The 127,245-nt window shown below is 43.0% G+C and overlaps 6 protein-coding genes across 14 annotated transcripts in view; 2 read left to right on the forward strand and 4 right to left on the reverse strand.

The window, feature by feature from the left end:
* Positions 1-12,110, reverse strand: part of tfec (transcription factor EC) — a 14,397-nt gene extending 2,287 nt beyond the window's left edge. The window contains exons 1-7 of one of the 3 annotated variants that reach the window (XM_055938045.1): positions 11,783-12,110; positions 6,365-6,616; positions 5,679-5,780; positions 3,393-3,435; positions 1,894-1,950; positions 1,498-1,573; positions 433-580 (exon numbers count right to left, since the gene is read on the reverse strand). In XM_055938045.1, coding sequence (XP_055794020.1) covers positions 433-580; positions 1,498-1,573; positions 1,894-1,950; positions 3,393-3,435; positions 5,679-5,780; positions 6,365-6,616; positions 11,783-11,839 — 735 coding nt within the window. In that variant the 5' untranslated portion in view covers positions 11,840-12,110. Of the gene's footprint in view, positions 1-432; positions 581-1,497; positions 1,574-1,893; positions 1,951-3,392; positions 3,436-5,678; positions 5,781-6,364; positions 6,632-10,932; positions 11,020-11,782 lie in introns of those variants that run through there. The other 2 variants (XM_055938044.1, XM_055938046.1) reach the window with 2 other exon arrangements.
* Positions 12,111-48,639: 36,529 nt separating this feature from the next.
* LOC129865342 (aldo-keto reductase family 1 member B1-like) lies at positions 48,640-60,925 on the forward strand. 2 transcript variants are annotated; one of them, XM_055938050.1, is made up of 10 exons: positions 48,640-48,837; positions 57,328-57,495; positions 57,720-57,836; positions 58,131-58,208; positions 58,459-58,581; positions 59,278-59,384; positions 59,666-59,747; positions 59,867-59,950; positions 60,055-60,137; positions 60,615-60,925. In XM_055938050.1, exons 1-10 carry the CDS (start codon positions 48,772-48,774, stop codon positions 60,655-60,657), a joined length of 951 nt encoding a protein of 316 aa, XP_055794025.1. In that variant the 5' UTR covers positions 48,640-48,771; the 3' UTR covers positions 60,658-60,925. The 2 variants fall into 2 exon arrangements, with proteins under 2 accessions (XP_055794025.1, XP_055794026.1); XM_055938051.1 differs by lacking the exon at positions 48,640-48,837 and adding an exon at positions 48,952-48,970.
* A 544-nt stretch (positions 60,926-61,469) lies between these two features.
* Positions 61,470-68,824, reverse strand: LOC129865343 (aldo-keto reductase family 1 member B1-like). Its single transcript, XM_055938053.1, has 11 exons — positions 68,724-68,824; positions 67,001-67,170; positions 66,432-66,599; positions 66,014-66,130; positions 65,835-65,912; positions 65,591-65,713; positions 65,376-65,482; positions 65,008-65,089; positions 64,219-64,302; positions 62,011-62,093; positions 61,470-61,923 (listed from the first exon to the last, which is right to left on the reverse strand). The coding sequence occupies exons 2-11, from the start codon at positions 67,064-67,066 to the stop codon at positions 61,881-61,883; spliced, it is 951 nt and encodes a 316-aa protein (XP_055794028.1). The 5' UTR covers positions 67,067-67,170; positions 68,724-68,824; the 3' UTR covers positions 61,470-61,880.
* Positions 68,825-74,417: 5,593 nt separating this feature from the next.
* Positions 74,418-76,638, forward strand: LOC129865344 (short transmembrane mitochondrial protein 1-like). The gene is made up of 3 exons (XM_055938054.1): positions 74,418-74,635; positions 74,856-74,909; positions 76,066-76,638. Exons 1-3 carry the CDS (start codon positions 74,621-74,623, stop codon positions 76,138-76,140), a joined length of 144 nt encoding a protein of 47 aa, XP_055794029.1. The 5' UTR covers positions 74,418-74,620; the 3' UTR covers positions 76,141-76,638.
* Positions 76,639-78,899: 2,261 nt separating this feature from the next.
* On the reverse strand, positions 78,900-120,883 carry LOC129865341 (striatin-interacting protein 1 homolog). 3 transcript variants are annotated; one of them, XM_055938048.1, is made up of 21 exons: positions 120,776-120,883; positions 113,293-113,362; positions 112,126-112,200; positions 108,729-108,863; positions 108,379-108,499; positions 95,056-95,124; positions 91,346-91,452; positions 89,766-89,893; positions 89,259-89,447; positions 87,756-87,988; positions 86,852-86,917; positions 86,649-86,712; positions 86,108-86,179; positions 85,617-85,691; positions 85,343-85,440; positions 85,005-85,131; positions 83,542-83,642; positions 83,206-83,272; positions 82,907-83,011; positions 82,508-82,712; positions 78,900-82,028 (listed from the first exon to the last, which is right to left on the reverse strand). In XM_055938048.1, the coding sequence occupies exons 1-21, from the start codon at positions 120,794-120,796 to the stop codon at positions 81,775-81,777; spliced, it is 2,382 nt and encodes a 793-aa protein (XP_055794023.1). In that variant the 5' UTR covers positions 120,797-120,883; the 3' UTR covers positions 78,900-81,774. The 3 variants fall into 3 exon arrangements, with proteins under 3 accessions (XP_055794023.1, XP_055794022.1, XP_055794024.1); XM_055938047.1 differs by lacking the exon at positions 120,776-120,883 and adding an exon at positions 113,496-114,057; XM_055938049.1 differs by lacking the exon at positions 120,776-120,883 and adding an exon at positions 113,439-114,056.
* Positions 120,884-123,087: 2,204 nt separating this feature from the next.
* Positions 123,088-127,245, reverse strand: part of LOC129865345 (putative adenosylhomocysteinase 3) — a 49,842-nt gene continuing 45,684 nt past the window's right edge. For 2 of the 4 annotated variants that reach the window (XM_055938055.1, XM_055938056.1), the window contains exons 16-17: positions 127,064-127,184; positions 123,088-125,625 (exon numbers count right to left, since the gene is read on the reverse strand). In XM_055938055.1, the coding sequence (XP_055794030.1) occupies positions 125,619-125,625; positions 127,064-127,184 (128 nt within the window). In that variant the 3' untranslated portion in view covers positions 123,088-125,618. Of the gene's footprint in view, positions 125,626-127,059; positions 127,185-127,245 lie in introns of those variants that run through there. The other 2 variants (XM_055938057.1, XM_055938058.1) reach the window with 1 other exon arrangement.

Below are 127,245 nucleotides of genomic sequence, written 5' to 3' on the forward strand. Positions count from 1 at the left end.
ATGCATAATTTTTGGGCGAGGGGGAAGTGGAGGGAGAGAGGCATGGCTCTGGGTATTATTAGGACTCACAATCTAATTCTGACCTGATTCCTACTTCCGGACGGATGGAGCCGAAGTCTATCACTCTATTTATTAATCAGGTATTTATTGTGGCTTGGAGAGGAGAGGTGGAAGAGAAGAGTGGTGATGAGAGAAGAGTGGTGATGAGAGAAGAGTGGTGATGAGGAACTGCTTGACAAACATCATTAGGAGCAAGTCCGGTCTCTGTCAGGGAAAGGGGTTGGGGGGGGGGGGTCTCTATTGAGCATAAGAGCCGTGATGGTGCACATTGACATGGTGTTAAGGATGGGGAAGTCTCTGGGTTGGGGATCTGTAGTGGTAGGGGGCTCGGGTTTTGAGGGTGTCTGGCTTTCTCTCTCCCGTAGTCCATACCTGGATCCTGAGCAGTAGCCTCCTGTTGGCCTGCTCCATCTTCTTCTGCCTGTTCTCCAGCTCTCTGGCGTGCTGCTGCTCCTTCTGCAGCCACTTGATGTACTCCACCGACGCCTTGAGAATGGTGCCTTTGTTCCAGCGCATATCACTACGGCAGAGGGACGTAAAAGATAACCTTTTATTCACCGCCTCAGCGGAATGTTCTGTACAAAAACTTACGCAGGGACCCATTTTTTATATATGAATAAGAAATGGTGATTTACATGGCCAATTATTCATTCTCGGACATTACATCCAGCCTTTGAATGGGAATTTTAATAGAATAGTTAAGTATAAGTGCGTCTGCAGAAAGTCCATTTTGGAACCGCTTGTATGGTAAAATTAATCCTCAAGTAAAAATAGGTGTCGGAAGAGGGGGGAAAATGTGACTTTAGAAGAAGCCAAGAGTGCAGGCCCCATTCCCTGATACCATTACTTTTTAAAAAGGAGGAAGCAGCTGTAAAATGCACCTTTCGTTGGAACAAGACGTTGGTCTGCTCTACAGCTAATAATCTTCTTTATCTTGTCTTAATGGCACGACGACAGCGGTAACCTTCCATTTAAATTCTATCAAAAGTTAAATTGCTGTTGGGCCATGTCGGATTCCAATTCCGGCTTCCGTATTCCATCTTAGTGGGCCAATTGTGCTCAAACTTTGATTCAAATGGGTGGTGGCCTTCTTTGCGTTTGACCCCAATCTTCATCATTGAGCTCTAAGCTGTAGTCTACTGTTGAGTGCCCAAGGAGGACACAGACTCACTACTTTGCAGAGCGTGAAGACTACAATAGCTACTCAAGTACACCCTTGAAATAGAAGCGAAATATGCTCTTGAGTATTAATTTGAATTCAATTAACAACATTTAGCGGCCTGTGCTTAGTATTTCATATGCTTAACACCAGCCAGACATTTGCACTTCTTTTCATGGCAATAGACTTGATCATGGGGAGTTTCTTTGAGTCAGGTAAGCTAATGTTTGGAACATAATACAGACTGAGAAAAGTGTAATAAGCGCAAGATGACTTACGGGTCATTCGACTTTGGTATCATTGTTCCAAGTTCTTTGATTCTGTAGTTGATATTGTATCTTCTTCTTCTTTCAACTGGTCAGAGAGAGAGAGCGAGAGAGCGAGAGAGCGAGAGAGCGAGAGAGCGAGAGAGAGAGAGAGAGAGAGAGAGAGAGAGAGAGAGAGAGAGAGAGAGAGAGAGAGAGACACAGAGAGAGAGAGAGAGAGAGACAGAGAGAGAGACAGAGAGAGAGAGAGAGAGAGAGAGACAGAGAGAGAGACAGAGAGAGAGACAGAGAGAGAGACAGAGAGAGAGACAGAGAGAGAGACAGAGAGAGAGAGAGGACATTGAGTTACTTTAGTGCCCCACACAACATTTCCCGAACGGTACCCCTATTGAGCAGGGCGACTCTTACTCAAGTTGTGATTGTCTTTCTTCTGTCGTTCTTTGGCCATCACTCTCGTTTCATGTTCTGTGAAACACAAAGAAGAACACAGCCTGATAAGAAACGCACACAGAGTATCAAAGAAGCTCCAGTCAGCCGATACACAGTTCTGGCCTGGATTTCTGGGGTGGCAGACAGTGGAGATCATCTTTGCCACCACAGACACAAAGTCTGAACCTTCCACAGAGTCTGAACCCACACACTCACACACACATTGAAAGGGCTCAATTTATCCCACTCGCTCCCAGCCCGCCTGGCATACATAACTGCGCCTCTTCTCTTTGGTTCATTGTGAAAAATCTGTGTCCTCTTTTAAGCCACTCAGGCTGGCAATTAAGTCTGCTTAACAAATTTGCTGATCTACCCATGAGGGGAAAGGCATGCTATATCATTCATATGCACATTCACATTCACATTTCTCCCAAACTATATAATTAGAACCTGTGATTGGATTTCTCAATTCGTCTCTGTTGATTCAATAAGGTCATTTAGACCTCTGTGTAACTGCCCGTTGTTCCCGACCGCACACTTATATGAAAAATATACTAATTCACTTATTTTCTCGTCGGAGTGAAGCGTTCTTGAGGCATCCTTTCTATTTCCTAAATCAATTAGCTTTACTCGATGCATGGCATTTATAAAACATTTCTCAGAGGTCCTTTGTGTCGCGGACTATGGACAGAGGCCATTGATAATGAGGGATGTGAGTGATACAACTGTAGTCCAAACACTACACATTTAAGGGAAAAATCTATTTGCTACATGTAAACATATTTGCCTTGTTTTCCTTCAGCTTCCTTCTTCATTGGACTTGATACGGCTAGACAGTGAACTCGTGCTACTACACATGCACCCTATCGAAGCGATCCGTAATTTATCCAAAACAAATCCATGTTGAACCTGCACTGTCTTCCATTATAAGGAAGTGACTGACAAGTTGTAGATGCTGTATAGAATACACAATGGCAATCGGCTGAGAGCAGACAAACTTAATCTAAGGATATTCATGAGTTTACTTAGTAATAAGTTGAATAGTTTGTGTAGGATTAACGCTGTACACATCAGGGTTGAAGAAGAGGGCCTACACAGCATTTTGTCATAATTTTACTCAGCTAAAGAAGAAAAATGACTAAATGGATTACTCTTTCTTGTTTCCTGTTGTCGGGCACCTTAAAAAAATGCTAAACTTATTCATTCCTAAAAAGAAAAATGGATGCCAGTAACTGACATGATTTAGACTTGTCAGGAATGTGTCACCTAGAGTGTTGTGCTTCTATGCTACGGTATGTGGTTGAGTTTCACACTTCTATCCTCTTTCGATGTGATCATGCATTGATTATTTTGATCATCTTTAGTGCTATGATGTGTGTTCGTACCTGTGACTTGTGTGTTCGTACCCCTTTTTACAGTAGTGAGCTTAGTGGGGCGTGAGGTGGGTGTCATTCGGCCATGAGGGGCCGTAGTCATACCTGGTTCACACCCATAGATGTCCAGCATGCTGCTGCTAAGCACCTGGAGAGAAGAAAAGGAGAGGAGGAAATGGTTGAACACAGACGCACAGACACGGAGAGATAACGTTTCATTCAGACTCGGGGACCTCAAGTTCACTAAGTCATTGAAACTTTTGGAAGCAGATGACTTTGGCTCATTTGAAAGCATTGAAATGGTGGCAGGAATTTGTAAGGCTTTCAGATGAGGGCAAACATAGCACTGTTGGCAGTCCTGTCACTTCTCAGCCCTCAGGGCATTGCTTTGTGTGATCCAGCAGGAGAGGCTAGGGGCCTCCATGTCTCCCCACCAGGGGCCTTGCCTGACCACAGCCCTGTTTGCGTCCCCTAAGGCCCTCTCAGGTCCTCCTCTGGGGGTACGACCTCGCTCCGTGCCCCTGTTTACTAGCCTAATAGTACCATTATCAGTGGCCACAATGGCTACTCAGCTTGAAAGGGCCCCAGAACACAGAGGCGTCTGTGTGTTCAAAATAGCACCCCACTGGATGAAAGCCGGGTCATAACCCGCCCAAACAGACACCAAACTGTTTTTCTACGCCGCTTGTCCACTGTGAGAAAATAGGCATATATTTTCCCGAACAAGCCGGATAACTGCGGTCTCTTTTAGGAACTCTGTTGGAATGCAGAGGGATGCATGTATGCATGTCTAATCTTAGGGAGCTGTGCATTTTTGGGAATCCTACAAAAGCCGGCATAGCTGTGTAAAGACAATTTGTCACTGTGTATGTGTGAAATTCAGTTCCTAGAGTAGTGTAGAGAGGGATAAGAATAGAGGTCAAGTTATGGGAGGGAAGGAAGGAGGAAGTGGGAGAAAAAGAAGGAACTGTAGACATTTCAATATTTGCAGTTGGTTTGCTTTGCCTGTAGATGGCTTTCTCTCCGTCATTATCTCTAACAGAGGGGGGGGGGGGGGGTTACTTATCAAAATGAAAGATTGCGACAGTCCCCCGACTGCTCACATCGTAATCACTTCAATCCGCTCCCATCTGTGTTCCTGGGATATGTTGACATGACAAAACGACGTGATGCATCGTACTGTATGACTAATTAGAATGAATTGATCCATTTAAGCGCACTATTATTTCGGAACAAGCCCATCGGGAGTGTAGGCATTAACCCAATCCAATGCCTCACTGCCTCGCTCTAAATCTCTCCTCCTCTCCCTTTTTTTCCTGTCGCTCTGATCTTCACTCTCTACACCCCCCCTCCCCCCCGTCTTGTCTTTCCTACACACACACACACCCCTCTGCTTTTCTGTCACCCCGTTTTTTTTCTCTCTCCTTTTCTATGTGTGTGTTTGTGTGCATGCCTGCCTGCTTGCCTCTGTCTTTCTCTATCTCTCTTCATCTCTATCTCTCTGTCTGGTTGGCCTCTCCTCAATGCCTCGCTCTTGAAATGCGGTGGGAACACATTTTCCTTTAGTACCACATACCTCTGTGGTGAGTTCAGGTGTGTCTATAATCGCTACTCAAATGAGTCTTTGTTTTTGGAATTCAACTCCAGATATAATTCGCACTGGGAGCACTTGTCTCTGCTGCCGTCCATGCATTTCTCTAATGGAATGCCTAGTCTGAACAATATATTTGTTGTTGTAGTAGATATCTAGCATAGTCTCGCCGCTCTCCCTCTGTCTTCTTGACTACCATTCCCAAACTCCATGGCAGTGACCAGTGTCCATGTAGGGCTTTCAGCCAAAAAAAGAAGAATCACAAACTTAGTGTTTATACTAATTAACACATTATTTCCCACACTGTCATCAATTACCGTGTAATGACATCACTTGCGGATTCATCCGTATTGTTCGGCATCTTGAGAAATGTGAGAAATGCTTTAAGCCTCAACCCAGGTGAAATGAACTTTGACTCATCGGTGGACTTAATCTGACCTCACACAAAGCCAGCTCCTTTTTTTCCCAAGCAAGTCAAGCCTGAAAGTTCATGTTTGGCAGAGGAAGTAGTTCTCATGTTCCCCTTTTAAGTCCTTTAAAGAAGTTAGTTAAGCAACTTAACTTTAAAAGCTGAACTTAACTACCCCAATATATGCTCTTCGTGAGTGTCAAGAAGATCAAGGATCTTCTGGGAATCACGTCTGGATCAAGGAATAAGGTCAGCGAGAATCAATAGACGGAAGCACCTGCATGTCGATAGCATTTCTTCTGTTTTTACCCTTAGTTTTGCAATTCAAATAAGTGTTTTTCCCTTGACATTCGCGACTGATATAATAGTTTATATGATTAGTCATACTTACATTGTTTTGCATTATGATGCTGGGATCCATACAATCCAAGCCCCCGTCATTGAAGCCGGACTCCAGGCTAATCAAGTCATCAATAACTTCATCCATTGGAAACTAAAAGAAGACAGTCATATTGTACCAGCCTCAGTTCAATTCAGATACATTATGTATCCAACAACAGGTAGTTATAACGTTAGGTGAGCAAATGCTCGCATTGTAATTCAATGTAACATTTCCTTTCGCATCGTCTCTAAACCTATCATTCAGAGGGAGGGACAGTTAGGATCCTAATCCAATAACAGACATTTCTTCACCACCATGCTGGAAGAGATCAGCCATGGCGGGAACAAAGTGTTTGTTATCAAACTACTTTCCTCCTTAACAGAGATTCTCTTTAGGAACTGAATCTCTGAAGTTATTGATGAGCGTTTCAGAGAGAATGGGCGGGTCACTAGAGATAACTGAGTTGTTCACACAGCCGGTATCTCAGGTAAAAGAGAATTAGGACTCTGTAATCAAACCTGCATAGTGTGATTAAATCACCTAACTATTTTTGTCACTGTAAGGACCTACTAAACAAAGACATTGAGATAAAACAAACAAATAGTGGGATTGATTGAATCCCAACACTAAATATCAAAAGGTACCTAGATGAGCACTTACTGTTGTTGAAAAGATCAATCAAGACGCTCACTCACCTCGCTGTCGTGGTTGGATGCCAGGGTCAGCAGTGTAACGGGGCTGCTGGGGGTGCTGCCATCACTGAGAGGGGCCATGTGGCCATTCCTCATCACTGGAACGGTGCCCAGGAGCTGCCCTCCCTGCGCAGTGGGGTGAGGGTGGCCCCCCTGTCCCCCGGCCAGCTTGGAACCCAGGGTCAGGTACTGCTTGACCTGCTGACTCTGGGCCTGGTGCAGGTGGAACTTAGAGCCCTCCAGGTGGCTCTGGACCTGTTCCATACAGACCTAAGATCAGTTATTGGGTAACACAACAGGCAACGGTTACTATGTAGTCTCAGATAACAGAGTTTAGTGTTAGTATGCAACCTAAGATAGACATCAAAAAAATAAAAGTCCCCGCTCAGTGCAGTCTCAGAGAGAGCATTGATAGTGTAGCAAGTCGTGAGTCATGTTGAAGCTGTTTCGTCAAAATTGTTGTTAATCATGTTTTACCCCTGAATTACAAGACAAATCCTCTTGAATTCCCAGGCAAGTCACGGACAAATCAAACCTCAGACAGGCAGTAAGAAGATGATTTACCGTAAGTGTCAAAAGTTGTAACTAGCTGATGTCCCAATGTAGTATCCTTCGTATCCTTCAAATGTCTATGCCCTAAATGTCTACACACACCACACACCTACAACCGACTTACTAAACCAATATCTCAACAAAGTGTCCAAGTCGACTTCATTGGAGTGTGTATACTGTTGCTATTGAAACATTCATCCTTACGTTGGAAACTCGGCCTCCGTCTCGCATCTTGTAATAACTACAGTCCCTTAAGTGTGGCATTCTCGTCAGTCAGAGAGAGACTGTCTTCAGGTCTGGTCTGCTAGTTGTAGAACAGCTCAAAAAGTAGCAGTAGGACTGCGGTTAAGCTGCTGCTATCCGGTGGCTATCCTGGTGAGTTGATATGAGTTGATATGTTGAGGACTGTCCCCTCCTCTCCTCAGCCAGTGTCTTTATAAACTTCTTAAGGCTCTGCACTAAATTTGCTAATTCGGCGAGAAGCCGGGCTATCCCTTAGTTTCCCTCCGTGATAATCACTTCAAACAGAGACTCATCAGATTACCCCCGGGTTTGATCCCAACAGGATATCTGCCTATGGCTTTTGCCTATATCTCGACTAATTCAACGGGACCGCCCTGTTTCTGTTTGGGAGTTATCGGCCAATCACGATCGACCCCTAGTCCGGACTCTCTACGATCTCCTTCGGGGGTCTAGTAGTTGACTCTAGCACAATTGGTTCTTTCTTGTTCTTCTTTTTTAAATAACTTTGGATGGCCATTTGCACCATGACCCCTCCTTTGGCCGCTCATTGTCTAATATCAATTACTCCAAGAATAACCCTAGATGGACTATTCTGGGGGCTAATTTTAGTACTGTAGCTATCGTGACCCTATTTTTATCCTCTTGTCTAAAAATGTTTTACTCTTGTCTAGGGCTATAAAGGGGATTATTGTAGTCGTTTTTTTATTGGTTTACGGTTGCTTAAGTATTTTGGGAAGAATTGGTTGATTGATTATTAGGTCGACTGAATGAATTGGGTTTTAATTTCTACTATCAGTGAATTCCCATGAGATTTTAACGTCTTTACTGGAAACCATTTGCCTTGCTGATTGAACCCCTGACAGTAAACGTTTGTCTCCTTTTAGGAGTAGCTTCTGGCTTTCTTAATCATTCCTCATTTATTCAATACAGAGAAGAAGCAACTCGGGTCAACGTAGGTCTGTACTACAGTTGTGAAGTTGTAATCCTGGTCATCATATAGGAACATTCAGATTTCCCTTCTTTTTTTTAAGCTCCAGATCACAGCAGACAACCGTGACCACTTGCTCCCCTTTACTCGAATACTAGCAACAACATCTTGAGGTTGTAAAAAATAAAATAAAAATCTACAACAAAATTACTAGAAGCACCTGATTTGACCACAGACACAGATGCACATTTTGCACATAATGATAGTATAGAATCAGTATTTTTGGTCAACACCAGTGCTGTCGTCTGTCGTCCACATAGCTCACATAGATGACTGGCCCTGCTCAGAATGGACTCCCGCACGACAGTACTGAACTTGTCACCAATGAAGAGAGAGACCAAGTCTCATCGCTGGCAACTAAGGGCTAAACAAGATACCATTTGTTACTCAATCAACATTTTTCTAGAGCGGATGGAATGACTGCCAGCGTACTACACTCAGCTTGTTGTCTGAAGAGATAGAGGTTGTCCTTGGATTAATAGCCTTCTCTCTACTGTACATGCAGCAGGAGACACGCCTATTAGGTCGTTAGGGGACATCTAATTAGATTCCTACCAAGTAATGTATCTTCTGTCACTAATGCGCGGCACGACAATGACAGGACTGTGCATGAAGACAAGACACAATGCAGTTCACTAGGCACAGAATAAGATATCTGCCTGGAGAATCGGCAATGTAGACGTTTGTAAATGACTTTGACACTCTTGAAAATGGAAGAGTTTGTGTTTATTCTATTCCACTTGTTGGAAATGATTGTGATGTCCCTTCTGTCATTCAGTGGATTGTCGTGATCAGAGTCCTATATTAAAAGAGTTAGGCCGACTTTTAGAATTGTGAATATTGTTCTAATTCTAGACAAATCAGTTACGTAGCATTGTTTGAATATTACCCATGTAATGTTAATGGGGAGCTAACATGGCTGCCATAGAATGTTGAAGTGTCATGTAAATGCATCATCATTTATACAACGGGTGGGTCTAATCCTAGATGCTTCATGGTTAAAATTGCATTCCAGTCGGTTTCTATTCCACAAGTTACCAGTGGCCAAAGCAATGACGTTGAAATGCCTATTTACTCTGTTCCATCTCACTGCGCAATCCACTGTCTCATCAGCCCAGCCAGGCAATTTAGAAACTTGATCTCCTCTATAAAAAAACATCTAGACATTATCTTCCATTTCTTTTAGACTAGCATTTGGTTTTCAACAGCGGAGATTTGTATAAACCTTGCTGTCGGTCTCTCCAACATCTGCGACATTGTTTGAATAGTAAAATTCGATCTCCAGCTGTCCCATAGTAATGCACTTGTCGGGACGAGACAGACAAGCGGACAGTTTATCTCAGCCAGTCGGAATCATGAATCAGTTAGCATAATTTTTATGGATATATACAACGATATTTCAATAGAAAACTAAATGCAGCTGGTTTGCAGTCTTTCCAGATTCAGTTTGAAGTGATTGTGCTAGCTGTGTTGTTGGCTAGCTTCTCTGAACAACAGTGTCCTAATGAGTATGCACATTTTCTATGCCAGGCAAAATCGCGCATCATTAGCTCATTGTTATGAATGTACACCAATAAATGTCACAAAAAAAAACATCTTAAACAAATGCAAATGCAGCGACTTTGCTGTTTGACGTGACTGTAAGTTAGCCGTAGTTGGCTAGCTAGCAAGCAAGGGATAAGAACGTTGCCAGCCAGTATGGCAATGGAATATTTAGAACAAACGACTAGGTCGCGTCCATATACACAGAGCAGAAAGACTTAACGACTGGGTCGCGTCTGTGGCAACCGAACCGATAGAACAAACAACCAGCCGGCCTGGGAAGCAACCTGAGATTCGTGTCGGGACTATACTGTCACGTCTGCTCCCGCACCCACACACCCTATTGGTTTGGATATCGCTTATAATTATTTTCTTCTATGTCAAAATGACCCAAAGTCAGGTTTGTTTGTGCACTCGACCCATGCCATTATTCTGTCCCACTGTACAGGATGCATAGTTGAATGCTCTCCATATCATTCCACTAGCATATACATCAGCAAGCAGTATGCCTAACAGACATTGGCACTGTAGATGTACTGTAGGCCTGAGGCAGACATATTTTGTACTCCCAATGCAGTTGGCTTATGATTGAATCAGAGCATGAATTTGTTGTTGTTTCGTTTGTTTTTCTAATGGCTGGTGGGGAGAATATCCATGAGAGCTTTGATTCCTATTAGGACGGCAGCTGTGCCCACTTCATAACTTTGTTTTCACTACTTAAGCCACTAAAACGAGGAATGTCTCACAGGCAGAGAAGGGAGCGACAACTTACTGATCTAATCCATGGATCACTCTGGGACTGACTCTTACTGTCTGTCTCCTACTCTGATGTATGACGTACCACATTATTTCACACGACATAGCTGTGATGGCACTGATAAAGAAAGTGCATCATGTTAATGAAATGTTCTGTCGGTTATGATAAATGAGAGTTAAATGGGATGCACAGTATGTCAAAGTCAACAAGAAAACACGAATAATGTATGGACAGATTCAGGCTTCCCATTAAATTAGCTTTTATGAGGAATAGGGTCATAAAAAGTTGGGCTAAAAACATTTGCAAGACGAAACTTGGTAAAACCATTCAAGTTCTAACAACATCACGTAAGACAAAATTTACTAAGAACGCTTTCAAATACCAAATTAAGTTAATTGATGTTTTTAACATTTAAAAGTACTCGACGAACTATACGTAATATCCATACTCAAATCTACTTTAAATTGTGACAAAGTTGCACTGATTTACCTCAGTATGTACTTTCCTCTTGAAGTCAGACAGTGAAGCCCCGCAGTAGCACAGTGATCTATGGTCTTTGAAGAGACGCCTCTGTACGTCACAGAGCTCACTCCCAGGTAGCTAGTGTTCACTATTCTAGATAGCCAGCTATTGTTTAACTCAGTTTCACTCTTACACAAGTTCTTGTTTCACTTCAGACTAATCTGGATTATGAAACACTGGGTTATTATTTCGCTTGGACAGGCTTTTTCAATTCTCGACAGAACTTTACAACTGTTGGGATTCATTTCTACTATGAATCAAAAACCTTTAGTGTTATAAAGCATTAAGTATTGTGAAGTAATACTACTACAGTAATTCTATGCAGTAATGCTCTTTCTGTGGTGTAAATACAGAAATGGATACAGAACTATATGGAACACGACAGATATGTTCTCAGACATGGTTCCTGTGGATATGCTGAGCCAGCTAACCAGTTAATAGCTGTGACCACACATCTGAGATTGTATAGAGGGAGGAGAGATAATTCCACACTGAGTAGAATTGCCCTTTTTTGGAATGTCAGTCTTGAAGATCATGCTCTTTGGAACTGTGTGTGTATGTGCATGTGTAAGTAGTAAGTGAGTATTATATAGGTCACACAGAAAATGCCATTACAATAACCCACCATACATAGACACCCCATCAACCAAACAAAGCACTTTCACTTGTATCCAAGCACAAGATCTGCGAGTACCTCCATATACATGCAGTATCCTGGGTGAGACTGCAGAGACCCCCCTCCCCCTTTTTTCTCCCTCTCTCTTTCCCTATTTATCCCCCTCTTTCCCTCTCTCCTTTGCCTGCTCATGTCACCTACCGGCAGTATCTGGATCTCAGTCAGAGTGATAACTTTGACCACACAGGATCGACTCATGGCTCCGAGAGTGACGGCCTCCGCCTACAGAGACGACTCAGGCAACAGAAGAAGAAGCACTGCCGTACTGCCTGTCCGTCAGGATCCCAGAAACAGAAAAAGGAGAAGAAGAGAGGAGCTGCCATGTGCGCTTCCTGAGCTTTGCTGAAACTAACGTATGTCGTTCCAGGAAAGGAAGGTATGACACATCAGCTTTTTGGAGAGCAGGTCCGCTTCCTTTAAGTCTGTGTGGGCGTGCGTGAGCCAAGCACTCATTGCAAACCCTAACATTGGTTAGGAAAAGGCCTGACTGTGGCAGAAATACAGATGGCAGTTGGTCTGAAGCAGGCAGGGGGGGGATAGTTCTGTGTTCCTGCCTCCGACTTGCCACACTTTCCTGCCTGAAACCCTTTCAGCTCTGATTAGCACATTCCTCCCAGGTTATCTCACTGACACTCACTTCCCCAGGAATCCCTTTACTACACACACACACAAACACACACAGGTCTCACTGGGCATTCAGAAGGCCTTGTGCTTACCAGAACCTCTCTGTACCAGAAGTACTGAGGACAGCAAAGTGGAAGCTTGTGTGACTCAACCTCTTGATCCTGTAGCGTCAGATAATGTCAAAACATTCAGCGAAATGTCCAAGCCAACAAACACCTGGTCTGGGAAATGGATTCTTCCATTAGGGAACCATATTTCAGGAATGAGACTGATAGTGTTTTTTAACGCTTTCTCTGCCAAATATTCTGCGAAAACGTTGTGTTGTGTCTGTTTGTCACTATTGCTTAATTCTCACTACTTCGGTCGGTCAGCCGTATCAATATTTGCGATGGTCAAACGCCCAAATAACTTTAGACACAGTTAAGTAAACGTATCAGAGCTGAATTTAGGTACAGTCAACGCAATAAGGGTTCAAATGACAGTACAGCGAAGCAGATAGCAAGCACATGGTCTTTGGAGTGCATGCTTAACTTGACACTTCAATGCTCAATTAAGGCCAGTGTCTCGCAGTGTCGTGAAGAAGCATGTTGTCGTGAACTCGTTTTCTGGTGGGAGGCGTGTTTGGGACGTAATAAACACCCATGTCTCTGGGCCTGAATGGTTCATGATTTTATTCTTGTGGGAAATCCTTGTGGGAAATCCTTAAGCTGATACCGTTAGGCTACTGGCCTTAGTTGAGTCATCGTGTTAACTGACAGTTTTAATTATATGAGTAAATGAGCAGTCGAATTGAAGTGACACTTTAGCCGATGTTTTGGTATCATTTTGTTCTGCGTTTAGTGGACACATTTAGTGGACAGGAAGTTCTCAACTGGGAAGGAAGTTGGAGTTCTCAGACAAGTGCTTGTTCAGCTCTCTCTCTCTCTCTCTCTGTGTGTGTGTGTGTGTGTGTGTGTGTGTGTGTGTGTGTGTGTGTGTGTGTGTGTGTGTGTGTATGTGTGTGTGTGTGTGTGTGTGTGTGTGTGTTTGTGCGTGTGCACGTGCGTGTGTGTGTGCGTGCGCGCCTGTATCTTTGTATGACCCCTTATGCCTACGTCTATTTTCGCCACTGCTGAAACTCCTGGCTTGCCATTTTACATTCATCTTGGGGCCCATCCAGAATGCTCACCTTTGTTAGTCCCACACACCACAGCAGATATATTTAAAACATGAGCAAGGTACTTCCTGTAAGAGTTGGCCTGCTTCTGAGACGAGACTTCAAAGTCCTGCTCCCACATCTAAGGGCTGTTTTATCCTGCTAGAAAAGGAATGCATAATAGCCGCGGCACCTCCCTTTAATGATTGATATATAAATTAAATATTACAGCCATTTTAACGTCAGTGTTATATGTGTGCCTAACTGTTACCTTGAGTTTGATGTTGGTATAGGGGTGGTATGTGCCTGTACTGGAAATGTTGACCTTGTATTCGTACGTTTCTTTACAACGCGCATGTACCGTCGCCCACGGTATATTGGGAATAGAGGGATGTCTACTGTGTAGATGGATATAATGTTGATTAGTTTTAATGAGGACTTGCTTGTCCGTACCAATCATATCTATTGTACAACATACAAAATCCGACAGCATGCAATATATCTTGTAAATTCTGATATGAGTGAATTAGGAATATCATTGCATTCCTCGAATGCAATGTAACATTTTAAGTGCGTTGATTTTTTATTCTAGATAAACCTGTAATTAGCTAATTAGTGGCAATATCTTTTGTCCAACGCATATCTTTCCGTTTCTGTTTTAATCATCCATAGCCTAAAGAGGTCATCAAACACTGAATGACCCGTTGGCTAACTAACAGTACCCTCCACACAGACACACATGCACACATACATACATGCACACATACATATGCACACACACACACACACACACACACACACACACACACACATGCTCATACACACACACGCTCACACGAATCGAGACTTTTGAAGAAGAGGAGCAGCAACGTTACAAACAATGTCATACACTTCTAATAGGTTCGTAGGGTGGAGAGGGGAGATGAACGAGACCGTTCTTCTTTAGTCATTTCGCAGGAGATGAAATTACAGTGAAATGGAGTAATGTGATTTTCGCCCTTAAATCAATTAGCCTGGTCCTTCCCTGTCATGGATGACAAGAGGCTGTTCACAGGGACACCTGAGAGCTAAGGCATCTAAGGTCATCCTCCTCCCTCCCTGCTTCCTTCTCTTTGCTCCTGTTTAAATGACAGAGATTAGAAGGTAGATTGGAAATTTGGAAGGTATGCCAATTTTCCTGTGAAGCTAGCAGCGCCAATGAGAGGCGTGCCTGTATGGATCTCCCTGTGATACGCTTGTCTTGAACTAGGGTAATGAGCTGCTATAGTAGGGGAGAACTGTAATTTCATTTCTAGGGTAAATTAGTTTAAATTAAATAGACTGTCATGACCTGATCTGTTTCACCTGTCCTTGTGATTGTCTCCACCCCCTCCAGGTGTCGCTTATTTTCCCTGGTGTATTTATCCCTGTGTTTCCTGTCTCTCTGTGCCAGTTCATCTTGTATGTTCAAGTCAATCAGCGTGTTTTTCCCATGATCCTGCTTTTCTATTCTCTTTTACTAGTCCTCCCGGTTTTGACCTTTGCCTGTCTTTCTGGACTCCATTCCCGCCTGCCTGACCATTCTGCCTGCCCTGACCTCGAGCCTGCCTGCCATTCTGTACCTCTGGAACTCTGAACTGGTTTTGACCTTTTGCCTGTCCACGACCATTCTCTTGCTCATCCCTTTTGGAGTGTTAATAAACATCTTGGACTCTAACCATCTGCCTCCTGTGTCTGCATCTGGGTCTCGCCTTGTGCCTTTATATAGACAGAAAACAGAACAACTGCACCGTTACTTTTGTACCTGTTGGTGGGGCGGGAGTAACACAGCCTTGGGACAGAAGTAACAGCGGGCGAGAAGTGAAAAATATCGGTCTTTTCTTCATGTTTCTGGTTTGTAATGCACGTTACTTAATTTCATGTTTGTGTCAATTTGAAATAATTAATGCTAAAGGTTCGTAATTTATGAAAATTAACCATGCGTCAATATCGCAACGTTGCACAACCACAATATTTTGCCTTCCAATATTAATCAGATTACAATTGATCACCTAATAGCTATGTTAACCATAATTTCCTCATCTCACGTTAATGGGAATGTAGTAGATGTTTTTCACAATTTTCAATGACTTCCTGCTTCAATAAAACATCTTTGTTCTCCTCACAGACAGACATAAAGACACTGTACATGGGTTGAATGGGGTTGTCAGGTGTTTTTTATTCACTGTTTTTGAAAATGATGAGATATACTGTTGAGGTGCCACTGAAAGGCTAAAGACATGCTGTTAAAATGCTGCTGATAGTCTACAAATAGTTTGTTGAACACCTGTAGATGAACTACAGACAGACTTTGACATGTTACTGATAGTCCATCTGTAGATACTCTACAGACTATCCAAATCAAATGTTGCTGATTAGAGAAGCATGATCAACATCAACTACAGAATGCATCAATACAATTTGAGGGCTCAGAATATCCCCTCAGTGTCCCTCTTGTCACAGAACATTTTACCTTTACAATTCAGTCATTTAGGAGATGCTCTTATTCAGAGCGACTTACAGGAACAATTCGGGTTAAGTGCCTTGCTCAGGGGCACATCGGCAGATGTTTCACCTAGTCGGTTCGGGGATTCGAACCAGCGCCCTTTCGGTTACTGGCCCAACGCTCTTACCCGCTAGGCTACCATCAAATGGCTATGGTTGTTCTTGTCATTACTCAAGCACGAGCAGCTTTAACTTCAGGAGGTAATAGTGTGACAAATCATAAACCTCCCTGATGGTACTCACGAAACCCTCATCTCCCCCTGAATCACCAAATGGCCATCTCCTGCCACATGACTCCTCCATCCTCCACCTGACCCTCAGACACAAAGCTGCCCAGCGCCACAGAGCAGTGGCTTATGGGTAAACTGCTGTGTCTGTGTCTGCAGTTTTGAAGGGCATCTTTGTCCCTAACCTTGGCTGAGCACTGGGTTGACCACTGGTCTGGGACTAAATGGATCCTCTTTATTGTCATCCTCTGGGTGATGTTAAGAGGAGTGGTGTTGCAGGCTACGTTAAGCTGTGTTTTGGCAGAGAGTGAAGGGGAGTACAAAGCGGTCACTTCTGTAACATTGATGTCCTAAGATATGCACTCAGTAAAGAGATGTCGATACCGTAACTCGAGTAGAGCACAATTTCATGGAACAAATGTACTCAAGTTTTTTTCACTTCCAAGAAATATACCTGCGTAACAGAGGAGGCCGGTGTGATGAGCTATAGGAAGATGGGTTCATTGTAATGGCTGGAATGGATCTATGGAACGGTATCAAACTGATCAAACATATACAAACCCCATTGATGCCGTTCCATTCATTGCAGTCCAGGTAATACACTGAGCCCATCCTCCTATATCTCCTCCTACCAGCCTCCACTGCTGTATGATATAGGGGATATTTTCTTAAGTAGATGTTCCGACAACAGAGTAGTAGTCTGAAGAGAATGCACGTCAAAAGCAGACTGAATACTATCGTTGTCGTACTGTATACCGAACGCAATGATATTTTCACTGAATGGCCTTTCCATTGACAAAATCTATTTTCACAAATTGATTGAATTTGAAGGGGGGGAAAAGTTAAATACTATGTCTTATTGTAACCACCACCATTTTATTGTTCTACCTGATTTAATATTTTACCACGCTAAGAGTCATACGCATTGTATGCTCTTTTTTCATTTTTTATTTAACTAGGCAGGTCAGTTAAGAACAAAGTCTTATTTACGATGACGGCCTACCATGAGGCAAAAGGCCTTCTGCGGGATACATTTTTTTTAATGACATAACACACATCACGACAAGAGAGACACCAGAACACTACACAAAGAGAGACCTAAGACAACAACACAGCATGGCAGCAACACATGACAACACAGCATGGTAGCAACACAACTTTGTAGACATTGTTACGCTGATAGTCAGGCTGAACACAACCACTGTACATTTAATGCAATAGGTTTTAACCAAACCTTGTTGGTCTGTCTTATTTCAGGAACAATTAGGAAAACAGCGAGCTTCCGCTCAGAGCAGAAAGCCTTCCGATAGAGGTAAGAGAATGGAAAACAATTGGTCCATTTTACACCAAATGTCAGGGTAGATGAAATGAGAGTGAACTATTAGCTGGCCTGTCATGGCTGTCTGATTCTGGGAAGCTCACGCTGCTTTCCTATTGTTTGGATTTATCATCTACTCTGTGACTGAGGGAGAAAAGCTGACAGCTCACTAAAAAATGGTTTCATTTCGACCAGGGTGATATTTACTGCGTGTTGTGAATAATCTTTCATTGATTCCTCCTATATCAGAGTTACTAAAAGCAGCCCTGCCTGGCTTATAACGTGGAGACTGGAGATGAAATAAAAGCGCTGGTTCCATCCCTGCCTTACCTCCTCCCCCAACTGACCTTTTGGATCTCAGTAAAATCCTCCTCCGAACTTTTGAAAGTGCACATTAAGTATATATCTGAGCTAAATCTGCAAGCCACCGTTCTAAACCTTTCACTCGATATAGTCATTACGCCCCCCCCCCCCCCCCCATAATCTAATTGTGGGAAATGAAATAATGCAATAGCTGTTTAATGAGAACTAAGCAGAACATTTGATCAACTTTGACCTTACGGGAACAAATCATATGTGGTTTGTGTGTGGCGGACAAAGGCGCGTTTGTCCTGAGCGTCTTTGGTCCCCTGTCGTTGCACAGTTGGACGTTTCGAGGGGGAGAGGGAGACAGAGCGCACGCGCGCACAGGAGGAGATCTGTGCTACCCAGAGGCACCCAGGCTGAGGTTAGAACCGACCGTGAGCCAGTGAAAGCGGTGAAGGATAGGGGGGAGGAGGTAGAGTAGATGGGCACCCTGTCCTCTGTCTTGTTACGAGGTGGTTACTGTGTTGTAGAAGCAAGGGGGAAACCCACATACAGTCTAAAGAAATTAGGATTTAAGAAAAGTTGCCAGATCATAAATTAAAATCGTTATTGTGGTTATGCTCACAAGACACTGTTTGGATGTACTCAGATACTGTGAAAATGTTGTACGTACAAAAGGGCCATAAGTCCTCTTAACAACTCCACATTCCCGACACACACAGCAGCCCATAAATCTCAATGCTCGCATTGCATAGCCTAGCTAAATGTTGTTTACACATAATCATACGTCACAGTCACTTTTATACACTTCTATTAGCCTTGTTAATTCGGATACATGCCATGTGTCATTTTGACAAATACTGTGACAATTTTTTATTTTTTTTTAACCTGTCTTACCCAAGGGAATAATGACTGGATATATCATCACAATGACATCACAATCCTATTGCCCCGGGGATTTGTTATGTGTCACACTCTTAGTAACCCATATGCCTTCCGAAAGTATTCACACCCCTTGACTTTTTCCACATTTTGTTTGTGTTACAGCCTGAATTGATTACATTTAGATTTTTTTTGTCACTGGCCTTCACACAATACCCTATAATGTCAAATTGGAATTAGGTTTTTACACATTTTTACCAATTAATAAAATATTAAAAGCTGAAATGTCTTGAGTCGATTGAGTTGTTATGGAAAGCCTAAATAAATTCAGGAATGTAAATTTGTTTCAAAAGTCACATAATAAGTTGCATGGACTTGTGTGCAATAATAGTGTTTAACATGATTTTTGATTGACTACCTCATCTCTGTACCCCACACATACAATTATCTGTAAGGTCCCTCAGAAGAGCAGTGAATGTCAAACACAGATTCAACCACAAAGACCAGGGAGGTTTTCCAATGCCTCACGAAGAAGGGCACCTATTGGTAGATGGGCAAAAATAAAAAAGCGGACATTGAACATTCCTTTGAACATGGTGAAGTTATTAATTACACTTTGGATGGTGTATCAATACACCCAGTCAATACAAAGATACAGGCGTCCTTCCTAACTCAATTGCCGGAGAGGAAGGAAACAGCTCAGGGATTTCACCATGAGGCCAATGGTGACTTTAAAACAGTTACAGAGTTTAATGGCTGTGGTGGGAGAGAACTGAGGATGGATCAACAACATTGTAGTTACTCTACAATATTAACTTAATTGACAGAGTGCAGAATATAAATATTCCAAAACATGCATCCTGTTTGCAACAAGGCACTAAAGTAATACTGCAAAAATGTGGCAAACCAATTAACCTTTTGACCTAAATACAACGTATTATGTTTGGGGCAAATCCAACAGAACACATTACTGAATACCACTCTCCATATTTTCAAGCATAGTGGTGGCTGCATCATGTTATGGGTATGCTTGTAATCGTTAAGGACTGTGGAGTTTTTCAGGATAAAAAATAAATGGAATGGATCTAAGCACAGGCAAAATTCTACAAAGTATTGACTCATGTCTAAAAACATGTTTTTACTTTGTCATTATGGGGTATTGTGTGTAGATGGGTGAGAAAATAAATATTTTTAATCCATTTTGAATTCAGGTTGGAACACAACAAAATGTGAAATAAGTCAAGGGGTATGAATACTTTCTGAAGGCACTGTAATTGACCTCTGTATTCTCTTTGTTTTACTGGCTTTAATTGTACTCTACTATCTATTAAAGTTCTACAAATACTTACAACTCGGCATGCAAATGTATTTTTTCCACTGACAACAGACAGGGGGATGTAATGAACCATGAACTATCCCCAAAGTACTCTACTATAGTTCATAACGGTACTGTTATAACTTAATAAAATAGATTTTAATATTCAATAATTTCTTTATAGAACAATAATTAATTGTCCAGGCCAGTCTGCTTTAAATTGGATCAATGGCCCCCCTTTTTTCTTAATTGATTAATCATCTCAGCCTGAGTTTAATTTAATATTGAAGAAGACAAGGCCCCCAGAGCGAGGAGTACAAAGTAAACCACTGTACCAGCCTCCCTTGGCCGGCCTGTCAAAGAGGGGCCTTGTCTCCCCGTGTCCTGTCGTGGGTCTCCGTCCCCTGTCCCAGTCCTATCTCTTTAGGACCTGATCCAGGATCGAGCACCAAGATAGTCACGGAGGAGATATACAATGATTTGTTGGACATCAGATAAGGTCCGTTTCTCATCTCGGCGAATCAGCTGTATTCTTAGCCTGCCTGCGTGTAGAGGAGAAGCCTCTTCTCTTTTTAAGTTCTCCTCGCTTCTAAAACCCTCTCATGACCAACTGATCTACTTTGATTTGTATGCGTACAGTAGCAGGTGTAGGCTAGCACAATCTATACCAGCACAATATACTGGCGTCCCGCGGAACAATTTCCTAAAAACAAATGTAAAAACTGTTGGGGGTCTCAATTTACGGTTGAGAGTTAAAATACTAGAATACACAGGGTGTCATTTCTAATTGTGGTTGTGCATCAGCAGTTTTTCTGTGTCACTGACAGTCACTCATTTAGCCCATGTCAGATAAATTAGTTTAGATTGGTAAATTAGTCTAGCATCCAGCTATCTAAATTTGGTCGAATTAGCAAACATTTCTCTCCACCCAATTGCCGCAAAACTGCAAAATCTTCTCTCTGCCCCATGGCAAAATGTGTAGAATTGCAAGTATTTAACTCTAAAACGTAGTATTTTTTCCTCCATGGATGGGGGTAAGCAGAGTTCCAATTTTTTTGGTGGCCCCCACCCCCATCAACGTTGGTCATCCCTGATCTATACTATAGCTATTGGTCGATAACAAAAACAATCACAGGGCAAAAACAATCGATTATCGGACGTTATCTTTCATCTTAATCTCACAATAGGATAACAGCTGAGACGTTTTTGACTTCACTCAAGCCCACTGAACCCTGAGTACTAACTGCCCTGATAGTTCAAATGGTGTTCCATGTGATGTCAGAGCGGGTCAGCTCAGCAGTAAGCCTCTAAACCCTTTAAAGGTGTAACGTAGCAATCCTTAAAGAGGCCCAACAGTTGCTTCAGCCTGGTCTTTTTAATGTTACAAGGGACGGCTAATAATCCCAGCGTTAACTCCAGCACTACCAGAGCACAGAACATTCCTGGGATGTTTCTCACCACTTCTTCTCTCCCCCTTTTCCTCTCACTTCTCCCCATCACCCCCCCCCCCCCCCCCCCCCCCCCCCACCTCTCTCCCCTTTCTTTCGGGCTCAGCATCACTATGATCTGATGTGCAGCGGAGAGAGACGGAAAGAGAAAGAGAGAAAGAGAGCGAGCACCTGTGTGAGGCTAATGTGACACGGCACCAGTCTTTTCATCACAGCGGGGTGCCCTCCAGACCAAAAGACTGACTTTAGACTTATTAGGATATTAATTGCTTGACATGGCACACCCAGGTAATGGTACTATGGAAACCTTTTAACAGCAAATAAAGCACAGATTCAAAAAAAGAAAGAAGCGTGAGTTGTAAGAGGTTAGATTCGAACCATAACAAGTGCTGAGGTACTTTTTTTTTTTTTTTACAACAATCACGTGTCTTCTGCTTAAAAACTCGGGTTAAGGCAATTGAGTTAAACTCTCCTACACTCTTCTCTCCGCCACAGTATGTAGCGTGAGTTGGGCTAATTACACGTAATCTGATGTTTCGGTTCCTTCTGAATTGTGTCCTTTGACACAGAATGCCATCTGCAAACACAGTCAGAGACACCTGATAGTACGGATAGGTGAATGGAGCTCAGTGTTTTCCCTGTGTGGAATGTACTACCGTACACACGCTCTTTCAGCGCCACCGTTAGCACCAGAATAGTAACACCAGCATAGGTTGTGTATTGTGACTAACCCTCACTGGTGGAACTGCAAGATACACACCTCTGTCTGTCATCAGGCAACACAGAGTATGTGAACCTGATGTTGTCCTCAGTTTGAGTTGATAACAGGCCTATTTGACATTTTTACATTTTAGTCTTTTAGCAGACGCTCTTATCCAGAGCGACTTACAGGAGCAATTAGGGTTAAGTGCCTTGCTCAAGGGCACATTGACCGATTTTTCACCTAGTCGGCTCGGGGATTGGAACCAGCGACCTTTCGGTTACTGGCCCAACGCTCTTAACCAATAGGCTATCTACGATTCTCTTTGCATGATATGTCTCTCAAAAATATTTTCTTGGTTGTTTTTGTTGTTTTCTGTCAAAGGTGACCTCGGTGTAAGGAAGAAAGCTCAGAAAACCTTTTAAATAATCAGGTTGTAGCCTTTACCATAGCTTTCACCTTTAAAGAAAATGCACGTCTCGAAATGCCACGACTCTCTTCCTCTTCTACTTGTTCTATGACCATGTGCGTGTTACATGGTCATTAGACTATTAGTTTCATAATTATATTACAGTAATCATGTAGCCATAACATTGCTGACGTCACCAGACTTGCCCGTGCACATGCTGTTAATCTCAGAGCCTGTTATCCTAACTCAACTGTGCATCTCAACCTACAGGATAACTACACAGGAGAAGATGAGTGGTCATGACAAGAGCATGCCAGAGATGATTATCTGTAGACCAAGTGGTTGGGCCTTGACCAAGGGATATTTATCTTGTCATCAGAGTTCATTCAACTTTGATGATCCTTTCCTGGCTTTGTGTACGATACAGTTGCTTTATCTAAAAGTTAATTCAATTGTTACAGCTTTGCATACACATGGTCCATTCATGTACTCTATTGAAAATGTTATTTGAGAATTAGTAAAATGCCCGTAATTCTCAAAGAGTGATGCCATCTTATATTATTATATTAGTACCATTTGGTAATTATTATTATTATTATTGTTCTTTTTTCTACATTATTTCTAATCTTACTTTGAAATGAGTGACTAAAACAAAACACAGCTATAAACAGCATTTCCGTTTGACTTACCTGGCCATACCAATTATATTCCAGCATAATGGCTATCGCTTGATAGTAGCGGTGTTTGTTCCGGTTTAAACTTTTCTTAAAATATGATGGCCACTCTGACTCTTCGGTTCTGTATCTGTACAACTCCTTGCTTTTCCCTGGGCGTTGTTGGCTAATAATGTCGTCAGGTCTCGGGGGGGATAGCTAGCTTAGCACTCACCCATCAACATGGCACAGCCCAACTCAGCACAGCTTAGCCACTACACTGTTGAAAGTTTTGCACTCCCAGAGCTTACGACCTGTTGATAATGAACCTGAACCCATTATTTTGAGTCAATGAATTGAAAGAAATAGGGCAAAGAATGAAAGCCACCGGGCCAATTACCGGCCCGCTTTGATGTATTACGCCGCCCGTGCTCCTCACCCAAACCGCTCCACGTCTTTTGTCTTTATCCCCTCTGTTATTCATTAATTATTCTGACCGGGGTCAAGGGTCGCACGGCTAATTGTGCAGACCATCTTACTTCGAGGATGGTGGGGATTCTGCCTACTAACACTGACACTCTTCCTCCCTGTGTCTAGCCACCTTGCATTATGCCAATTAATCCAATTCTTACATTTTTGTATCTTTTACTTTTTCTCCTGGCCCCCCTTTTTCTTCTGACCCCCTTCATTTGGGTTCTCGTTCTTAATCTTTAGGGTTCGTAGGTTCCACAACACCAATAACCCTCTCCCCCCTCACTTATCTGGGGGTGGTTGTGGTTGGTGATGTTACCGGGGGAATTGACCATTTAGACCAGGGGTGGGCAAAGGTTTTAGCAGGGGCCTGATTTTTTGTTGTCCAAATCAATTTGCAAACTAGAAAAAGGACAGTATGTAGTCTATTTATCATTTCTACGTACTCTCTATCTAGTGTGGCCCGCTTGTCGTAGTTTGCCCACCCCTGGTTTAAACCCTCTCTAATTCGGAGGACAGACCAGGGGGCAGACATACCATTTGAACTTTAAATGTCTCTGACAGGAGGGATAAACTCTCTGTGTGTAATCATTCATGACCATTTTAGCATTTAAAGACTTTTATCCAAAGTGATTTAGTTTGTTATGTCACAACTCCTGCTTCAACCAGCCATTGAAGACACTCTCTGTCCCTAACCTTGATTCCCACAAGTCAAACCCAGCTAAAACTACATGGCTCTCCACAGTGGACTTTGCTTGCTCCTTCCTTTTCATTTCCCACAGCTGAATGAAGGGTTAACCGCCCGGAGCTCTGTCACAGTTTGAGCCAGTTAACAGCCTGTTGGAAAGGCCACACTTGATTTATGGTATAGATAGATAGTATAGATAAAGTACAGTCAATGACATTGTCTGTCTGTCTGTCTGTCTGTCTACCCTACCAAGTAGAATAGTAGATACTAAACCCCACAATACGTGGGTTGTGCACTTCAGAAATATGTGGCCCAAAAAAGAAGACTCCTCTAACTACTCTGTTGCCAGATATAAATCAGACTGGAACCAAGCTAGAATGGAATAGGCCTATACTCAGTGGACTGCAAACACTGAGAGACATTCTTCTTGCTCCCTTTCATTTTAATTGAATTAAACCCTAATTTATACAGGATAGTCTCATTGAGATAACATCTCTTTTGCTAGAGAGACCACCTCCAACCGAAGCACTGATTTGACATTGTACTGTAACTGATAATATTCAGATCCAACGCTATGGACACCCCTCTTACCGCTGCAGGTCAAGTCATACACCCTCAACATCACAGAGGATTCCATGTAAATACAAGAAACAAAAGGACATATTATCCTAGCAGTGAAGGCCATGGCGGAGGAGAGGGGCCGTCATCTGTTAAGCAACCCGTGTCAATGCGATTAGGCGGAAAAGACGGCAACTCAGTATTTCATTGTCTGTTGGGCCACTTTATCTCTCCCTCCATCTGAAAGCGTGAATACGGAGAGGTCATGTCCTTGTCTGGAGATGATGGGTGAGGGAAGTAAAGTTTTCATGGGCGATTCTATAGATAGATAATGTACTTTTATTTATATGTATAAAATATACAGGAGTCCACAGTACAGCACCCACCAATGGAATTAGTGTGAGGATTTGAATTAGCTCGGTAATTGCTGTTGTTTTTTTTGCCTGTAAGCTCTTTAAACACTTAGGAGATTTAAGGGATTGTTCTAAGTAGACTGTAGAAAATGAGAGTTGTGAATATTATAGTTCTTTGTTGGGCCAGTCTACCGTGCTTAGTGAAAGGTCAGTTAAAAAGGTCTTTTTAACCTGTTATATTATTTCAGGATGTCGTTAAACCAGTTTGCCTTTTTATTGAGGGGTTTTAAAATTGAATTTAGTTGCGTACAATTTAAGTATGCTTATGTAAGATCTTGCATATCTCATACTTTGTCATGAATTGTATTTTAGATTCTTATTTTCAAGTTTATTGCATCTCCAAAACCAGATTAAGATTTGCATTTCTTTTTGACTCACTCCATTGGACTTTAAAGAAGTTGTGTTCTTTCGATGTCAGCTAGTCCAAATGCTCCCTTAGTTGTCTAGTGACGGAAATCCCAGACCTAGGGAAAGGGGATACCTAGTCAGTTGCGCAACTGAATGCATTAAACCGAAATGTGTCTTCTTTATTTATCCCAACCCCTCTGAATCAGAGAGGTGTAGGGGGCTGCCTTAATCGGCATCCACGTCATCGGCGGACGGGAAGCAGTTAATGTGGGGGTTAACTGCCTTGCCCAAGGACAGAACGGCAGATTTTTCGAACCAGCAACCTTTCTGTTACTGGCCAGGCTACCTGCCACCCTGGCAACAGCCCGTCTGCCTAGGGAGACTAATAGTTGTCTGTCATGAACAGACAGACGTGTCTCTAATTTCACCCCATGGAACTACTGTGTATCACTGCTAGCCTGGTCTCCATGGCTGTCCTCTTCAAAGGGAGTCCGTGTAGCCCAGCACCCCTGGCTAAGACCAGTCTCAGACTGGTCCCTGTCCCCTCTCCAAAGGTTAGTTCCTGGGGCAGTGTCTGTCCTGACGCCACTGGTAATAGGTGTGTCCCACTTTGGCCTAGTTAACTTGGTGGCCGGAGAGGGGAGATGGGGCTGAAGGGATGAGGGGGAGGGGGCTAAATTACGCCAAATGATGACAGGACACAGTGGGTCTGTGTGAGGCAGTTGTTTCTTCTCTCGCTTCTCATCCTCTTTAGATAGGAGCAGGTCATAGGTGACTAGGGAGGACAAGATAAGATCGCGCTAGGGTCGGGTCTTTCACGAGGCCACTGATGCATTTGACCTGGTGGTGTTAACAAATCGAGATCAACTCTACATCTGTCATGAACGATTAGGAAAAATTTGTCTGCTTTTCCGTTTAGAACGTAGGGAAATTAAGAAACGTTAAGGGCTTTGCTCAAGTAATTCCTATTTCTCTAAAGTAGGATCAGCATGAAATGGGCTCCAGGTTCATATTGTCCATGTGTACATGGACATGACACAACTAATAGAGCATTTTTGTCCCTTGTGTGGTCCCTTTGATGAACACAGTGGGATAAGGATCAATCCAATAATCAGACAGGAACGTCACCATCCACCAACAGCCCCCACCTCAACCCCTCACTAGTACCATAACCCCTTCAAACCCACCACCACACCCTCCCACCACTGAGTCCTGATCTCCCTCTCAGCACCTCTAGCCTGCAGAGACCCCAGCCTCACCCCTCTCTCATTATAAAACAGATCCCAAATCAGCAGGGGGGGGCAGATCTCCTCAGGCCTTACTAGCCACTGCTCACCGCTCACTGCTCCAGCCACACACTACTGGACTAACTGGTTGCTTATTCTATTTCATGCATTGTACCTTTTGTTTTGAATCCTATTAGTGGCTGAACTTGGTTTAACTGAAAAAGACTGACGACTTCACTCAATTAGCCGTAATAGGATTAACCGCTGGTATGGGCCGGGAGGTTTAAATAGGAATGGAATTTTGGCAGACACCTGCTACATGCACTGCATTAATCTCATAACGTCTAGTATGTGGGGGCCGCTTGTTAATGGGGGCCAGGGATGCCAGTGTTCCAGTGTGCAGTAGGCCCTGTGTGTATGTGGATGATGGGGCAGGGATCTGAGAGTTGGCAGACACACTGAAGGCCGTCCCTGTCCTGTCTCAAGCCCCAGCCTAGAACCCATCTGTGGGAGGAAGAGAGGGGGGGATAATACAATGACTTTATTAGGAGGAAGAGGTAAGGGTGGGGGGGGTCAGGACTGGGACTCTGTGTGTGTGTGTGTGTGTGTGTGTGTGTGTGTGTGTGTGTGTGTGTGTGTGTGTGTGTGTGTGTGTGTGTGTGTGTGTGTGTGTGTGTGTGTGTGTGTGTGTGTGTGTGTGTGTATGTGTGTGTGTGTCTGTGTGTGTGTCTGTGTGTGTGTGTGTGTGTGTGTGTGTGTGTGTGTCTGTGTGTGTGTCTGTGTGTGTGTGTGTGTGTGTGTGTGTGACTTAGTAGGCTTCCTGCGCATGTTCGTCCACTCCAAAATAATTCCAGCATCCAAACAGTGCACTGTGCACCCATTTGATCCATGGAAAGAGACATCTGTTACAAAACATCAAAAAAGTGATTCGCCAAAATAAGTGACGAGTCATGCTGACAAAAGGACCTTTTTTTGTAGAAAGAAAAGGTGGGACAACTGAAAAAGGTCAGATGTACGGGACTGCCCCGGGATGACGTGTTGTTATTATTGTTAACCTTTATTTTAACAGGGAATCAGTGCTGAGACCAAGGTCTCTTTTCCAGATGAGCCCTGTATAGCACCACAATACACGTCACAATACAACAAACACATTAAACTACACGTTATTATACACAACAATATACAAAAAGCTAAACACAATCCTAAAAAAACAGACACATTCTTCAGTAAAAAGGTGACTCTATTTCCCCCAGGTCATAAAACACAACGTTTAAATGCTGTTACGAATCATATCTGAAAATCTCCAAAAATCTCCAAGGCCTTTACTTTAATGTATAGGGAGTATTAATACTGGAATGGATTCATTTTTATGTTTTACATGCAAATGGAAAAAGTGTATTTCCTTCTTTTTACCATCTGGGGAGGAAAGTACAGTATGAGATATACAGTACCAGTCAAAAGTTCTAGAACACCTACTCATTCCAGGGTTTTTCTTTCTTTTTACTATTTTCTACATTGTAGAATAATAGTGAAGACATCAAACTATGAAATAACACATATGGAATCATGTAGTAACCAAAAAAGCGTTATATATCCTCCAAACACCAGCTTCCATATACAACAAAGTACATTACGTATTTTTTTGTTTTCCCTTTATCCACTTAAAGGAATTGGATCAGAACCATGTGTGCCAGGGGAATCCACATCTGCTCGACAGTGTTTCTCCATATGGTAGATGGACTGTTTCCCTGACACAGAGACAAGAAACCTAAAAAAGCGGAGTAGCCTAGGTATAGTTCAAAGATGCTACAGTACTGTATAGTAATTGCAACTGGCCCTCAGGTCTCCCAGGCAGGCTCAGAGTGTGTGTAGGCCTACACTATAAAAGCTCTTCTGTTGAACCACAGCTGCCCTGGTTGTGGTTAATACCCTACCTCTGGCTCTTCCTTTGGATTCATCCCAGCAGAGATGGGGTCTGGACTGGAGTGTGTAGATACATAGATAGAGTCCCTCATACTGACTGACTGCAGGCCTAGTGGGCCACAGCACGACACCCCCAGGCACCGCGCCAGCCCAGATGGGTGGTCTGGTCCAATCACTGCCTGAATCTCTGTGGCTTAGCATGTAAGGAGCCTAGCTACCCCCCCCCCCCCCTAACTACACCTTCCCCCTTTCCTACACCCAGTCCCTCAGGCTGGTCCATATGGCTGTCAGCTTTGGGCCCCCCACCAACCCCTCCACCTCCACCTCCACCTGCCCCTGCCCTGAGACAGTCAACATCAGGCATAATCAGGCTCACAGCAGGGGCTGCTTGTACATACACACTGCTGGATTCCCATCCATCCCCCATGCCCTCAGCAACCTTAGGGGAGACCCTGCTTCTGATAGGATCGACCCTCTTGGTACCTCTTACACACAGGCAAACACGTGTGAGTACACACACAAATAAATACACAGGTGTATACACACACATTCTTAATCGCTCTTTCTCGTTCTCTCTCACACACACACACTCAATGGCACACACACCGAGAAGCGGGTAAGGCCCTAGCTCCCCTGAACCAGACACACTTTAACACATGAAAGGCCTCCTGCAGACCAGAGAAAACAGAACTGCTGCTTTGAAGTTTCCCTGACTTCTCCCCAACACCGGCTGAAAGTCTGATTCATTTCTTGCTTTGGGTAACCTGTCTTGGCCAACTGTAACTGAGCTGGGAGTTATTTTACTTCATAGACAACAGCCCCAACATCCCCAAACTGGGAAATATAAACTCTCAGTTGCATAGCTAGAAGCCAGGGGAGGAGAGAGAGTAAAAAAACTCAAAAGAAACCGGATTTAGTGTTAGTACAACCAAAATAAACGTACACACGCACATGTTAACACTGAAAGCTATAATTCCAGTGACATGTCTTGGCTCAGTGGTCCATCAGCACTTTTTGAGGAGGACTTATTCTCAGGGAAAATACTGGCCAAATCCTGTGGGACAGAATTCCTGAGAAATGACCCTTGAAACACAGAGACTTTTTGGGTGGTTCCTGGCTCAAATGTGCGGGCATCGGCATGCCACATCATGAGATTAAGTATTGATAGCAGAGCAGAGACAGCCGGAATGCACGGACAGACACACACACACACTCAGCCAAGTCTCACACAACACTAATCAAAATATAGATTCCACCACCACCGGCTAGGGACAGCAACAACACTGCCCTTGAACAGAGCTAGGTGCATCACCTCAGTACCTCTAGTTGCTTACGAGCCATATTGAGCTTCAGAATGTGACAGGATCATCAACAATGAGCATCATTCACCTTGTTGATTTATGAATTAAAATGATTTGTGTGCCTTCATTGATACAGCCATACTTTACAACAGTCGGTCGGAACTGGTCGATCTCCAAGGCTTTCCTATTCTATCGCCAAACATTCTGTATAAAAACCCAACGATAAATCATCAATCTTTTTTTTTCTTCTTGTCTCCCGCTGTTGGCGGTAGGTGTACCCGATTCAGCTGCCCTGTGCGCCGGGTAGGAGAAATGTTCCAATTTTGAATCATTTCATGTGTCTGAAGGGACAAACTCTGACTTCCCGGCAGGCCAGGAGAGCAAATCAAGTGCACTAGGCCTACTGCTGGCCAATCGGATGGCTGAGATTACCGTGTCGGCAGTGATGTAGCAGGCATAAAAAAAACGCTACAGCAAAGTTGATACTATGAGATTTCAAAAAGTTTAAAACCATGACGAGAGAGAGACGGTCAACGAATACACCAAAGAGCTTTTGTTTTAATGAGTTAGTTCATGTTTAAGTTGTCTGTCAACACTGTCAACACTTTTTTTCCAACACTTTTAAATGCCATAAAATGCAATGTTCTTCCTACTTCCACACAGACAACAATCAGTATTGTAATGAATGAGTAGGAAAGTGTATCGATAGGCTTTTATTATTAGAGGCATGGGTCTTTTTTAATAGTGAAGAATTTCACTTTCTCTGTTCATTGGAGTAACAACAGGTATTTGTGCATGAGGCAGGATTAAAGCGGTGCAACTCAAATTTCACCATCAGCTGGAAGACGATGTCCCTTTTTGGTCAGTGTCAGCAGAGGAAAGGGAGAGCGGGGGAACGTTGAGAGGCGGACCAAACCTCTCGCGCGCATGTTGATTTTGTTCACGCACACCAGACGCGATCAGGACACGCAGGTTGAACTATCAAAACAAACTCTGAACCAACTGTATTAATTTGGGGACAGGTCGAAAAGCATTAAACATTTATGGCAAATTAGCTAGCTAGATTGCTGTTGCTAACTAATTTGTCCTGGGATATAAACATTGGATTGTTATTTTACCTGAAATGCACAAGGTCCTCTACTCCAACAATTAATCCACAGATAAAAGGGTAGCGTTAAACCGAGTTCGTTTCTAGTAATCTCGCCTACTTCAGGCTTCTTCTTCTTTGGACTTTATATGGCGGTTGGCAACCAACTTTAAGGTGCATTACCACTACCAACTGGACTGGAGTGTGGACCTCAGTTCATCTTTCAATCACCCACATGGGTATATGCACCTAAAAACCAATGAGGAGATGGGAGAGGAGGGACTTGCAGCGTGTGAAGCGTCACAAATAGAACCACGTTCTATTTTAGCGCCTGGCTACGCAGACGCTTGCGAGCAGTGGGGATGCAATGATTGAATAACATATATATGCACATTTATTTTGCAGCGCATGCGACGCAAGTGGTGTGGTCAGCATGTCCGTCTGCTGCTCTCTCCCTCCACTGAGACTGACCATCAGATGCAGGGACCTTCAGCCCAGTAAAGTACAAATAACGAGCTAATTATTTAAATGTATGCTCACTTAGCTGTGCCTCACGAGTAATACAACAACTGATCGATCTATTACCGGTGTGATCATATAGCCAACCTCAAATTTTGAAATATAATTTCAAAAAATGTCCAGAACAACAATGCATTGGCAGGGCAATTGAAACAAAGCCAGTATACTGTGATAATGTATTGGACCTATAGCTTACTGCATGAACTTCATTGCTACAGTACTGTTCTTAATTGGTTAATGTTACACATAGGCTTACGTTTTTTAAGTCATGTTTTTAAAAAATGGAGTAGTAGATCCCGGCATGCATTTTGACTCAGAAAGTGATCTTGACTCAGAAAGTGATCTTGACTCAGAAAAGGTTGGTGACCACTGCTTTAAATGTACAGTAGATTTGTCAATCAAACACATAGGCTGCACATACAGTTGAAGTCGGACGTTTACATACACCTTAGCCAAATACATTTAAACTCCGTTTTTCACAATTCCTGACATTTAATCCCAGTAACAATTCCCTTTCTTAGGTCAGTTAGTATCACCACTTTATTTTAAGAATGTGAAATGTCAGAATAATAATAGAGAGAATGATTTATTTCAGCTTTTATTTCTTTCATCACATTCCCAGGTGTTCAGAAGTTTACATACACTCAATTAGTATTTGTTAGCATTGCCTTTAAATTGTTTAACTTGGGTCAAACATGTCGGGTAGACTTCCACAACACGTTGGGTGAATTTTGGCCCATTCCTCCTGACAGAGCTGGTGTAACTGAATCAGGTTTATAGGCCTCCTTGCTCACACATGCTTTTTCAGTTCTGCTCACAAATGTTCTATATGATTGAGGTCAGGGCTTTGTGATGGCCACTCCAATACCTTGACTTTGTTGTCCTTAAGCCATTTTGCCACAACTTTGGAAGTATGCTTGGGGTCATTGTCCATTTGGAAGACCTATTTGCGACCAAGCTTTAACTTCCTGACTGATGTCTTGAGATGTTGCTTCAATATATCCACAGAATTTTCCCTACTCATGTTGCCATCTATGTTGTGAAGTGCACCAGTCCCTCCTGCAGCAAGCACCCCCACAACATGATGCTGCCACCCCCGTGCTTCACGGTTGGGATGGTGTTCTTCGGCTTGCAAGCCTGCCCCTTTTTCCTCCAAACATAATGATGGTCATTATGGCCAAACAGTTCTATTTTTGTTTCATCAGACCAGATGACATTTCTTCAAAAAGTATGATCTTTGTCCCCATATGCAGTTGCAAACCGTAGTCTGTCTTTTTTATGGTGGTTTTGGAGCAGTGGCTTCTTCCTTGCTGAGCGGCCTTTCAGGTTATGTCGAAATAGGACTCGTTTTACTGTGGATATAGATACTTTTGTTCCTGTTTCCTCCAGCATCTTCACAAGGTCCTTTGCTGTTGTTCAGGGATTGATTTGCACTTTTCGCACCAAAGTACGTTCATCTCTAGGAGACAGAACGCCTCTCCTTCCTGAGCGGTATGACGGCTGCATGGTCCCATGGTGTTTATACTTGCGTACTATTGTTTGTACAGATGAACGTGGTCTTGGCTGATTTCTTTTGATTTTCCCATGATGTCAAGCAAAGAGGCACTGAGTTTGAAGGTAGGCCTTGAAATACATCCACAGGTACACCTGACTCAAATGATGTCAATTAGCCTATCAGAAGCTTCTAAAGCCATGACATCATTTTCTGAAATTCTCCAGGCTGTTTAAAGGCACAGTCAACTTAGTGTATGTAAACTTTTGACCCACTGGAATTGTGATACAGTGAATTATAAGTGAAACAATCTGTCTGTAAACAATTGTTGGACAAATTACTTGTGTCATGCACAAAGTACATGTCCTAACCGACTTGCCAAAAACTATAGTTTGTTAACAAGACATTTGTGGAGTGGTTGAAAGGCGAGATTTAATGACTCCAACCTAAGTGCATGTTAACTTCTGACTTCAACTGTAGGTAAAGAGTTGTATATCCCCCATGTGAGAAATTGAACAAGAAGGTTGTCCATACCTTCCTTGTGTTGTGTGGTTGATACCAGGCTGGAGGCTGCTGCTCTGTGTAGTACGCCCCCAGGTATGGGCATGGAGGGCGGGCAGGCCGGGTTGGACATGCAGGGTGAGGAGGGTAGAGGTAGGGCCGGTGCTGCTGGGGCCAGGTATGGGGATGTGGTCCTGGGGGGCCCAAGTATTCCTGCTTCACCCTCTCAGGCTGTCCCCTTAGTTGACCCCTCACCAGCTGCACCACAGGCAGGTCCGTCGGGGAATCGAACATGGCTCTCCACGAATGGTCTTGTCTGGGTCGAAGAGAAACAGGACAGACAAGGGCCTCTACAGTCATTAAGCCACTCTGTAATGTTTGCCCCTGCCCACCTTGCTCACCAAATACCCATATGGGGCCATGGGGTCATGCTCGCTGGGTAATGTCCTTATCTCTTCCTAAAGCTACTAAATCTTTTAGGGGATAATGAGAGTGTCACTGTAGTAATAAAGAGCATCATGTTCTGTATAAACCATCGAAATTACCGCGGCATACTGAATTCAGTTGATACATAAACTAAATCAAGCTGGGCAATTGAATTGGGGAAAACAAGTCTGCCAACAAACCAATGGTATCAGTAAATAACGAGAGCTATCTGTAAATGACTTAAAGTGACATATTGGGGACTATTCATCCAAATCATGATCCAGTGCAGTGTGGCCTGTCTGTAAACAGTGTAATACATATAAATGCCATGTTTTACTTTATGTTGTACGTCAATAAGTCAATTTGGGGCCTTTCTCAGTAGTCTATTATGCACACGTGTCAAATAATTGGCCCTAACCATACAACATACAAGTTGACATCTTTCATTTTCCTGGTGGTTTTGTTTAGATATGGAGTCGGGCAAATTCTGCCGACATTGTTAATCACAAATCAGGACCTCTCAGCCAGCTTCTGCTGCCCTGGCCCATGCCTGTTTGAATGTCTGTGTGTCATCCCAAGGTGTTCCCCATTAGAGCTCAGGCAGTGGAGAGACGGCCCCACACACTCAGAGACAGCTTTGAGAAATAAACAGAGCAGAGACTAGAAGGGAAGGGGCCTCTAATAGGGAGGTAAGGGAGGTGAGGTGGAAGGGAAGGAGAAGTGTGTGGGCCCTAAGCAATGGCCCTTCTCCTCTTCATCCCTTCTTTCACATGGAGATGTAATTGGCAAGGTTCTGGCTGACTCTCTCTCCATCTCTCCCTCTTTCCCCTTCTTTTTCTCTCCCCCTCACTCTCCCTCTCTCGCTTTCTCTCTCTCCCTGTCCCTATCCCTCTCTCTGTGCATAACGCAAACACTATTTAATTGCCCCTTCTTTTTTTCTGTTGCCAGCATTGCAGAACACCGGGGTGCTAGATAATTGCCCATTCTATCTCAGACACTGGACAAATGTGTTGGATGAAGTTGGGTGACGGGAAAATAAAAAATATTTAGTCCACCTATCGTCCATTCCACTGGTGATCCCTGTTTTAGCCTGCCCATTTTGAACAATTGGCCTTGTCTGCACTTGACTTGGGTCTGTGTCTGTGTTAGCCATTGTTTGTGTGTAGGTCCCTCTATTAGGGAGAGGACATTCTGCCATCTCTGACAAGGAGTCCATTTTGCCAGTGGTAATATACTAATGGGCACTTGTGGGCAAGATAATGTCACTAAACCAGGCTTTTGTTGCCAGTTGCACCCATTACACTACTTAGCCATATTTAGAGGTCAAATGGCCCTAAGTCATTTAGCAGTGACTGTCTTTGTCTATCATTTACTAAACAGTTGACACCTATGTTAAGGGTGGATAGTGTTGAATTGAAAAATAAGGATGTGACTATATATGCCCACCAAAATTATTTATATATGCATTTACACTGAACAAAAATATAAATGCAACATGTAAAGTGTTGGTCCCATGTTTCATGAGCTGAAATAAAAGATCCCAGAAATGTTCCATATGCACAAAAAACTTATTTCTCTCAAATGTTGTGCACAAATTTGTTTACATCCCTGTTAGTGAGTATTTCTCCTTTGCCAAGATAATCCATCCACCTGACAGGTGTGGCATATCAATAAGCTGATCAAACAGCATGATCATCATCTTGTGCCGGGGACAATAAAAGACCACTCTGAAATTGTGCAGTTTTGTCACACTGCCACAGATGTCTCAAGTTTTGAGGGAGCGTTCAATTGGCATGCTGAGAGTTGAATGTTCATTTCTCTACCATATGCTGGCTCCAACGTCATGTTAGAGAATTTGTAACCGCGCCAGCCCAGGACCTCCACATCCTGCTTCTTTACCTGCGGGATCATCTGAGACCAGCCAATCGGACAGCTGATGAAACTAAAGAGTATTTCTAGCTGTAATAAAGCCCTTTTTTTTCATTTTGATTGGCTGGGCCCCAGTGGGTGGGCCCATGCCCTCACTGGCCCACCCATGGCTGCGCCCCTGCCCAGTCATGCGAAATCCATAGATTAGGGCCAGATTTATTTATTTATTTTGACTGATTTCCTTACAAGGTAAAAGTCTGTCGTTCTGCCCCTGAACAAGGCAGTTAACCCACTGTTCCTAGGCCGTCATTGAAAATAAGAATTTGTTCTTAACTGACTTGCCTAGTTAAATAAAGGTACAAATAATTTGAAAAATAAAAAAACTTGAACTGTAACTCAGTAAAATCTTTGAAATTATTTTATGTTGCGTTTTAGATTTTTGTTCTGTATATTTCAATGAGATGGACCTCACACTACATGCATATTCCATATAGAATAGATTCAGCAAAATATATTCACAGTCTGCCGTAAAATCGAGGTTGAATATGATTGAGTCACAAGATGATGAAACATGACATGTTAGGAAGCTTAAAAGTTTTGAATCCCCTTGTATTGTGTTCTCTCTTGCAACTTATTGATCACAGCATGGTTTGATCACTTAATTCTCCATCAATGGGTCAATCAGATCCCAGTTACATCTTCCTGATTTAACGGGCCTCCAGGCTATTTATTTGGGGTCTTTCGAAGGCAACATGCAAATGTTATACGGTCTCGCTCCTTTTAAAAGACACAGCTTTTGTGATTGTCCCTCTGCCCCTCCTCTGCCCAACTCACACACACACAAACGTTTGTTTGACTATTCTTGTGGGCACCAAAAAAATTATTCCTATTCAAAATCCTATTTTCCCTAACCCTTAACATAATCTTAACCCCAAACTCCGAAACATAACCCTAACTCCTAACTCTAAACCTAACCCCCAACACTAATTGTAACCCTAAACCTAACCCCTAAGCCTAAAATAGCCTTTTTCCTTGTGGGGACCGGCCACATTTTGATTGTTTTACACTATCCTTGTGAGGACTTCTGGTCCCCACAAGGATAGTGCAACCAAAAACACACACATACACACACGTCCTTCCCAGCCCCAGAGAGAGGAAGTCAGTGCATCGTTTCCTCAGGAGGATGTTATGTTCTGAGCGTCTGTGTCACAGTCTGACGAGCAAACCCCCCCCCCCCCCCCATGCCCCCTTTCACCCACTCAACCACCCTCCACCTCTCCTCCTCATTAAAACCCATCCCATAGACACCACCATTCTGTGAGGCTCTCTGCTCTCTCGTCACCTCCTATCCCCCACTGCCTCTATGTCTTCCTTTGAGCCTCAACCCTTTATTTTCATCAGGCAAGACATGAAGAGAAAAAAACATGTTTCTTCTCTCTTTCCTCTCTTGTCTTCAGTGGGCTGCTGGGGCTTTGTGACTGGCCTTTCAAGTAGCAAGCACCTATTTATTTGCTCTTTTCACCGCTAATTCTCCATCATTGTCCCTCCACACCTCCCGTGGAGCTGTGAACAAGGCAGCCATGAGAGACTGCTTTCTCTCCTCAGGATGTGAGTCACTGAGCTGGGATAATGATGAGGCTACGGACCCTGGAGAGATGCAGGCCTTATTCACGGCACAGCACAGCCCTGCTATTCTGAACAGCCCAACCGTAAGCACTCTGCTACTCTACAATCACCACGTGTTACGTGTGGAAATGAACTCAGATTATAGGTCATAGTTATATCAAATTACTTCTTGACATCACTTTTCCTTTCAACTGCCGGGTAGAATAGGCCTACCAGTCCAATTCTGTGTTTCAAGATGTTTCCTGACAGTCTGATCATTCTTTGGGCGTGTTGTTCGAGAGGCATGTTGACACACGGGCTATTTGTTTTGAGGTAGCGGACAGCTCGCGTCCTTTGTCAAGATATCACACTTGTTGATTGAACAGTCTCTTCACAAATTTGTACCATCTGTGTTCCGTTATCAGACAGACAGACAGACAGACAGACAGACAGACAGACAGACAGACAGACAGAGAGCATGTCTGCCTTGCGATTACAGCATTACCCTACCCACGAGAGAGAAAATACACTTGTATCTGTCTGACTGTCTGCCTCGCAAGTCAATCAGATCACTTTCATTACTTCAAAGACAAATGCGCCCCAGCATAAGAGACAGTGGAGTAGTCTCAGTGGGTGGGAGATAGATTCCTCGTCTCCATCCTCTATGTCAATCTATGTCATCTCTAGTTGGTCAGGTCTGGGTTGCAACGTATACGTTCACTGAACTCAACGAGACCCCCCACTGGGGTAAGGTTAGCATGGTCTCCACTTGGAACTGAACTGTTAGACCATACAATGATACAATGTTTACATTATTTGATCTCTCTCTCGCTCTCTTTCTACGTCTTCGTCTCTGTTTCTCGGGTCTCTCTCTCACTTTCTTTCTGTCCGCATTTCTGCCCGTCTCTCTCTCTCCCGTCCGTATATCTCCATCCCGCTATCTTCTCTCTATTCAAGCCTTCTTTCAGCGTTTTAGTTTAGTGTCCGTGGAGCAGTGAAGTGCCCACTCTTTTCCCCTCTACGGTAAAGTGAGTATCTGAAGGGCTCTCCCATCACCAGACATAGCACTTGATAGAAGAGTGGTGTCATCTCAAACCAAAGTCATCCTTTTCTTATTGAGGCAATGTTATTTTGTCTACTATCATTAACATTAGTATAATATCTGAACAGTGTTGTATCTGAGATACTGAACACTAAGATGGTAGTGGTCTAAGGTGCTCTTCTTGTCTTCATGCTCATGTTGTCTTTCCCCTATGATCCACAAGAGGGCAATGTATACACTATTTCCTATGCTCCGTGTGGTTCCCCTCTCTTGCCATCCTATAGGAATGCATAAAGGACTATTATACGTTTACGTCCAGTTGGGGTGAAACTATATTAAGAAATCCTATTATAGCCTAGGTATTACATGAATCATGAATTAACACTGACTCATCCAGTAGCCTACTCCCACACAAATTACAACACACTGACAACAAACACTTTTCACATAGTGGACACACCACTCAGAATGCACAATAGGCATGTAGAGTTTTCGCTAAGTCATAGTGACACGTTCTGTAATGACTCATGTGCCCTTTTAAATACTCGCACTGGGTCCCTCGCCCCTCACCAGTGTGGGGTGCAAGCCAATACATTCCTGCCTAAACAGGATCAAATGCCCCATGATGAATGTGCCAAATTACAGAAGTCCGAGAGAGTTTTATAAACATATTGAGAATAATATCTGGTGACCAAACAAAACAGGAAATCCCCCCCCCCCCCCCCCCCCACAAAAAAGGGGGGTGCGGAAGGCTTTTCTTGCAATGCCATTGTGTACATTGTTGAAGTTCACTGGAACAAAAACAATCCCAGCACACGAGACATGCTGCTCTCAGAAGAACAAGCACAGGCAACTGCACGGCCGCAGCAACACGACTATCTGCAGCGAACACACAAGGATGAGTTCATAGTGAACTTCCAAAGCAACGCGGTGACTCACGTGTTTATTTCCTTTCCTGGTACTTCTCAATCACAAAGCGAGACGGATTTCTTCTTTGTTTGGAGAAAATCAAATGGCAGTAAACCTCAGCATTACTACATACATTTTATTCAGGGGATATAATGACTTAGAATCAAGCTTATATAATAGTAATGGAACACTAGTCACTTGAATAATGTTTAAATAATGTTTACATACTGCTTTACTCATCTCATATTTATATACTGTATTCTATTCTACTGTATTTTTAGTCAATGCCACTCCGACATTACTCGAGCTAATATTTAGATAAATCTTACTTCCAATCTTTTACTTTTAGATTTGTGTGTATTATTGTGAATTGGTAGATACTACTGCACTGTTGGAGCTAGGAACACAAGCATTTCCCTACACCCACAATAGCATCTGCCTAATATGTGTATGTGACCAATCAAATTTGATTTGATTTGCTATATTATTATAGAGTTATTTTAGTTCCCCAACATGGCGTAGCCAATCGGAACCATCACTTAAAAATATCCAACAAGTGTCAACAGTTTAAATGTTTCCAATGTTTGTAAAGAGCAATCCATCCTGAATAAGATACTTCCTGTTAAGCAGGATGTGGTTAGTGGAGAAGTTAGGGAGGGATAGAACCAGAGTAGGTATAAATTGTATCCAACCAATCGTCTACGGTCAGATACTTCATCCCCCCTCATGCTCAAGGGTAGCATTGTGGATAGGGTTATCTGATCCTAGATCTGTGGTTTGATGTACCTCCAGACAAGGGGCCGAATTCCATCATCATCCAAATTTATGGAATCCATTCAAATGAAAACCACACAGGCCTACTGCTACAAACCTTTGCTAGCTACAATTTTTAAATCAGAAATATCTGTCTAGATAAATCTGGGATTATTGGTTATTAGAATGAAAACTGAATTAGCCTACCTGTGTTTGGAGTGGGTAGCAGGTCTGTAGGTGAAGTCAATTGAGTATTATAATGTTGCACTCTAACTTCAGCTTTGGATATCAGCCCTGGATGGACAAGTGAAAAGGCCCTAGATATTTAACCGAACCCCGTTTCCTCTTTTGTGTCTATTGGAGCGGAGTGCAAAGGGAAGTTGTTGCGTCAAATCCTTGGTCTGACATATCTTGGACAGAAATAATCACCCACAGATTTTGACAAGTCATCCCCGCTGTGTACACGGATGAATGTGTGTCACATCACTCACTCCATGGCGTCTTTTTCAAAGAGCGATGTGTCGTTAGGGTGGAGTTCGAGCTGCTTGGAGCGCCGATCGAAAAGTACAAGTGACATTTTCTGTAAAAGTTTCAGGTGAATTTTCGGTTTTTGACATGGCATCTATTTCCTCAATGAGGGATGTTTGTGAAAGTTCTTAACAGAAGATTGTTTCCAGTAAACAGGGCTATTTGAAGTCCTTAAAGTCAGATACTGTACATTGTAAATGAGTTTTAGTAGGAATGTAGGCAGAGACAATTTGATATCATGAAAGAAAAACACTAACAGCAGTTAATTGACATTCCTTTTTCCTATATTTTTTACATTTTGCACTTTATTTAGACAGTTGGAAACAGAGAGAGAGACAGTCAAGTAGGAGAACAGTAGGATAGGTAGACGCAGGAATTGAACCCCAGTTTACGGTGGGGTCTGGGGATTGGTATATGTGTCTAGCCGTCAGTGTTGCTGCTAGACTGCAGGCTCTGCACAGTTACTTGACTTTCAACTAAGTCTTGACTCCTCAATCCTCAATCATTCTTGAGACAGTCTATCCATGTCTGTCTGTCGAGTGCAGTTCCTCTTCCCATGAACAAAGAAGCATACAGGAGAACGTAATTGCCAACCTTTGTGGAACTCTGACACTCTGTTCCATCCGGTACAAAGGCAAAGCACTCTTCTATTCCACGTCTGTTGAGCCCATGTCTGACACACGCAGTATAATCTACATAATTAGAAAGACGAACAGCCCATCAGAAGTGATTTGAGAGAAAAAGCCTCCAATTTCCTCTCAAAATATGTACTATTATGATTATGTTTATTCACACCAGTTAGGGATGGCGAGAGAGGGACATGGATGGGCACTTGTTTTGGCGAAAAAGAAGCATCTTCAGATTGTCCACAGGGAACAAACAGTATTGAACCCAAAAAATCAAGGCGTCAGAGAAGCACTTCATTACGCTGCTTTCTCCCTGCATTATTCTGTCTGAGAGGATGAACTAAGTGGTTAATCAAGCTGAAGCCTATGCCTTGTTTGAGGGGCCAGGAGTGGACAGGAGAGGCCCGTGGCTATGGACGCTCCACGGACCGTACACAAACACACACACACAGTACACACACACCGCATTACAAATACACAGGCAGGGAGTGGGCAGACGATGGAAGAAGACACTCAGAGGCTTGTGTCTGCCTCAGTGCACAGCAGAGGTGAAGGGTCGCCCAGCTCTGAGAGGGGCAGCAGGCGTCCCACTGGACAGAGGAGCTCTTCTGTGTGATGGTGAGGTGGATAGTGCAGACTACTTGTTGCATGTCTTTATATGACCTCTCTCCTGTTCTTTCTGAGAACTCAAGTATCATCATCAAGGTCTGATTGTCCAGCCAGAATTCCATCAAATGCTAAAAGAAAGAGACACGTTTACATTTAATGAACCATTGACTTTCTACAATGTTTCTGTTTCTACATTATGTGTTTTCCCGCAAATAACTTTTCTCAGAAGATGACAATCCACAGCTTTAATTTGATTCACATTGATCAGACCCAATTCAATCATAACTGGTTTGTTCGTGTTCGTTGTCTATTAACCCAGTTGAGATTGCTAGTATTCCTGGTATTTCGAGTGAAGATTTATACTAAAAGCATGATGATGAAAAGCATTATCCGTTGATTTCAGTAGAGATTTCTAGTAAAAGCCTGATGACGATATCTCCTATTTTGTGTTTAGTCCGTAGACAGAATGTCCGTGGGCAGTTCACCCTGGCAGACAGACAGAGTCGGAGAGAGAGGAGGCCCGGCGAGCCGCTCACAGAGATACTGTTTGATCTCCCCAGGACAGGTCAGGACTCCAAGATTTAGTGTGTGATCTCTGGTAGGGAGCGGGAAGAAGAAGGGAAGCATGGCCACCGGCCCACAGAGACCCTATTATGACCAAACACATCAGGGAGGCCAGACTGGGAGATCAGTAGCAGCATTGGAAAGGAATACTGGTTTAATAATGTGTGTTGGTCAATAGCCTGTGTGTGTGTGTGGTGAGAGAGTGCGTGTGTGTGTGAGTGTGAAAGTGAGTGAGTGAGTGAGTGAGTGAGTGAGTGAGTGAGTGAGTGAGTGAGTGAATGAGTGAGTGTGTGTGTGTGTGTGTGTGTTCTCTTTCCATATTTCTCTTTGTCTATATATGCTTGCCTGTACTTTATCATAGGTAATAGTAGGTATATTGTATGTCATAGCAGGCACATAGCCATATCTTGACATGGATGAGACAGTGACAGTATATATGTATTTAATTAATAACTTAAACATGAACTTTAGACGGAAGGTGATGAATATTCCATCTCAAATTCAAATTCTTCAGAATGTTTAGACAACTCACTGCAGTGTTAAACTTTTTGTCCAAAAGTTTCAGAGAGACAGTCAGATCAAGATCAACTAATCTCTCTTATCTCCCAAACTGCTAATCTTTTTTGTCCTTGATTCTGATCGATGCATTGACTCTGTTCTCCAGGAGCCGTGTCAACTCAGCCTAGTCAAGTTACACAAAAGATAATTGTAAAAAAAAAAAATGAAAATGTTCCACCTTTTTAGATGGCAATTGTATGTGGCTTCATGTCTGGCTTACCTGTGCCTCTTTGATCATGCCGGAGCATGGAGATGGGATGGCTGGGTGTTTGATTCCAGGGGTACTTTGACAGCTCACAGGCTGGCAAAAGGCTGTCGGATGTCTGCAGGCAGATCAGAGGAGACGGGGTGGAAATCAGAAGTCCAGCTGGGAGAAGATCAGAAGAGACACAAACTTCAGCGAGAGCCATTGTGAGGTACACAGACAGTGGCTCTGATAACTTTTCTGTTTCTTGTTTCTTTTCTTATTTTTCTTTTTTCCTTTCGGTACGTCCTTTTCAGAATTTTGAACGGCTCATTTAAAGGGTCTGTGAGGTTTTGTCTGACTTTTTTTCTTCTTCTGGTTGCCTCTCGGGGTTTGGCTTATTCGTCATGGTGGTGTATAACTGTCCGATACTTACAGTAGGCTCCACACATTCCCATTGCACATGTTTTAAGGGATTTACAGAAAAATATTTTTTTTTATCTTAATGAGACTAACCTGGTTAAGGGCTGGATTCAATCCATATCGCGGAAGATCTGCGTTATAGGTTAAAAATGTAAAAGCAACTGTAATGTTCGTCATATTCCTCCTCCTCGGATGAGGAGGAGCATGGATCGGACCAACACGCAGCGAGGTATGCAGACATAAAGAATTTATTTAACAAGACGAACACTGAACGTGACAGAACCCCCCCCTCAAGGTGTGAACTCCGGGCGCACCCCTAAAACTCTAAGGGAGGGTCTGGGTGGGCATCTGTCCGCGGTGGCGGCTCCGGCGCAGGACGAGGACACCACTCCACCATAGTCTTTGTCCCCCTCCTTAGCGTCCCTTGAGTGGCGACCCTCGCCCCCGACCCTGGTCCAGGAACCTTCACCAAGGCCCCTCCTAAATAGCGGAGACAACTCAGGACAGAGAGGTAGCCCAGGACAGAGAGGTAGCTCAGGACAGAGAGGTAGCTCAGGACAGAGAGGTAGCTCAGGACAGAGGGGTAGCTCAGGACAGAGGGGTAGCTCAGGACAGAGGGGTAGCTCAGGACAGAGGGGTAGCTCAGGACAGAGGGGTAGCTCAGGACAGAAGGGCAACTCCGGACAGAGAGGCAGCTCTGGACTGAATGGTTGCTCCGGACTAGATGCAGCTCCGGACTATATGGCAGCTCATGACTGGAGGGCAGCTCATGACTGGAGGGCAGCTCATGACTGGAGGGCAGCTCATGACTGAAGGGCAGCTCATGACTGGAGGGCAGCTCATGACTGGAGGGCAGCTCATGACTGGAGGGCAGCTCATGACTGGAGGGCAGCTCATGACTGGAGGGCAGCTCATGACTGAAGGGCAGCTCATGACTGGAGTGCAGCTCATGACTGGAGGGCAGCTCATGACTGGAGTGCAGCTTATGACTGGAGGGCAGCTCATGACTGGAGGGCAGCTCATGACTGGCTGGCGGCTCATGACTGGTTGGCGGCTCTGACAGCTCCTGACTGGCTGGCGGCTCTGGCAGCTCCTGACTGGCTGGCGGCTCTGGCAGCTCCTGACGGGCTGGCGGCTCTGGCAGCTCCTGACTGGCTGGCGGCTCTGGCAGCTCCTGACTGGCTGGCGGCTCTGGCAGCTCCTGACTGACAGACGGCTCTAATGGCTTGGGACAGACGGGCGGCTCTGAAGGCTCGTGGCAGACGGATGGCTCAGATGGCGCTGGGCAGACGGATGGCTCAGATGGCGCTGAGACGGATGGCTCCGACGGATGGCTCAGATGGCGCTGGGCAGACGGATGGCTCAGATGGCGCTGGGCAGACGGATGGCTCAGATGGCGCTGGGCAGACGGATGGCTCAGACGGCGCTGGGCAGACGGATGGCTCAGACGGCGCTGGGCAGACGGATGGCTCAGACGGCGCTGGGCAGACGGATGGCTCAGACGATGCTGGGCAGACGGATGGCTCAGGCGGCGCTGGGCAGACGGATGGCTCAGACGGCGCTGGGCAGACGGATGGCTCAGATGGTGCTGGGCAGGCAGGCAGCTCAGACGGCGCTGGGACGAGCAGCTCAGACTGCTCGCAGACGAGCAGTGCAGGCATCTCAGACAGCGCTGGGCAGACGAGCAGTGCAGGCGGCGTCGGGCAGACTGCCGACTCTGACCTGCTGAGGCGCACAGTAGGCCTGGTGCGTGGTGCCGGAACTGGTGGTACCGGACTGGAGACACGCACCTCAAGGCTAGTGCGGGGAGTACAGTGGTGTGGTGTGACATCTTGAGCCAGATCCAACATGTAAGCAAGCTGATGCAGTCTCCCAGTATGCATGTGGATGTTGCAGTCAGTCTTCTCAGAAAGACAGAGAGAGGGCTCAGCAACTACAGGGCAACAGACTTTATGACCGCACAAATGTCAGCCAAGGATATTTGCGAGGGTATGAATGTAGAGGCCGTTCTACAACAAAAGAAGTCTGAGGTCCACAAAGCAGGCACTTTTCATACAAATCATTTGATGAGCCTTTGAGTGATGCCCTGAAGAAGCTGGAGGTGACATTTTTCAATGTCTTTGTTGATTCTGCAACCTCAGCCCTCCAGGAAGTGTGGGAGAGAGGTTTGGAGTGCTGTCAACCTTCCAAAGTCTCTCAAATGAGGAGCTGACAGAACAATGTGAGGCCCTTAGTATGACAGTGCAGTATAAAGAACACTCAGACTTGGATGGCAGAGAGCTTGCACAGGAACTGAAGAACTTGCCTGACTTGCCATCGAAGACCATGACCCTGCTTGAGCTGCTGATATTGATGCACGAAAGGGAGCTCTCAGAAATGTATCCACATTTGTGGACTGCTCTCAGAATTTGTCTTACTCTTCCAGTGACAGTAGCTGAAGCAGAGAAGAGCTTTTTAAAGCTGAAGCTCATCAAATCCTATCTGAGGTCCACCATGTCACAGGAACGCCTTAGTGGCCTTGCTGTCATCAGTATTAACTATGCAATTGCTGGGCAGATTTCTTATGGTGATGTAATTGATGAAGGCAAGAAAGGTCAGGGTTTAGGTGGCAGTTGTGCAATTTAGTTTGTGTGTTTCTTGTTTGAAGTGCAATAGTGTAATAATCAGGTTATCTTCTTTATAAGTGTGTTATTCTATTTGTGTGATAAAGGATTTGTGCAATTTAGTTTAATTTGTGTGTTTTTTGTTAGCAATAGGGTAATAGTGTAATAATTCTATTCTATTTTTTATTTATATACTACAATTTGTTTCTATTTATCTTTGTTACTTCTTTTTGATATTTATGAGTTATATTCTGGTGTAATTTTTTTATATTTATATAGTTTTAAATGTTATGATTCATTATTTGTGTTGTTCCAAATACTGAATAAAAATGACAAATAGTGCAAAATTGTGATTTTTTTGTTTGTTGGGGGGGGGGGGGGGGGGGGGCGCTGAAGGGGGGGGGGGGGGGGGGGTTGCCCAAGGAGCCATACAAGCTAGAACCGCCACTGCTTGCCATCTGCCCAGTACACTTGAAACCGGGATTCATCTATGAAGAGCACACTTCTGAAGCGTGCCAGTGGCCATCGAAGGTGAGCATTTTCTCACTGAAGTCGGTTTCAATGCCCAACTGCAGTGAGGTCAAGGCCCTGGTGAGGACGACGAGCATGCAGATGAGCTTCCCTGAAATGGTTTCTGACAGTTTCTGCAGAAATTCTTTGGTTATGAAAACTCAGTTTCATCAGCTGTCCGGGTGGCTGGGCTGAGACGATCCCGCAGGTGAAGAAGGCGGATGTGGAGATCCTGGCAAAAGAGAAATTCTCATTAACAGGGACGTAAACAAATTTGTGTAAACATTTGCGAAATAAACTTTTTGTGCATATGGAACATTTCTGGGATTTTTTATTTCAGCTCATGAAACCAACACTTTACATGTTGCGTTTATATTTGTGTTCAGTGTACTAAAGACTAGTCTATATTATACCCCCTACTTACATACTTTAGGCTTTTATCTTAGTCTTTTTCTTATTTTTTAAATAATAATATTGATGGCAATGCAATGTTTTTTTCCCTTGACCACTTCTCTTCCTCACATTTCACACAAGTATAGAAATCTTAGTGTCAATAGCATATTAGAACGTAACCTTTTGACTTCATGCATGCATCACTAAATGCATAATTTCAGTTTTTCCTTTGAGTTCAGTATTCCATTGTGTAGGAGCCATAATGTGCCAGTTAAAGATGCAGTCTGTAGTTCAAACAATAACACAGTGGCTACACTGCCCCTGAATTGGTAAATAGCTTAGGTATTGGGGCTACAGAAATGTTAATTCTCCCAAATTCATGGACAGAGCTATGGATGCAAAGACAGACCATCCATAAGATCAAAGTGTTTTTAGGCAATACAGTGTTACCAAACAAAGGAGTAAAACAAGATTATGTTTTGGGTTCTGGTGCGGTAAGACAATTTAACTAAACTCAGATGTTTATAAGTTATATTATTCAAGAATCAATGGGTATATGAATTTCAAAGTAAAAAATATCGTAACAATTGCTGATTGCACCTTTAAGCGTTTGATTGCCAGTTGAACGGTGTGGTAATGTCTCCCTCTAGTGCTTGTTACCCATAATGCTTGAGGTGAAGCAAACGTTTTTGATGAACTGTCAGAAACATATTGATAAGATGCAAATGTAGAATTCAAGGTCAAGGTGTGCGTGTGTGTGTGTGTGTGGGGGGGGGGGGGGGGGGGGGGGGGCAGCAATGATTATTCAATTTGTGACAATACTATTAATAAACTATTTTGGTTCAGGATTTTGTTTTTATGAAGAAGTCATTCGTATTGTGTAAATATTTAAAATCCATCTGCAGGTTTATGTCAAAGTTGCCTGTATGACGCGGGGGGGGGGGGGGGCAGCAATGATTATTCAATTTGTGACAATACTATTAATAAACTATTTTGGTTCAGGATTTTGTTTTTATGAAGAAGTCATTCGTATTGTGTAAATATTTAAAATCCATCTGCAGGTTTATGTCAAAGTTGCCTGTATGACGCGGGGGGGGGGGGGGGGGGGGGCAGCAATGATTATTCAATTTGTGACAATACTATTAATAAACTATTTTGGTTCAGGATTTTGCTTTTATGAAGAAGTCATTCGTATTCTGTAAATATTTAAAATCCATCTGCAGGTTTATGTCAAAGTTGCCTGTATGATGCGACTCGTTATTAAAGAGAATGACGGTGGCACTGGGTGGCGCTGTTGTCCAAGATGTTTAGCAAAATAGAATTCCAGACATAAGCAATCTATCAACAATATGGGTTGGCTGCTATACCATTCGTAATTTGCGCTGCACTTAACGGTTGGACAAGCACTGTCTGCAATTGCAACAAAGTATCTAAAAGGTATATTTTGCAACAAAGAGGACGATGGCAACATCCGTGAAATTGAACACCGGTGCAGAAATGCCCATTCTCGGTCTCGGGACGTGGAAGGTTCGTTCTAAATTTAGCAAGTAATTCTTTTTACTTGTAGTTTGCCAAGAAAACTAGCTATGCTACTAGCTAGCGCCAACTTTTTGAGTTCTTGGTCTTTGAGCTATTTAGCTACTTTGGACGTTACAGAATGGTATGCATTTATTACAAATGAATACGTAACTTTCTCTCTTCCGTTATTAATGTAATTATAATATATTGTCAATTACTTTTCTCTCTAGCACGTTCTTGACAATAACATAACTGGGAGCCAGCTGTAATTCCATAAAATAAGCAATGTCATTTGTTCGATTAATATTGTCAAGATATTGTGAACTCTTACGTTTTTAGGAATGGGCAATGTTTGTGTAGTTTCAATAGTTTCTGTCACGGAGTTTTTCGTAGCTGTGGTCCTGTGATTTATGGTTGAAAGGCTGCACCCATTTCCTCAAATGCATCTATAAAAGTCACACATGCCTTTTGTTTAATATTTTGTGATCAAGTCTGTATACATTTGAATCCACAAGGTAGGGACCATACATTTGCAGGCTACTGAGTTCTTGTTATTATTGGACCATCCACCATTCCCTCTTCTTGGGCATGACACTACAAGCTTGGCACACCTGTATTTGGGGAGTTTCTCTCACTCTTCTCTGCAGATCCTCTCAAATTCTGTCAGGTTGTATGGGGAGTGTTGCTGCACAGCTATTTTCAGGTCTCTCCAGAGATGTTTGATCAGGTTCAAGTCTGGGCTCTGGCTGGGCCACTCCTGCGTTGTCTTGGCTGTGTGCTTAGGGTCGTTGTCCTGTTGGAAGGAGACCCTTCGCCCTTGTCTGAGGTCCTGAGCACTCTGGAGCAGATTTTCATCAAGAATCTCTAAGTACTTTTCTCCGCTCATCTTGCCCTCGATCCTGACTAGTCTCCCAGTCCCTGCCATTGAAAAACATCCCCACAGCATGATGCTGCCACCACCATGCTTCACTGTAGGGATGGTGCCAGATTCCCTCCAGATGTGACGCTTGGCATTCGGGATAAAAGAGATTAGACCAGAGAATCTTGTTTCTCATGGTCTGAGTCCTTTAGGTGTGTGCCTTTTGGCAAACTCCCAAGCGGGTTGTCATGTGCCTTTTATTGAGGAGTGGCTTCCGTCTGGCCACTCTACCATAAAGGCCTGCTTGGTGGAGTGCTGCAGAGATGGTTGTTCTTCTGGAAGGTTCTCCTATCTCCACAGAGGACAAAATCCTGTCTCGGAGCTCTACGGACAATTCCTTCAACCTCATGGCTCGGTTTTTGCTCTGACATGCACTGTCAACAGTGGGACCTTATATAGACAGGTGTGTGCCTTTTCAAAATGATGTTCAATCAATTGAATTCATCACATGTGAACTCCAAGTTGTAGAAACATCCTCAAGGATGGCCAATGAAACAGGATGCACCTGAGCTCAATTTCGAGTCTCATAGCAAATGGTTTGAATACTTATGTAAATAAGGTATTTCTGTTTTAGTTTGTTTTATCATTATGGGGTATTGTGTGTAGATTGATAAGGATTTTTTATTTATTTAATCCATTTTAGAATAAGGCTGTAACAAAATGTGGAAAAAGTCAAGGGGTTTGAATACTTTCCTGAATGGACTGTATATAGTATTTTCAGGAATAACATTTATAGATCATGGACTTTTGAACCCACCCTTCAGCTGCTCTCTCCCCATTCCACCTATTGTATCTCTGTAAACCACCCTCTTATGATTTGTCAGCCACTCCTGAACCTGTGACCAAAATCTGCAGAGCTGAGATGGTTATTTGCCCCATATACATAACATTATGTTGGTGGCAAGAATTTTGTATAATCATTTAATTTGAATCAAGCGTTGTTTTGTGTATCAGTTCATAAACCATGTGCCATGCAATAGGAACATCTCAAATCTCTTCCCAGCTATTTTGCAACCTGTATGGCACCGCTGTCAACATTTTGGTTTTCAAATTAAACTGTTATATTTGTCCATGTGTTTGACAGGGGGGAGGGGACCAGTAACTTTGATAATTTTTCATACTTTGGTCATCGTTCTTTGATCTGGTATCCTTCAAATATCATCCACTTACATGAAAAACATGATTTTTACTATTCATGACCTTTTAAGTATAACTCTTGTATGACTGAAGCTTTTATTGAGAGGTTTAATTCTTTAATATTGAATCCATTTTAGCCCCCCCAAACTCGTATTCATTATATAAATATAAGTAGGCAGCGTCATACTAAACTGATATGAAAGTGTGATTTTTCCATAAATAGACAGGTATTTACCTCTCCATGGTTGTAAGATGTCGTTTATTTTTGCTAACTTTCTAATGAAATTTGTTGTAGTGAGTTTGTTTATTTTTGTCTACTTCACCATCAGACTGGTAAACTACAGGTAAAGTTGTCTTTTAATGATCCAATCCAATAAGTTTTCATAATTAGGTTTTAGTCCAGAGAGGCTAGAGAATCAATCAATCAAATGTATTTGTAAGGCCCTTTTTACATCAGCCGATGTCACAAAGTGCTATACAGAAACCTAGCCTAAAACACCAAGCAATGCAGATGTAGAAGAAGCACGGTGGCTAGGAAAAACTCTCTAGAAAGGCAGGAACCTAGAGAGGAACCAGGCTCTGAGGGGTGGCCAGTCCTCTTCTGGCTGTGCTGGGTAGAGATTATAACAGTACATGGCCAAGATGTTAAAATCTTCATAGATGACCTGCAGGGTCAAGTAATAATCACAGTGGTTGTAGAGGGTGCAACAGGTCAGCACCTCAGGAGTAAATGTCAGTTGGCTTTTCATAGCCGAGCATTCAGAGGTTGAAATGGTAGGTGCAGTAGAGAGAGAGAGTTGAAAACGGCAGATCTGGGACAAGGTAGTACGTCTGGTGAACAGGTCAGGGTTCCATAGCCACAGGCAGAACAGTTGAAAGTGGAGCAGCAGCACGACCATGTGGACTAGACTAGAGAGTCATCAGGCCAGGTAGTCCTGAGGCATGGTCCCAGGGCTCAGGTCCTCTGAGAGGCAGAGAGAGAATTAGAGGGAGCATACTTAAATTCACACAGGACACCGGATAAGACAGAAGAAATACTCCAGATATAACAGACTGACCCTATCCCCCCGACACACAAACTATTGCAGCATTAATCATCTCGATCCTCAAGGAGACTGAAGAAATTGAACCTTGCTCAACTTTCTAGAGTTTTCCCCATTTAGTTAACACTATCAACGTTTCCCTTTTAGTGTGGGAATTGTGATCAAATCAACACAATTTGAGCTACTTTCACTGCAACATACTGAAACAAAACAAACTATGCAAGAGATGTTGTTGTAGGCAGAGCGCATCGGAGTAGGAATCTGTTGCATTGACAGGCACGACTCAGGCCGGACCGGAGCGCCAATTACTGAGTTATTAGCCCAGCTATAGCTAATTTGTAGTCAACAATAGGGAAGTGATTATTTCCTACAAGAGCACAAAACGTGTACATTTCTAGACATCTTTGATAAGCGAGTCAGGTAAAGAGTTTTTTTTGTCTTAAAGGGGCAGTGTTGTATTTTGAGACAGGATTGAATAAGCTAAGTAGCTAATAGGCAAAGGGTAGCATAATGTGTCTGATTCTCTGTAATAATGGGATGGGAATTATAATGAATTTTATTTTGTGAAGTGATTTCTTGCATCAAACAACACAGCAAAATGTTCAGTCACCTCCTTGTCTGAAGGACAAGTGGATAAACAGGTTTTAATGTCAAGCCCTGCATGTTTTTTCCAAAGTCATGGAATGTAGTCCTACATTGAACACCACACATTGGCTGCTACTGTAGGCTGAATGATAGAACAGCTATTTCCATTTCAAAATGTTATGTGATTAATTCTCTCCATAGTTTTTTATGGTAGGCCACCCTGGTAGGCCTACATTATGATCAAATAGCCTACTTGGCCGCTGTTAAAAAAGTAAATAAAAGCGGTTACAGCCTCAGTGTTCACAGTAAACACGCACCGGAAGTTGCACAGAAATTTCACAGGGTTCAAGTTTGCGCTCAGCAGACCTGAAATTTGCTCAGTGCCGACAAATATTAGAGGGAACATTGCAGTGCAGTGATCCAGATTGCGGACTTATCGGCGTACATTGACACGTATGTTTTTAAACTCTGGATTTTTAACTAGAGGTCGACCGATTATGATTTTTCAACGCCGATACCGATTATGATTTTTCAACGCCGATACCGATTATTGGAGGATCAAAAAAAGCCGATACCGATTAATCGGTCGATTTTAAAATATATATATTTAATCGCTTCACAAAAGCTGCGGCCTATGCTGAGCAAGGGGAACAACTACTCCAAGTCTCAGTGCGAGTGACGTTTGAAACGTTATTAGTGCGCACCCTGTTAACTAGCTAGCCATTTCACATCGGTTACACCAGCCTAATCTCGGTAAGTTGATAGGCTTGAAGTCATAAACAGCTTGAAGCATTGCGAAGAGCTGCTGACAAAACGCGCGAAAGTGCTGTTTGAATGAATGCTTACGAGCCTGCTGGTGCCTACCATCGCTCAGTCAGACTGCTCTATCAAATCATAGACTTAGTTATAACATAACACACAGAAATACAAGCCTTAGGTCATTAATATTGTCGAATCCGGAAACAATCATCTCGAAAACAAAATGTTTATTCTTTCAGTGAAATACGGAACCGTTACGTATTTTATCTAACGGGTGGCATCCATAAGTCTAAATATTCCAGTTACATTGCACAACCTTCAATGTTATGTCATAATTACATAAAGTTTGGGCAAATTAGTTCGCAACGAGCCAGGCAGCCCAAACTGTTGCATATACTCTGACTCTGCGTGCAATGAACGCAAGAGAAGTGACACAATTTCACCTGGTTAATATTGCCTGCTAACCTGAATTTATTTGAGCTAAATATGCAGGTTTTAAAATGTATATCTTTCTGTGTATTGATTTTAAGAAAGGCATTGATGTTTATGGTTAGGTACAGTCGTGCAACGATTGTGCTTTTTTCGCAAATGCGCTTTTGTTAAATCATCCCCCGTTTGGCGAAGTTGGCTGTCTTTGTTAGGAAGAAATAGTCTTCACACAGTTCGCAACGAGCCAGGCGGCCCAAACGCTGCATATACCCTGACTCTGTTGCAATAGAAGTGACACATTTTCCCTAGTTAAAAGAAATTCATGTTAGCAGGCAATATTAACTAAATATGCAGGTTTAAAAATATATACTTGTGTATTGATTTTAAGAAAGGCATTGATGTTTATGGTTAGGTACACGTTGGAGCAACGACAGTCCTTTTTCGCGATAAGCACCGCATCGATTATATGCAATGCAGGACATGCTAGATAAACTAGTAATATCATCGAACATGTGTAGTTAACTAGTGATTATGATTGATTGATTTGTTTTTATAAGGTAAATTTAATGCTAACTAGCAACTTACCTTGGCTTCTTAAGGCAGGCTCCTCGTGGAGTGCAATGTAAAGCAGGTGGTTAGAGCGTTGGACTAGTTAACCGTAAGGTTGCAAGATTGAATCCCCAAGCTGACAAGGTAAAAATCTGTCGTTCTGCCCCTGAACAAGGCAGTTAACCCACTGTTCCTAGGCCGTCATAGAAAATAAGAATGTGTTCTTAACTGACTTGCCTACGTAGTTAAATAAAGTTGTAAAAAAAAAGTTATGGAAACTTGAAATCGGCCCTAATTAATCCGCCATTCCGATTTAATCGGTCGACTTCTATTTTTAACCCCTTGATATTATTGTTGGATCTGATTTTAATAGCTAACATTTCGACGGCCATAACAAATAGATATGGAGACAATGGACAACTTTCTGAGAAGTAACCATTATTTACAATTTTACACTTGGGCTTACTATACATAACTTTTAGCCATTTGTATAAGAGATTCTCAAAAATGTAAATAGTCCAGGCATTTATATATAAGTTCTAGTCATACTTTATCAAAGGCCTTTTCAAAATTTGCTTTGAAGATCAGTGGTGTATTGTTTCAAGTAATTGACTTATTATCTTCAATGTATCGTCCATGTGAAAAAAAAACTGCCAAGATGAATAATATCCGATATCCTTTTTCATTGTATACGCTATGCATTTTGCTAGGATTTTTGCATCACAAAATTGAGTTGTGCCATCAACCCTGGAGTTTTTCCGGACTGAAAGGAATTCACTTTATCAAGAAGTTCCTCCTCTTTAATTTGTGCTTCACACAAGTCTTTAGGTACAGTTGTTCATTTTACGTTATTATAAGCAAAAAAGTCATTACAGTTAACATCATTCAGTGGAGATGGAGGAGACTGAAAATGCAAAAAAAATATGCTTAAAATATTTTGCTTCCTCTTTCAAAATATCATTCGGTGAATCATGGATGACTCCTTCATTTGGAATCCGTTTCTGTAAATTATTTTTGATAGCATTTCTATATTGAAAATTCTAAAATATTTTGTGCAATTTTCCATCCAGTTTTCTTAAATGTTTTGTACACTCGGTCTATTACAAAAATAAAGAACACCTGCTCTTTCCATTAGACTGACCAGGTGTATCCAGGTGAACGCTATCATCCCTTGTTGATGTCACTTGTTAAATCTACTTCAATCAGTGTAGATGAAGGGAAGGAGACCGGTTAAGGAAGGATTTTTAAGCCTTGAGACAATTGATACACGGATGGTGTATGTGTGCCATTCAGAGGGTGAATGGGCAAGACAAAGGATTTAAGTGCCTTTTGAATAGGGTATGGTAGTAGGTTCCAAGCACACCGGCTTGTCAAGAACTGCAATGCTGCTGTCTTTTTCACGCTCAACAGTTTCCCGTGTGAATCAAGAATGGTTGACCACACAAAGGACATTCAGACAACTTGACACAACTGTGGGAAGCATTGGTGTCAACATGGGCCAGCATCCCAGTGGAATGCTTTCGACACGTTGTAGAATCCATCCCCGACAAATTGAGGCTGTTCTGAGGTGCCCTCCCTTAACCCGGACGACACTTGGCCAATTGTGCGCCGCCCTATGGGACTCCCGGTCACGGCCGGGACTGTAGTGACGCCTCAAGCACTGCGATGCAGTGTCTTAGACCACTGCGCCACTCGGGAGACCCTTATGGTACCGTTTTTATTGCCATCCATCTGTGCTATTCCTTATGTTCCTTCGTTATTATTCTAATCTCTTTTGACCTAAATTGTTTTTGTTTTAAAGATGAGTATTGAATTGCATGGCCTCTGAAGACACATTTGAAAGTATCTCATACAATAAGGTGATCTACTGTACCAATGTTATGCAAGAAAAAGTCAGTTATAAATTATTCTGTCTTGATTAAAAACAGCTTGTCATCCAGTAGGCTTGGATTAGAATATAAATTCGGTAAGTTATGTGGATGGTGGTCCGATCGCATTCTGTCTACGATCAACACTTTTTCAACTTTTGGTGCCAGCGAGAAGGACACAAAGTAGTCAAGACGACTAGATTAATTAAGCCTCATCCATGTATACCTCAGTAGGTCAAGGTTTTTAAGCCTCCGTATATCGACTAGTTCTAATGTGTCCATAATAGTTGTGATCTCCTTAAGTGCACGAGGGTGTGATTTCCTTTACGGCCCATTGAAGTTACTTTAAAACTGTGTTATCTCCCACCATAATAGGATCTTTTGTTGCTTGTGAGATCGATAGATTGTTATAAATATTTTCTAAGAAGTGTGGATCATGATTATTTGGACCTTATAGATTAATGAGCCAGATCTTTTTATCGTCCAATAGCACATTTAAAAGGATCCACCTTTCCTTGTGGATCTGTTTAGACTGTTTGTACATTCGGATCAAAATGATTTGTTAGTTAATATCATCACCCCTTTTGAGTTTCTTTGCCCATGACAGAAATATTTCTTCCTCCCTGTCCCTTTTCCACACAACCTCCATCTGTAGTTGTAGAATGAGTTTCCTGTAAACAATAGATATTATATTCATTCTCTTTTAGCCAGGTAAAGACTGATAATGCTTTTTTTTTTTAATCTGCTAAGCCATTACAATTACAGCTAACTATACTTATTTCACCATTTACTGTAATGAGATACACATTTCATTTATACTTACCATAATATATGCCTGTAAACTTTACTACCAAAAAGTACCATGATGATCAAGCTGCTTGACACCCTGAATTTATCCATACTTACTAATACTACCAGAATCAATGCCTGACATCTATCCATGTAGCTGTATCATACTATATGCACTGCTAAACATACTGTAGCTGCAACTGACTACGTAGATCTCCAGTTATCTTTCCAATATCCCTCCTGGGAATGCCTCCCCCATCGGAGAAGGGGATGTTGTCCCTGATGATGTCATACCACCTCCGCACCTTTAGCGTCCTAAGCACACCTTCAACCGCCGATTGGCTACTAAAGATCTCGCTAATGTTGTAGTTGAAACATTTGAAAGAATGAATCATTCTGTTTCCTGCTCCCTCTGTACCAGTCCCCTCCAGGTAAAGTAACTGATGCGGTGAAAGCGGCCATAGCTGCAGGTTACAAGCACATCGATGGGGCCTTCATCTACCAGAACGAGACCGAGGTGGGAGAAGGCATTCATGCCATGGTCAAGGAGGGGGTGGTGAAGAGAGAGCAGCTGTTTGTGGTCAGCAAGGTGAGATACAATGTCACTGCAGGACAGTTATCTCTGGTCTCAAGTTTGTAACTGACATTGCAGTGAGAAGTTGAATCACTCTTTAATATGCTACTTAAAATAACAAACTTGATATCAAGGCTATATGATTGAAGTGATCAGATCTTGGCTAGTGAATCTGTGGTTTAGATTGAATTGAGGAAATTGGTTCGAAGTTACGCAACTCAAGCTTGCTCTCTTTTCAGCTGTGGTGCACATTCCATGGGAAGTCTATGGTGAAAGAAGGCTGTCAGAAGACTCTCAGTGATCTCAAACTGGACTACCTGGATCTTTACCTGATACACTGGCCCATGGGCTTTCAGGTGAGACTAATACCATTTAAACACTATCTCACTTGTAGCTTTTTTGCTCAAGGAGGTTCCATCATTGGTTTATGACGGGGTTTATTCAAATCCAAGCCTGGAGGTATGGGAGTGCTGCTGTTCTACCTGATCATGTCTCAGATCTAAATCAGTCCCTGATAAGAGAGGAAGAATGAGAATCAGCAGTAGAACTGGCTTCAAGGTCCACATTTGAATACCCCTGGTTTATGGTGTTGTAAGAGGAGTGTCTTGTGACTTTTTTATAATTGTTTTACTACTATCGTTGTTGCGCAGCCTGGAGAAGCACTCTTCCCTACGGACAGCAATGGAAATAATATCGATGATGGGTCCAAATTCCTGGAGACATGGGAGGTGAGCCAGTGCGAGACGACGCGTCCTCTAAGACACTGTACAGTTCTCTTCAATTGAATATCACTTAAACTGGGTTATATTCATTAGACACCAAACGGACTGAAACAGGGACTACCTGGTCCAATAAGAAATGCACATGTTTGTTTTCTGTTGTGTGCCCTAATGAATACAACCCTGAGTTTATTGTAATCTATCACAAATTGGGGATGCCGTATTGACCTGTGTCTGATCTGATGTTGTCCTGTACTAGGGTATGGAAGAGCTGGTGGATGCTGGTCTGGTCAAGGCTATCGGTGTCTCCAACTTTAACAAAGACCAGATTGAATCCATCCTAAACAAGCCAGGACTCAAGTATAAACCTGCCAACAACCAGGTACTGATGTTCATTACTGAATGAGTGTTTACGGGTAGGGATAGTCACTCAAAAAGCTCACAAGCCTGGGATCAACACAATACATTGTGAAGCACACAATGCTGATCCTATATTCTTAATTGTATATTGTATCCCTCAACCTTCTTCTAAATGGGACTTTTCAGGACACTGAGCACCCAACGCTTGTTTTAAACCCTCCCTCAAAGGGCAGAGGCCTCATTGTCAATATCCCTGCCCCATTGTCTTATTCACAGTGACAGCTCGGTCAGATAAAGGCCAGTTTAGTGCCTTATAGTCAGCCTCTTTCCCTGAGGCAAGGCAGCAATGCTTTGGTGACCTTATATTCCTGCTGTTTTCCAGGCATATCTATCCCAATAGACATCTTGATTAATGGGTACATATCAATCTGATTATTTGAGTGGACAGACCCTCTTGTGCTTTCTATTGTCACCATACTGAACAACTTCCCAGGCTTCCTAAATAAACAGCAAAACTTTATGGGGTGTATTTTGACAGTAATACACAATGGGTCTTAATTAAAATAAATGTTATTTATTTGCAATCCACCGTATAATTTAATTATGTATGTTTATCAACGTAAAATACCACTCCACTAATTCTCTAATGCTACAATACATCCCATGTATAAGAACTGCATGTGAAGTGAATAACCTCACAAATGATTTATGCCGCCAGGTTGAATGCCACCCTTATCTGAACCAGGAGAAGTTGATCAACTACTGTCACTCTAAGGGCATCTCTGTGACAGCCTACAGCCCTCTGGGTTCCCCAGACAGACCATGGTGAGTGTATATACTTCAACTAATAATACCTAAGAGATATACTCTTGAGTATACAAAACATTAAGAACCCCTGCTCTTTCCATGACATAGACTGACCAGGTGAAAGCTATGATCCCTTATTGATGTCACTTGTTAAATCCAATATTGCAACTTAATATAAGGAATGTGTTCCTTTATGCTTGGTATAGTCGGTGTACATTCACCTAGTACATGAATTCTGAACATACAAAGCCATTTACAGTTCTCCCTGTGAAAAGATTGTAACACTGTGTCAATAACAGGGCCAAACCAGAGGACCCTTCTCTGCTGGATGATCCCAACATCAAGGCCATCGCTGAGAAGCACAAGAAGACCTCTGCCCAGGTACTGTACTCTAAAACCCTTTTCACACTATCGAGCCAACCCGAACCACACTGATATTTTCTTTAACCTGGGATCATATTTACATGTCCGCTTTCCTCTCTCCGTCATCCTCACTTCAGGTCCTGATCCGCTTCCATATTCAACGGAACACGATTGTGATTCCCAAGTCTATCACCCCCACACGTATCCAGGAGAATTTCAAGGTATTCTCTCCCATAAATTCTCAATTTATTTGAAGAGGTGTGTCATCTGATTTTAGTTCACACATGTAGCTTTGGGGTCATTTTTGTCTTTTTGAAACATGCAGGTGTTTGACTTTGTGTTGAGCGATGAGGAAATGAAGACCATCCTGGGCTTCAACAGGAACTGGAGAGTCTGCCCAATGACAGGGTGAGACTCTACTTGGTTTAGTTAGACCCATGTACTGTATTTTACAGTGTACACACTCTGCAGAGGCTCAAACTGTTTAAATAAGTATTATGATGTCCCTCCGAATTTCAGTCAAATCGTCATTTTAATGTGATGATGACAGCTATATTTATTACGGTGTTACTTTTCTTTGAATGTAAATAGACTTGGTGTACTCCCTGACGAAGGCTATGCGTCGGAGTTTTTAAACTTTGTTTCCATTGAGCATGCAAATAAGGCATTTTAATTAATTATATGACGAGTGCCTTGGTCCTCCTTTCTTTTTGATGACCAATTTATCCCTTTTACCAAAGAGCACCTTCTGTCTACCAAAATCGACTATTTTGTACCTTAGCAGCACTTTCCTCCTTTTTCTACATAGTGTTTATTTGATTTTTGAACATGTGAACAATTGTATAAGTCTCTCTGAATCGTGCTTTGTTTTTCTTTGTCACCCAGGACCATGAAGCACAAGGACTACCCCTTCAATGCTGAATTTTAAGGAAACAAAGTTACATCTGGTGTTGTGGCTTGCTTGAGATGTCTGGGCTCGTTTTGATTCATTCTTATTTCTCCCTTTAAGACGGTGTGCATAAATGGCCATCCTTGATTTAGTATCTGTGTGTTGCAGTATTGTATTTCTCATGACATATATTGTTGCCTTCTAGCCTAATACACAATAGTAATTATTTTTCAACAATCATGGAAACATAATTTGACATGATCGATATTAGTGAAGTATAAATAAATAAAAAGCTTGAGTTCGGTTACTGGTTTGGTAGGAAATCTGAAGCCTTGGATCTGCTAACGCACAATAGGGTTTGTGGCTTCTCACATGACCCAGTTTGTGTCTCTTTCAATTTGAGTCTAATGGTCTCTCAGACTTTTTCATCAATGAGCCTCCACATTTAAAGGCCATATAAGATGGGTATGTCTTACTGAAGTTACATAAATATCACAGTGGTACATGGACATTGTATGTGATGTACAGTATTACATAACACATCAGTTTTGTTTTTAAAAATGGCCAAAGGGTGAAACATTGGCATATAGACTTAGCTTATCCTAATAGTGCATTAAGATATTTTGTTGAACACTCCTTCACTCAAATGCCTAGTCATAGGAGCCCTTTGGCCTAGAATGAATCATCCTGCCTTACAGGATGATAAAGCACTAGTCAGACTTAGACCCGTGTGAGACTGTTGTGAAATTCCCAGTTCCCTTTGAACAGTTTTTTATATAATAGCTTTCTTTGCTTCAATATTGTGTACTGTGTTCTCATATTATACATGCAGATAAGGACATATTAATATATCAAGGTAGTCAGGTAGCAATTTATATTTCAGGATTAGAATCAAAATGTAGAAATACATAAAGAAATGATGGAATGAGTCACATTTTAGTGTGTAAGTTGTCAACGTTAACATAGTGGTTGAGATATCTAAAGAGCACTGTCTAAGGAATTATGAATATAATTTCATATTACAACAAGGAGCACAGGGACACCGTGCTTTCAAAGGCACTTTCCAACATGTAAGTAAACGTACAACTATCCAACATGTTTAAACTCTGAACAAGTAAAGGCAACAATATTTGGCACTTACTACATTACACATTCTGTTCGCCTCATGAACAAGGTCACAATAGTGCTTGAATCTATATACAACTACTGGACTTCTCGCTGTATGTCCCCAGTGTAGGAATGTGGGTGTCCACTCGGAGGTTTCAGTATTCTGCATGCAGAGGGAAGTCTTTGTGCTTGTTGCCCCTGCAGTGAGGAGGAGGGTACGTCAGGGAAGAACAGGTAAAGAGGAAAGTGGGGTTGAAGTCAGCATCTAGACACTCTGGAACTCACCATTCCATAGCGAATCCTCTCCAGTTCCTGTTGAAACTCAGGATGACTTTCATGTCTAAGTCATTCAGCTCGAAGTCAAACACCTGTTTGAAGGCGACAAAATAACAATGTAGACATGCAAAGGAACCATTGGCTTGAAACCAAAAGATTGTGGGTTCAAATCACACACTCCTTTTGTGTACAATTCGGCCACTGTCAAATATATGAAGAGGTAAAAGTGTGAAGGTCTCCGTGGCTTCCAGGTTAAATCCTGCCTTGCATGTAGGTTCAAAACTCTATATCATATACACAGTGTACAAAACGTTAGGAATACCTGCTCTTTCCATGACAGACTGACCAGGTGAAAGCTATGATCCCTTACTGATGTCACTTTGTCTTGCCCATTAGGAGGGTGAATGGGAAAGTCAATATTTAAGTGCCTTTGAACGGGGTATGGTAGTAGGTGCCAGGCACACCAGTTTGAGTATGTCAAGAACTGCAATGCTGCTGGGGTTTTCACGCTCAACAGTTTCCTGTGTGTATCAAATTGTCCACTACCCAGGTGCATCCTGTTTCCATTGATCATCCTTGAGATGTTTCTACAACTTGATTGTAGTCCACCTGTGGAAAATTCAATTGATTGGACGTGATTTTGGAAAGGCGCAGACCTGTCTATATAAGGTCCCACAGTTGACCGTGCATGTCAGAGCAAAAACAAAGCCATGAGGTCGAAGGAATTGTCCGTAGAGTTCCGAGACAAGATTGTGTCGAGGCACAGAGGGTACCAAAACATTTCTGCAGCATTGAAGGTCCCCAAGAACACAGTGGCCTTCATCGTTTATAAATGGAAGAAGTTTGGAACCACCAAGACTCTTCCTAGAGCTATCCGCCCCCAGTCAAACTTAGCAATCGCAGGAGAAGGGCCTTGGTCAGGGAGGTGACCAAGAACCTGATGGTCACTCTGACAGAGCTTCAGAGTTACTCTGTGGAGATGGTTGTCCTTCTGGAAGGTTCTCCCATCTCTGCAGCACTCCACCAATCAGTACTCAAACCATGAGAAACCAGATTCTCTGTTCTGATGAAACCAAGATTGAAATCTGTCCTGAATGCCAAGCTTCACATCTGGAGGTGACCAAGAACTAGATGGTCACTGACAGAGCTTCATGTCTGGAGGAAACCTGGCACCATCCCTACGATGAAGCAGTGGTGGCAGCATCATGCTGTGGGGATGTTTTCAGTGACAGGGACTGGGAGACTAGTCAGGATCGAGGGGAAAGATTAACAGAGCAAAGTACAGAGAGATCCTTGATGAAAACCTGCTCCAGAGCGCTCATGACCTCAGACTGGGACAAATGTTCACCTTCCAACAGGACAACGACCCTAAGCACACATCCAAGACAACTCAGGAGTGGCTTCAGGACAAGTGTCTGAATGTCCTTGAGTGGCCCAGCCAGAGCCCGGACTTAACCCCGATCTAACATCTCTGGAGAGACCTGAAAATAGCTGTACAGCGACGCTCCCCATCCAACCCGACAGAGCTTGAGGATCTGCAGAAAAGAATGTGAGAAACTCCCCAAATACAGGTGTGCAAAGCTTGTAGTGTCATACCCAAGAAGAGTCGAGGCTGTAATTGCTGCCAAAACTGCTTCAACAAAGTACAGAGTAAAAGGTCTGAATAGTTATGTAAATGTGATACTTCAGTTTGTTTTTATGCCAAAAAATGTACAAACCAGTTTTTGCTTTGTCATGAGGTATTGTGTAGATTGAGGGAAAAAACTATAATACATTTTAGAATAAGGCTGTAATGTAACAATGAGGATAGAGTGAAGAGGTCTGAATACTTTCCGAATGGACACATTTTTTTATATAGGCACATAAAGAAAATATAGATGTGCCGACTTTTTCCAGGAGCTTTTCTCCATAATTGCTGCTTTATACAGGAGGGGACACCAGGTATATAAAACCATGAGTTCTCACAGCCTTCCAACTATCCCAGAGAGTCAACGCAATCACATTCAGGAGCTGAGCCTGGGATGGAACCTACAACCCCGTACATCAGAGGTAAGATTCTTACCAGAGCCAATGGCTCTTCCACTCTTAGAACACTGCTCTTTGTATATTTGACATTGAAAGCTGTAGAAAACAGACAGGATATGAACCTCTAGGAGGCAGGGATTTAACCTCTGACCGACTCAACTCCATCTACAGTTATAATTGTCAAAAAAGTACCTGAAAATTTTCCTTGATCCGGGAGGGCGTAGCCGACTTAGGAATGACGATCACATTCCTCTGGATTTGAAAGCGGATAAGGACCTGTGGAGAGGATAAGAACAGGGATTGGTCACTTGATTGACCCTAGACCAAGACTCCTTGTATCCAGACAAAGAATGTAACTGTTACCATGTGAGCGTTGGACCCACGCCCGATGACAGTTTCAAAACAATGATTCTGAATGTTAGAGACTTGTCTTGGAAAACACTAGCCAAACCCTTGACAATTGATTGTCCCCATTCTAACCCCTAGCCATCTTCTTTAAACGCTACACATGGGACCCATATCCAATTTCAGGCTAATTATTGTATATAAATCTATCAGCATATATAACTGTACTGTAACATTATTTGGAGTGATCAGCTGCGTTAACCTCAACTTGAATGGACTTTTGTTGAAAATGTAGAATTTCACAAATCATGACCGGAGTAAGTATGGTTGAGAACATGGGTTGGTTATACCCTTTGTATTCCCTATAGCTAGGGCACTGGGTTTGGTGCAATCATGTGACATGCCTGGATGTTAACTTTTTTATTTTATTTTTTAAATGTAAGCTTTTTCATCAGTGTCCCCTTTTTGTCAGACGGTCCAGCACCATCCTCAGACAATTGCTTTCATTTTTGGTGTAATTTTATATTTCTGGATAAGGCTTAAAATACCGGATCAAATTTTGCTACAGTATGTCACTAAAGGCAGAATTAGGAGAACGTTCACTGTTTGTAGAGGTTATTGATGCTTCTCTCATACCTGTGCTGTAGTCTTATTGTGCTTATCAGCGATGGCCTTTAACTTTGGGTCCTCAAGCAGAGACGGCTCACCAGGTTTCGCCCTGTTGAAAATGTCATTTATTTTAGTCTTCCTTATGTTGACATGAAGTCAAACGCACATCTTTTTTAATGGTGGGTGGGTCCTGAAAAACATCTGTAAGTAGGTAAAGGGTAGGGTCCGACAATGCACACACACATTGAAACGTTGTCAATAACCAATTAAATACAATGCCTGTTTTGGATCATTTCAGTGTACAGGTCAATTGTACTTCATTCTATAACCTTCCTTTTAATCCAAAGTGACTATACACATTAGATCACAATTTTTATAAGATATTCCTATCTCACCATGGTCTGTCTGGGGAGCCCAGAGGGCTGTAGGCTGTCACTGAGATGCCTTTAGAGTGACAGTAGTTGATCAGCTTCTCCTGGTTCAGATAAGGGTGGCATTCAATCTGAAGGGACAAAGATGAGGCGTTGGTAATACAGAGATGGGGGCAATAATGCCTTGCTTAACTGTATTGACTTGTTTTGTCTGTCTTGATCACCAAAGACTACAGTACCTGGTTGTTGGCAGGTTTGTACTTGAGTCCTGGCTTGTTTAGGATGGATTCAATCTGGTCTTTGTTAAAGTTGGACACACCGATAGCCTTGACCAGTCCAGCATCCACCAGCTCCTCCATAGCCTGTTCAATAGGTCAAGATCAAGCTCAGTAAACTGTCAAATGTCTTGTAGTATAATCCTGTTTGCTGGTGTTGGGGGATGTTTGTTTTGGAATACAGTATACCATTTTTTGTTTTCCTTACCTCCCATGTGTCCAGGAAGTTGCTTTCACCTGCGACTATTTGTCCGTCTTCACCAGTAGGAAATAGATTCTCTCCAGGCTGCAATGGCAAACAAACTAGTTACAGGACAATAGTCCTCTCACTCTTAACCAGGGATAGTTTGAAAGCTGAGTCATTTTCGTGACAGACACACACAGTACCTGAAAGCACATAGGGAAGTGTATTAGGTAGAGGTCCAGGTAGTCTAGTTTGAGGTCACTCAGAGTCTTCTGACAGGCTCCCTTCACCATAGACTTCTGCTGGAGAGTACACCACAGCTATTTGGGAGAAACCGTCATATTAGACTGCTGCGGCGCATACATTTAAATACAATTTAAATGTCAATACTAGCCTATGGACAACTTTTTGAAGTGTCATGGTGATGTGTGGCAGTTGAGTAAGGGAGCACCCAGAACAAATGACAGTACTCGCATGACATTGGTCACCATACAGAGCATGTGATGACATGCCTTAAGCCCGTATGGAGCTCTTTGTCTGCCTGGCTTCTAGGGGGAAATCATAGTGGCTCCATGACAAAATCTATAAACTTGACTAACGCGTGTAACCTTACTTACTAACCTTACTGACGACGAAAAGCTCCTCTCTCTTCACCACCCCCTGGCCAATCATGGTGTGAATGCCAACCCCCACCTCGTCCTCGTTCTGGTAACAGTAGGCTCCGTCTATGTGTCTGTAGCCTGCAGAGATGGCTGCTTTCACTGCATCCGCTACCTTGCCTGCTTCTGCCTGCACACGGATTCAGAGGGCCTATTCTGGTAACCTCACACTTGACTTGAGCCTCTGTCAGAAAGGCTACATAATACTGTAGAAATACTAATCAGGACAGATTTGATTATACTGTATAATATAATCATCGTTAAGACAGCCTATGTTAGGTCAAAAAGTCAAGTATAGGCTAACCCCCGATTTCAAGTGTGACAGTGAAACATAAGTGCAAAAATAAGATGCTTCATCTTGGTCATCATAGTTCATTAAAACTCTCAGGATATATGGCAAATGAGAAGACTCATATTTTAACATGAACATACCGGTAGTTGCCAAAAGAAAGAAGAAGTTAACTGCCAGTTCAAGTATAAATGCTATCCATGCAAGATGCCTAGAAGAAACTAAATTACGCTTTATCTTACCCTCCATGTCCCCAAGCCCACGATAGGCATGTTGGCCCCGGTGTTGAGAGTCACAGTGGGTGTCATCTTTAAAGATCTGCTGTAGTATCAATCCTAGGATTCTGGGTTGTGAGAGGATCCCTGTATTCAGAGTGGAAGGAATCACTATTCTCAGTGCAGCACACGAACAGCTGAAACACAGATGTGAAGAGGGTTATGGGGTTTATGTAGAGGGAGAGCATCTGGGTTTGATTGGTTACGCCTGCCTCCCGCCCCCTACAGCTAAAGCAGCGAATGGGGCCAGGAAAGGGCGAGTGAAGGAGTAGCTGAATGAATCAGCATGTATGAGTGCGTGCGCAGAGGGTTTGCTTGTCACAATGACAAAGAACACATTGCTTGTTTTAAATAATTCAGGAAGTGATGCAGCATGCATTTCATGCTAATGTCGATTGAGTTGAAGAACATATGATAACAATGTCGAATATACAGCTTTTTTTTGTTGTTGATCAGTATTTGTAGTATGTCTAGAGCCAAATCATCTTCCTCGAAAAAGGTAATAACCTGTTCACTAGTGTTTAAATACAATATTGGAGTGATTTTTGACCTTGCAATGACTGTGATTAAAAAGGACAAGTCATGGGGATTTCAACAGTCAGTGACTCAAGCTGTAATGCTTGAGTCACTGACTGTTGAAATCAGCATCCCGTGCATACATTTTTGTACGAAGGTGTGACTAGCATAAAATGTATAAGGGTGGCCTTGTATAAAAAATAGATGAAATTAAACACAACAGACCCAAACCCACAGACCTCATATTTTACGCAGATCTGCAACACAAGCCTCAAAAGCATAGCTAGTTTACTAGATTTGAAACCACACGCTATCTAGGTTAGGCATAAAATGTTAGCAGTGTGGTTAAGGTTAGGTTTAAAATCACATTTTAAGAAGATAAATTGTAGAAATGGGCAGGCTTTATGACTGACTGTGGTAACTAGTGATGGCTATGAAGAGCCTGTCTAGAAGTCTCTGGAGCCACAAACTAGCTAGCGAGCTAGTATCTGCAGTGCCCACGTTGTTTTATGCACGTTTATCCGAACTTGAGAAAAGTGGAAATCTACAAACAAAGGATGAAAAGCTGAGATTGAACAGTAAATAATTATATGGACTAATCTTGTGATATGGGTTCAAGCCAGGCTATTCTGCCCTTGAGTTGCGTTCCCATGCGAAACTAGACCGATAGCTAACAACGAAGTCTTCAATAAAACTCCCAATGCTGACTTTTCTTGAATGAATATATTGAAAACGTTTATGTTGTGAAACTGCAAAATACAGAAAATAATATACTTTAGTATTCAATTCACACCGACATACTGTAGCTGTACATTATGCATTTGAAGTTGCATGAATACAAAGCAAGTGCTAAAGTACCATGCATCTGGCATGATGCCAAACCATATAGCTAATTGTTACTCATTTGGTTATTGGCAACTCCTTTAATGACTCTAATCATGTACAACTATCTCTGTAGAATAACAAAGCATATTACACTAGAAACAGTAACAAAACTACAGTATTGTATATTTTACAATTCGTTTGCATGAAGCACGAGCAATGTAATACAGCTGACGGCATACATGAAAGGCATTGCAATTTGTGTGAGTAGATGCAACCAACCAACATTATGTAAGCAACTCTATCAATAACAAGATTATCATCACTAGCTAAATGCTTGACTCAAACTTACAAACAAATATTTTCCGAAGCTGAAGCGTGACAAGAAATAACAACACTTTTTAGCTGCTTCTACGCTTGTAGAACGAATTCTCTACTTCCTGTTTGCGTACAATCTTAAGTACCAGAAAGCTCCACTAGGGGGCGAATAACACCATGGATCCATTTTAACCATTGTAATAAAATAATCTGTTACCTTCTAACAGGTTTGCAGCACACAGGCATATAGACTTTAGCTACCCAGACAGCAAGAAGGATGCACGCCAGATCCACGCCTGGACCTATTGCAACATCTGGTCCGGATCCGTGAAGCGGGCCAATACCGGCGTGGATCTGGATGCCAGATCTAAAACGGAGTTTGGCCAGAACCAGCTTTTTCCCTGATTATGACTCGCTACTAATGATGAGGTGTTCTAATTTTCTTACTTTAAATACAGTATGTTGAGCAAACCATAACATTATCCTAGCATAATTCTCATCATAACTGCCATTTTTAATAGCTTTAACACAAATACATTTTCAAACACACATACCCAAAGTATTGCAGTAGTTATTGGTGATTCTGTAAAAGCATAGTGTATAGAAAATACTTAACCAAGGTAATCTACTGACTCAGATACTAAAATAAAACATGAAAAAACATTTTGATTTAAAAATGTCTTCAAATGTGTGTGCAAAGTGGTGTAATTGTTATACTTTTAAAGATATCAACCAGAAAGATTTTCAATAAGTTTACTGAATTAAAAACAAACGCAACATGCAACAATTTCAAATATTTGACTGAGCTACAGTTCATATTGGGGAAAATTAATTAGGCTCTAACCTATGGATTTCACTAGGAATACAGACTTGCATCTGTTGGTCACAGGTGCCTTCAAGAAACGGTAGGGGTGTGGATCAGAAAACCAGTCAGTATCTGGTGTGACCACCATTTTACTCATGCAGCGCAACACATCTTCACGTAGAGTTGATCAGGCTGTTGATTGCGGAATGTTGTGCCACTTCTCTTCAATGGCTGTGCAAAGTTGCTGGACCATTGGCGGAAACTGGAACACGCTGAAGTACATGTTGATCCAGCGCATTCCAAACATGCTCAATGGGTGACATGTCTGGTGAGTGCAGGCCAAGAACTGGGACATTTTCAGCTTCCAGAAAATGTGTACAGATCCTTGCAACATGGGGCCTTGCATTATCATGCTGAAACATGAGGTGATGGCAGCGGATGAATGACATGACAATGGGCCTCAGGATCTTGTTACGGTATCTCTGTGCATTTTATCGATGGCAATTTGAATGCAATTGTTTGTTGTCCGTAGCTTATACCATAACGCCACTGCCACCATAGGGCACTCTGTTTACAACGTTAACATCGGCAAACCGCTCGCCCGCACGATCCCATACACATGGTCTGCGTCATGCTGTTTAATCAGCTTCTTGATATGCCACACCTGTCAAGTGGATGAATTATCTTGGGAAAGGAGAAATGCTAGCTAACATGGATAAAAACAAATTTGTCCACAATTTGAGAGAAATAAGCTTTTTGTGCGTATGGAACATTTTGGGGATCTTTTATTTTAGCTCATGAAACATAAGACCAACACTTTCCATGTTGAGTTTTATATTCTTGTTTGCAACACAAAGACAAAGGCTTGTTACTGTCTCACCACTCCCATATTAAAATGCCATGGCATTCCATATGTTGCATTATGACCGGGATTGGGGAGTAACGGATTACATATAAACAGTTTAACAGCAAAAATATTGTAATCAGATTATATACTTTTTACAAAAAATATTTTGACACTTCTCTGTTTGTCTGAATGACATTCAAATCAGCATTGAAAAAAGGCGCACATTTAAATGTGTTCCTCCTGAGCGAGTCTGACCACAAGTCAGAGACCACTATGATGACACACAAAATGGGTTTGATGGATCGCGGGAATAGGTTTTTTGTAGGCTACAGCCCAAGCTATGTCTTCCAATGGTATGCTGTCGACATCCAAAGATTATCCAATTTGAATTAACACTTGGAGGTAAGGATGACAGCAGTGGTGTAGTCTACGGCGATACGGATATCACTTATTGATATCTACATAGCGCATTGATGTGAATCACACTGTTGCATAGGCTGGGATCGGCACTCCGCAATCCGATTGCGATTGTTGTGGATGGCTGTTCACAAATCTAAATGTGTATTTGAAACCAATAATGATTTGAATTAAAGACGTTTTAAGGTACCTATTAATCATTGTTTTTGAAACCAGTGGACAGCCAGTGAAAAACGTGCTCTTTCAAAAACTGCGCAGTGCCGATCCCAGCCTATGGAATAAAAGTGAGGCTTTTATTGCTCAATGTAATTCATGCTGATAAAACAATTTAATCCATGGGCCTAATGGACACATGTTCAAACTCTCACACGTTTGATAGACTTAAAGGGTCAATCTGTCGTTGCTACATCCATTTTTGGATTTATATATCCATTGATTCTTGAAAAATATAATTTATAAATGCATCATGAGTTTAGTTCAACTGTCACACTCCATGAGAACCCAAAATATAAGCTTGTTTTTCTCCAGTGTTTGTAAACATTGTAAATGTAAACAAACACTGTATAGCCTCTTAACATGGTTAAAATATTTTTGATATCATGGATGGTCAGTCCTTGTATCCATAGCTCTGTATATTAATCTGAGAGTGGTTACATTTCTCCAGGCCCATCCCTCAGCTTTCTACCAAAACGGAGGTCGGGCGTCCGTTTTGTTATTGTTTCATCTGTGGATTATCAAGATTTCAAAGTGTCGCCAACAAAAAGTGTAACAATAGGCCTATAGCAAATGCAGCATATGGCATTCATTTTTCACATGTAAATAGCACTTTTCAGTAGTGCTCAAAGCATGCCATTCCATGACTGCTGTATTTTATTTTTCAACTCGAATCAATGAGCCCAATCAGTCCTCCATGAAAACAAAATCATAAACAACAGAGTAGGGCTGGCTAATAAATCCTTAGTTTAGCGGTTATGCTCAGGTAAAACAATTTGGTTAATCTATACTTTCATATTTCCAAGTCCTATTCTTGAAGATCAAGGGATATAACATTTCATGAATTGACTGGAATTGTAAGATTGGTTTTTAAATGTAAAGATATAATTTAATCGCGATGGGTTAAACTAAGCCTACATAAGCAACCCATAAAGTCAAATTTAACATTGATTTATCTTGCAATAGATGTGGTTCAATTAGTAAAATAAATTTGTCTTCTGATGCCTCTTAAGGGGACAGGTAATTAGTAACTAACGGATTACATTTAGAAAGGAATCTACCCAACCCTGATTAGGTCACCGCTGGTGATTTACATAAAGTTGGGAAATGCTGAACTTCTTCACCGCCTCCCACGCCACGTTCGCACCGTCCAACGGTCGGTTTAATGTTATGTTTCTGAAGATGAAATATTACTAGTAGCTATGCTTTTATAGTAGGTCAAGGATTCAGAATATGTAGAGGGCCGTTTCAGACCTCCCCAGGGCTGCACTACAGGTGGAGATGGGGGATATGCCATTGCAGATTAGGAGACAGCAGCTGGCAATGAATTATTGGGTCAACCTAGAGGGACATGTGGTGTCTTTACAGGCATGCTGGGAACATGAGCGAACACGAGCGTTGGGTGGGTCGGTAATACCCAGGTGAAGTAGATTAGACTGTATGGAAGGGAGTTTAGTCTAACGGTAGCTATTCCTGTAAATCCACCATGGCTACTCCCATCTCCAGTAGTTGATCTAGAAGTAGGAGAGACTACAGAATGATTTGTTTAAGCGACATCTGGATACTGTGTATCAGGATTTTGTTGCCATTTACAGAGATGGTTCAAAAGATCCAAGGACCTGGGTCAGCATTTGTAGTGCAGGAATGTGGGGTGGTAGTCAGGAAACGTGTTTATTTGCTCTGATTAATGTGTAGTGTTGATGAGTCTCCGGTCCTTTTAGATCACGTAGCAGACAATACCTGCTTTATGAGGTACTACAAACCCATGGCAGGATTAGACAAATGGGTATACAGATAACATTTACTTGGGTCCCAGCACACGTGGAGGGGAATGAGGCAGTTGATGTACTCAAATCAAATTTTATTGGTCACATACACATGGTTAGCAAATGTTAATGCAAGTGTAGTGAAAGGCTTGTGCTTCTAGTTCTGACCGTGCAGTAATATCTAACAAGTAATCTAACAATTTCACAACAACTACCTTATACACACAAGTGTAAAGGAATATATAAGAATATGTACATATAAATATATGGATGGCCGAACGGCATAGGCAAGATGGTATAGAGTACAGTATATACATATGAGATGAGTAATGTAGGGTATGTAAACATTATATAAAGTGGCATTGTTTAAAGTGACTAGTGATACATTTATTACATCCACTTTTTTATTATTAAAGTGTCTAGAGATTTGAGTCAGTATATTGGCAGCAGCCACTCAATGTTAGTGATGGCTGTTTAACAGTCTGATGGCCTTGAGATAGAAGCTGTTTTTCAGTCTCTCGGTCCCAGCTTTGATGCACCTGTACTGACCTCGCATTCTGGATGATAGCGGGGTGAATAGGCAGTGGCTTGGGTGGTTGTTGTCCTTGATGATCTTTTTGGCCATCCTGTGACATCGGGTGGTGTAGATGTCCTGGAGGGCAGGTAGTTTGCCCCCGGTGATGCGTTGTGCAGACCTCATTACCCTCTGGAGAGCCTTACAGTTGTGGGCGGAGCAGTTGTCGTACCAGGCGGTGATACATCCCGACTGGATGCTCTCGATTGTGCATCTGTAAAAGTTTGTTTCTGGTGACAAGCCAAATTTCTTCAGCCTCCTGAGGTTAAAGAGGTGCTGTTGCGCCTTCTTCACCACGCTGTCTGTGTGGGTAGACCATTTCAGTTTTTCCGTGATGTGTACACCGAGGAACTTAACTTTCCACCTTCTCCACTACTGTCCTGTTGATGTGGACAGGGGGGTGCTCCCTCTGCTGTTTCCTGAAGTCCACAATCATCTCCTTTGTTTTGTTGACGTTGAGTGTAAGATTATTTTCCTGACACCACAGTATTGGCTGAACAAGCACTTAATAGTGGGGATGTTGTAGTTTCACTGAGCAAGGCAGAGGCAAAAAGCCTGATACGGACAGTGATGGTGCAGAGATGGCAGGAGCAGTGGAATAAAGATACTTGGGCAGGCATTTATTTCAAATACAGTGGAAAGTCAGGGAGGACGGCAGGAAGGGACAGAAATCTTTTTTACAAGATTACTGGGACACAGCCGGTTGAATAAGACCTTAAATGTGATAGGAAAGCATTTCGGTACACCCGCGATAACATCTGCTAAATATGCCTATGTGACCAATAAAATTCGATATGATTTGAAAGCTTCCAACAGGAAAGTGTGATTATTGCCAGGAAACGGAGACCATGGAGCATGTATTGCTACAGTGTGGGCAGTATCAAAGGGAAAGCGGGAGGCTGAGATCTAGTATGAGGGAGAAGGGGATACAGGAAATTAGTTTTAAAAGTATATTGAGTAGAACGTCATTAGATGTAGTCTTTTTTTAAGAGCAACGGAGCTGGCAGGTAGGATTTAGTTTCTCCCGGTGGCTAATCGGGTGCGGTCTCCAGTACAGTAGGTGGAGGTAATGCACCATAACGATGGATGCCAACCGCCAATAAACCCCACCGAATAAGAATTATTTTGACCACACAGCATCCGCGTAGATGACAGAAACCTTGTAGACGGGTCGTGGCCAATAAATGCTTTTTGAAGGCGACATGACATGCGCATTATACACTGTTGATGACATTGTTAGCTGGTTCGACCGAACTTTGAAACTGCCAACTGGATTGCTAAAATATTGTCACCTTCGTTAGACACGACAATGCTACAGTTCCTGGTGAGTTGATATCGAAATGAAAACGATATATTGCTAACTTTCTGCGTCTCTTTGTGTGTATTGCTGGGCTACTGTAGCTAGCTTGCAACTTAGCTAGCTTTCGTAACTATGTTGTGTGCTAGCTATCATAACTATGCATTGTCAATGCTGCTGACCTAGCTAGTAAAAACAACAGCATGTATTCCGTCTTGAATAACAATTTGTATTTCTAATCTTGCAGGCTGGGTTTACTTTGGGAAACGTTGTTGGGATGTACCTCGCTCAAAACTACGAGGTACTACTAAGAGGAGCAACTAGCGCCGCGGACTAAACTCCACTAACGTTACCAACCGAATGAAGCAGAGACAAGACTTTGTGGAGTCTAACTACATCGACAAGGTCAATACTTAAAAAATAAATATATAGATATATATTATGAAACGCCTATCTTGTACCTATGTAGTTGCGTGCCTTTCTTTTGCTGAAATCCATATTTTTTTCAATAAACGTTAATCAAATACAATCACCAACTGTTTCCTTGTTGACGTTCAATTGTCGACATGCGCATTTGCACTGTGTTGGCATCTTAGAGCAACAGCAATGAGCAAAAAGTCTGTAGTCGTAGTTTAACTTCGATTGAAAAAGTATGGATTTCAGCAAAATAAAGGCATGCAACAACAGAGGACAAACAGGTAAAAGGTAGGTGTTTAATAATTATTTTTTAAGTATTGACCTTGGGCAAATCGAAGTAGTCAGAGCTCGATTCCACGAAGCCTGGTCTCAGCTTCACTCCATTGGCGGAGTCATCAGGAATTTCCTTCACCGTGGAGTTTGGTCCACTAGGGAACAATCCACTATAGATGTCAGTCAGTGTCAATGGTTCTCTGTATTTGCATAAAACACAATAGGCCTGGGGCCTCCCGGGTGGCGCAGTGGTCTAAGGCAGTGCTTGCTCTCAGAGACTCTGGGTTCGAGCCCAGGCTCTGTCGCAGCCGGCCGCGACCGGGAGGTCCATGGGGCGACGCACAATTGGCCTAGCGTCTTCCGGGTTTGGGAGGGTTTGTCCGGTAGGGATATCCTTGTCTCATTGCGCACTAGCGACTCCTGTGGCGGGCCGGGCTCAGTGCTCGCTGACCAGGTCGCTAGGTGTAAGGTGTTTCCTCCGACACATTGGTGGCTTCCGGGTTGGATGCGCACTGGGTTGGATGCGCACTGTGTTAAGAAGCAGTGTGGTTGGGTTGTGTTTTGGAGGACGCATGGCTCTCGACCTTCGTCTTTGGAGTTGTAGACCTTCGTCTTTGGAGTTGTAGCGATGAGACAAGACAGTAACTACTAACAATTGGATACCACGAAATTGGGGAGAAAAAATGGGGGGGGGAACACAATAGGCCTATGTTATTGAACTTTTTATTTTTGGCACTCTTCTCTGATTACTCCACCTCTCTTTTAAGGTCCCCAACATATCAAAAAAGATAGAAGCCTTCAAGAAGGATGTGGCGGCAAAGAAGAAACCTCCAGCAGATTAAAGATGGTTTCCTTCGAACCATGTTGATCAGAGGCAGATTGAAGAGATGGGGACTATTGGAACAACAAAATGCACACCGCAAAGGACATATCTTTTTTCATCTAAGGTTACACGGGCAGAGGAATAAATTGTAAAAATGATTCTCTAATCAGGGTTTTTACAGTGCCTGGACTGGTACAGTGTTATTTTTTTTTTGTATTCTTAAAGTGCTTAGCTACATTTTTAAGATAATATTATGAGGGTTCTATTTATGAGTGGATATGCGAAGATGATTCATTGCTGTGGGATCTAATAAACTTCAGAAACCCTGGCCTTATTCTTGCAAGCAGCTGGGCAGGGCAGGCCTTTAGGTGGGGCACTGGCAATTGCATTTATATCAAGTCTAAACATGGCATTTTTACAATATACGCTTGTCCTTTTTGCCAACTAAACTATGCAGTTACTGCTTTTGAGTGATGTTATCTAGAATTAAAGTGGGAGACCTATTCTATGGATTCTATTTCTGTGGGTGTTGTGGTATTGAGAATGAGTCACTCATGTAAATTGCATTGTTTGGTGTCTATTCTAAGCTAAATGCTGTTCTCTAACAGTGTAGGCCTTATTCAGATGTGCCTAAATCTGTTCAGCCTGCATTAATACATTTGCTGATGTTGGTTCTGTGTCAAATTGAAAGGTGTTGCATCATATAAGATAGGTCCCTTGCTTGACAACACTAACTCAATACTTCATCACCATCCAGTAAAATTGATTTATTTTGTAGGGCCTTTTCTTTTTCATCCCTTTTTTCTCCCAAATTTGGTAGTTACCGTCTTGTCCCATCGATGCAACTCCCGTACGGACTCAGGAGAGGCGAAGGTCGAGAGCCGTGCGTCCTCTGAAACACAACCCAAACAAGCCGCACTGCTTCTTGACACAACGCCCGCTTAACCCAGAAGCATCAATGTGTTGTAGGAAGCACCGTACACTCAGTGTCCGTGTCAGCGTGCTTAGCGGCCTGCTACAGGAGTCGCTAGTACGCGATAGGACAGTAACATCCCTGCCGGCCAAACCCGGACGACGCTGGGCCAATTATGCGCCGACCAATGGGTCTCCCGGTCACAAACTAGGCTCTCTAGTGGCACAGCTAGCAGGGCCTTAGATCTCTGCGCCACACGCGAGGCCCTATTTTGTAGGGCAGTTATTCTAACTTGCCATGTTTATGCTTGACCTCCATTATCCAGAGAAGCATTCTTCATCCGCGTCACAGCTATGTTTTTCTTGAGAGCATCTAGGTATGGTATGCCAGCAGAGGTCAACATAATTCCATGTTTTCGTTCCCCTCTTCTCTGTAAATAACAACCAATCCACCAGAGGTCACCAAAGTGATATTTTGAATTTGAATTGAAAAGATCAACTAAAATCTACATTATAATTGGGACTCTATTCAATCTGTTAAGCTGAAGTGTTACAGATTCTGCAATGTAAAGGTACTTTTCTATTTAGCCAAAATAAGCAGTGTTTAGCATGAATGCAGTCTGCTAAATCGGGAACAGTGGAGACTTGCTTTGGGCTCATACTGGCTGGAATGGTGTTAATCCATTCCATTTCGGGCCATTGCCTCCACTGATCGGGCACATTGCCTTTACATTTATATCACGCTGTAAAGTTGGATTTTCGCCATGCAGATTCAATAGACCCCGTACTAAACTATAATGTTTGTTTTGGTCTTTGCAAAGTTTATGGTACAATCACTTTTTGTTTTCTTGCTCTTCATTCCTCCTATTTTCTTTTTTGTTGACTCAGGCCATCCAAAGCCTCGGATCTCCAGACAGCCAACTGCATTGTGTGAAATGTAGTAAACATTCTGCATGGCTGCTGGACTGAGAATGTCCACTTCTGACTTGGTGTCTTTGGCACTGACTGATCTCTTCTTGGATGACCTTCTACTATCCTTTTTGGCAGGCCTGCCACTATGTGACCTTGACTTTCTGGATTCTGTTGATTTTTCTTGCTTGTGTAGGCTGTGGACAAACCATTTGATAATCACTATAGATAACATGGGAAGTTCATGTGAAGCAGTATGTTTTAGTAATGTAGGCTACTTGCTTTACACTGTACCCTTGACCAGTGATCAATGTATGCAACAACTGCATCAAAGTTACTGCACCATTGTGTGGACATTCCTCTCCTATATGATTTGTGAGATTGTTCATTCTCTGAAAATGTGTCAAAGAAACCTGGAAACATCAGGGACATCACACAAATAGGTTACTTTTACTTTTCAAGTAAAGGATGCATGCCCACATCCCAAACCCTACCAAGTTGCATTTTTGTGAACAAGTGAAAGCTATTTTTATGTCAAATAGAAATAATTACGCTTAGCAACCTTTTGGTGTAAAAGTCTGGCAGAGATGACATCCCATGTGTTTGTATCCTGTTCTAGACACTAGGGTTGTTCTTGGTGTTTGAATAGGCAGCCACTTTTACAAGGTTGTCTGACCTCTGTGCTGCTGGGCATGACGTTAGTTGTATCACATGTCTTTTGAAAAAAAAAACACCATTCCTTATTCACAATCAATAAATAGACCTATACCAAAGGGGGGAACTATTTTGCTTACCTTTTTAACTTTGGGGTTAAAAAAACACTTTCAGACAAGAAAACATCACGTATTCTCGCACTACCTGATCTCCACGGACAACACTATCCTGAACAGGTTGTAAAAAGGGCTGGAGTCTAGAGTGTAAACTTCATAAACATTATCCATAATAAATGTATACATATTCAAACCAGTGATCTCTTTATTTAGAAAATACAGAATATATTGGGACAGAATTATCTTACAAGTTTCAACTTCCGATATGTCTTTCAACAGAATAATGCCTCTGTACAGGACAGTGATACCCCTGAACAAAATCAATTATTATTGCACTCTCCTATAATTTTGACAAAAACACAAATAGAAATATCCAAACACTGCAAAACACATCTAGGAACACTTCCTCCAACTGTGCCAGAACTCAAACATACATGTACTGTAGAGTATTTCCAGTGATTGTACAATTTCAGGTAGAAAAGGAGATTGCGTTGTTTTGAATGAGGTGCTCTGAGTAAGGCATTCATTCATAATCAAAACTGGCACTCATTACTTTGTCACATGAGGTTAAGGTTTCTGGAAAAAAGTGTAAAGAGATTATCAACATTGTGCTAGGTTACTGTTTGTGCCAATTCAAGTGTAGACTACTTTTCAATGCTTCGGTTGTTATTACCATGTTATTGCAAGTCCAACAGTTGCATTCATACTGTATAGGTAGTGAGGAGGAAGCCATAGTTGTACAACCTGAACTTTAGAATTATTGACATACTGAAAACCTGAGAACCTCAAGATAAGCAGTTGTTTTTTAAATCTTTTGCATTCAAGAAAACCCAGAAGTAAAGGTCAAATGACTTTCTCTTCGCCTGTGTGGGACAAACTTGACATGTCTTTTGAGACATACTCCAGACTGTGCTGACTCAATAGACAATAATGTAGGTGCATTTACCGAAACACCCTACATATACCAAATGGTGAGTGAGAGTACATTTTGAATTTGTGTTCTAAAAACAGAATTTGAACAAGTCACATTTTGAAATATTGTATCAAATTTCAGAATACACTTTTAAATATGAAAGCTGAAACTGCAGCCCTGCAGACTTAGTTTCCACAAAGAAGCACAATTCAGTTACACAATCATTGTTCAATACAAAGATAATACAACCAAGGACATCTCAACCGACTACACAAATTCTCCAGAGAGAGACACTAAAGACTACACTAGATAGTATTAAAAAGTGACCGTGATCATGTCTTATGTGCTTGTGTCATCAGAGAATGTTCCCGTAACCTTGAGAGAAAGTTACAGAACACTCACCGGAGAATACGTACTGGTCTTGACAGCCCAAGGTAGTTCTACTTTACAGTGAAAGAAATTGACTAGACAACAGATCTCATAAAAATCAACCCCATTGTGTGACAACGACTGTATTCAGCGAGGGAGATCATAGCCTCACAAGGACACTTGTAGCCCTTCAGTCGTTGTGCTGTTATTCAAGATGGGCTGCTCTGTTGAAGTTGGGAGGTGGACTGAGGGCTAAACCAAGACAGCCATGACACATTTGGGAGGACAGAGAGTGAAGCACACAGGACTCCTCAGAGTTCCAGAGGGAGTCAGGGACACTGCCATCGATTTACCCAGAGACAGCCTCCCCACGTTGGGCCGATGAACCCCCTCAAGCCTCCCAAATCCCTGGTCAAACCCTTCAGTTTAGCCTCAAAAAGTGTGCCTGTGTCCTTATCCTTTGTTTTCTCTCTATCTGGCCTAAGGCGTCACAGACCTTTATAAACAGAAATGAACTACCACATACTACTAACAGCAGGGTTCCCCCACTTGCTGGCCGTGGGCCGAATTTGGACAACCCCCAAGTTCTTTTTTTTCTTCTCATTGTTAGACATGAAAAACTCTAAAAACACCAGGAAATCAGCTCCAAGTGATTTTAATTTTGGAAATCTGTTTGCCAAGTATTCCCACACATAATAGAGAGATGTGATCGTATACAAATGTCAGCAAGTTTATCATCTTTGTAAAATACTAAATCAGTTTTTTTTTATGTCAACAAATTATTTGTAATTATGTTTTGGCACCCTGACCATCCGCTGAAGAAGAAAGAAAATCATCCCGCAGCTGAATCTGGTTGATGATCAATGATTTACAGAAATATCTGTTTGTGATTACACAAATTAAAATACTATTTATCTAGAAAAGGGGAAATGTTGTTAAATTCTCCCAAAAACGTGATTTCCCTGTGCTTTATATATATTTCCACACCGAGGTTGGAATAATACTGTGAAATTGTGAAAATTATGATAATGCCCTTTAAATGTAACAGCTGTTTCTTCCTGTTTTGGTAGGATGGAGTTTGTCTGCCTGGTGACATCCACAGGTGGGGTAAATTAGTTCAAAACCTGTCTACCAATCACACTAATCTCCCCCTCCCTACTCAGACCAACTCCAGACAGTCCTGGCAAAATTCTTGCTTGAGAAATTGCTATTTGCTATTTTAATTGAAAACAATCACGGTAAGGTACTTAATCGTTAGCCTGTTAATACACAGTACTTTCTTTACAAATAGGCATTTTTGTCTAGAAATATCAACCACAATATCATCTGCAGCTATGAGATTTACATACTGAAACATAATGTCTGTGATCATAAATAAATACACATGTAAAACATTACAACATAAACTAAACATAGTGCCAGTACTTCAAATGTACATCTTCATTAAACAAGAGGACATGCCATGGATATAAAATTAATTATTCCACAAAGCACAGAAGCGAACCAAATTGAGTGAGAAAAAAATGTACTGGTGGTTTGGACATAGTGGTTGGATTGGTTGTCGTGACTGACAGAATAGTGACAGTATTCCACATAGTTGTACTGTAAGAGCCTGCTCCTGCCAAGTTGCCATGACATCATTATTACTGTCTATATCGTTACTGTACAATTTCTGCACGGATACAGGCGATTACAAAGAGATGTTCTATTTCTGCCACATATTTACATGAAGATCACAGTAGTCGTAGGCTTGTGTCCCTGGTATGCGTGTCCTCCCCCCTCACCGGGCCTGTTGTAGTAGGCCTTCCCATTGGATAGGCTGTGAAAACACCTCTCTCTCCAGCCACATTTCATAGCTGTAGTGGAAGTCCTCCGGCAGCTCAACACGCTGGCCCAGAACACTTTGCAGGCAGTTGTCCACCGGGGCGAACTCGCCGTTCTGGTTCTTGTCGTAGCGACGGCTGTTGAACTTCTCAATGCTCTCCCTCAGGGCGCACTCCTCCGCCTGGAAGTCCCACGGCCGCGCATCGATATCTGGAGGACAAAAGAACAATTAACAGCAGAGTTTTATTCGCAGGTCTATTAACTTGATGAACAGCACCAATCAATCAATACAGAGAAAAGAGTCAAGTCTGAGATTGCAATTCACAGCAGAGGGACTTGAGGGACCAAGGGATCTCTCTCAGTCTATCTGGTCCATTGAGAATAGAACCTGAGACATGTGATGACAGACAGTCGTCTCTTTTTCTCTGAGGGCCTCTCACCCCTAACTGGCTCCTGGTTTGGTTACTATGGCAGCAGATACCGGCCTAGATACCGGCTATCTTACAGTAGTTGGGTGATTGGACTTCAGTTACGGAGATCCTAATCAAAGGCATATTGTATGTACCTACATCATTACATTCACATTCATCATCACATTCTGATTCGTTGCATAGCTTTCACATCTCCTACACACCAGTGAATTAAGAGTTGACTTCAGGTATGCGTTCAAAAGTTTAATTGCGTCTTACCGTTGCCATAGGCCCAGTCGTCATTGAGCCTGTGTCGTACTTTCTGGTAGATGGCTGACATGGTCTTCATGTTGCTCTTCCTCCACTGGCGGCCCAGGTACTTGGTCTGGATCTTGAGCAGCTTGAGGACATACAGCTGCATCATGGCCTGTTTGACCTTCAGCGCCCTCTTCAGGATGGGAGCAGACTTGAAAACCACCAGCATCTGAGAGAGGAGGTGGAAGAGGACACAGTGGATCTCAAAAGTGTCCCGACACAAGTCTTTGAATTCCAAACTGTCCGCTAGCCTGTACCACCTAGGCACTCTTGTAGATCTGAAAGGATCTGATAGGTTCTACAAGTGGGCACTGAATAAGGGACATATGATCATAGAGAGAGGCAACACCTCGTCTCTCTCACCATGGTCCTGGAGTGTTTCCACTTAGTCAGCTTGTTGAGGATCCTCAGCAGGTTGATGCAGGAGAAGAGATTACGCCAGCAGAACTGATTACGGTCTCCAGCTTCCTACAAATCACAGGAAAAGAAAGGGTTAGGAGAATTGAAATGCACACAAAGAACACATTTATAACGGCCTACTATTTAGGACGGGTAGCCGGACACGGCCAATGTCTAATCGCAGCCAACAGATAAACCCATAGCCAGGTCTTTAACATTTGAACAGTCTGATGTAAACACATGGGTTTGTGATCTGGACTCACCAAGCTCTCAGCCGTGAGCTCAGGCATCTCGTGGACCACACAGTGAGGGAAGTCCAGCACACATATACTACAATGAGAGCCAACAAAGAATCACACACGAGATTATTACAGCCCATCTTTCTGTCAACAGTGGTGTTACACCTGTCACTGAGGTGAGAGACACATTTACCATCCACACCTGAACCCCCTGTGTTTTGGCACCTCCAACCCTGTGTCTTCTATGAGCAGGAAACAAATACCTGGCAGACGGAAGCCATGCCTTTATGTGGGTGCAGATGTACCTCTGGCACTGTGGCAGAAACTAAGTGGTTGTCAGATGTAGTCAGCGAGTCCTACCTGTTTTTGGCACTGATGTAAGACAGGATGTTCTGGTTGAAGAACTTGAGGATGAGGGGGATGCAGTTAGCGAACACCAGGTGTTGAGAGACAATCTCAAACTGAGGAGAGAGAGAGAGAGAGAGAGAAAACAAGGTCACTGCAAAGTCACCATAGAGGACCAGATAAAGCACTATGTCATGATAGCCCTTTAATTCCTAATAAGGAAAAATGCATAGCTATTAAATAATAAAAGATAAATCCTCCAACCCCCCCAGTCTTTCTATCTTTTATGAGCAGCCTGCGGAGTTCAGGAATAGACCGATTTCTCCTCTTTTATACATTCTATGGACTCGTTTACCATCATCAAAAGAATGTTCAAGACCACATTTTATTAGCACAGCTACTATTATTGCTGTATGCATATGAATTAAAAGCATTCTATCGCCCGATTTCTGGGGTGTAAAAGACACTCTGAAATGACAACCCCTCTACATTCTCACGACGGCGGTTCCAATAAGAGGATTTAGCCAATCTGCTTTCCTTAGAGTTACTCAGCTCTGTGCCATGGCTGTCTAAGAGCCAGCAGAAAAGGAGCCATAGGCAGACTCAAACCCTTTCACTCAGCTGCGTTCTGCAGTTGCATTAATACGTCTTTGTAACAAGCTTCATTTTGACAGTTGGTAGTGGGAAATAAGAGTGAAAGTAATCATCTTTGGGCAGTAGATGGCACTACTATAATTTTACATCCAGCTATGTTTCATCTATCATCCTTTTAAAAATGGGGAACTAGCTCCTTTTTCATTTAGGATTTGACAGAATAGTCCTGACCTGCTGCAAGGTATGGGATGCAGCCAGGTATAAGCACACTATTCTCAAAAGAGCAGATGCTCCATTTCTCTGTGAAGAGGATTCACTACCTATCACTAGTGGTGGCGTGCCAAACAGTAAAAATTGAACCAATCCCTTTTTTAAGGAGCATGATTTTGTGTGCTGAAGAGAGACACACTCGCTCATCCCAGGGAGAAGCAGTAGCAGGAGGACGATAAATGAAGCTAATCCCCCCAGAAATCGGAATTATAATCCTTTACAAGAGCAGATTTTGGAGGGAGCTCAGCTTTGCATTTTGGAAGATGGATGGTGCTGCTATGTGCCCATTTCTTGTCTGATGGTATTTCTCCTCTCTCTATTCTGCCTCCCTCTATCCATCGCCTTCTCTTTGTGCGGGGAGACGTATGAACCTTTGACTGTGTGCCTATCATTCCAGTGCAGGATCTGTCTACAGGCTGCCAGGAGCCAAAGGGGTGGGGGCAGGGAGAGGAGATAGAGAGAAAGAGAGAGAAATGTGGTGGTGAATGTGGAGGGCTGGGAGAAGAGAGAGAGTGGAGGCTGACCTGGTGTGTGAGGGTGGAAAGGTGGGAAGCAGATAAAGAAAGACAGAGGTAGAGAGAAAGAAAGGCAGATAGTGGTCATAGGTAGCTTACTTGGTAAATGTGATTGAGTTTCAGGTGCTTGAGCAGCAGGAGCAGAAGTGCAGAGATGGCCTTGACAATGATCTCCTTGTGTCTGTTCACGTCAATACCCAGCTTCATGCTCTGGAGGACCGTGATCCTGCCAACAAAGAAACAAAACAAAACACAACACACACACACCACACACACACACACCTTTTATGTGATTCATAGCAACAACTTCCCTTGACATGATAAATCTTTTTTCATTGACTTCATTTCTGAACAAACTAAATTAATTTCCAACTTAAGCCTGAACAGAAAAGATGACTATGAGGGAACAAGGAGAGGCACAAGGTTATTACACTCACGGCATCTCCTCTGGCAGCACATCAGCCAGTATATTGATGGAGTCCGTCTTGGTTTTGGAGGTAGGTGCTGCAGCCAGCAGCAGCTTCAGAAGGGCAATCTGATAAATACAATGTGGGTTTTAGCTTTCAACCTCTCAGCTCTGAAACATGACAGGTCTAGACAGCAAATACTGAGTAGAAATCTACAGTGCAGGCATGATTTTCAAGATGCAAAGGAAGATGATGCCATGTGAAGTGTCTTGTTGGAGCAGAATATAATGGCAGATGTCCTCACCACATACTGAGACAGGTTAGGAAGCATTCCCAGATACAGGATCTCTGTGGGCGTCTCATCCACATCCTCTTCCCCCTGACCAACACAACACCACACAATATGAGTTACACATATAGTCATCTTGTTTCCACTCACAAAGCCCTGTTCCAACACTTAGAAAATGAAGGATCATATTTTTATTTGACCAGGTTAGTCTCATTGGGATTAAAAAAATCTATTTTTCAAGAGAGACCTGGCCAAAATAGAAACAAAACGTTTCGTTGCAAAGACACATTTACAGCATAAAAAAAACAACAAAGCACTACAGTTTAAAAATATAAATGTAGACATTGAGCAGACATGATGCTTTGGGGAGGTGTGGTGCAACTAGGAGTCAAAACATTGACAGCCCCCCAACTTCATTGTCCAGTTTTGTTTTAGCCTAGCGTTAAACTCATTCAAAGAGAGGAGTTCCTGTAATTTCAAAGTAAACAGTAAGAGGCATCACTGACCAGGGTCATGGGGCACTGTTGAAGCTCCTCTTCCCTCTTGATCTGCATCTCAGCAATAGAGACATATTTGTGCTGGAGGGAAATGATGAGTTAGCCTATACGCCACCACAACACGATATAAAGCACTATGAGAATCAGTGCAAAGCACTTCATTACCACAATCCATTCTATTCCACTTCACACTTTTTCAATGAGACATCACCATGGCGATATACTATAGTATTTCTGACTATCACTTGTCAGGCAGCGCACGATGTGTAAACAGAAGAGGCTTTTAACAGACGTTAATTAGACTTCACAGATTGACACACAAGAAGGGCATTCCTCGGTGTAAAGGTGTTTCACAGTCAGTTCAAACGCACAATTGATTTCTAAGTGGGACGTCAATGTCCAGGGATATTGACTAGCTGGTCAAATACGCTGGCGATGAAGTGTTGAATTCTAACACTCGAACCTGGTGGAGAGAGAGGGATGGAGGGATTGAGAGGAGAGGTGGAGAGGATAGAGGAGAAATGATAAGACTGATTTCTCTCCTTCTTACCTGTTTAAGAGTCTTCACACTCTCGTGTATGGGTCTAGGGAGACCGACTAGTGTCTCTGTGTCACTAGAAAACAAACATAGCACCACTCAGCGCAGCAACAGAGAGAGAACATTCCCTGGCACTGCACTAACTATGACCACACGTGGCAGTGTGCTACACGGAGCGAGCCTTTCAGATAGAACACGGTGATATTGACACTCACTTTCCCAGAGTGAAGCCGATGAACTTGTTCCTGCTGGTCTCCAAGAAGTATTCGATGTCTTTCTCTCTGTCGAGACAGACAGACAGACAAGCTGGTCAGGCATCTCAAATCACCTGAAGCCTGCTGCCCCTCACTAACCCCCAGTCTGAGGTCCACCTTCTCACTGATCACACTACTAGACCTACTGTGTTTCCTAACCTGGCTTCCCGGTCTTGTAGTGATACTATCCAAACAGACTGATCAAAGACATGCGGTTGCTAACCAGATGATGCATCTCATGCTTAAAGCCTTATCAGTCACGCTTATCAGTCACGCTGTACTCTGTTCGATATTGGGATCTGGAATTCCGCCTCGTGCTAAATTATCCCAGCACTACACTATGGTTCAAGGTCGCACACACACACACACACACACACGTCTGTTGGGGTGAATAATGCATGAGTTTACAGATAATGAGTAGAGGATGATAAGAGCTAAGACTGGGTCGCTCGCGGCCGTCCTTTCCTTGCCTCCCCTGTCTCCCTCTGCCCTCTCGGTCTTATCCACACAGCTGTGTAGACGGATGCCATCTTGCGAGGGGGAGCTAGGGTACCAGGCTGTTGCTGTATGAGTGACTGAGGTGGGTTACTTTGAGTCCTCCTGAACAGAGGGGGCACTATCAGCAGCATGAGTGTGTAGAATAACAAAACTAGAACCCAGTCTAAACTTTTTATTTTTCATGTTAACCCTTGAGTTTGAAGATCTGAGGTAAGCAATAAGGTGATCCACCCTGCCTTCTGACGGTGTTTGGGGAGCTTCAGCTATATTACACCCATCCAATCCTTTCAGATTTGCAAACACAGAAGGGTTAAGAGTTATGCCGAGGGGCTAGAGGTTTGTTTGGAACTGGGCCTCCCAGTCTTACCTGACTTTGGGGGCCCAAGGCAGACCCTTGGGGAGGGACGCTCTCTCAGTGGGGGGTCTGAGCGGGGGCGGTGGGGGTGGTGGCTGGATGATGACATCACGGTCCAGGGGGTCCACCTCGCCCTCGATGCCACTGTCGGCTTCCTCGCCGTCCTCCTCCTCGTCTCGTGCGTCGTCGTTCTTAAAGGGGTCTCGCTCGTTGTATGTGTCTAGGCTGTCCTGCTTTACCAGCGGCTGGAACCCAGAACAACCAGCAGGGGGCATAAAAGAGGCCGTCCCCTCACACACACACAGGGTTAGGCCCTGGCTTCCCACTTCAACCACAAGCAATACTCAGATTTACTAACCGTAAGGCTGCACTCCAAGACAAAAGGTTACAGAAACTCCCAGCAAAAAAAAAAACTGAGGAACGTTTGGGCCCGACTCCATATTCAAGTGTTAAACATTCCACCTACAACCATATCAGTCATACAACACAAACCCAGTAATCTCATGCCACTTCTATAGTTTTAATGAATGACTGAGGCATCATCAATGCAACAAGCATCAAGCAGAGGGGGTGGCATTCAATAGCAGCGAAACGCCAGTGCAATGTAACGTACGGTGGTGTGCTGGTAGTAACTAGTCGTTAGGTGTGTGGTGGTGAGGAGAGCAACAGAGGGGACGGAAGCAGTGTGACCAGCATAGGATATGACTCGTATCCCATGGAGAACAAGCCATTTGGCTCTGTGGTGGGAAAGAAGCTGCAGTGAACTGTTGTCCACAGTGATACTGTGGCGGCTAAACAACTCAGTGGAGGTAGAGACTAGAGGAAAGCTCCCGTCATGCGACCTCAATGACCACAGCCAGCCCTGCCTCTGTACCCACCCATACAGTGCAGAACGCAGTGAAGGAGGAGAAAAAGAAGGGGGAAGAGGAGGAGAACAAGGAGGAGATGGAGGAAGAAGAGGAGAAAGAATAAGAGGAAGAGGAGAAAGAAGAGGAGACGAAAGAGGTGGAGGCATAGAAGGTGCAAGAACCAGCCCAAGGCAGGGAAAATGCAGAGGGAAAGTGGGTAAAGACCTGCTTCTTGGGAAAGGGACTGTCTCCTTCCAAGCTATCAACAAAGGCACTCTGCAGGGACACACGGAAGAGGAGGGGGGGGGTTGAGAGCCTGGTGAAGTCAGAGCTCTAGTCTAAAAACAGCACAGTTGGGATTAGAGGAAAAAGTTAAGAACAAACGTGTCATTCCCTCCACTGTCAGGGGAATACAGTACACGGATGGTGTGCACATGGTCCCTATTCACATTTCCTACTGCTATAGCCAGGCTGAGCAATCAATGCTTGTTAGCCTCACGCACCGTGCCCTCTGTGACCGCAGGGTTCAGTTAGGCTCACTGTTAGAGCACATCAGGTGTGTATTCAGTCGAGTGTGAGTCCAACGCACAGGTGTGCGTATGTGAAAAGCGCCACGGACAGTGCGTGAACAGTATGCCCATAATATAATGTTTGGTAGAATACGTACCCTGCGGCTGCGGCGTCCTCTCTTGGCCTGCTGTTGCTGTTCTATGAGCTCCATTGCCGAGGCTGGAGGAGAGGCTGCTCTCATGCTCCGGACCACCTGGATGCTGTCCTCGGGTAGGGGGGGCAGGCTCAGCCTCTCTCTGCCTCGAACCTTCATCTCCTGGAGCTCCTCGAAGCCCCCCATGGTGAACTGTAACACAGACACACACAGTTTGATATGGACACATACACACAGAGAAAGATGGACACAGAAAGCCATAGAGATGTACATGAGCACACACATGCACAGAGCTCTATGCAGATATTGGCAAGCCTCGTTTTCCAAGCCCCGTCAATTCCACTGTGGAACTAGTCTAGCCTGACACTACTATAACATTCTAACATCCTTCTAACAAGTGTTTTGAATGTACAATAGATGACAACATAACGGTGGATGAAATATCTCCGCTGCGAAGCGGCTAGCCTACTAAAGGGACAGGAGATGGTGTCTGTGCTGTGGCTTACTGACCAGGATGGTCTTCCAGAGCAGCAGCAGGACCTTCTTCATGGGAAAGTGTGGAGCGTTCATACTGCAGAACTTGGTCACCATGGTGAAGAGCAGCAGGGAAAATGGCTCTCCGTTGTACAGAGGAGTTCCTGAGGTTAGAGGAAAGGAAAGGGTTAACAGCCAGCACGCACCTAGAGTACACACATGGCACACATACAAAGCACACACAGTGCACACACTAAAACATTTCCTGTATAATTTACAGTAACTTACAGGCAGCAATTGGCCAGTAAGTTACTGTACTTTATTTTACAGTACAGCTACTGTAATCCATTTTATGGTACCAAAAATGTTACTGTAATCTAATTTACAGTACCAAGTCAGTTACTGTAATCTAAATTACAGTACCAATTACAATTACAGTATATTTCTGTAATTACCCAGTGGTCTTTGCAAGTTTTCATTTTGGTCATTTAGCAGGCACTCTTGACAATAAAAACTTATTGTCGATGCAATAAACTCAAAGTCATAGCATGTAAAAAGTATCTGTAACCTTTACTGAAAATATTGTTGTAGTTAAAGGGTACTGGTCTTCAAAATAATTGTAATTAAAACAAGATATCTTATGATATATATTTGACTATTACTGGATATTGTCAATAAATTACTGAGATATTCAGGGCAACTTGATGCCAGCTTCCTGTAAATGACTATAATGTCAAAGAAATTAAACACAGTACAATACTGTAAAGGTGACTAATAAACTGTAACAAAGTAATTATTGCAGTATTTTACTGTAATTACAAGGGATTGGAGCAAGAAGGTTGGCTGCTAGGCATTTGTATATTACAGCATAATAATGAATACTAGGTGCTTTATATCACTTGCACTTCTACAGGCCTAATCAAAGGCTTCCAAACTGTCCGGGATTATAGGGCAAAACAAATCAAATGGACATGGTTAAATATTCAACCATTAAAGGTTTAAGACCCGCTGCCACTCTGATCTAGTCTGGCAGACACCAGCTCTCGAGCTATGTAGTCACGTGGGTCACGCCACCCAGGCTATCTCTGATCTGTTCCCTATATACATTTCACTGTTAAGGAACCACTACCACATATCAGTTAAATTTGTACACCATTCTCACTAAAGGGCACAACAAATATAGCCTCTTAAAAGACACAACAATACCATGCACCCACTAGTGGTCAAAAGGTTTTTGGCGCTCCAAGAAAACAGTATGGTACTGTATTCTGAATTACCGTCAATTACTGGCAGCAATTGGCCAGTAAATTACTGGAGATTTACAGGACAAGGTTGTAGAATTCATTATATACAGTATATTACTGTATTCTGGGGGGGTACAGCATTCTCACTCACCTGTGCAACAAATATAGCCTCTTAGAAGGCACACATTAACATACAGTATGTTAATGAGCCAGAGACTCTTTCCCCGCTTACAACATTAACCCACAATGCACCATAATTAATTCTGTAAAACACATTTAAGGTATTTTACTGTGTAATTCACAGTGTTTTACTGTTGAAATTAAAGAAAAGTCTTACACTGCACACACAAATACACACGCACAAACACAAACCCAGTTCAGTCTTGAAGGCCTCTCTGGCAGTTCTCCACTCTGGCCTGTCGTCCTCTGTCTGCAGACGGATGGTCTCCACCATCAGGTACATGATGCTTAGCAAGACCCTAGTGGAACACAAGAGGTCAAAGGTCAGAATGAATAGGTGTGTGCATGCATGCATGCATCAAGACAAATAGTCTGTAAGCTACCAAGGTAGAACGGCTCTCCACTCCAGAAAAATAACTGTGTGCGCTTGTGCATACATTATGTCTGCCTATGTGTAGTTTGTATGCGTGAATCTGTAAATGTGTGTGTGTGCATACTTAATACTGTTGCACACCTTTCCACATGCACTTGCCTAGCTAATGCATCAGCATAAATCACACGACAGTAATTATACAACATTAGCGAGGCAGTGTCCTGTGCATTAACGCCTTGATCTAGATGGAAAACAAGCCATAATGGCCTCCATTTACTACAAGCTATTAGGACGTGTTATTTTGTTTCCCACCTCATTGTCCCTAGAATTTCTAAGCAAAGAGCTGGAGGCAGAGCTTTCTCCTATATAGCTCAATTTTTATGTAATGGTCTGCCTATCCATGTGAGAGATGCAGACTCAGTCTCAACCTTTAAGTTATTACTGAAGAATCATCTCTTCAGTCGGTCCTATGATTGAGTGTAGTCTGGTCCAGGGGTGTGAAGGTCAACAGAAAGGTACTGGAGCGACGAACCGCCCTTGCTGCATGTGCCTGGCCGACTCCCCTTTCTCCACTGGGATTCTCTGCCTCTGACCCAAGAGGAGATCTTCGTGGGCTATACTCAGCCTTGTCTCAGCGTAGTAAGTTGGTGGTCTGTTGATATCCCTCTAGTGTTGTGGGGGCTGCGCTTTGTCAAAGTGGATGGGGTTATATCCTGCCTGGTTGGCCCTGTCCAGGGGTATCGTCAGACGGGGCCAGTGTCGCCCGACCCACCTGTCTCAGTCTCCAGTATCTATCTTGAAATAGTCTATGTACGGGGGGCTAGGGTCAGTCTGTTATATCTGGTATAATTCTCCTGTGGAGAACTTAAATGTACTTAAATGTCCTGTATACATTTTTTATTTCACCTTTATTTAACCAGGTAGGCAAATTGAGAACACGTTCTCATTTACAATTGCGACCTGGCCAAGATAAAGCAAAGCAGTTCGACACATACAACAACACATAGTTACACATGGAGTAAAACAAACATAGTCAATAATACAGTGAAAAATAAGTCTATATACAATATGAGCAAGTGAGGTGAGATAAGGGAGGTGAAGGCAAACAAAATATATATATAAATAAATAAAAATATAAAAAGGCCATGGTGGCGAAGTAAATACAATATAGCAAGTTTAAAAAAAACACTGGAATGGTTGGTTTGCAGTGGAAGAAGGTGCAAAGTAGAGATAGAAATAATGGGGTGCAAAGGAGCAAAATAAATAAATACAGTAGGTAAAGAGGTAGTTGTTTGGGCTAAATTATAGATGGGCTATGTACAGGTGCAGTAATCTATGAGCTGCTCTGACAGCTGGTGCTTAAAGCTAGTGAGGGAGATAAGTGTTTCCAGTTTCAGAGATTTTTGTAGTTCGTTCCAGTCATTGGCAGCAGAGAACTGGAAGGAGAGGCGGCCAAAGGAAGAATTGGTTTTGGGGGTGACCAGAGAGATATACCTGCTGGAGCGCGTGCTACGGGTGGGCGTTGCAATGGTGACCAGCGAGCTGAGATAAGGGGGGACTTTACCTAGCAGGGTCTTGTAGATGACCTGGAGCCAGTGGGTTTGGCGACGAGTGTGAAGCGAGGGCCAGCCAACGAGAGCGTACAGGTCGCAGTGGTGGGTAGTATATGGGGCTTTGGTGACAAAACGGATGGCACTGTGATAGACTGCATCCAATTTATTGAGTAGGGTTTTAGAGGCTATTTTGTAAATGACATCACCGAAGTCGAGGATTGGTAGGATGGTCAGTTTTACAAGGGTATGTTTGGCAGCATGAGTGAAGGATGCTTTGTTGCGGAATAGGAAGCCGATTCTAGATTTAACTTTGGATTGGAGATGCTTGATGTGAGTCTGGAAGGAGAGTTTACAGTCTAACCAGACACCTAGGTATTTGTAGTTGTCCACATATTCTAAGTCAGAGCCGTCCAGAGTAGTGATGTTGGACAGGCGGGCAGGTGCAGGCAGCGATCGGTTGAAGAGCATGCATTTAGTTTTACTTGTATTTAAGAGCAATTGGAGGCCACGGAAGGAGAGTTGTATGGCATTGAAGCTCGCCTGGAGGGTTGTTAACACAGTGTCAAAAGAAGGGCCAGAAGTATACAGAATAGTGTCGTCTGCGTAGAGGTGGATCAGAGACTCACCAGCAGCAAGAGCGACATCATTGATGTATACAGAGAAGAGAGTCGGTCCAAGAATTGAACCCTGTGGCACCCCCATAGAGACTGCCAGAGGTCCGGACAACAGACCCTCCGATTTGACACACTGAACTCGATCAGAGAAGTAGTTGGTGAACCAGGCGAGGCAATCATTAGAGAAACCAAGGCTGTCGAGTCTGCCGATGAGGATGTGGTGATTGACAGAGTCAAAAGCCTTGGCCAGGTCAATGAATATGGCTGCACAGTACTGTTTCCTATCGATAGCGGTTAAGATATCGTTTATGACCTTGAGCGTGGCTGAGGTGCACCCATGACCAGCTCTGAAACCAGATTGCATAGCGGAGAAGGTATGGTGGGATTCGAGATGGTCGGTTATCTGTTTGTTGACTTGGCTTTCGAAGACCTTAAGTATTTAAGTATGCTCCCTCTAATTCTCTCTCTCCCTCCTCTCCCGGAGGACCTGAGCCCTAGGATCTTGCCTCAGGACAACCTGGCTTCTTGACTCCTGGCTGTCCCCAGTCCACCTGCTCGTGCTGCTGCTCCAGTTTCAACTGTTCTGCCTGTGGCTAGGGAACCCTGACCTGTTCACCGGATGTGCTACCTTGTCCCAGACCTGCTGTTTTTGACTCTCTTTCTATCTACCGCACCTGCTGTCTTGACCTCTGAATGCTCTGCCATGAAAAGTTAACTGACACTCTTGAGGTACTGACCTGTTGAATCCTCTACAACCACTGATTATTGTTATACCCTGCTGGTAATCTATGAATGTTTGAACATCTTGAAGAGCAATCTGGCCTTAAAATGGCCATGCACTCTTATAATCTCCACCAGGCACAGCCAGAAGAGGACTGGCCACCCCTCAGAGCCTGGTTCCTCTCTAGGTTTCTTCCTAGGTTCCTGCCTTTCTAGGGGGGTTTCCTAGCCACCGTGCTTCTACTTCTGCATTGCTTGCTGTTTGGGGTTTTAGGCTGGGTTTCTGTATAGCACTTTGTGACATCTACTGATGTAAAAAAGGCTTTATAAATACATTTGATTGATTGATTGATATGAGGACAGATCTGCTGTCATAGCAGATCATTCCTGGGGGAGGCACATATAGAACTGCCTAGACAGAGTGGTAGAGATGGGATGGGAGGAACGGGTAATTATCAGTCTATGGACGTCAGTGAGGGATTGACACTGGTACTTTAGAGTCTGGGCTGAACTGGTACTTGGGACTGGGCTGGGGGGGGGGGGTTGACGTGTCAAGTGGTTGCTGAAGTAGTGGGGTTGAAGACCTTGGCTTGGCTGATTGGGGGACTGCTGTAAAAATCAGTGCGGTAGAAGGATGCTCACCTGAGTTCTGTGCTGTCCGCCAGAGAGATGGCAGGTTTCCTCACTGCGCTGCTGCAGGCTTGGTTGTTACTGCAGAGGAGAACACAGAAGCAGTTTAGCATACACACAGTACAAATCCTACCACACCACAGTGTAACACAACAGACTAGAGATATCACTTATGTCTAGGACCTGGTCAGGTCATGGGGTCAGGAAGTTCTCATTTCCTATAACTGCAGTGACAAAGACTGGAATGTCGATAGAACGTATAGCGGACGTTTTATACACTGATCTTATTTGTTTTTGAACTTAAATGTTTTCCGCAATTGTTTCCTATGACCGAAAAGAGATTCCGGACATCAGAACAGCGATCAGTAACCTCGATTTGGATGAAGATTCCTACTTCAACGAGTCGGCGGCTCATGACATACTGCTCACCCCAGACCAGGCCCTTATCCCCGACACTCGGAAGAGAAAGAGACTGCGATAAAGAGGCCGATGTGCCGACGCCCTGATAAACCGGCTCTATCCTCTGTTCACCTCATACCTTTTTTGCACTATTGGTTAGAGCCTGTAAGTAAGCATTTCACTGTAAGGTCTGTTGTATTCGGCGCACGTGACAAATAAACTTTGATTTGATTCTATTGGCGAATGTACAATCGCTGGAGAACAACGGGACGCGAAGAATTGTAATATGTTTCTCGGAAACTTGGCTGAACAAGGATGACATAAATCTAGGTGTCTTTTCTTTTTCTACATTCATTTTTATTCAAGACCACATAAAGAAAATGTACCATACATACACAACGTATCTTTGCTGCCTTTACTAAGGAGCGTAGTTACATTCACATGTTAAGGGTACATTTTGGCTGTATAGAGCAAATATTTCATGAGTCTGAATAAGTATACAATTTGGATTAAGCAACACAAAAACAACAGAAACAAACAAAAAGCCCATAAATGACAGAATAAGACCCGTACAATATGTCAGGAACTTTGATCAGACGCCTTTATACCTACGCTGTCAATGTAGCAAGACTGATGTAATTCTCTCCATGTCAGCAAGTTCCCCACATAGACTAACCACATATCTTTTGAAGGTGCATGTACATTTTTCCAGCATTTTGTTACACATTTCTCTGCTGCTGCTAAAAGGGATGATCTATCAATTTAAGTGGAGAGGATTAGAGTGTATCCACAGGAACAATACCTAGAAGGAGATGACATGGGTCTGGTTGAATAATAATACCTGTGATGTCCTGAACAACATGGAGAATTTCAGACCAAAAAGACTGGATTTTCAGACATTGCCAAAATATGTCATAAAGTACCTATTTGTCCACACTGCCTGCAACACGTGGCTGCTATTCCTTATTTTCATTTTATTAAGTTCATCAGGGCTCATTAAAAAAACGATGTAGTACTTTGAATTGGAACTACATGTAACCCTTGTTCGGGTTACATGCAGTGCCTTAATATAGTGTTCTCCATATGTTCCCCCAGCTCTCCTCTGATATCTGCACCTGTAATTCAACCTGCCATGAGTTCCTAAGATGATCTAAAAGATAATATGTGCATGTTAATATGTGCATGTTTATACTGTGATAAAAACTTGAAACGGTTCCAATGTTTTCCCTTTGATAAAGTGATTCAATCCATGTGCCTTTTCTATGCATCAGCAGGACAGAATGGCAACATCGGGTAAGCGCAAGTGAGGTGACGTGTGTCTCTTTGTTAACAACATCTAATATTAAAGGAGGTCTCGAGGTTCTGCTCATCTGAATTAGAATACCTCGTGATAATCTGTAGACCATACTATTTACCAAAAGAGTTTCCACCTGTATTTTTCGTCGATGTCTATTTACCACCACAAACCAAAGCTGGCACTAAAACCGCACTCAATGAGCTGTATAGATCCATAAGTCAACAAGTAAACGCTCCTCCAGAGGCGGCGCTCCTAGTGGCTGGTGATCTTAACGCAGGAAAACCAAAATCCATTTCTACAAGCATGTCAACTGTGCAACTAGAGGAGAAAAAAAACTAGATCATCTTTACTCCACACACAGAGACGAATACAAAGCTCTCCCTCACCCTCCATTTAGCAAATCTGACTATAACTCTATCCTCCTGATTCCTGCTTACAAGCAAAAACTCAAAACAGGAAGTACCAGTGACGGAAGTGGTCCGATGAAGCAAATGCTAAGCTACAGAACTGTTTCACTAGCACAGACTGGAATTTGTTCTGGGACTCATCCGATGGCATTTTCAGAGTTCATCACATCAGCCACCGGCTTCATTAATAAGTGCATTGACGACGTCGTCCCCACAGTGACGGTACGTACATATCCCAACCACAAGCCATGGTTTACAGGCAACATCCGCACTGAGCCAAAGGCTAGAGCTGACACTTTCAAGGAGCGGGACACTAACCCAGACGGTTATAAGAAATCTCGCTACGGCCTCCAACGAACATTCAAACAGGCAAAGTGTCAATACAGGACTAAGACGAATCCTATTACACCGGCTCTGACGCTCGTCGGATGTGGCAGTGCTTGCAAACTATCACAGATTAGAAAGGGAAACCCAGCCACGAGCTGCCCAGTGACGCGAGACTACCAGACAAGCTAAATGCCTTATATGCTCACCTTGAAGCAACACTGAAACATATGTGAGAGCACCAGCTGTTCCTGACGACTCTCTCCATAGCTGATGTGAGTAAGACCTTATTTTTTAAACCTTTATTTAACTAGGCAAGTCAGTTAAGAACAAATTCTTATTTTCAATGATGGCCTATTGGGTTAACTGCCTGTTCAGGGGTAGAACGACAGATTTGTACCTTGTCAGCTCGGGGATTTGAACTTGCAACCTTTCGGTTACTAGTCCAACGCTCTAACCACTAGGCTACCCTGCCGCCCCAAACAGGTTAACATTCACAAGGCCACAGGGCCAGACAGATTGCGCTGACCAGCTGGCAAGTGTCAGCATGCGCTGACCAGCTGGCAAGTGTCTTCACTAACATTTTAAACTTCTTCCTGACCCAGTCTGTAATACATACATGCTTTAAGCAGACCACTATAGTTCCAGTGCCCAAGAACGCCAAGGTAACCTGTCTAAATGACTACCGCTTTGTAGCACTCTGCAGCCGAGAAATGCTTTGAAAGGCTGGTCATGGCTCACATCAACACCATCATCCCAGACACCCTGCAATCTCTATTGCACTCCACACTGCCCTTTCCCACTAGGACAAAAGGAACACCTACGTGAGAATGCGGTTCATTGACTACATCTCAGTGTTCAACACCATAGTGCCCTCCAAGCTCATCATTTTTTTACATTTCAGTAATTTAGCAGACGCTCTTATCCACAGCGACCAGTAGTGAGTGCATACGTTTTCATATTTTTCGTACTGGTTCACCATGGGATTCAAACCCACAACCCTGGTGTTGCAAGCGCCATGCTTTACCAACTTAGCCACATGGCACCTATCATCACTACGCTAAGGACAATGGAACTAAACACCTCCCTCTGCAACTGGATCCTGGACTTCCTGATGGGATGCTTCCAGGTGGTGAGGGTAGGCAACAGCTGACCCTCAAAACAGGGGCCCCTCAGGGGTGCATGCTTAGTCCCCTCCTGTACTCCGTTCACCCACGACTGTGTGGCCGCTCAAAATGCTAACATCATTAAGTTTGCCAATGACATCACCAACGACGATGAGACAGCCTATGGGGGGAGGTCAGAGACCTGGCAGTGTGATGTCAGGACAACAATCTCTCCCTCAACATCAGCAAGACAAAGGAGCTGATCGGGGACTGCAGGAAATGGAGGACCGAGTACGCCCCCATTCACATCGACAGGGCTGTAGTAGAGCAGATCAAGAGCTTCAAGTTCCTCAGTGTCCACATCACTAAGGATCTATCACGGTCTAAACACACCAACACAGTCGTGAAGAGGGCACGATAACACCTCTTCCCTCTCAGGAGGCTTAAAAGATTTGGCATGGGCCCTCAGATCCTGAAAAAGTTATATAGCTTCACCACTGAGAGCATCTTGACTGGCTGCGTCACCACTTGGTATGGCAACTGCTTGGCATCCGACCGCAAGGCGCTACAGAGAGTAGTGCGTACGGCCCAGTATATCACGGGCAAGCTCCCTGCCATCCAGGACCTCTATACCAGGCGGTGTCAGAGGAAGGCCCTAAAGATTGGCAAAGACTCCAGCCACCCAAGTCATATACTGTTCTCTCTGCTACCACATGGCAAGGGGTCCATATGCACCAAGTCTGGAAGCAACAGGCCCTTGAACAGCTTCTGCCCCCAAGCCATAACACGGCTAAATAGTCCAGGTAGCTATTTGGTTAACTATCTGCATTGACCCTTTTTGCATACCTTTTTCTGACTCACCACATACGCTGCTGCTACTGTCTGTCACTTTATTCCTAGTTATATGTACACATCTACCTCAATTACCTCGTACCCCTGCACATCGACTTGGTACTGGCACCCCTTGTATATAGCCACGTTATCGTTGCCCATTACTTTTATTATTATGTGTTTTACTTTTCGATTATTTCCCCCCCCAAAAAATTCTCTCTGCGTTGTTTGGAAGGGCCTGTAAGTAAGCAATCAACTGTTAGTCCATACCTGTTGTTTACGATGCATGTGACTAATTCTATTTAATTTGAAGTGAAAACACAGCATTATAACAGCTGAGAATGAAGGCAGGATAAACAGGTGCTACGAAATATTAGGAGGCGGCTGCTTGCCTGCTAAGGCTAAGCCGTAGAATCAGAGGTTGATAAGAGACCAAGACTAGAGGCGGCAGGAGCAGACAGAGGAGCACAAAGACTAAAGGAAGGAAACAAAAGCCTTGAAGGCTTTGCCGCCTCGCTAATGAGCTGTTTGAAGTGTGAATCAGAGGTCGGTGATCTGTCTCTTCCTCTCTGCTCTCACCCTGTTCTCTCTGCTCTTATCCCCCTCACTAAGAGTCAGCAGGTGCCTCATATCCTACGTCGAGGCGAAGAATGATGGAAGTGGGAGGTAGAAAGGAAAAGAAAGAGAGAATGGTGTATTCATGAATTAACATTTCTGGTGAATGTGTGTGTTGGTGTGTGTGTGTGTGTGCGTCTCTCTGCCTGTCTGTGAATGTGCGTGTGCATGTACAGTTGAAGTCGGAAGTTAACATACACCTTAGCCAAATACATTTAAACTCAGTTTTTCACAATTCCTGACATTTAATCCTAGTAAACATTCCCTGTCTTAGGTCAGTTAGGAACACCACTTCATTTTAAGAATGTGAAATGTCAGAATAATAGCAGAGAGAATGATTTATTTCAGCTGTTATTTCTTTCATCATATTCCCAGTGGGTCAGAGGTTTACATACACTCAATTAATATTTGGTAGCATTGCCTATAAATTGTTTAACTTGGTTCAAACGTTTTGGGTAGCCTTCCACAAGCTTCCCACAATAAGTTGGATGAATTTTGGCCCATTCCTCCTGACAGAGCTGGTGTAACGGAGTCAGGTTTGTAGGCCTTCTTGCTCGCACACGCTTTTTCAGTTCTGCCCACAAATGTTCCATAGGATTGAGGTCAGGGCTTTGTGACGGCCACTCCAATACCTTGACTTTGTTAACCTTAAGCCATTTTGCCACAACTTTGGAAGTATGCTTGTCCATTTGGAAGACCCATTTGCGACCAAGCTTAAACTTCCTGAATGATGTCTTGAGATGTTGCTTCATTATATCCACATAATTATCCATCCTCATGATGCCATCTATGTTGTGAAGTGCACCAGTCCCTCCTGCAGCAAAGCACCCCCACAACATGATGCTGCTACCCCCGTGCTTCACGGTTGGGATGGTGTTCTTCAGCTTGCAAGCCTGCCCCTTTTTCCTCCAAACATAACGATGGTCATTATGGCCAAACAGTTCTATTTTTGTCTCATCAGACCAGAGGACATTTCTCCAAAAGTACGATCTTTGTCCCCATGTGCAGTTGCAAACCGTAGTCTGGCTTTTTTAATGGCGGTTTTGGAGCAGTGTCTTCTTCCTTGCTGAGCGCCTTTCAGGTTATGTCGATATAGGACTCGTTTTACAGTGGATATAGATACTTTTGTACCGGTTTCCTCCAGCATCTTCACAAGGTCCTTTGCTGTTGTTCTGGGAATAATTTGCACTTTTCGCACCAAAGTACGTTCATCTCTAGGAGACAGAACGCGTCTCCTTCCTGAGCGGTATGATGGCTGCGTGGTCCCATGGTGTTTATACTTGCGTACTATTGTTTGTACAGATGAACGTGGTACCTTCAGGCATTTGGAAATTGCTCTCAAGGATGAACTAGACTTGTGGAGGTCTACAATTTATTTTCTGAGATCTTGGCTGAATTCTTTTGATTTTCCCATGACGTCAAGCAAAGAGGCACTGAGCTTGAAGGTAGGCCTTGAAATACATCCACAGGTACACCTCCAATTGACTCAAATGATGTCAATTAGCCCATCAGAATTTTCCAAGCTGTTTAAAGGCACAGTCAACTTAGTGTATGTAAACTTCTGGCCCACTGGAATTGTGATGTGAATAAGTTAAATAATCTGTCTGTAAACAGTTGTTGGAAAAATGACTTGTGTCATGCACAAAGTAGATGTCCTAACCGACCTTCCAAACCTTTAGTTAGTTAACCATACATTTGTGGAGTGGTTGAAAAACGAGTTTTAATGACTCCAACCTAAGTGTATGTAAACTTCCGACTTCAACTGTTTGTGCCCGTGTGGGTTTAATTCCACACTATCCAGGGTCCCTCAGCAACACTTTGCAGGGATTAGCCTGGCTTGGCGGTGACTCTTTCATTAAAGAGGAGCCAGGGGGACGGACAGAAATACCCAACAGAAGAAGCAGAACAGGAAGCCATTTCTGTACAATGATCGAGCTGTCCGTCTCCTCTCCACACACACATAGACCATGGCCTGTACCATCTCCCACCACCCCTAGTCACTCCCACCAGTATAATATTAAAAAATAGATGTTCAGTTCTGTGGCTGCTTTCCACTTCTCAGAGGAGATGCCCTGCGCACGCACGCAACCTGCTCCCCAATCAAATCTTAGCCTCAAACCAATATTCCACCTAACCGATCAGCTATTATAATCCTGGAAGGGATGAGAGAGCCAAGCCTATGGGTTCATAGCCTCAACCCCGCAGCACACACACACCAATTGATTAATGCACTGCTGAAAGTATATATTTTTTCTCTTGCTTTGTCTGCGCTTTTCAATATTATGTCTATCTCTGATAAGCTACCCAGGAAAGGGCTGAAAATAGCCCATATGAATATATGTAGCCTTAGAAATAAGGTTCATGAAATCAATAACTTGCTAACATCAGATAACATTCATAAAGGAATGTATATGTTTAAAGTAATGACTAAAGAATTTCACCCTGAAACGTATTTAATGGTGTGAAATGTATTAGAATTATAAGACTATATTTCAATAATGTGTGTGTGAGACAAGTTAAGTGTGAGAAATGTATGGTTGAGAAAACAAAGGATAATTGAACTACACATGACCTGGGTGTAACTCTGAAAACTGACAGCAGGAAAGAGGGTCCTTCCAAGGCCCCTCTAATCTAGCGAGGAGAGGAACGGCTAGAAACTGCCAGGCCGGTAGAAAAGTGATAAACTGTGTGTGTGTGTGTGTGTGTGTGTGTGAGTGAATAGGTGGGAGTTATAAAATGACTGTTTGCATTTTTGACTTCAGAGTACTCTCTGAATAAAGAATTTACCTTTTGCAGAATCTGAGACTTTGCCTAATTATTATTAAACCCAGGGTCTTACAAACCTCGGGGAATTGGTCAAAGATTAAATGATTGTTTAGTTATCATCATTGGGATTGAAAATTCTCGTGACACATATATTAGCCATTTCTGAGACTGACTTAGATAATTCATTGGATGATACATCAGTAGCAATACAAGGATATAACATTTATAGAAGAGACAGAAATGCTTATGGGGGAGGAGTTGCTGTATATATTCAGAGCCATATCCCTGTAATGCTTAGAGGATATCTTATGTCAAGTGATATTGAAGTGTTGTGGTTGCAGGTTCACTTGGCACATCTAAAGCATTTTCTTTTGGGGTGTTGCTATAGGCCACCAAGTGCTAAAAGTCAGTCTCTAAATAATATATGTGAAATGCTTGATGTGATGTAAACAGAGGTCTACTTTCTTGGGGACCTGAATATTGACTGTTTTTCATCAAGCTGTCCGCTCAAGAGGAAGCTTCTTACTGTAACCAGTGCCTGTAATCTGGTTCAGGTTATTAATCAACCTACCAGGGTGTTTACAAACACTACAGGAACAAGCTCATCCACATGTATCGATCACATTTTTACTAATGCTGTAGAACTTTGATCTAAAGCTGTATCCGTATCCATTAGATGTAGTGATCACAACATAGTGGCTATATCCAGTAAAGCCAAAGTTCCAACAGCTGGGCCTAAAATAGTGTATAAGTGACTGTGACTGTGATGATGTTTAACATATTTGTTGGTCTGATGTGATTAATGAGGAGCCTCCAGACGCTGCACTTGATTAATTTATGAAATTGCTTCTTCCAATTATTGATAAACATGCACCTGTTAAGAAACTGACTGTTAGAACTGTTAAGGCTCCGTGGATTGATGAGGAATTGAAAAACTGTATGGTTGAAAGTTGAAAGAGGGCAAAAGGAGTGGCTAATAAGTCTGGCTGTACATCTGACTGGCTTACTTACTGCAAATTGAGAAATTATGTGACTAAACTCAACAAAAAGAAGAACAAACTTTATTATGAAGCCAAGATCAATGATATAAAAACTTTGTAGTACTTTAAATTAAATTATGGGCAGAAAGACAAATTCAACTCCATCTTTCATCGAAACAGATGGCTTACTCATCACAAAACCATTTGATGTTGCTAATTATTTAAATAATGATTTTATTGGCAATGTGGGCAAAATTAGGCAGGAAATGCGCACGACGAACATTGAGCAATTATAATAATGCATAAAAAAACTAATAATGAAAGAAAACCAGTGAAAGTTTGTTAATGTTAATGTGGGAGAGGTGGAAAAATTATTGTTGATGATCAATAATGACAAACCTCCTGGCATTGACAACTTAGATGGAAAGCTACTGAGGATGGTAGCTGACTCTATAGCAACTCCTATCTGTCATATTTTTTATCTGAACCTAGATGAAAGTCTTTGTCCTCAGGTCTGGAAGGAAGCCAAATTAATTCCGCTACCCAAGAATAGTAAAGCAGCCTTTACTGGTTCTAACAGCAGACCTATAAGCTTGCTGCCAGCTCTTAGAAAACTGTTGGGAAAAAATAGTGTTTGACCAAATACAATGCTATTTCTCTGTAAACAAATTAAATTCTTTGATATAGGGGGGGCAGCATTTTCACTTTTGGGTGAATTACGTGCCCATAGTGAACTGCCTCATACTCTGTCCCAGATGCTAATATATGCATATTATTATTACTATTGGATAGAAAACACTCGGAAGTTTCAAAAACTGTTTGAATGATGTCTGTGAGTATAACAGAACTCATATGGCAGGCAAAAACCTGAGAAAAAATCCAAACATGAAGTGAGAATTCTGAGAGTGGTCAATGTTGAAGTCATCGCCCAGTTCTTGGTCACGCAATTTCCTCATGATATCGTCATGCGTTCCATTACTTATAGAGACTGAAAAGAATGCTCCGGTTGGAACGTTATTGGATATATATGACAACAACATCCTGAAGATTGATTCTCTACTAAGTTTGACCAGTTTATTCGACTTGTAATATAACTTTTTGAAGTTTTCGTCCGACGTTTGCCTGCATCTGTGCGAGCATTTGGACATGTGTACTACACATGCTAGCAAAATTAGCTAATTGGACATAAGTAATGGACATTATCGAACAAAACAATGATTTATTGTGGAACCAGGATTCCTGGCACTGCATTCTGATGAAGATAATCAAAGGTAAGGGAATATTTATGATGTAATTTCGTAATTCTGTTGACTCCAAGATGGCTGAGAAATGTTAAATCTGAGCGCCGTCTCAGATTATTGCATGTGTGCTTTTTACGTAAAGTTTTTTTTAAATCTGACACAGCGGTTGCATTAAGAACAAGTGTATCTTTAATTATATGTAAAACATGTATCTTTCATCAAAGTTTATGATTAGTATTTCTGTTATTTGACGTGGGACTCTATAATTACTCCAGATATTTTGTAGGCATTTCTGAACATGGCGCCAATGTAAACCGAGATTTGTGGATATAAATATGCACATTATCGAACAAAACAAATGTATTGTGTAACATGATGTCATATGAGTGTCATCTGATGAAGATGTTCAAAGGTTAGTGATTCATTTTATCTCTTTCTGTTTTTGCTACTACTATATTTTGCTGGGAAAATGGCTGTGTTATTCTGTGGCTATGTACTGAGCTAACATAATTGTTTGGTGTGCTTTCCCTGTAAATCCTTTTTGAAATCAGACATGTTGGCTGGATTCACAACATGTGTAGCTTTAATTTGATGTCTTTCATGTGTGATTTTTACAGTAATATATTTGAATTTGGCGCACTAGATTTTTTCTGGATTTTGGCCAAGTGGGACGCTACCGTCCCACCTATCCTAGAGAAGTTAACAACAGACTTTCAGCATGCTTATAGAGAAGGGCACTCAACATGTACTGCACTGTACACACAAATTACTGCTGATTGGTTGAAAGAAATTGATAATAATAAGATTGTGGGAGCTGATAGATTTCAGTGCAGCCTTTGATATTATTAACCATAACCTGTTGTTGAAAAAACTTAGTTGCTGTGGCTTTTCAACCTCTGCCATATCGTGGATTCAGAGCTATCTAATAGAACTCAAAGGGTTTTCTTTAATGGAAGCGTCTAATGTCAAACATGTGAAGTGTGGTGTACCGCAGGGCAGCTCTCTAGGCCCTCTACTCTTTTCTATTTTTACCAATGACTGCCACTGTCATTAAACAAAGCATGTGTGTCCATGTATGCTGATGATTCAACCATATATGCATCAGCAATGAAGTCACTGAAACCCTTAACAAAGAGTTGCAGTCTGTTTTGGAATGGGTTGCCAGTAATAAACTGGTCCTGAACATCTCTAAAACTAAGAGCATTGTATTTGGTACAAATCATTCAATAAGTGCTAGACCTCAGCTGAATCTGGTACTGAATGATGGGTGGTGGTGAATGGTGTTGAACAAGTTGAGGAGACTAAATTACTTGGCGTTACCTTAGATTGTAAACTATCATGGTCAAAACATATAGATTCAATGGTTGCAAAGATGGGGAGAGGTATAGCCATAATAAAGAGATGCTTTTTTGACACCACACTCCAAAAAGCAAGTTCTGCAGGCTCTATTTTTGTCTAATCTTGATTATTGTCCAGTAGTGTAGTCCAGTGCCGCAAGGAAAGACCTAGTTAAACTGCAGCTGGCCCAGAACAGAGCAGCACGTTTTGCTTTTAATTGTAATCAGAGGGCTAATATTAATACTATGCATGCCAGTCTCTCTTGGCTAAGAGTTGAGGAGAGACTGACTGCATCACTTCTTTTGATAAGAAACATTAAATGTGTTGAAAATCCCAAATTGTTTGCATAGTCAACTTACACACAGCTCTGACACACACTTACCCCACCAGACATGCCACCAGGGGTCTTTTCATAGTCCCCAAATCCAGAACAAATTCAATTTTTTTTACAGTATTATACAGAGCCCTTATTGCATGGAACTTCCTTCCATCTCATATTTCTCAAATAAACAGCAAACCTGGTTTCAAAAAACAGATAAAGCAACACCTCGCGGCACAACTCTCCCCTATTTGACCTAGATAGTTTGTGTGTATGCATTGATATGTAGCCTACGTGTGCCTTGTTAAAAATGCGTGTAGTTCTGTCCTTGTCTACTGATGTTCTGTATTATGTCATTCTGTATTATGTTTCATGTGGATCCCAGGAAGAGTAGCTGCTGCTTTTGCAACAGCTAATGGAGATCCCAATAAAACACCAAATCAGCACCATCTCTACCAGCAACTACCTACAGCATTCCTACTAGGCAGATTAGTCAATGGCTGGGGGTGGTAGAGACCTAAAGGACTGAGGCAGCGGTAGATTTGTCATTAGGGAGAGGAGGAACCTCAGGCAGGAAGGACACAGAGGAGTTGACTCCGGAGGAGAGAGGAACAGTGGGTAATGCTTATGTGATGCCCTTTCTGTGTAAGAGCTGTTTGAAAAGCCCACCTGAAATTGTACAGAGTGTACAAAACATTATGAACACCTGGTCTTTCCATGACAGACTGACCAGATGAATCCAGGTGAAAGCTATGATCCCTTATTGAAGTCACTTGTTACATCCACTTCAAATCAGTGTAGATGAAGGGGAGGAGACAGGTTAAAGGTTATCTCTTTCCTCGTGTCATTCTCTTACTGTATCTCTTTCTCCAACTCCAGCGAACAACTAATGAGAGTGAATGCTACTGTGTACCATCCCTATAGCATTAAAGGCCCATTGCAGTCAAACACGTGATTTTCATGCGTTTTATATACATTTCCAACCTATGAGGTTGGAATAATACTGTGAAAAATAAAAAATACTAGTGTAAGAGTTGTTTAAAAAGGCTGCCTGAAATTTCAGCTTGTTTTGGTGGGATGGAATTTAGGCCTGCCTGGTGACATCAATAGACCAATAAGTTAATAGACCAATAAGAAAGATTTCCAAACCTCTCTGCCAATAACAGCTAGATTTCAGTTTTCCCCTCCCCACTCAGACAACTCCCAGACAGTCCTAGCAAAATTCTTGCTTGAGAAATGCTTCTTTGCTAAGAAACTATTTTTGTTTCCTTTTTGACCATTTTAATTGAAAACAATAACAGTAAGGTACTTAATTGTCACCCTGTAAATGATTTGATATTGAGATAAAGAAAACAGCTGCATAGGACCAGTTAATCAAGGAGGAGTAAAGCGCTAACCACAGTGGTGCTAACGCTTGTTGAGAAACGTAACAATACATTCATTACGAGACATTGTGGCTGTTGTGGTAGCGTCACGGTGCGATTGTAGTAATGTTGTGGTGATGTTGTAGTAATGTTGTGGTGATGTTGTGGTGATGTTGTGGTAGCGTTACAGTGCGATTGTAGTAATGTTGTGGTGATGTTGTAGTAATGTTGTGGTGATGTGGTAGCGTTACAGTGCGATTGTAGTAATGTTGTGGTGATGTTGTAGTAATGTTGTGGTGATGTTGTGGTAGCGTCACGGCGCGATTGTAGTAATGTTGTCCTACTCACTCTATCTCCATGCTCAGCAGCTCCAGGAGAGCGGTGAAGATGCCCATGTCATACAGCAGGAACACGTTGTGGCGAGACCAGTGGATCACGTCCGCATCCGTGTCACACTCATCAAACACCCCTGGGGAACGCCACACGTAGCCTTCAACAGATGCTCACTCACCACACAACACTCTCAACGGACTCAAGCATAAATACTGTACATGTCCTCTGTTTCATAGAAAAATGTTGGTCAGAGAAATCACAAGGGAAATATTTAAATATTCCATTCATCTCCTAGATGCATGTCAAAATATGCTACACCCAAAGCAAATTATCTTGTAGTGTGCAGTGACGGTGATGATGATTACCCTGTGCCAGGTAGAGGATGGCCCGGGCCACCTTCAGCCTCTTCTCCCGGTCAGTGACCTCCAGAGCATCTAGTAGTCTCATCACATGGGCCTTCTGCTGCTCCTGACCCAGCTCAATCCACCTCCTCCCCCGCACTGCAGAGACAGGGACAGAGTGAAAGAAACCAGGTGAGTCTTGGTGACTTTGTGTGACCTTGTGACTCTGAGCTTGTACGTCTGTCGCTTTCTCTATCTATTCACGTACTTCTCCCATTCCCTCACTCTACCTCACTTTCTCTTTTCTTCTTCTATTCTCACTTTCTCTTTTCTTTGTCCCCTCCCTCCCTCCCTCCCTCCCTCTCTCTCTCCCTTTCACACGTGAAAAAGATTGGCTGGGACCAGCTCTGGTCATTAAACTCACACTGACCCAGGAGCAGCTAGTGGTCTCAGAGTCAAAGTGACCTGGCTTCAGCTCACATGCATGGTCACAGCAGGTTATTTCAGCCCTGGCCAGGTGTAGCAGTACACACACTGATCACCCACTGTGAACGCGCACTAAAGAGAAAAGAATGCCAGGATCCAACATTAAGGCAACAACACCTTTTACTTCTAGTGATGGATTCCTAAAAGTGTGGAATAGTGTACAAATAGGAATGTTTCTGACCTTTATTTTTTACCTCAACTCTTGGGATTCTTGTAGGACATTGTGATCAATGGAATTGAAATAGCTAGTCAGTTCCCCTCTTTTAGTAGTATTCTGACATGTAGTGCCTCCAGAAAGTATTCATACGTATTCCACACTTTGTTGTGTTACAGCCTGAATACAAAATGTATATATATATTTTTTTTAAATACCCATCTACACACACTGCTTCATAGTGACAAAGTGAAACCATTATTTATTTGTTTATTTTTGCAAACGTATCGAAAGTGAAATACAGAAATATCACATTTACATACGTTTACATAACTGTGAGTCTTTCTGGGTATGTGTCTAAGAGCTTTGCATACCTAGATTGTACAATATTTGCACATTATTTTTAGTTAAAAAAATTCAAGCTCTGTCATGTTGGTTGTTGATCATTGCAAGACAGCCAGTCTTGCCATAGACTTTCAAGTTGCTATAGGTCTAAACTGTAACAGGGCCACTCAGGGACATTCAATGCCGTCTTGGTGACTAACTCCAGTATATATTTGGCTTTATGTTTTAGGTTATTGTCCTGCTGAAAGGTGAACTTGTCTCCCAGTGTCCAGTGGAAAGCAGACTGAATCAAGTTTTACTCTAGGATTTTTATTCAGTTTCTTTACATCCCCTCCAAAAAATACTCTAGTCCTTGACAAGCATATCCATAACATGATGCAGCCACCACCATGCTTGAAAATATGAAGAGTGGTACTCAGTGATGTGTCCATCCACCCATCCGCAGTTTCCTCTTATCACACAGCCTTTAATCTCTGTAACTGTTTTAAAGTTACCATTGGCCTCATGGTGAAATTCTTGAGTGGTTTCCTTCCTCTCCGGCAACTAAGTTAGGAAGGAGGCCTGTATTTGATACACCATCCAAAGTAATTAAGAGCATCACCATGCTCAAAGGGAAAATTCAATGTCTGCTTTAAAAAGAAATATATATATTTTTTTTTACTAATAGGTGACCTTCTTTGCGAGGCATTGGAAAACCTCCCTAGTCTTTGTGGTTGAATCTGTGTTTGAAATTCACTGCTGGGCCTGAAATATAATTGTATTCGTGAGTAACAGAGATGAGGTAGTCATTCAAAAATCATGTTAACACTATTATTATACATACAACTTGTGACATGTTAAGCAAATTTTTACACACCTGAACGTATTTAGGCTTGCCATAATAAAGGGTCTGAATACTTATTGACTCAAGACATTTCAGCTTTTCATTTTTAATTCATTTGTAAAAATGTCTAAAAACATAATTCCACTTTGACATGGTGTATTGTGTGTAGGACTGTGACACAAAATCAACTTTTAATCCATTTTAAATTCAGCCTGTAACACAACAAAATTTGGAAAACGTGAGGGGTGTGAATACTTGCTGAAAGCACTTGAACTCTTTGACAAAACTTCCCTGTATAAAGTTCATCCCATGTAACTTTTAATGCGCAGCTCTGATAAGTGCTCTGATAATGTCATTATGGTAAAAGTACTCGGAGAGTAGCGACGCAGATGACATGGGTGCATACAGATTTAGCAGTGATGGAAAGTGGCAGTCTGGCAGATGTGTTAAAACATTGATGAGGGCCCCGTCACCGTTTGACATATTTTAAACCCCAGATACAGAGAGACAGCACATCTCCTATCTCTCTCTCGCAGCACAGACAGCCAGCCAAGCTTTCCACTGATCCATCGATTCATTCCTATTGGCTTTAGGGAAACAGAGTAGGGAAGAACAAGACCTAGCCTAGCTCTCTTAAGTCATGTAATGTGCTGCAGCTGAAACAAAGTTGCCCTTTGGGGACAATAAAGCTCTGTGGAACTGAATGCCTGGCGCTACACATGATGTATTATTACTCATTATGAACCTTCCTTACTCCGCTTACTTCCTAAGCGGAGTAAGAATACAACCACATTTTACAGTACAGCAACGAACTGGGCAGAGTTTCAGAGAATATGAGAGGGAGATTAGATCAGCAAAATGGACACGGTCCAATTCATCCGGTCAATATGATTCACATTAGGAGAGGAAACTAAATCGACCGGCTGTTTAATAACAATGCTCATGATACGGAACAGTTGGTCACAGTAGTCGGCTACGGCTGTTAGCTGTGGTTTTGCAGCGTATAGATAAGGCAGCTTTGTTTGCCGTGGCGCTAAGAGAGACGGCGGCTGCAGAGCAGAGATGTGTGTGTTCCTGTATATGTGTGTGTGTGTGTGTGTGTGTGTGTCACCTTCTCCCAAAACCTCTTGCTGAAAGTGTCTGGTTAGAACAAGCGATCAGACACACACACCACTGTGCAGAACAATTCCTTCTCTCCCTCTGAACCACTCACAGAAAATGGGAAACGTTACACCTGGGAGCGGTCAATTAAATCAGCTCCCTCGACCCTTTCTCCCTCTTTCACCCCCTCTATCAGACTTTTTCTCCAGACGATTACCAAGACGGGAATCCATTTCATTACACTTCTACATTTCTCTCTCTCTATCCATCTCTCTCTCTCTGTAAACACTAGAATAACAGGCAAACACAGAGGGTATGCAAACAAACAGTGTGTTCAAGGTGAGTCAGAAAGCCCTTTGGCACACTCACTGCTTTAGAAAAAAATTAACACGCGCACATACACACACACACACACACGCGCGCGCACAGACACACACACACAAATTATGACAGGCATGTAGTGTTGGCTGGAAAGACAAAACCGCCACTGACAGACAGGAAGTTAACAGTACCATGGCTCCTGAAATCCTCCTCAAAGTAGTCCCTGTTGAGGGCGAACTCGGGCTCCTCCGTGTAACTGTATATCTCTGTGGACAAACAGGAGAGACAGGGTACCATCAGACAGACAGGATGACATAGTACTGTACTGAAGGATTCAACAGAGGTAATGTCATGAAAGACATCACGGGGTATACTGTAGTGGAAGCCCTGTATGGCTCAGTCGGTAAAGCATGGCACTTACAGTGCCAGGATTGTGGGTTTGATTCCTGGGGCCACACATTTGTCAGATTTATGGACGCAATGTGACTAGGTGGCTTTGGATAAAAGTATCTGCTAAATTGCATATATTATAATTTATGGGCTCCCGAGTGGCGCAGCGGTCTAAGGCACTGCATCTCAGTGCAAGAGGTGTCACTACAGTCCCTGGTTGGAATCCAGGCTGTATCACATACGGCCGTGATTGGGAGTTGCATAGGGCGGCGCACAATTGGCCCAGCATCGTCCAGGATTGGCCAGGGTAAGCCGTCATTGTAATTAAGAATTTGTTCTTAACTGACTTGCCTAGTTAATTAAAAGGTTAAATTAAAAAAATAAAATAAATATAAGCCAACTGTTTCATTAAGTCCCTTTCATAAAAAAACATATTTTGGCTCTCAGTTATCCTTTCTGTAGAGTGTTTTTATTAGATTCATGACATCGCTGACTAATCCTTCTTCAGCGAGTATACAGTAGTTAAATCTCAACAGTCACTACAGCCTGGAGGAACAGTCACAAGAGAGCAACTGTAGTGTCTGTGTTTGTGTAAGCTAATGTCTCAGCGGTACTAGCTACCTAACCAAAGCAGCTGCATTCAACAAGGGAAAACTATGATCTTGCATTAAATCAATCACATGTAGCTGCTGACAGTGCACCATACTGTAGCACATTTTGTTGCAGTGACTAGCTTCTGGTTATGAACAGAACATAAGACGGAGCATATCCCTTGAACAGCAGTGCTCACCAATTCTGCTGGAAAGCTACAGTGGTCGCCTTGCATGATTTTGCTCCAGCAACTGTTTCAACTAATCAACTGGACTTGATAATTAGTTGAATAAGGTGTTTTGCGGAACAAAAGCTCGCCCAGTAGCTGCCCAGGGTCTCTGGTTGGCGACCGCTGGGTTAGGGTGTAAAGACCTTACCTGAGAGTTCAGTGGTCAGGCTGTCTGTGTCCCCATACTCAAACTCCAGGTTAGGGGACTCCATGGAGCTCTGAAAACAGAAAACACTGAAGTCTAGGCAGAACCGCACGTGGAAATGAAGACGCACACACACACACAGTACATACGTGGTTATAATTCCTTTATAACCTCAGAAATCACACAGTTCAGGCTCCTCCACTCACTGTTCCTTCTCGGATGGGTGACCACATTTGTTGAGCTTTCTTTTCCGCATGGCTATGCAAAGACAGGCAACAGTCAGAGTGGAAAAACTGAACGAGAGGGACGCAGGAGTCAACATGCCCTACATTTCAGAGTGGGTTAACGTTCGTATCCAGTTAAGGGTCTTTGATGCCGCTCTGACATTAGCCTCACCCCATGATTACTGCTTGCCCTCTGGGCATTTTACTACAGGACCCCATAGTACACACACACACACGCCTAGAGACATATACACACACACACTCTCAAACACAGTACGTACACACACACACAGCATGGCGGGAATAAGGACAGAGACCGAGCCCACCTCTGTTAGCCGTCATAGTTGCTAAAAGCATTATTTTCCCAGGTTGAGACAGACTGATACAGTAAGCACGATCTCACCAGTTATCAAAGCACCGCGAAACAACAACATTCACATACTGCCGGCCAATACAAAAGACCGTAGCACTTGGATAGAGACAGACTAGACTTTGAAATAGGTTAAGGACCGCCGTTAGTCAACCTTGAAGAAGTGTCTCAGCAGCAATCTAGTGAGAGAGAAAATGACAGCGAATCACGGTCCTTAAATGGCATCTGTCAGTGGGTGAAGTGCGAGGACTATCTGTAGTTGTTTTTCATGCATCCTACCACAGAAGGGCAGCAGTAGTCAGGGATAGGCTAACATCTGTAATTCATTGGAACCTGGAGCACCCAAAGCCTCAAATGTCTGTCAGATTAGGTTGAGATTCAATAGGAGGGATTGAAAATGTAAGAATCGCTTGGCCTAATGACTTGTTCATTTAAATTACATTGGGCCCAGATCCCACTCCAGATGGAGACTTGTTGTGTATTGTGAGGTGGTTTTCAGTTCCAAACACCATTTGAGAGCTAAGATGTACTAGAGCGAAATAAACTCAGCAAAAAAAAGAAACGGCCTCTCACTGTCAACTGCGTTTATTTTCAGAATACTTAACATGTGTAAATATTTGTATGAATGTAACAGTATAACTTTAAACCGTCCCCTCGCCCCGACACGGGCGCGAACCAGGGACCCTCTGCACACATCAACAACAGTCACCCACGAAGCACGGTCGTTACCCATCGCTCCACAAAAGCCGCGGCCCTTGCAAAGCAAGGGGCAACCCTACTTAAAGTCTCAGAGCAAGTGACGTAACTGATTGAAACGCTACTAGCGCGTACCCGCTAACTAGCTAGCCATTTCACATCCGTTACACTCACCCCCCTTTCAACCTCCTCCTTTTCCGCAGCAACCAGTGATCCGGGTCAACAGCATCAATGTAACAGTATAACTTTAAACCGTCCCCTCGCCCCGACACGGGCGCGAACCAGGGACCCTCTGCACACATCGACAACAGTCACCTACGAAGCACGGTCGTTACCCATCGCTCCACAAAAGCCGCGGCCCTTGCTAAGCAAGGGGCAACCCTACTTAAAGTCTCAGAGCAAGTGACGTAACTGATTGAAACGCTACTAGCGCGTACCCGCTAACTAGCTAGCCATTTCACATCCGTTACATGAACATAACAAGTTTCAACAACTGAGACATAAACTGAACAAGTTCCACAGACATGTGACTAACAGAAATTGAATAATGTGTTCCTGAACAAAGGGGGGTCAAAATCAAAAGTAACAGTCAGTATCTAGTGTGGCCACCAGCTGCATTAAGTACTGCAGTGCATCTCCTCCTCATGGACTGCACCAGATTTGCCAGTTCTTGCTGTGAGATGTTACCCCACTCTTCCACCAAGGAACCTGCAAGTTCCCGGATATTTCTGGAGGGAATGGCCCTAGCCCTCACCCTCCGATCCAACAGGTCCCAGACATGCTCAATGGGATTGAGAACCGGGCTCTTCGCTAGCCATGGCAGAACACTGACATTCCTGTCTTGCAGGAAATCACACACAGAATGAGCAGTATGGCTGGTGGAATTGTCATGCTGGAGGGTCATGTCAGGATGAGCCTGCAGGAAGGGTACCACATGAGGGAGGAGGATGTCTTCCCTGTAACGCACAGCGTTGAGATTGCCTGCAATGACAACAAGCTCAGTCCGATGATGCTGTGACACACCGCCCAGACCATGATGGACCATCCACCTCGAAATCGATCCCGCTCCAGAGCTCAGGCCTCGGCTTATTCTTTCGACGATAAACGCGTATCCGACCATCAACCCTGGTGAGACAAAACCACGACTCGTCATTTATGAGCACTTTTTGCCAGTCCTGTCTGGTTCAGCGATGGTGGGTTTGTGCCCATAGGCGACGTTGTTGCTGGTGACGTCTGGTGAGGACTTGCCTTACAACAGGCCTACGAGCCCTCAGTCCAGCCTCTCTCAGCCTATTGCGGACAGTCTGAGCACTGATTGAGGGATTGTGCGGTCCTGGTGTAACTTGGGCAGTTGTTGTACCTGTCTCGCAGGTGTGATGTTCGGATGTACCGATCCTGTGCAGGTGTTGTTACACGTGGTCTGCCACTGCAAGGACGATCAGCTGTCCGTCCTGTCTTAGGCATCTCACAGTACCGACATTGCAATTTATTGCCCTGGCCACATCTGCAGTCCTCATGCCTCCTTGCAGCATGCCTAAGGCACATTCACGCAGATGAGCAGGGACCCTGGGCAACTTTCTGCTGGTGTTTTTCAGAGTCAGTAGAAAGACCTCTTTAGTGTCCTAAGTCTTCATAACTGTGACCTTAATTGCCTACTGTTTGTAAGCTGTTAGTGTCTTAACGACCGTTCCACAGGTGCACGTTCATTAATTGTTTATGGTTCATTGAACAAGCATGGGAAACAGTGTTAAAACCCTTTTCAATGAAGGTCTGTGAAGTTTTTTGGATTTTTACAAATTATCGTTGAAAGACAGGGTCCTGAAAAATATATGTTTTTTTTTTGCTGAGTTTACATGTGATATGAGTAATGTAAGATATGTACACATTATTAAAGTGGCATTATTTAAAGTGACTAGTTATCCATTTATTAGTGTCCAGTGATTGGGTAACAATGTCAGCAGCAGCCTCTCTGAGTTAATGATTTCTGTTTAGCAGTCTGATGGCCTTGAGATAGAAGCTGTTTTTCAATCTCTCGGTCTTAGCTTTGATGCACCTGTACTGACCTCCCCTTCTGGATGATAGAGGTGTGAACAGGCAGTGGCTCAGGTGGTTGTTGTCCTTGATGATCTTTTTGGCCTTCCTGTGACATCGGGTGTTGTAGGTGTCATGGAAGGCAGGTAGTTTGCCCCCGCAGATGCGTTGTGCAGACTGCACCACCCTCTGGAGAGCCTTGTGTTTGAGGGCGGTGCAGTTGCCGTACCAGGCTGTGATACAGCCCGACAGGATGCTCTCGATTGTGCATCTGTAAAAGTTTGTCAGTGTTTTGGGTGACAAGCGAAATTTCTTCAGCCTCCTGAGGTTGAAGAGGCGGTGTTGCGCCTTCTTCACCACTGTGTGGGTGGACCATTTCAGTTTGTCTGTGATGTGTACACCCAGGAACTTAAAACGTTCCACCTTCTCCACTGCTGTCCCGTTGATGTGGATAGGGAGGTGCTCCCTCTGCTGTTTCCTGAAGTCCACAATCATCTCCTTTGTTTTGTTGACGTTGAGTGAGGTTGTTTTCCTGACTCGAGTGCCCTCACCTACCTGTAGGCTGTCTCGTCATTGTTGGTGATCAGGCCCTTTACTGTTGTGTCGTCTGCAAACTTGATTATTGAGTTGGATGCCTGCATGGCCACGCAGTCGTGGGTAACAGGGAATACAGGAGAGGGCTGAACACACACCCTTGTGGGGTCCCAGTGTTGAGGGTCAGCGAAGTGGAGATGTTGTTTCCTACCTTCACCACCTGGTGGCAGCCCATCTGAAAGTCCAGGACCCAGTTGCACAGGGCGTGGTTGAGACCCAGGGCCTCCAGTTTGATGATGAGCTTGGAGGGTACTATGGTGTTGAATGCTGAGCTGTAGTCAATAAACAGCATTCTTACATAGGTATTATTTTTGTCCAGATGGGATAGGGCAGTGTGCAGTGTGATGGCTATTGCGTCATCTGTGGACCTATTGGGGCGGTATGCAAACTGAAGTGGGTCTAGGGTGGCCGGTCACGTGGTGGTTATATGATCCTTGACTAGCCTCTCAAAGCACTTCATGATGACAGAGGTGAGTGCTATGGGGTGGTAGTCATTTAGTTCAGTTATCTTTGCCTTCTTGGGAACAGGAACAATGGTGGCCATCTTGAAGCATGTGGGAACAGCAGACTGGGATAGGGAGCGATTGAATATGTCCGTAAACACACCAGCCTGCTGGTCTGCGCATGTTCTGAGAACGCGGCTAGGGATGCCGTCTGGGCCGGCAGCCTTGCGAGGTTAACAAGTTTAAAAGTTTTACTCACGTCAGCCACTGAGAAGGAGAGGGGGGGGGGAACGCAGTCTTTGTTAGCGAGCCGCAACGGTGGCACTGTATTATCCTCAAATCAGGCAAAGAAGGTGTTTAGTTTGTCTTGAAGCAAGACATCGGTGTCCGTGACATGGCTGTTTTTGTTTTTGTAGTCCGTGATTTCCTGTAGACCCTGCCACATACGTCTCGTATCTGAGCCGTTGAATTGCGACTCCACCTTGTCCCTGTACCGGCCTTTCGCTTGTTTGATTGCCTTGCGGAGCGAATAACTACACTGTTTATATTCAGCCATATTTCCAGACGGCTATGATCGGCTATGAAAAGCCAACTGACATTTACTCCTGAGGTGCTGACCTGTTGCACCCTCGACAACCCCTGTGATTATTTTTATTTAACCCTGCTGGTCATCTATGAACATTTGAACATCTTGGCCATGTTCTGTTATAATCTCCACCCGGCATAGCCAGAAGAGGACTGGCCACCCCTCATAGCCTGGTTCCTCTCTAGGTTTCTTCCTAGGTTCTGGCCTTTCTAGGGAGTTTTTCCTAGCCACCGTGCTTCTACACCTGCATTGCTTGCTGTTTGGGGTTTTAGGCTGGGTTTCTGTACAGCACTTTGTGACATCAGCTGATGTAAGAAGGGCTTTATAAATACATTTGACAGATTTTTATGTCTTCACTACTTTTCTACAATGTAGAAAATAGTGAAAATAAAGAAAAACCCTTGAATGAGTAGGTGTATCCAAACTTTGGACTGGTACTGTAGAGATAGATTACCTTAATTACCTCGACTAACCCGTGCCCCCGCTCAATGACTCTGTACCGGTACCCCCTGTATATAGCCTCAATACTGTTATTTTATTGTTGCACTTTAATTATTTGTTATTTTTCTATGTTCTTATTTATTTATTTACTTCGGTTCATTTTAGTAAATACTTTCTTAAAACTGCATTGTTGGTTAACGGCTTGTAAGTAAGCATTTCACTGTACGGTCTACACCTGTTGTATTCGGCGCATGTGACAAATCACATTTGATTTGATTAGAAACCCCATTTGAACTTCAGCTCACGATTGTTTGATTGGGATAATAATTAAACACAGGCATCAATCCTAGTGTCTGATTGGCTTAGTCCCCCGCAGAGGAGATGAGAGGATGCCAGAGGGTTGTGTCTGTTGGGGAAACTAAGGTTTGTGTTGTTACTGCTCTCAATAGAGCATGTTTGTTTGAAGGAGAGTGGGGAATTTGGTCTCTCTCACTCGGCTACCCATTGGCATCAACAATTCTCTCTCCCCCCCCCACCCCCTCCAGCTTGCTATGAACACTACCCCTCCTTACACACTGGCACAGTGAACCCTGCGCTCCACCGTCGGTGTGTGCAAACACTGGGCATCCCGTCAAAATCCCCACCAGCCCCCATCCCCCCTCTTCTCATATAAGCATATGTTAAAAATAACCTATGACCGGAGCCAGCCAAGCCAGCCAAGCCAATGGGCCAATGCAACAATCAACTCTAAACACAGATCACATGAGGAATAGCCTGGACAAAGCAATAGAATTAAGTGGGACGATCATATCTCATATCGGCTATGATGACTTTGGCGTACATTGTGTGGCTTGAGCACTGAACGGAGTCTTTGCTACTTGACTACACCGAGTTCGCATTAGCCTGCTTAAAAGAAGCCCTTGGTAAAGAAATGAGCCAACTGGGCCCTTTAGATTTCACCAGTGTGGAGATGAGGTTTCATGTGTTTATTTCATGCCCGTCAACCAGCATTGAACCCCCCCCCCCCCCCCCACCACATCTGCCCTGGAAAGCTTGAGGCTGGAGGGGAAATTTGCTCCAATTCCTTTTTTTTTTGTATCATTTCCCCCCCACCATATAATATGCCCAACAAACACAATCCAGGATATGTTTGGTGTGATTTCACTGGATAGATGTAGGTTACCCGCCACCACAGTTCACCCACTAGCAGGGCTAGGCAACCTAGTCTGGATCTGGGTTACACTGCCAAGACATGAATCCAAAATGCAATTGATTTTGTATTCATTTTTTAATGGCTGAATGAATGAGTTATGAGAACAACTATATACTGTAGCCTAGTAGTATGGAGCATAATGTCAAGCATGTTTACTTGAAAGCAACTACAGGCAATAGTGGAACAATATAATGTGAGAAACATTTTGAAAACCGGTTAGTGTGTTTAATAAAAAATATCCAGTTAGTATTTACATCTTAATATGTAATAATTGAGAAACTAGCTAATAGCCTATGCCTTATTCTATCAATTTCAAATCCACTCTTCTGCACTGACAAATAAATGCAATTCAAACATTTTATTGATTCACACAGTGGCATATCTACATATATCTATATCTACATATAGGCTGCTGAATGATTTCTTCTTCTTATTATATCCCCAACATCAATACTGTGTACATAAACCTACTGTATATTTGCCAATCTGACACCGGTCTACGATGTCATGCACAAATGCACAGGCAGCAGCTGCAAGATAAGATTCGACCACAAAACGTACTGGACATTGACAATCACATTAGCTACCTGTATTTGCCACGTTCAGAATTAACCATAAGCTTACGGTATTTATAGCATCCACTTGCTCTGTCACCAAAATAACACCTGGGCTGCATGCTTTCAAAAGCGGCTCTGTAGCAAAAGGGCATTTAAAGCTCCCCAGCAACAACAAACTACACGGACATGGACCTCTCTTTACTGGCTCAACGAGTAGCTACAAATTGGCTTTACCTCCCAATCCTTCAGCAGATTCATGAACACATATCTCCCATTTCGGCAGAGGCCTTTGTTTGTTGCGGTTATTGTTAATGTTATTAATGATAGGTACCTCCATTTCGTCTGCCTGCATCTTTCTGTGTTGGTTCGTTCACTTTTTCTGCAGCTCGTGCATTCCGGTAAGGTTCGAGCCTGACAAATTGTAACAAATTTCAGTATTCCAAGTTCAGGAAACCCGTCCCCGTTCGTGTGATTGGTTGACTGGACGACAGAGAGGGCGGGGTTAACTTCTACTGTAAATGGTGACTGGCGGGTTGGTCTTACCCGCGAGTGAATCCGTAGAGTAGAGTATGCGAATGTTCTAATGCGGTCAATGAATTGGTGCTGATGCTGTGTGTTCCATAATGGCACCTACATTAGAAACATTGTCCGTTTCGGTGGATTTAAATGAAACATTTGCTATTAAAGCTTAGTATTGATAGGCTATTCAACTGTATCTATGTACTTGAATGTAACCATTTCGTGTTCACACAGCTGTTTAATCCATCTTGTTCTGTCAGAATGACTGGATTGTGTATAGACTATCTGTCGTATCCTGATGTCCTCCACACCTTAGTCAGAGTGGGCATTTCAATCAATCCAAGACCTATGAGTCAATAAAATTATTTTATACCAGCCTAGTAACAAACCGGATTAAATGAATCAAGAGTTTGATGTCTATTTGGTCGAATCGGGTGTGTTATTGCTGGGCCAGAACAAAAGCCTGCTTCCAGGATCATGATTGAAGAACACTGCTCTAGAGGGAATTTAATATTCCCCCCAAAACATCCATCCCTTGAGGCAGGCTGCCACATTGAGTGGTGGTAATGTAGGGGTCGGAGAGGGGTGACGACAGACTAGACCTAGACCACTCCACGGTCATTCTCATCCCACCACCGCCACAATGAACTGAGTTAATTATTGATTAGTGACTGTAGCAGGGGGCTGCTTGACGTAGATTGCCTTGCTCACTCTCATGCCCCCCCCCCCTCCCCCGTAACAACCCCCCTGACTGAGAAAAGCACTTAACATGATCTGATTGGAGTGTACAGTTTAATGAGAGCGCAAAGGTCAAATCCGTTTCACGTAGGTGAACTTGACACATGGTGGCTGGTTGGGTGCGAGGGTGTTTATACTGGACGCAGGGATTTATTGATGAACACGGGTCAAAACAAACATGAAACATTATGATGTGAAATGCACCTGTGTTAATATCATTCTGTTTAGGCCACATTTATCAGGTTACTATGTCCTCTTTGTCTTATTAGCACCTTTTTTTTTTAAACTCTGCATTGTTGGGAAAGAGCTCATAAGTAAGCATTTCACTGTAAAGCCTACACCTTTTGCGTTCTGCTCATGACACAAATACATTTGATTTCCTGATATGGTTAATATTGGTGGCTGTTAGGGACCAAAACAACAGTTTAATAATGAATCTTGCGTTTTTACATTTGTGTGTCAGACCTTTCACATGAACTGATTGAAGTCAGTGCGTGTGTAGCATGAACGGGAAAATAGGCAGTTAACATCTGATTGCGTGTGTGCTTCAGGGTGTCTGTAGCAGAGTGGGTGCACTCTGATTAGGTCACACACTACGACTGTGACTGAGTGGCGACAACAGCTGCTTTCAAGTGCTCTCGACACACCCACTGTCACCCCGTCACTGTGTCATCTGGCAACACAGTAATCCATTTAATCTGAGCACATACCCCAATTATAGCCCCGTGACCGAGTAAGTATCCAAACTTACGAGTTCTGAGAACATAATTCACATGGACACAATCTATCATGTTGAGTCACTGAATAACCAGTGTTAATGTTAGAAGCACGTGTTCTTCACAACTGCAGTAATAAGTCTTCTAGGACACACGGCTTGTAAATAAGATTGAGGGAACATAACCTAAACCCATCCTGTAAAACTTGGCCAAACACTGGTACCAGTGCCTTGTGCTCAAATCATCCAAGCTGTAGTGAAACGCCCGAGTTCACAATGATAACACTTTGTTTCGAGCACTTCACATAACATCCTCTCTTCCTCTCTCAAGTGGTGTCATTACTGATGTCTAGCTTTCTTTGAGCTCCCAGCAGCAGCAGGCAGTCATCCTCTCATCTATCAGATCGGCCAGAGTCTAGAGATGCCTCAAGGCCATGGGAAATCAGTTACTCAGGCAGCCCAATACTGATCTTTTGCGCAATAATTGGTATAAGGTCTGATCGGTTGAAAGCATTTAGTGGCAAAGTCTCAGAATTGGGCTGCCTGTGTAAACGCAACCATATATGCTTAATAGGCATTGGTAGCAATCTTTCTATCCAAATGTAGGTATATTCAAGAAAATACATGAAAATGAACAAAAATACAGCACATCATATATTAGACGAGAAAGGTTGATACAATGACATTTTTATTCTTTAAGATTACAGATCTATTATTGCTCATCTATCATTATCACTTGCAATATTTAAACATTGTTCCGACAACTTAAAAATTTGAGAAGAATTTTCCATCTGTACTGACTGGATTTGCGAACAATAAATACAAGAGTTGATATGCTGTAATTCCTACACTTTTGAGTTAACCATACAAGATGCTGGCGTTAACCCTGCCCACGTGATGCAGCTATTGGACCGACTAATGCTCTTTCACCCCCGGAACGCACGGGCTATGATCCTGAGACAACGGCAATCGAAGCAACCATGTCCTACTACACATTAGCCCAACACACACTCACTCGCTCACTGGCTCACACGGTCAGACACGATAAACCACCAACAGATGAGATAATCAGCACGAGGATCATGTTCTAAAACGTCAGACAAACAGAAATATGGATTGTATGGATGGTCACACAGAGGGGGCCTCCGACTTGGAAGATGGTTATTATGGAGGCTGGGGCATAAAATGGTAGCTCACGAGTATGACATGAACACAGTGACATTTTAGAATGTATAGTATGGGCATAATTAACATGGGAGCATATGGGTGTATGTTCTCGGGGATTTAAGTCCGTTCTATACGATGTAAAAAAAAATACATGAAAAAATGAGAAGAAAAGCTGGTTCCTCCCAGCTGGCTTGTAGTACGGGCTTTTGGTTCAGGTGAAAACCCTAACAGCTGGGATTTCTAACAAAGTTGAATCTAAAAACGTTGAGGAAATGAAGCCGGACTAATAATTGTACCAGAGGAGTTTGGCCCTCAACAGAAAAACTCAAACTAACGAAGACACCAAATCTTGGACATTTATAAGGTGACTATGACCTTTTATCAGAAATGCATAATACATTGGAACAATGAGGTAAACTGATGTCTGAAGTGGTGACTCTTTTTTGGAACGTGTGAAATGTAGGTCCCCAACTAATTACAAGCATATGTAATGACCCAGTCATCAAGCTATAGCCTCACTGCAGTTAAAATCACAACTAACGCCCGACAATGGCTAATTGGTTTTAACGCTGTAATTACTGTACAGGTTTGCTTACGGCAGCTTACTATTGAGGACCTGGCCAAAGAAACTACTACCAGCCTGGCTGTACATTTGGTATCTCACTGAAATAGTCTGTCACAGTTTTCAAAAAAATCATCCAGAACATTTATCATAACATTTAATTGCTTATCTTTATAACGAGACAGATGTTTAATTTCAAAGGTAAGATATTAGATGGGTGGAGGAAAGATATAAAAATCGACATTTCTACATAAATATATCCCCTTGTAATGATCTCCCATACCTGTCATGCCTCTAATTAAGCAATAAGGTACGAGGGAGTTTGTGATATATGGCCAATATACCTGTGTTAAGGGCTGCTCTTGAGTACGACTAAACGCAGAGTGCCTGGTACATTTCCAATATACCACAAACCCCTGAGGTGCCTTAATGCTATTATAAACTGGTTACCAACATAATTAAAACAGTAAAAAATAAATGTTTTGCAATGGTGGTATACGGTCTGATATACCACGGCTTTCAGCCAATCAACATTCAGGGCTCGAACTACTCAGTTTATAATACAGTATAATGCTTTGAAAGGAGAATCTAGCTCCGGACATCGTGGATGGATGTCATAAACTCTGGTCGGCAAAATACTTTTCATATAACACTAGCATCATGTGAGCAGTTTGGGAGCTGAAGAACATAGTTCATTATTGAGAGGCTGTGGTACAGGGAGCTGAGATGGATTCACTGTGTTTGAGTGATAGGTGCGGGAGAGAGGTCCCAACCAATCACAGGGAAAGACCCCGCCCCCACACCTGTCACTGTCCAGTTTGATTGGGGGGGGGGGGGGGGATAGGAGAACAAACGCATTAAAACATACTTAAAAACAAGGACAGAGAATAAATCTGAATCAAATGATCAAAGACAGGACATGATTGGACCCAATGACCCCCCCACCTCCCACCTCTTCATCTAATCCCTTTCAATTGATCTTTGAAAACAAAACAAAAATCAAGAGTAGGTAAAGACAGACAACAGGACATGAACCACACGTCCATCCCTAAATCTTCAAAGGTCATCTTTCATTCACACAGAGATTTTTTTGTACATTTGTTTTTCTTCATTAAGTCTTCATTAGTTTTTAAACGAACAATAAAAAGAACTCGCAACGGAGTTTACGTACGACTGACTGACAGACAGACAAGTAGCTAAGAGAAGACGATGAAATCTCCAGGAGACGCTTGCTAAGGAGCCCAAAATGGCAGGAGCAGCTCAAAAAAGGTTAGAGTTACATTATTCTAGCGGAAATAAATAAAACACTGCCAAAGAGCAGGTAAAGCCACGCCCTCCACTCTGAGCAATTAGCATACAGCTCCTCCCCTCTTGTAAAAAGCAGGTGTGTGACTATTCCGTCCTCCTCTCTCCTTTCTTCTTGGTTCTGTACGATTTTTGGAGCCATGGTATTTTCTTCATTTCAGAGTTGGTTTAATACCTTTGGGGGGGAAAAAAACAAAATGTCAAATCATGTAGTAACAATCTTGGCACTGTGGATCTCTCTCTACCAAGCATCTCCCTACCGGCATGGCCGTCTTACCGGGCTTCTACATCTGCATTGCTTGCCGTTTGGGGTTTTAGGCTGGGTTTCTGTATAGCACTTTGTGACATCGGCTGATGTAAAAAGGGCTTGATAAATACATTTGATTGATTGATTTCTCATTATAACGCTGATAACTGTATTTATAACATTACACCGTTGCAATAACACCACGAAAGATATACACCGAGTAGACAAAACATTAAGAACACCTGCTCTTTCCATGACAGACTGACCAGGTGCATCCAGGTGAAAGCTACAATCCCTTATTGATTTCACTTCAAGCAGTGTAGATGAAGGAGAGGAGTCAGGTTAAAGAAGGATTTTTAAGCAATTGAGGCATGGATTGAGACAATTGAGGCATGGATTGTGTATGTGTGCCATTCAGAGGGTGAAAGGGCAAGACAAAGGATTTAAGTGCCTTTGAACGGGGTATGGTAGTAGGTGCCAGGTGCAACGGGTTCTGCCATGCCTCAGGACTACCTGGCCTGATGACTCCTTGCTGTCCCCAGTCCACCTGGCCGTGCTGCTGCTCCAGTGTCAACTGTTCTGCCTGCGGCTATGGAACCCTGACCTCTTCACCGGACGTAATACCTGCCCCAGACCTGCTGTTTTCAACTCTTTAGAGACAGCAGGGGCGGTAGAGATACTCTGAATGCTCGGCTATGAAAAGCCAATTGACATTTACTCCTGAGGTGCTGACCTGTTGCACCCTCGACAACCACTGAATATTATTATTTGACCCTGCTGGTCATCTATGAACATTTGAACATCTTGGCCATTTTCTGTTATAATCTCCACCCGGCATAGCCAGAAGAGGACTGGCCACCCCTCATAGCCTGGTTCCTCTCTAGGTTTCTTCCTAGGTTCTGGCCTTTCTAGGGAGTTTTTCCTAGCCACCGTGCTTCTACACCTGCATTGCTTGCTGTTTTGGGGGTTTTGGGCTGGGTTTCTGTACAGCACTTTGAGATATCAGCTGATGTAAGAAGGTCTTTATAAATCAATTTTATTGGATTTGAACTGCAACGCTGCTGGGTTCACGCTCAACAGTTTGCCGTGTGTATCAAGTATGGTCCACCACCCAAAGGACATCCAGCCAATTTGACAACATTGACACAACAGTGGGAAGCATTGGAGTTAACATGGGCCAGCAACCCTGTGTAACACATTCAAACCTTGTAGAGTCCATGCCCCGACGAATTGAGGCTGTTCTGAGGGCAAGGGGGGGGGGGGGTGGAACTCAATATCAGGAAGGTGTTCCTAATGTTTGGTATACTCAGCGTATGTGACGTACAATATTAGCAGGCAATCGAAGCATTCGGGTGTTAATGTTTACCTGTAGTAGTTTGGCTTGAAGGGCCCATTCTTGTTCAAGCCCAGGTACTTGGCCTGCTCGTCACTCAGCTCTGTGAGGTGGGCATCGAACGTAGGCAGGTGAAGACTGGCCACATACTCATCTGGAATAATACAGAAGGAGGGAGTGGAGCGAGAGAGAGAAAAAAAGAGCGAGAGAAAGAT

This window comes from Salvelinus fontinalis, chromosome 11 (genome assembly GCF_029448725.1).
Source record: "Salvelinus fontinalis isolate EN_2023a chromosome 11, ASM2944872v1, whole genome shotgun sequence".
NCBI lineage: Eukaryota > Metazoa > Chordata > Actinopteri > Salmoniformes > Salmonidae > Salvelinus > Salvelinus fontinalis.

What these genes read in the sequence shown, in the direction of transcription:
- LOC129865342 (XM_055938050.1), top strand. Translation starts at nt 48,772, where the DNA reads ATGGCAACATCCGTGAAATTGAACACCGGTGCAGAAATGCCCATTCTC. An exon ending in AATTCCTGGAGACATGGGAG is followed by an intron (nt 58,209 to 58,458) that starts GTGAGCCAGTGC and finishes GTCCTGTACTAG; the next exon opens with GGTATGGAAGAGCTGGTGGA. An exon ending in GTATCCAGGAGAATTTCAAG is followed by an intron (nt 59,951 to 60,054) that starts GTATTCTCTCCC and finishes TGAAACATGCAG; the next exon opens with GTGTTTGACTTTGTGTTGAG.
- LOC129865343 (XM_055938053.1), bottom strand. Translation starts at nt 67,066, where the DNA reads ATGACACCCACTGTGACTCTCAACACCGGGGCCAACATGCCTATCGTG. An exon ending in AGCTTTTCGTCGTCAGTAAG is followed by an intron (nt 66,131 to 66,431) that starts GTTAGTAAGTAA and finishes TCTCCCAAATAG; the next exon opens with CTGTGGTGTACTCTCCAGCA. An exon ending in ACTTCCTGGACACATGGGAG is followed by an intron (nt 65,714 to 65,834) that starts GTAAGGAAAACA and finishes CCTATTGAACAG; the next exon opens with GCTATGGAGGAGCTGGTGGA.
- LOC129865344 (XM_055938054.1), top strand. An exon ending in ACCTCGCTCAAAACTACGAG is followed by an intron (nt 74,910 to 76,065) that starts GTACTACTAAGA and finishes CTCTCTTTTAAG; the next exon opens with GTCCCCAACATATCAAAAAA.
- LOC129865341 (XM_055938047.1), bottom strand. Translation starts at nt 113,522, where the DNA reads ATGTGGTCACCCATCCGAGAAGGAACA. An exon ending in GGAGGATTTCAGGAGCCATG is followed by an intron (nt 108,864 to 112,125) that starts GTACTGTTAACT and finishes CTGTCTCTGCAG; the next exon opens with TGCGGGGGAGGAGGTGGATT. An exon ending in CTGCTGAGCATGGAGATAGA is followed by an intron (nt 95,125 to 108,378) that starts GTGAGTAGGACA and finishes TCTCCTCTGCAG; the next exon opens with TAACAACCAAGCCTGCAGCA.